Source organism: Mixophyes fleayi, chromosome 4 (genome assembly GCF_038048845.1).
Source record: "Mixophyes fleayi isolate aMixFle1 chromosome 4, aMixFle1.hap1, whole genome shotgun sequence".
NCBI classification, from domain to species: domain Eukaryota; kingdom Metazoa; phylum Chordata; class Amphibia; order Anura; family Limnodynastidae; genus Mixophyes; species Mixophyes fleayi.
Window position 1 is genome coordinate 298,211,279 of NC_134405.1, and position 144,179 is coordinate 298,355,457.

The 144,179-nt window shown below is 37.0% G+C and overlaps 1 protein-coding gene across 2 annotated transcripts; it reads right to left on the reverse strand.

Moving 5' to 3' along the window:
- Nucleotides 1-23,883: 23,883 nt before the first annotated feature.
- Nucleotides 23,884-120,557, reverse strand: GABRG2 (gamma-aminobutyric acid type A receptor subunit gamma2). Of its 2 annotated transcripts, XM_075209870.1 has the most exons (10): nucleotides 120,391-120,557; nucleotides 77,926-78,074; nucleotides 75,892-75,959; nucleotides 73,629-73,849; nucleotides 60,120-60,202; nucleotides 55,322-55,459; nucleotides 39,982-40,134; nucleotides 38,960-39,165; nucleotides 35,246-35,269; nucleotides 23,884-29,867 (listed from the first exon to the last, which is right to left on the reverse strand). In XM_075209870.1, exons 1-10 carry the CDS (start codon nucleotides 120,507-120,509, stop codon nucleotides 29,592-29,594), a joined length of 1,437 nt encoding a protein of 478 aa, XP_075065971.1. In that variant the 5' UTR covers nucleotides 120,510-120,557; the 3' UTR covers nucleotides 23,884-29,591. The 2 variants fall into 2 exon arrangements, with proteins under 2 accessions (XP_075065971.1, XP_075065972.1); XM_075209871.1 differs by lacking the exon at nucleotides 35,246-35,269.
- Between the last annotated feature and the right edge of the window lie 23,622 nt (nucleotides 120,558-144,179).

Below are 144,179 nucleotides of genomic sequence, written 5' to 3' on the forward strand. Positions count from 1 at the left end.
ACATTTTCATTATAAGTGGGGGGTGGGGTGCACAATGGTTACATTGATAAAAACTGGGGCATAGATAAAGTACTGTAACACATAGCAGTCAATAAAATTTTAACCGTGAACTTTATGGTAGAGTTTAGGAAATAAAAGCAAATATCTGTGGTGCTTCCTATGGGTTACAGTCCTTTAACATCAGTTTGTTAAAAAAAAAAAAAAAAACTGCCCCACTATAATTATCAAAATTTAACAGCTACAATTTGCTAAGACTAATAATTAATCATATCCATATTATCTGGAACATGTCTTACATTTTCTTTTTATTTATTATCATTAAAATATATAAACGAACAGTAAACTATTTCATATAAGACACATTTTTAATTAAAAATTGAACAATGTATGAGAAAACTTATTCAGTGGCTTAATCTGAGTAACAGCCAATAAATGCTAAGAACTCCTTTACACACGTTAATACATACAGACAGTACTGAGTGAACATATAATTACACCCCATGACAGTGCAGACAAAGCATACAGATAGTGTAGGGATGTGGATTGACAGTGTTAGAAGCAAATGCAAATGTCACATTGTCCTATTTGTACACAATATAATAGTGTAATGAAGTGATCAATACATAAGAGAGAATCGTTTCTTAACAGTTATTGATAAATGCCGAAGACTCATTTACCATAAAAAATATAATTAAAGGCAAACATCTGTTGTTTTCCCATTTCTACATCAAAAATCAAATGGGAATCCTCTTTCCTGTTGCAGTCCAAATGTAAATATCAAAAAAGTAATGCGAAAAGATCGGTGGTAGTTATATTTTCGGCAGTGAAAATACAGAAGGAAATAATACTCACTTAAAAATCACAACATTATAAATACTGACATAGAGAAAATACCTAACAGTTTAAATACCCCCAAGAGGACCATGACGATCAGTGTCCTATCTCATAGTGCAATATTTTCTCCCAATGATACATTATCCTACCAATCGAAGTTGGCTTCATGACTCTTGATTCCACCTTCTCCTCGTATTGACATTAGCTTTGTCCCTCATGAAATATTCCCTTAGGACACAGTGGCTTGGCCGGTCATGGTGTGTCTTTGAAAGCTACTCCAGGCAAGTAGTTCTCTCGTGGAAGCAACCAGCACCATGACACAAGAGTGAAGTCTTTAAAGTGTTCTAAATTTTGTGATTTCTGAAGACAGTAAAGGGAACTGAAGATTCTTCCGACAGGTGCTGCCACTCTTTAAAAGCAGATTTCATTGCAGAAGCTCTATAACACCAATAACATAATTTTATTTAGAGGGTAGTTATTTTCGGAAATAATAGGCACAAGAATGGAGTAGCATCTCATCTTCTTGTCTTTGTGACAGAATGAATCCTATGGCTTTGCCAGAAGTATCTATCTCCATAACAAAAATGAATTATTATGAAGTATTATAATCTAATTATGAAAGCAGTAGCTGAACTCAAGCTTTTCAGCTGTGAAACTTTTATGACTTTTTATTACTGGTCTTGCAAATATATAATGTTTTATATATCAAACATGATCTAGCCTAAATGTATTAACCATATGCTTGGTGTAAAGACTATAAAAAGATGTGTGTGACCTTCATTAAATGTCTCTGTTTGTCATGAGTTCAGAAACCTATGCTGCATGTGGAAAATAAAACCAAACTTGCTTTCATCTGAGCCCTGTGAAGACAATTAAATTTTTATAACATGTCTTCTTTACTGTGCCTGGGTTAACATCTATACTCCAAGTATTACTTTTGTCCAGTTTTTTACATCAGGTCTTGGCTTTTTGTGTTTGCGGTATTAGATTGATGGATTCCAATGGCAGGAGGGCACAAGGTCTTGGGGAGCGCAGGAAATTAGTCTGGGAACTCAAGTAATATCATCATCATCATTTATTTATATAGCGCCAACATATTCCGTAGCGCTTTACAATTGGGGACAAACATAATAAACTAATAAACAAACTGGGTAAAACAGACAAAGAGGTGAGAAGGCCCTGCTCGCAAGCTTACAATCTATGGGACAATGGGAGATTGACACATGAGGTTAAGTCTACATTTTGCATTTTGGCCCAGCCAGAATGCAAAGGTAAAAGTGACTCATAAGCTAAATGATCCCATCACACAACAATGTTGGTCAGGGAGTAGTTGCCTTGTGTGAAATTGGGTAACAGGCTAAAGATAGCAAGGTTAAGAGGGTGGCTGAGGAATATTATAAGCTTGTCTGAAGAGGTATCTTTTCAGAGAACGCTTGAAAGTTTGTAGACCAGAGGAGAGTCTTACTGTGCAAGGTAGAGAATTGCATAGAGTGGGTGCAGCCCAAAAAAAGTCCTGTAACCGGGAATGGGAGGATGTAATGAGGGTGGATGAGAGACGAAGATCTTGTGTAGAATGGAGTTGCCGAGTTGGGAGATATTTTGGCACAGGAGAGGAGATGTATGTTGGTGCAGATTTGTTGATGGCCTTGTAGGTTAGTAAAAGTATTTTATATTGGATTCGGTACAAAACAGGCAGCCAGTGTAGAGACATACAGAGTGATTCAACAGAGGATTAGCGATTTGCAAGGAAAATCAGTCTTACCGCAGCGTGCAAAAAAGATTGTAGAGGTTTGAGTCTGTTTTTGGGAAGACCAGTAAGGAGGGAATTGCAATAGTCAATGCGGGAGATGATAAGTGCATGAATTAAGGTTTTTTCAGTGTCTTGCGTGAGATATGTGCGAATTCTGGAAATGTTCTTTAGATGTATGTAGCAGGATTTAGATATAGAGTCAATGTGGGGAACAAAAGATAAGTGTGAGTCAAGGATTACACCTAGGCAGCGAGCTTGTGGGGTGGGATTTATGGTCATGTTATCAACAGAGATAGAAATGTCAGGTATGCTCTTGTTGGTGGGTGGGAATATTATTAACTCTGTTTTAGAAAGATTAAGTTTGAATTGGCGAGAGGACATCCAAGATGATATGGCAGAAAGACAGTCAGTTATATGGGACAACACAGATGTTGAGAGATCAGGAGAGGATAGATAGATTTGGGTATCATCCGCATAGAGATGATACTGAAAGCCAAAGGAACTTATTAGATTTCCAAGAGAAGCTGTATAGATAGAGAACAGCAGAGGACCTAGCACTGAGCCTTGTTGTACTCCAACTGATAGGGGAAGCGGAGCAGAGGTGGCTCCAGAGAAATTAACAGTGAAAAAGCGATTAGAAAGGTAGGATGAGAACCAGAATAGAACAGCGTCTTGAAGAACTAGGGATTGCAGCGTTTGTAGGAGAAGAGAGTGATCAACGGTGTCAAATGCAACCGAGAGATCCAGGAGAATTAGGATAGAGTAATGGCGTTCAGTTTTAGCAGTGATCAGATCATTGACAACCTTGGTCAACGCAGTCTCTGTGGAGTGTTGAGAATGAAAGCCAGACTGAAGAGAATCCAACAGGTTGTTAGCAGAAAGAAAGCGTTTGAGGTGAGTGTAGGCAAGTCTCTCTAGAAGCTTGGAGGGGCATGGGAGCTGAGAGATGGGACGGTAATTTGAGAGAGAGTTTGGATCGGAGTTTTGTTTTTTTAGAATAGAAGTAATCACTGCATGCTTGTATAGTGATGGAAAGATGCCAGTAGAGAGTGATAGATTACAGATTTGAGTTGGAGGTGAAATGAGCACAGAAGACAGGGATCTACCAATTTTTGAGGGAATAGGATCAAGAGGGCAGGAGGTAGAGTAGAAAGATAAGAAGAGCTTAGAAATGTCCTCTTCATTTGTGGGGTTAAATAAAGAGAGGGTGTCAGAGGGTAGTGGGAAGGAATTGAGCTGATTGCTTGTCGAGGAAGAGGATACCATTTCTAGTCTGATCTAGTCAATCTTGTCCTTGAAGTAGGAAGCAAGATCCTGAGCACTGATAGTAGATGGAGGGTTCGGGGTGGGAGGATTGAGAAGATATTTAAATGTATTGAAAAGGCGTTTGGGGTTAGAAGCCTGTGCATAGATAAGAGATTGGAAGTATGTTTGTTTTGCAGTGTCCAGAGCATTTCGATAGGAGTGGTAGACAGAAGTATATGTGAAGTCATTAGAGGTGCGAGATTAGGTGGAAAATTGTTGAAGATTAATAGAATTCAGATTTCTGCGGGTATGAGGAGGCTTGGTAGAGTTAGGCAGTAGAGAGGTTAGAGCAGTGGGGGTGAGTGAGTAGCTGATAAGGTGATGATCCGAGAGGTGTGTTAAGAAAATTAGAAACTGAGCATAGTCTAGAGAAAACAAGATCAAGGCAGTGGCCATCCTTATGAGTAGATGATTCAATCCACTGGGAGAGGTCAAGTGAGGAGGTTAGAGAGAGTAGTTTGGAAGCAGCTTTGGAAGGTGGGTTATCAATGGGGATGTTGAAATCACCCATGATGATGGTGGGGATGTCTGAAGATAAGAAGTGAGGGAGCCATGCAGAGAAATCCTCAATAAATTGTTGGTGTGCTCCAGGGGGACGATAGATCACTGCAACACGTAGAGAGAATGGATTAAAAATGCGAATAGCATGTACTTCAACAGATGTAAACGTGAGTGATGGGACATTTGGTAGAACTGTAAACGTGCACTGTGGGGAGAGAAGTAGTCCAACCCCACCTCCTTGTCTGCCTTCAGGTCTGGAGGTGTGGGTGAGATGGAGGCCACCATGTGAAAGTGCTGCAGGTGAGGCAGTGTCTGATTGCATGAGCCATGTTTCTGTTATTGCCAGAAGGTGGAGGTTTTTTTGAGAGGAAGAGATCATGAATGGAGGTAAGTTTGCTACAAACAGAGAGTGCATTCCAAAGGGCACAAGCGTGCATATCAAAGTCCAGAGACAAGCAGGGATCCAGAGTCAGAAAGGTAATCATCCGAAAGGCAGGGTACAAGAGCCAGAGGAGTTGACGTCTGAAAGCTAGGGGTCAATACACAGTAATGCAATCAGGGAATTAACAGGATCCATAAAACTGGTTCACATAGGCAAGCTCAATAAACTAGAAGCTTACTGGTGTTCAGTTTTTATAGGGGACATTGCCCGACAATCATTGAAGTCTGAGCATATAAGATGTAAAAGTACAGGAATTGCACAATTCAGATGCAGAGTGTGTCTGTCACCTGACAGTATCGGATTTTTAAGAAGCCCTGCATATGCTGCAGTGGTATGACCATGCCACTTTGGAAGAGAGACAGAAACTCAATCAGTGAAATTATAGAGCCTATGAAGCTGGCAAACAAGTAGCAGGGAAAGTCAGAGACTGTACTATCATGAGACCTAACAGAAAACTAACCTTCTCGTGACTGAATAGAGGAACTATGATAACCAGAGCATATTGTAATAATCAATAACCTTAACAAATGATGTGTATGTAATATCTATCACAAGTTCAAATATTGCAGATTGATAGCTGGAACATTATTGTTCAATAAATTAATAATGAATGGAGATAATGAGTGAGCTATATTAACCAGAACACATTATCATTCAATAATATAATAGTTCATAGCAATGATGCATGAGCTGTAATTATGTAAGTACGTAATCATTCAATAAATTAATGATTAACGAGTAATGGATTATCAGAAATAATCAGAGTTTGTCATCTTTCAAAAAAAATATTAGTAGTGGTGAATGAGCCATACTGCAAATGCATTACAGACCCAGTAATTGCTAAATTGGCCTTAGCAATGTTGAATGGGGGAACTGTAATGATCAGAGCAATTTTATTAATCAATTGTGGACTGTAAAGTAATAGTCAGTGACAGGGTAGCTATCACAAGCTTAGCAATTGTTAGTTAACCTTGTCTCTACCAGATGGGGAAATCATAATATTCAGAACATGCTGTCAATCAATGCCAGTAGTTGAATATAATGTGATAATCAATAGCTGTAATAAATGTACTGCAGAGCTTTTACAGACTTAATTATGAATTGGTCATATAACTCGCATTTATGGAAATTACAGTGGTAACAACATATTGTTAATCAGCAGTTGTGATCAGCCAACATAAATGCCAGAAATGAATAATACAAACAGGGTAGTTAACAAGTGATAATTGACGCTATCATTGCCAATGGGGAAATTTTAATAATCCCAGAAAATTACTATTAAATAACAATAATTTATCATATAGAGATAATCAATGGCAATGATAAATAAGCCATATTCAGTAGGTATTAAAATTAAATCACTTTTACTGTATAAAAGGGAGAATATTGAGAATAAAAACCTGATATATGACTAAAGATACACAAATACAATAATCCAATAATACATAATAATAAAATAAAAATACAATGTGTGCTGATGATAATAAATGGATTGAGTTCATAGATGAAATTATGATAACCTCTAAACATTATCTGCAAACTATTTAGAATGTTAAAATGGCTATGGAAGAAATGTAAAGCATTTTGCAATAACAACATTTTACAATAATCTTCTGCAATATATCAGTATAAACATCCAGTATTAAAGATACAGTACATATATCAATAAAAATATCATTAAAAAGTATCTAATGGCACTGTGCCAATTAAGATAAAAATATTGTGGCTAATTAGGGCTAATTAAGAGTCGGATTTATGTCTGTTTGCATAGCATAAAATCGGTAATATTGCACTCTGCTGCCCACAAAGAGAATGCAGGTACAGGCACTCATGCAAAGTTGCCCCATCTGACACTTGAACCTCTCTGCGACTAGAGCGGAAGAACTGGGGGATGGGGAAGTCTAATATCGGCTGAAAACAGTAAGAACATTTTCACACAATGCAGCTGAGACACACCAGCAAGTACATATTTATGCTTGTCAGGAGGTGTATATTTTGCAGCTGCTATAGGGCAGGTGCAAATACACACTGATGATTATGATTATGACAGAACACCATTAGCTAGCTGCTGATGATTGGATAATTGAGGAATCACCTCTCCAGCTCATACCACTTCTTTCATTTCTCATGGCTCTAATACAGGATTGAACTTCTGCTTGTTTATGTAACTTTTTGCAGTCATACTGCACTTCTGTAGAAATATGTGCATTTTGTTTATTGCTATTACACCGAATAGCGAATATGTGTCGCAATAGCAAAGCAAGTGAGCATTTCTGGCTAGGACATTACATTACAATTATGTTTAGCTACACCTCTACATGGTTAGATTCTACACAATTCTATGTGGTTAGTGTGTTGTATTTGACACATTAAAGCTTAGTACTATAAACACAATACTCTGTCTTGAAACATACCGTATTTCCCCATGTATAAGACGCACCCATGTATATGACGCACATTAATTTTGGGGCCCAAACTCATGTTACTTTCGGTGGCTTTAACTTTACCAGAGGTCTGTCAAAAGCAAACAGCATACTGCCCAAAAATGACTCAAGTCTAGTAACGCCTATTATGTAAAACGACCCCAAACATGGATGGCGAGAGCTTAATCTCGCAGAGATTTATCGCAGTAGAACCCATTCATAAAACTCACCTCGGAGCCAGATTCTGATGAACTGGAGGAAGAGGAACTGGAAGATTCATCGGCGCTAATCGAAACTCTCGGTCACGTGATTGACAACTCCGAGAGAGGAGAAGAGACTAGAGCGAGTGTGCGGGAGGCTGAGTCTCTGTCATCAATGTCATGCTGCATCCCTTGGTGATCGGAGGTAAATAGGTAAATACTGATGCCACTGTCTAAGATGCACCCATTTTTTAGACCCCAATTTTTTGGGAAAAAGGTGCGTCTTATACATGGGGAAATATGGTGCTTATTTTAAATTCTCCCAGGCATGTTTTGTATGAACAATATGTCAGGATTACAACCAGTAAGTTTTTTGCTTTTGTTTTCTCTGAATATAATAGCCATGAAAACTTTATGTATATATTCTTTTACAAATTTATCGTATGCATGTTTGTGATGACATACCTACTTATTTTGTTTTTAATATTTTAGCTAGCATTAAAATTTTTGAACAAGGTCAGCATTAGTTATTAGAACTCTTTTGAATAATTTTTGCCTCTCATTTTTCTTATGTATAGCACATTGCTTCTCAATTGACCTGTTATGTTGTTCTGCAATGACAATTTTTTCACCCCTTGCCACGATTAACAAAAATTACCACCAAAGGAGCATATCTACAGGTCACTTGTAAGCCTCATTGGGATGCCAGACATAAACTGACCTAGAACCCATGATTTGCATCAGCACATGAATATCAACGCAGAATAAATTGTTGGGTGAGTTACATTTTTGTGCTTCTGGGTCATTCCAGTCCACAGTAGCTGTGGCAGCAGGAATGTTCCAGAATGATTTCAGTTAGGTACTCAAAAAGGTATACGGGCTGTTGCACATCAACCAGTTTATTCATTTAGCATTGGACAAGCAATTGCTTTTGCTGTTAAAACAGCAGTTTTATAACATTGCTAATTTTCTAAATGTCATAGAGTCAGTGGATGGTACTCATGGAGGCCTGGTACCACCAGGAAGAAATTAATAAGTTTTTCAGAGTCGGAAATATTTTTATTCCATTAATATCCAGACTATATGAGATGCATCTCTTCCCATTCATAACATTGTTGCCAAAATTCCATAGAGTGCACACAACTTCATTACAAAGCGGTAAGTCATATGGCAGAAATTATCACAGAGGCAAGGAAAAAACTTGTGGCTATTAGGTACTAATGTTTTTTAAAATAAAAATCGTGAATGACTTTTATATTGTAAGTATTAATGGCCATAATGTCTCTTTCTGACAATGCAACTAATCTTTTGATACTCTTGTTCCTTTGCAAATATAGTGTAGATAATTTTGTCCTGCTCTAAAGCTACACATTTATAAGATTTTAAAGTGTCTGCTGTAGCATATAATTTTACCATGCATATATGTTTATTTTTTCTAAAGTGTATTTTTTCTACTTTTAGGAGTCAGCGCCTACTCTTTCATCCTTGGCTCCTCACTGCTATATTAAATCTATACACATATAATGCATATTGTATTTTCTACTTGGGACTAAATTATTTAATATTGATTACCTAAACCATTGTCTTTGGCATCATAATTTTGCATATTTATGTATACATGGACCTTTAATCCATGCTGTATGAAATATGGAGAAATGCTGTACTGATATGTTTTTAAAACATTTTGACACACATTAATTTCCTTAAAATAAAATGATTAAAGCTGGAATTGTCACTGCATGGTGACACAAATATCACCATGCAGCATATATTTCCCAAGTTTATTAAGGACAATATAAACTGCTTTCATCTATTCTTTATTTGAAATAATGCTGAAAGATCAGAAGAATATGGTCAATATATTTATTTGTGAAAAATCAAAAAGTAAATTGCCAACCTTTCCTATTGCTGTAATCATTAGTTCCTGCTGGTCCTTCAGTTCCTTGTAGAAATAATTGTTAGCAGCTATTTTGAATCAATGTCATCTCGTGGTTTCAAAGAGAGGAGGTTTGTGTCCCTAGTGGCTCCTCCTCCTCCTGCTATTTTCTTGCAAAAGGGTGGTTGTTCTGCATCTGAGAAAAAAAATATTAAATTTGGATTGGCACTATGTCACTGTCCTGTCTGCCTACCCTCTCAACTTCCTGGATCTCTATGAAAGCCTGCATTCCACCTGATATGTCAGAGATCCACAGAGGCAGTGGGGCCACTCTAGTCTCCCTGTCATTATGGTATTGATCCCTGATCTTGTCTTTCAGAAGTTTCTTGAAATTCTGCCACTCGTTAACAGAAAGGGAAAAAATCAATTACAAAGTTAATGTATCGTCTTGTCTCTTTATATAAATAGATTACATTTATTATTAAAAATATACCAAAACAATTTGAATTTTTTTTAAATAAAACACCATATTTAATTTAAAGCTTATTTATAGATATTTAAGACTAATAACACAGATGAAACTATTTTAAGCAACTGTGAAAACTGTTGCATAACATATGCAGTATATTTAACATTTGCATGATGTAGTTTTGGGGCAGTGCAAATGGGCATGTGTGACTAAAGCTGCAGGGCAGAGAGGGGACATGTGTGACTGAAGGTGCTGGGCACAGAAGGGCACGTGTGACTAAAGGTCCTGGGCAGAGGGGACATGTGTGACGAAAGGTGCTGGGAATAGAGAGGCGTGTGTGTGTAAAGCTGCTTGCCAGAGGGGGTATGTGTGTGTAAAGCTGCTGGGCAGAGGGGGGCATGTGTGTGAGTAAAGCTGCTTGGCAGAGGTGGGCATGTGTGAGAAAAGCTGCTTGGCAGAGGGGGCATGTGTGTGTAAATCTGCTTGGCAGAGGGGGTATGTGTGTGTAAAGCTGCTTGACATAGTGGGTATGTGTGATTAAAGCTGTTGGGCAGAGGGGGCATGTGTGTAAAGCTGCTTAGCAGAAGGGGCATGTGTGAGTAAAGCTGCTGGGCACAAGGGGAGGCATGTGAAAGTAAAGCATGTGGGCAGTGGATACATATGTGAGTAAAGCTGCTGGGCATTTCTGTAATGACAATGCTACAGGGTTCCGTCCCTAGACTACGGGAGACCTGTAGCACCAAATGATTGTATCCTTAAATGAGGATATATTAAATTATTCCTTGACTTGCACTTTTCACCTCCTAAGCATGCCCCTAATGACACACAGCCACACCTCCAATGGTATGGCCACACCCCTTTGGCGGTGCGCCAACGCTGCATGGAGGCACATCGGTTTCTCTTTTTGTTGAACATAGGGGGGCCCAACGAAGTTGCTGTACCAGGGCCCAAAATTTCTCTTGGTGGCCCTGGTCAGAGGATTTGCTCTAGGAGATGTCAGAGGAGATGTCCGAGAAGTTGTCAGAGGAAAATATAGGTGAGGAACCAGAGGATGAGGAGGCACTGGCCAGTGTGGTGGCTGACCCATTGAGGGTGAACCTGTATAAAGGTAAATAAATATACCATCTTATCCTACTTTATAGCAATGTTTGTTTATCTAGGCATAACACACTAGGCCTTACATGAGTCAAAGTTGGGCAAAAAAAATGATTGTGTAAGTGTAACTACAGAGAGTTTGCAAGTGTTTGCAGTAATTGAACTCTATTATCTTATGTTTTCAACATTTTACCCCCCCCAAAAAAAAACAAAGGAAACAAAAACAAAACTAGTCAGCGGGAAATAAAAATGTTTGCAAAGTACACTCCAATGGCATTCTGTAAAGGAGAAGCAGAACAAATGGGTGCAAGTAGTGTAATTCATATGGGTTCATTATTCCGACAATACTTACCACGATGTGGTGAGACCGAAGGGCTTCTTCCCCGACCAGGCTCCACGCCGACTGTTGCGTAATCCGAGTGGAAGTCATCGCGATCAGTGAAGAAGTTGCTGCCAGATAATGACGTCACCGATAACCTCGATGCTGTCATCGGCAGGGCCAGTGCTAGGTTCCACGGCGCCCTAGGCATTTTTAAAAAAGCGGCGCCCCCCCACCCCCGCAAAAATCGCCGCCCTCCTCCCTCCTCCCTCCTCTCCTTACCTTGTCTCACCACCGCCGCCTCTCTGCTCCGTCTCCTCCCCTCCACTCACTGACACTAGTAAGTGGAGGGGAGGAGATGGAGCAGAGAGGCGGCGGTAGTGACAAAATAGCCTCTTCCCCCCTCCCCGTGCATCTGAATGCTGGGCGCCGGCCGTGACAGGTATGGTCAGCGGTCGCCGCACAGTTTTAAAGTCTTTTAGAATTCTGTGGCACCCTCCAGGCGCCCTCCAGAGCCCGGCACCCTAGGCAAGTGCCTAACCTTGCCTAATGGGAGCTCTGGGCCTGGTCATTGGTGCTGTGAAGGAGGTCATGTAAGTATGCGGCCATGGACAATGTACATTGGATTGGATTAAAAGCTGCTGACGAAAGAAGAAGAAATCTGATTGGTGAGTATTTTGGAGACTTCTTGTTTTTAATAAATTTATGTGGTATAAATGAGGGTGTGTATTGTTTTTATTGGGGTTTTATTGTTTTTATTAAACTTGGTGGTTTAAAACAGGGAGTGGTGTTTTTTTTAACTTTTTTTTGTGGTACTACAGGTCTCAGCCAGTCATGGGTGTCAGGGCATGTTGGCACTTGTGGTTCTCCAAGTACCAGCATGCCCTGGCTGCCATGGGTATGCTGGTGCTTGTAGTTATACAAGTATCATGTTTCACGAAACAAAATGGCATCTGTTTATTTTTTTACATTAATTATCGCCGTTATTACCCTATACCTACCGCTCAGGGGTGTAGGAAGAGCCCTAGTGCTTTCAGCACTGGGCTGGTTATTCCTAGAGGGGGGCCCATCGATTTTTTTCAGTGGACCCCACTCCCTAGGGAATCCAGCCAGCGCTGAACAGCCGTGGTAAAGTTTGTCATTATGGCAGGGGGACCTCTGCCGCGTGTCCCCCTGATATAGTGTCACCCACCCCGACTAGTTTGCCTAGTGCTGGTTATGTAAAAATCAGGGGGACCACACGCAATTTTTTTTCCAGATTTTCATGTAACCAGCAGTAGGCTGGAAGTACTAGGGTTAATAGTGGCCAGGCGGGGGGACCCCACGCATTTTTTTAAAAAAACTTTTATCTATTGTTACACATTTGACAGCTGCCGGGACCTCCGGCTGTATAGGCAGAACAGTGTAACAGTGATGTGTTTACTAAACACGCTGCTAGGATGCAGCGTGTTGTTTCTGCCGATTTTCACAGCTTCATATATTTGAGACTTGTATAGGTAGTGTGGAAAACAGCCGGGCCTCTGATCTCTATCGATTTTGAAACTAGAAATTTTTTTAAAGCACATCTCTGGCGATTTACATGAAATCTCAGCTTCATACATCAGTGAGTTTCAACTCTTCTGAGAAATTCGCAATTTGAAACATTTACGCCGTAATGTGTAAATGACATTAATGCATTGATATTTTGCATGTTATGTTTCTGCTAATTCTTTACATTTTTTTTTTACTACTGTATTACATAGGCTGATCAAGGTCTAAGTCCTTGAACATATGCAAAATATCCCATTAATCAAGCTATTACAAATTTAGTTGAACAGAGCATGGCAGTATAATCACAGATTTCTGAATCATGGGAATTGATATAAATTATGCAATTGACGGACCAAAAAGAAAAGAGGTCATTCACAGACTTCTATCAAAGTGGATCCATGACTTTTAGGACCTAGCAACATACAGATATAGTTTTGTGGAGTGATTATTGAAAGCAGTAATTCATCTATTTAAAACCTCACATCAGAGTTCAATCTCCTTTCACTTTAGGACAACCCCTTTCTTTAAATGTAACTTTGTCTTTTTTGTCTCCTACTAAATTATTGAGTTTATCCTCATTTATGGTTTACATAGATCATGTGAATAAGAGACATTGGGTCTGAATTTATTATAAATGGCATATGCAAAGTTCACTTTCACTCTACACAACTACTCTAAGGGCCTGATTCATTAAGGATCTTAAATGAAGAGGTATCTTATTTCAGTCTCCTTGACAAAACCATATTACAATGCAAGGGGTGCAAACTAGATTTCTGTTTTGCACATAAGTTAAATACTGACTGTTTTTTCATGTAGCACACAAATACTTGATAGTTTATTTGTACACTGACATTTAAAGTTGATATTTGTGTGCTACATGAAAAAACAGTCAGTACTTAACTTATGTGCAAAACAGAAATCTAGTTTGCACCCCTTGCACTGTAACATAGTTTTGTCCAGGAGACTGAAATAAGATACCTCTTCATTTAAGATCCTTAATGAATCAGGCCCTAAGTGCTTAGTGCAAACTTCAGCTCTTCCACACATGCCACCATCTTGCAGTAAAGAAGATTTTGTTTTACGCCTTGTAATTGAGTGCCTCTGATGATTTAGCATGCTTTTGTAACCAGCAGTAGCCAAAAATCTGAGGTTTATTGAAATCAATTTAGTCGCTTGCACTATCTAGCATGGGTTGAGTGGTTCTTCTATAAGTTACATATTCCTGCCTTCTTATGTGAGAGTCTTTATCGGTGTCACAGCAACTGTCCTTTTAAAATGTAGAAGTGCCAGGACTTCTTTAATAAGCAAACAACATCCATATTTAAACCCTGTTTGCAATTATTGGAAAGCAGAGTAAGGAAAATATTTCTAATAGCAGGAATGCAGCGATGGTCTGCTTTTGCCAATTTTTAATAAACTTTAAACTGAAATTAATAAATGTCAATCTTTGCTAAGCAGTTCAGTTAATTATTTATCACCTTCCTATGAGTGTAAATGCTGTGTGGGGAATTTGGCATGGGCCTGTTTTTACCAGATATTTTATTGCCCTAGTATTACTCCTGCTGTTTATCACAATATCAGCTGGTCTGTGGCTAAAAAATAATACAGGGCTAGTGTCAAAAAACAAGCCTCCCTTCTTCTACTGATTACTTCAGCAGCTGTTACTCTGCTGTGGTGTCTGGTAGATGAGGGGTCAGAGGGCTACACTGCCTTTCATGCTCCATGTGCTTGGTCTTTGCAGAGTGCCAGTGACATCATTAGCGGGAATCACTGGTGGCATACGGGGGGCAGTTGGAGTAAGCTGAATAATGGCTCAGCTCTTTGCCTAATGTCACAGCATGCCAAAAACAAGGCTGTTTTAGGATGTACTGAACTATCATCTCTGTCTAGTTGTGGGACCCATAGAGCTCAACTGCCATTGCTGTTTCAACATTTGTCCAGCAGCCCATTGAGCTCAATTGATCGCTGTAACCATCTCTGTTTGGTGGCTGGACCGTCTGCACCCATCTGTCAGTATCCTGGACATCGTGTTGTGTCATAACTACAGAAATTGCCTACTCTATTAACCACTGCCTGGGGGTGGTAAAGTATTCTTAATCTCTTCCAATTCCCTGCACTATTTGGATCAATTGTTCGTTTCCACTCTCTCGTTAAGTACCCCAGCTAATACACATTCATTCACATCTCTTTATCATGCACATACTCAATTTACTTTCACCTATTTGCTATCACCACTCTTCTCTTCAAAGTCCACTTCTTTCTCCATCATACTATTTCTCCCTCCCCTGTTATGATCTCCTCTTCACTACTTACTTCCTCACTAGTCTGCACAAATGAACTGTTTTGACTCCTGCACCCAACAGTCTACATAAATAGAAATAAACCTCACACCCACAAATCCTCGCAAAACCTCTTCATCATCTTGCTCCTTTTCATGGCTACTTGTGACATCTCACTTAAACCTGACCCCGGACAACCCCCTGGTCACGCTCCTCGTTCCATCCATCCCTGTACTTGCAATCTCGCCATCCTTATTCACATATCTCCATTATCCTATCTTCCCTTCTCCTGTGAATATGGAACGTCAGATCAAACTTGCATCCATTCATGATCTATTAATTTCTATCTCCCTCGACCTCCTTGCCATTACAGACACTTGGCTCACCTCCTCTGACACTACATACCCTGCAGCTCTCTCCTATGGGGGACTCTTCCTCAGCCACACCCCCAGACTAGGAAACAGACAAGGTGGTGAAGTAGGTATTCTACTTTCTCCGGGTTGCACCTCCCAAGTCATACCCACTAAACTCTCAGTCTCCTTCTCTTCCTTTGAAGTCCATACTATCTGTTTATTTTAACCTCTAAACTTTCGTGTTGCTATCATTTATCACCCCTAGGGAATGTTTCCCAATTTCATGACAACATTGCAGCTTGGCTCACTTATTTTCTATTCTTTGACCTGCCTACTCTCATACTAGGCGATTTCAACATTCCCATTGATTATCCAACTGTCTCCCCCTCCCCCTTCTACAACTAAACTTCTTTCACTTAACTCCTTCTTTAGTCTCTTCCAGTGGACCTCATCTCCCAACCACTGTGATGGACTGTCCTTTGACAGTGTCTTCTCCCACTATTGCTCCATCTCAAGTTTCACCATTTTAGCATTTCCATTCTCTGACTACCACCTTCTTTCCTTCAGCCTCACCTTACCTCATGCCCTCCCCCAGTGCACCCAAATGCACAATTACACAATGACACCTAAGTACCCTTAACCCAATCCACTTCCCATCTTCACTAAATCAACTATTTTCTTCCATGCCTGCATTGTCCTGCCCTCATCAGTCTGCCTCGTTCTACAGCAAAACACTCACTTCAAACCTAGACAACGCATCTTCAGCTACCATATACATTCCTCCACGACCCAAACACCAACCATGGCACACCAAACAGACCTGCTCTCGGCAAATGTGATCCCGTACTGCAGAGCGCCACTGGAGGAAATCTCATTCCTTTCCTGATTTCCTTCACAAGAAATTCATCCTTTCTTCTTACAGCACTGCCCTTTCATTTACCAAACAACATTTTTCAATTCTCTCATATCCAGACAGTCTTCTAATCCACATCTCCTCTTTGCCACCTTCAACTTACTTCTCTGTCCAACTGCACCTCCTCCCTCTCAGCCCATGATTTTGCCACTTACTTCAAAGAAAAAATGGACATCATTCAACAAGATAATTCCTTATGCCATATCCCACACTTTCCACCCACTCTCCCCACCATCACCTACACTCCCTAATCCACCCTTAATTCATTCTCTCCAGTAATTGAAGATAAAGTTTCTACACTCATCTCATCATCTTACCCTACAACCTGTCTCCTTGACCCTGTTCCCTCCTAACTTCTCCACTCTCTCTCCTCCATTGCATGCCCATCTCTAACTCACCTCTGCACCTTTCTCTCCACTGGCACATTTCCATCCTCCTTTAAGCATGCACTCATCTCACCAATTCTAAAGAAATCACTTCTCAATCCATCCGCTCTCTCCAACTACTGCCCTATTTCTCAATTCCCCTTTGCCTCCAAACTACTTGGGCGATTAGTCTACAAACATCTTTCTCACTTTCTCTCCTCTCACTACATTCTCGACTCTTTGCAATCCGGCTTCCATCCTCAACATAACACTGATACTGTTCTCACAAAAGTGATGGTAATCTACTTACTGCAAAATCTAAGGGTTATTTCTCCATACTCATTCTCCTGGACCTCTCTGCTGCTTTTGATACTGTTGATCACCCTCTTCTCCTACAAACCCTTCACTCCATTGGCCTTCGTGACACAGTTATTTTCTGGTTTACTTCCTACCTATCGAAACACTACTTTAGTGTTTCTACCTCTGGCACATCCTCTCCTTCACTCTCACTATCTGTTGCAGTCCCACAAGGCTCTGTTTTTGGCCCTTTACTTTTTTCATTGTATATCTCTTCTCTTAGAGCACTAATTTGCTCATTCAGCCTACAGTACCACCTCTACACTGATGACACCCAAATCTATATCTCTTCACCTGACCTCTCCTCTTCTGTACTATCTTGTGTAACCAACTGTCTTTCAGCTATCTCTATATGGATGTCCCAATGCTACCTAAAGCTCTATATATCCAAAACAGAGCTTATTATCTTCCCTCCCTCCAGAATCAGCACCTCCCCTCAAATATCCCACACTGTTAATAACACAACAGGTCTCCCAAGCCTGCTACCTTGGTGTCACTCTTGATTCCGCCTGGTGCTTTACTCCTCACATCTAGACTTTCTCCCAGTCCTGTCAATTCCACTTTAAAAACATTGCCAAAATATGCCATTTTCTTACTCATCATGCTACTAAAACTATTGTCCATTCTCTCATCATCTTGACTAATGTAACCCCCTGCTATCTGGCATTCCTGACACCCATTAATTCACACTTCAATCCATCCTAAATGCTGCTGCAAGACTGATCTTCCTTACCCACTGCTCCACATCTATTGCATCAATTTGCAAATCCATACACTGGCTCCCTGTGTCCTCCAGAATTGAATTCAAATTACTTACCCTTACTTACAATGCCCTCAACAACACTACCCCTGCATACATCTCAAATCTCATATCAAAATACTCTCCCTCCTGCCCTCTTTGATCTATCTCTGACCTACGCCTTGTCTCATTTCTTGTAACCACTTTCCACTCGCGTCTACAAGACTTCTTCCATGCTGCTTCCCACTTATGGAATTCCCCCTTCCATGCCCAGTAAGGCTTTCCCACAGCCTTCAAATCTTTAGATGTCCTTTAAGAACCTATCTCTTTTTTAAAGCTTTCCCTCACAGTTGTCCCAAATCTCCACTCTAAGCCACACTCGCTCCTCTTGTTTCAGCTGTGCCTTCTTCCACTTAGAATGTAAGCTCTCTAATGAGCAGGATCCTCCATACCTTTTTTCATGTCTGCATTTATTTTGCCTGCCTTGTATGTCTTTGTTTTATGTGTGTCCTGTTTTCCCTACTGTATAGCTGTGCGGAGCACCGTGGCACTTATAATTTTACGATAATAATAATTATCATTGTTCTTTCCCACATGGAACAGCAGTTGTGTGAGCAGCTGTGAGGAAGATTAGAGCCCTCCTCCACCAGACACTTCATCAGGTAGAACAAGTGAAGATGGTGGTAGATATGGGAGTGTGGTGGAGTTGAAATGGAGATATGTACGTGTGGTGACAGTGGTGGGAGGAAGAAAAAGGGTGATTAGAGAGAAAGATATAGGTGACAAGGGAAGAATGGTGAGGGAGTTATGTAGCAATGCAAGGGAGGCTGGGATAATATGTGCCGAAGGGTGAGTGGAAAAATATCTGACAAGGAGAAAGTGTAATATCTCTATATAATATATATGTTGGTTCAGGAAGTCAGGGGGGCAATCAGCACTAGATTGTTGGGAACTGTGGGGTGAAGGTGTCAGCAAGAGAGTGTCCACGCACACAGCACTATGAGTGTGGGGGAAGGGGGAGACTGCCCTGTTCTTAACATGTAGCCCCATGATTTCTGATGGCAGTAAGCATATTCTGCTATGTGTGAGGTTTGCAATCTTTAACCTAATATACACAGTTTTAGAAAGCGTGCCTTAAGGACAAGTGCAAATTGAACAATTATATCAGGTTCTTATACCTCGCAATAGTCTATGATTTTGACTGAACTGTCCAGTATGTAGGGCTCCAAAAGAGATATGACCTTTCAGAAAGTGGCTTAACATGAATGTGACAAGGCTAGCCAGACCTGGGCAGTTTTCTTGTGCATCAGGGGCATGGTTTAGATTGATATTAGGGCTTATATTCCCTTAATTTTACTTTTATTATGGTTTTATATTATGACTTCATAGGCCTGGATATATTATTTACCTACAAGTAGCTATTATAATAAGTGTAGACCTCAAAAATATTACTATTTACAGTGAATAGGTGTGGGGTCTTTAAAAGCCTTAAGGGGCCTATTTTTTTGTAATATTAGTTTAGGAGGAATTAAATTATCCCGGGCTATGGAGAAAACAGAGTCTAATAAAGGTCTTCCATTTGCACTTATCAACTAGGAAGACGAAGTCTCCGTGCTCATGTGCGGTCAAATGAGTTTCTGATAATCCAGAAGCCACTTTATGAATTAGAGTTCATGTGGATGTGATCACCACCACCCTCAAAATGGTTTAATCTTCCATGAAAGTCTTTACTAGTGGAGGCTAGTTCCTAATATAACCTTGTACATATGAGAATCATTGTGGGCGCCATGAGATTATGGGCCCAGTAGCAGGTGAAACTTGCAAAGCCCATCACAATGTCACTCATCCATTCTATTTCAGCTGTGATCTTATGACTATTTGCTTTAAAATAGAATCGTGTTAAGATTATGTAAAATAAAATCATATACACAAAAAGAAGTGTTCAATGTTTTTTATTGTAAAAAGTCCACAAATATGTGCAATTTTTGAAATATGCTCAAATACATTAGACAATGAATAGATTATGATAATGAAACTGGGAACTTATAGAAACACTGGAAAAAATAACTTAACTTAAGAGTTCAATCAGTCAATAAAATACCACATAGTACATTTACCAATCTTTGCCACCAGTGCAACATCTGCTTCATCATGTTCTAAATACAGTACAGGTAAGGTTATTTCCATTTGTGTCTGCCTAATGTTATATGTCACTATTTTTTTAATTGTTTAAAGATTCCCTGGGTCCTAGAAATATGGCATAGCAGTAATTGTATGAACTGATTATCAAATAGACACGACATTCATGAAAAGAACCATAAATAGGTTTAAATAGCACAAATATTCTATACCTATATGAGCCAGGCAGATATTTGCTTCCCATTTAGTGTAGGACTAATGAAAACAAATATGACTGATTAATTAGTTGTTATGGCACATGTTATCCTACAGTGCTACAGAACTGGCACTGTGGTATCAAATAAGCATATGAACTTTACATGCCTAAAGGAAAAGAAGCTGCATAAACATGTAGTATTTTCAAACTGATGAAAGGCTAGAAAGAGAACATGCAGCTTTCTTGATCTGTCACCTATTTGAAAAAATAATAATGTGTCAATAAAATAATGTGTATATGAACAATCTGTTCTTTGTAGGCATCAATCACCCTTTTTATTAGCTGCAAACTTGATTGGGACACATAGTACCAAGACACTGTTTTTCCTAACTGCTACATAGTGCATAAGACAATATGTAGTATATAGGTGACTTGTACTCTTAAATGCACAACTATAACAATTAAGGATGATTAGTAATTCCAAGGACTAAAATCTCAGCAAATATCTGACTGGTTAATGTTCATAATAAAAGAGATTCTTACCTGCTCTAGGTTTACATTTTTAGGTATATATTCTAAGTCACCATTTCACTACCTAAATGTTTATGCCAGCAGCTCATTTACTAACGTTGCATTTTGGTGCACAAAATGCACCAACCCATGGCAACTAATAACTAACAAGGTAATAGCTGGTAGCTGTGGTTCATAGCAAACTTTGTACCTAAATCGAACATTAAGACTAGCTGAGACCAGCTTTTTTTTACTAATCAATTTGATGTGGGTTAACTTAACTTAGTTTCGGAACTAAAAGCCAAGCCACACCTTCCACTGCATGCTCAGAAGAGTGAGGGTCTGGGCACCTGGCGTCGCCGAAACCCTTTGCCTTCGAGGCACAGTAGCTACAATCCCTGCACCGGTGGTAGTACCAGCCTCTTACGGTACACCACAGCAATAAAAAACCCCAGTAACCAGCTTTTACCTGTCTAGTGCCAGCCCAAATGCTTGCTCAGAAGAGTAGAACGAGGGCCTCAGCAGGAAGGACTGGCATTGCTGGGCCCCCCACCCAAATGTTGCAATGGTAGTAGAGTGTTACGACCCTGGACAGGTATATTTATAGTGTCCGGGGTGAAGGTTGAAAACAAAATTGTTACATATATTAAATAAGGAACATTGTACAGTGTAAACATAAAAAATAGTTGCTCTCACGAAATTGACAGTAACAGGACATGCTGGAAAAGTGTTCCATGTGCTACGCAGATGAGAGATTCCACTTTCCAAGAAAAGATGACATCCAGTATGTTTCACTATATTCAATAGATACAATCAAAGCAAATAATTTTTTGCTCATTACTTCAATGACACAGAGCTGAAAAGAATACACTTTTGCAATACATATTAGCCAAATATTTGCTCCAACTATGAAAAATAAAGTCTAATTGTTTGTTCTTTGTTACAAAGTTAGAGCTTCATTATTGTATCTAGGGATGTATGTAAAACAGGCTATTTTATCATATATTTATCATTTTAAGATTTTTTCTGTTGTTCAAGTTTTATAACTGTTTAGAACTCAAATTGTTAACTGTCAATTGAAATTTTTTTAGTTAAGAGAGGATGTCAAAACAACTATTTCTGCCAAATATCTCGACTGTCTGACAATTAGTTGATTATATATTGATTTTTCAATTTATTAAATAATTTACTAATCGCGGCTTCTTTATCCAGTTTATTTGAAGTATTACGGGTGTTTATTATGGAATCGACACAAAATTTGGACCCCTAAGGTAACTCTTCCTCCCGAATCCAAAAATCCAAACTAAATTACTGTATCTGCCTCATTTTTTGTGTTACGGTAAAAACGCACATTTTTCAAATATCATTAAAAACGCTAGATTCAATTGACATTAGTGATCCCATTTTTGGGGGGGGGGTGTTTAAAAAAGGTATAAATTACTACCACAAAAAAATTTTTGTGGTAGTAATATATACCTTTTTTAAACACCCCCCAAAAATGGGATCCCTAATGTCAAATGTAAAGTGGTCTCAGCTATGTAATCCAATGGTTTTTGAGTAAATAGTAATATGGCAGTCTGTATTTAAAAGACTACCAAATGAGCAGCTGCCATGATTGACTCTTTCTGTGTCTCCCTCTCTCTCTCTGGAAAGTTTCGGTTTTGTTCTCTCTAAAGGGAATCCCCATCCCATCAGTTTTTGTTTGTTTCATTTCCTTGTATGGGAGTTTTATCCCATTGCCTCAGTTTAGTTCACTTTTTTGGTATGGTTTTTAACAATGTATAAATTATGTATGCTGTACAGCAGTAATCGAGCATCAACTTCATTATTTTTTATCTCCACAATGAAACAGAGTACCCAGCTGATTTTGTTTGTGGTAGTAATTTATACCTTTTTTAAACCCCCCCAAAAAATGGGATCCCTAAAGTCAATTAAATCTAGCGTTTTTAATGATATTCAAAAACATGCATTTTTGCCGTAACGCAAAAAATGAGGCAGATACAGTAATTTGGTTTGGATTCGGGAGGAAGAGTTTCCTTAGGGGTCCAATTTTTGTGTTGATTCCTGAATAATCACCTGTAATACTTCAAATAAACTGGATAAAGAAACCGCGATTAGTAAATTATTTAATAAATTGAAAAATCAATATATAATCAACTAATTGTTAGACAGTCGAGATATTTGGCAGAAATAGTTATTTTGACATCCTCTCTTAACTAAAAAATGTCAAAAAAATCTGAGACGGGTGGTGGACAAATCATGTTTTTTTTGGGTGATCTGATGTGGAATAACCCAACTATGATTTTTAAATAAGAAACAGTTAATGACTTTGTTTAAATTAAACTTGTTCTTAGATCTGATTTGTTCATTTAAAAATTTGATACTTTGTGGTGTTCAATCCTACAATGTTGACTACATTGAATCTCAATGCATTGTAGATCGCAACTCCAATTGTGTTTGGAGATTTAAATAAATAATGGGCTGTGATTTTAGCTCATTGCAATCTTTTCATTTGTAAAATGGCCTATTTAAGCCAATCATAGGAGATTTGGGTTGACATCACCATTTGCTGCTACATATTACAGGTGTCAACAGTTTGACGTTGTCTCTCTCAGAGCATATCTGTTTACTTAGAAAATTATTCACAAGTGTCTCACTGCCTACTGCCATATTTGTGTGATAACTAATCTCAAGTTACTGACTTAAATAAACTGCCATATAATTAACATTGTATGCTGCAACAGACTTATTCTTTATTTTTCTGTTTCCACTGTAAAACATAGACAACAGAAAGGAAGGAGTATACACTGTCATGGCACTATTATAGAAAAAATCTGAGTTCTCAGCACAGTACCAGCCACTTTTGTGGAAGTCAGGAATGAATGTAGTCAGATGTCTCTAATTTTGAACTGTGTTTTTCTTTTTTGGATTTAGTTACATAATAAATAGAATACATCTCTGGAAAAGGGCTGTCCTAGACTGCATAATATAAACAAATATATTTATGCTAGCAAATTGCTGACTGCCAATTTTCTTACAGATGTAGTGAAGAAAGCCTTGTGCCCTTTTAATACATTTTAAACAAACACAAGGGCAGGGATGTCTTCCTGTACAGTATTTTTGTCATATTATCCAAGACAATGAAATGTCACAGTCTCTTAGCGTCACCGGAAGCAGACTGCACTTGGTAATGATTGTGTTTTTCATGCTTAAGAAATGTTGCTACATGTTTTTGCAATATGAGACAGGACAGCAGGAGTACCACGAAATATTCAATTGACTCTGAGATTTTGTTGCAATATATACATTTATTTGTACGAACATACCTCCGAAATAAAAGTGGTTTCTTTGAAGAGAGAAACTGAAAAATATAATGTCCTGAGCATAGCTTCTTATCAGTAGAGCTTTTCTAGGATTAGTTCATCAGATATTTGCTATAATGCACTATAATTATGATCAGTGTGGTCAAATTATGCAATTACATTTTAGTTCAACCCGCTTATGTGACATCACTTAAGGGGGCAAGTCAACTGCAACAAATTGTGTCCACAGCTGTGAATTTTTCAACTGAAATGCTGCTCAGCTGTTGATGGAACGGTCAATATTGTCACTTGGGAAGTTAAAATGAACCTGTCACCTATATACAGTGGAGGTAGCCATTTTGTGGTGGAGACTAACCATTTATGTGAATGCAAAGTGCCTCAGTGATGTCACCAGTTCAAGTGAAATGATAGACTGCATTTACAAAATGGCTGGCTCCTCTACGTGTGTAGGCAACAGGTGCACTGAAACCTTCTATATAGCTATGCAGTTTACATGTAAATAATACTTGATTACCACATCCCAAAATGTTTTAATAGGAAACCATAAAAGTAGAGATATATTAGAATGAACTAATAGTGTATTCATTAGAATGTAAATACCAAGTATGCACCTGATTACATTCTAATAGTATTGTACTCAAATCAAATAATTGATGCATAATTCACAGTTCATTTATACATAGTGAAAATTTACTATAGGGCCACACAATTTAATAAATGAATCAATCTGTTTACATTTGCTTTGAAACAAAAAGCAGCATTTCAGAATATTGCTCTTTTTACAACAAAAATGATTAAATATCACATGTAACACATAACTTACACCAACAACAACATTTACAGGTATACAATGCTTTCTTAATCATTGTATTATAAAAAAAAAGTCATAACCATCCATCTTTATATAGTCTTGAACACTTAGTATGTCTATTTACATAGAACATGTAACAGGACAAAAATATCATTTATGGGAAAGAAAAAGAAAGTTTTTACATTGCAAGTGCTCTCTGATCTTTTGATCATAATACCTCATCAAAAAAAATCAGAGAAATTGTATTGGTACAAGTTTATCAAGGCATTATGCCTTTAAGGAGCGTTACGCTCTCAAAAGGCAACCAAAGCTTCAATCAATCTCAGGAATATAGTATAGAATCATTCATCTTATTTGTAACAGTATTAGACTTTCCTACAAAACAATATTGTTCAGCATTAAATCCCTCAGACTGGGCCAAATATTTAAAAGTATATATATAAGCCACATGCTGAATAACAGAACAACACAGAACTATGTCTTTTAAAAATCATAAGCATAATTTAATTACCATTATTATACCATGGAACCTTGAATAAATTGAATGCCAGTACATTTCATGTACCATGCAATAAATTGGGGTTACTAGCTATTGACTTAAAAACAAGGCGTGTATCAATAATGTATATAGTGTTAGTGCACTTTGGTGAAAAAAATAACATTTCCAATGTTATGGTCTACAGCATAACTTTTATAGTTCGGACCCCATAAACAGTTTTATTGGTATATAAGCTATCAAAAAGATGAGCCAGAAATATTTAATAAACTTTTGATTATTGGTAAATAGCACACCTCTGGGGCATGCAATGAACATTGAGTACATAACAATAATAAAAGATCAGCAAAAACATATTACTATTTCTTGTGTGATTTGGACACAAAGCTGACCTCTAGGTCTCGTGTTAGTAAAAATACCAAACAAATCAATGGTATTTATAAGAGTTTGTAAACTTATACATAAATGAGATACTAAATGGTCATTGAAAATTGGAAATTGGAATTGTAAAGCATTTTCCGTCAAGATATTAACTCTGGTGTCATCTTACTATTAAACCATTTACATAGCATTATCTATAACTTGTCACATCGGTCAACTATAAAACATGCTATAATGAGAAATATTTCCCATACTTTGCTGATGCAAATTTGCTGATTTTTTTTTACATAATCATATACAAATTATAAATATAAGTTTCAAGTAAACATAAGCTTGGGATAGACTGTCGACCATTGCAACAGTAAGTTGTGCAACAAAAAAAACTCTTATCTCCAGCTAGTAAAGTCAACTTACTATAATAGTTGAACTTTTAGGTAAATTCAGTTTACTGACTAGGGTCACATTAACATTACTCATCATTTAATAATCTGGGCTTTAAAAATTAACATGTTAGTAAAAGTTATTATGGATTAGGCAACTACCGGTAAGCAACAAATTAAAATGTAATTGTTTATTCCTCTTATATGTATTAGAATTGTCTATTCAAATTTATCCTCCAAGAAAAAAACCAGAAAGGTTATACTAATTAGCTGTGTAGCTAATCTAAATAAAATGCAACAGATGTTTTAAGTTAGTTTTATAATGTTAACTCCCCAATGTACATCACATCCTGCTTACAATAAATAGAAGAAACATATTTATATGGTTACTTAGATATACTATATTTAATGCTACCCCTTGCTACACAGAATGGCATGGTTAACAGATACATTAAAATATCTTAAAGAGCACCTGCCACCCGAAGCATATGGGACCTTAATAATAATTTCCATTAAAGGGTCCATTAAATAGAATGTCCAGTATTCTGAAATCTGAGCTAAGCAGTGTTCTTTCTGACATCCTAATATAATTCAACACTACCGGTCATCCTGACATAGAGGAGGTAGGCAAGCCGTGGTCAGATATAAATCTGCCCATCATTGCTTCTGATTACTCAGGAAACATACTGGGAAGATCTATGTATCTCCACCTCCTCTAATACAACAGTACTACTCTCTGGACACACTCACAGGAAAACAGTGGGAGGAAGAGGATCATTTCTGGTGGTTAAGCATTCCTATCAATTTTTATTTCAATTAAAAAAATACTTGCTGAAAGGTCAACCTCAATAATGTGTGTATTGTTGGGAAGTGGTACCAAAGTAGGGACATAGACTTATTGTTCTAATATGTATTAGACTGCTCCAAATTTGTCACTGAATATATTAAGTAGTGCTTGTATTCCTGATAGCCCTATAGTTAAAGGTCTAATGATAATTGAATGATATCAAAGGGGGGATTCAATTGGGACCGTTACTATGAAATCCGGGTTAAAATTACTGTATTAATGGTAATAGAGTGCAGCCCGCAATACTTTTGGCAGTAACATGGCAAGTGAATTCCCCCACTGGAATTCTAAAAGAACTATGGGAACTTTAGAAAGTGGAATTTTAGTACTCCAGTTAAACCATGAATAAATACAATGAATAGAGTATATATTAGGGCAGCATGCATAAGTTGAAGGACATTTATGGAGAAGTCTTGAGATCTGACAGGGGAAAACTCAGGGGCAAAGGGAATAGTGTTAGGATATTCTACATTATTACAGTAGTTTGATATGAGTGACTGAACTTTTGTCTAATTGGGTTAATTTAAGTAAGAAGGATAAGGAGGTTGCCAGTGCTTTGAGGGAAAGGGACGTTTGCAGAGAGGGGAATGGAAAGGGAGAGAAGAATAGTTTGCCTCCATTGAACTATTAGCTATGTTCCATGACTTATGTCATTATAGCAAATAAGTATAGGTGACAAGAGCAATTTATGATAATAAAATAAATTAATAATCAAAAAAAAATATGTAAATCATATATTGACTCAGTTTTCTACAAAACATGGCACAACTTTGTTTTCAGCACCAGTCTCCCAGCAGCAGATGTAAGAATACACAGAAAAGTACACATTGTATCATGCACTAATTGCTAAGAAAAAATGTTTCTAAATATTTGTTAATTGTGAAATAAAACATTAAGCAAAATAAAAAGTAAAAGCTTCTCTATCAAGTTCTTATAAAATACTGATGTTGCATCTAGTGTTTTGTATACAGATTAACCTGTGACTAATATTACCTCATTGTATATACAATATTCCTTTGTCTATTATAATGTCTTGACTGTAATTTTGGCACTGTACAGATATTTTACATGTATCCCAATGTAAAAGAAAAATATGCACTAAATACTAAAATACTTATGGTACCCACCCCTCTGTTATGGTCTACCATGGCCTCCAATTGTTGTAGTTTGTCAACATTCACATAAGTCATTCTGTTCAAAAGAATATACTTCTGAGTAATGTCACTGACATAATAATGTTTTACACCAATGCTTTATCTACTGGATTTAAAGGCATGGCACAGGCTTGTGCTGGCAGAGAATCTGCCTTGATAACCACTGTCATTCTGCTGAGACTTCTGAGCATAGGATGTTATGGCCAGCACGGGGGGCACTACCAATAAGTTTATTCTTCTAAATAAGAGCAGACTTTTTTACTATCATTACTAGGGAGTATAGCTTAAAGATCTCCTTAACTCTTCTCACTACTTATGTCAGGATATCTTTTGCCAAACATTTTTCCTGTACGGACAAAATCTTGGCAATCCTGCTTGTGCCACAAGACAATATGCATCAAAATAAGTGACTGTATTGATAATTTACAAAAATGCTAGATGCTGATATAGTATTAACTTGTAAACTCTTACTTTTGATTCTATTTTTCAGACAAAAATTCAGTTTAATGGATTTCTTAGACATGTTAAACTTCTTATAAACTATTAACTGCTATACTGCAAGTGGCCCACTCCCACTAGTAAGCAAAAAAGACTAGGGGCTAGATTTACTAAGCTGCGGGTTTGAAAAAGTGGGGATGTTGCCTATAGCAACCAATCAGATTCTAGCTTTCATTTATTTAGTGCTTTGTACAAAATGACAGCTAGAATCTGATTGGTTGCTATGGGCAACATCCCCACTTTTTCGAACCCGCAGCTTAGTAAATCTAGCCCTAAATATTTTAAATACAGTGGGTATAGATGGGTTAATAATAAAATAGAATATTATTTTCTACTGCCTCTTCCATTTGGCAGGTATTTTAAAATACTGATTGAGGATGGTTCCAGAAAAGCAGATTGCTTTGTTTTTATATCCTTAAGGCATATGTAATGGTACCCATGAAAGTGCAGAATAAACCAGTTTTCATGCATGAGAACATAGATAACTATGGCTGAGGAATTAAGATGAATTTAAATAATCATTTACCTAAAATAGCACAGGCAGACATATAAAAAAAACATAACACTGTATGGCAAAGTACCTTTGCTGTATGTTGGCCCCAATGGTTGCATGCATTAACTTATGCACTACAGGGTTTAAAGTAATAAAATATTTACATCGTTTCACATGTGCTCTCCAACTGGACAGTGAGTATTTTGTAATGTTAGAAAAAATATTTTCAGCTTAGCTCCGGTAGACGTGTTAATAATATGTCGATGTAATAAGTACTATGGAATGATACCTTTACACAGCAAGTTAATATGATAGCATGGTGTCTATACCATACTGCATTTCCTTAAAGCGTTTAATCTGTTCATCCTTACTGCAAAATCAATTTTCTTATAATGCTTATGCTGTGTTAAAGACTTAAACAACATCTGAAAGCTCAGATCCACCGTCTCAGCTTTAATGAGCAATACTAACTTATGGCACTCGGCAAATTGAATAAAAAGATACAATGTGCATTGGTGCAATACACAAACCATATTACTCCATAAATGAAATTATTTACGTTTTATAAGGCCTGTGTTGCGCATCCATTTCCGTAGTAGATTTCTGTTTCTTTTTATAGATAAAGGTAAGATACCCAATAGACCAAATTAAACAAGCAGAAAGCAGTTGGGAAGAAAATTCGAGAGTAGGAGTCAATTTTTGCCACACGAATATGTATTCTTCCGTGTCTCCAAGCACCAGTTCGGCAATCCTCAAAACAGCAGAAGAAACTGGCACAATCTTTACCATCAAGACACTCATAGCCGTACTCTTCATCTCTCTCTTGCAAGTGTGTAGCATTATTCATCTGAATAGTTGCTGAACGAGGACGGATGTCAATGGTCGGAGCCTATTATCAAATCATGAAGAAAGACAACAAATACATAGTTAAATCATTCGATCTATTACATTAGTATATGAAATAAAGAATGAGCAGTACAAATTTATGGTTTTACATTTGATGCCAGATTAATAAATACAAATCAAAGTTAAAACATAGAAAGGTTTTAGATATTGAGAAAGTCATTTATGCTGTGACTTTACAGATCCCAGTGTATTTTGTGGCTCATTCTCATTCCACATATTGTACCATAATGGGGCATATTCAATTGTCCGTGTTACTTGCAAAAGTAACACAGCGTTAAAACTATTACCACTTTTACGGTAATTCTAAGCCGGCATTAAAGGTACCATAATACCGGTAATTACGCGTACTATACCGTAATAATGGTAATAGTGCGCAAGTCGCGTTACTTTTCCAAGTAACGCGGACAATTGAATATGCCCCAATGAATTCATGTATAAATGTTCAATGTTTAGTTATTGTTTCTTAGTGGTAAGTAAAAGTATGTGACTTGGAACTAGTTTTTTAATGTGCACTTCATCTGCTAGGCAGGGATGTCCCCAGTTTGTAAACCAATGAGATTATCTGAATATTCCCCGCACCACAGAGTATTTCAGTAGATGAGTGTACTAAAGGAAGCTGGATGTGACAGGGGCAGTGTCATTATGTGAGGAGGTGAAAAGAGGGCAGACCGGACGCCACAGACTGAGAGGCAGATAATGTAAAGAAAAGAATCCTCAATAGTACTAAATAGTGATATGAGGCTCCTGTTAAACAGATGCAGAAAGATTATGGTATCGAAAGCATCACTAAACGAAACAAAGTTCAGATGTACATCCAACGTACATCCAACATACATTCTACTTGCCTTAAGTTTTGCTCTAATCGTCACACATAGGGTTTTGAAAACTTCTACTATTGTTGATATATTTAAAGTACAATTGTTGTCTTTATACAGAGCTGGCAGCTATTGTGCATGCTGAACTAATGTACATGAGAATGCAGCCGATCAAATCGCTAAGAACTAATGACTCACTAGGACACAGCTTGGTTTAACCAAAAAGCAGCATCATCTACCGTGAACAGGCCCCAGACGTGCTTTAAACATTTAAGTGAAATTACTGCCAAACACAATATCATTTTCCAGTTATTACATAATTGATTTATTTTTGTCATCACTTGGTCTAACTACATTTCTCAGAAAGCAGTAATAGCTATGTAATAGCAGTTCCAGTGTATGATAATGCAATTTTGTATTACTAGTTTTAAACTCAAGCTCTAATAGCAGATTATAACAAATTATAACAATTAATTTCCAGTGTCAAACTGCATCCTCTGTAGACTGTGGCCGCTAAAAGTGATACCTCAGGTACCAGTTAGCAAACATTGTAGAATGGGTGTATGCTGAAAAGACATAGGGCTAGATTTACTAAGCTGCGGGTTCGAAAAAATGGGGATGTTGCCTATAGCAACCAATCAGATTCTAGCTTTCATTTATTCAGTGCTTTGTACAAAATGACAGCTAGAATCTGATTGGTTGCTATAGGCAACATGACCACTTTTTTAAACCCGCAGCTTAGTGAATCTAGCCCATAATGTGCTATTCAGAAGAAAAGCTAAACAGGTGATTCAGAAAAAAACAGATTTTGACACATCTCTAATAAGCAGCTAATTCAAGGGAGATTGACAAGTTCCATCTTTGGGGAGAAAATAAACAGCAAAGAAAAGCAATATTTTGTGCAATAATAATAATAATATTAATTATATGGAAGATTTTATAGTAAACAAAAAATTGGCTCGTGTTCAGATCAATAGCTTTAATTGGTATTATCAATTAACCATAATTATATATAAAAAATACATTGAAACTTTAGAAATTAAAAAAAAATAGCATTCCTATATATAACATTGTAATGTGAGAAAATTAAAATACACCATATTTCCGTAAAGAGCTAAATGTGACTGGCTACCTTAGTGAGCTAAGGCAGTATGAAAGCATAGCACACACAAATCAATCCAAAGGAGAATTGATGGTCGCAACTTTATATAATATAGCCGCAAAACTGGGGGGGTTCAATATGCAAACAGACAATGAGCATAATATTACCTGCAAAATATATGTCTCATAAGAAGTGTATCTGAAGATGTGTCCCAGTTTCATTAGGTCGTATTGCCAGAGGCCGTTAAACATTTCCCTCTAAAACATCATCAATGTACCTAACATATACTCCCCCCTCCCTGCCCAAACCTCCATGTTCAGTGTAACACAATTCTAGGATATGCTTAGATCTAAATATGGATACTTTTTTTATAAACACATACATTAAGGAAAACCATATTTTATGCCCCACAAATGTACTTACGTCCAACTCTAATGATTCCCATAGACAAGATGTCTGATGTACATAGGAAAAGTACTGAAAACTGATTACTCATTATCTAGACACGCTATAAAGTGGGGTCATTACATTTTACATTTTTTAAATGGCAAAGGTAATTCAAAGTCTACTTTTCTAGGTAATTATTTATGAAGTGTCCATCTCTTATCAGAAGTTCCTGCTCATGCCTTATCTGTATACATCTCAGGAACGTTTCTATCTAATTTAGCATACATATTTTAGTTTTAGGTCACAAAACAGAAACCCATGTTTATTTTGCTAAATTTGTACTGGCATTACCTTGCACCATACTGATAGCTATACTATGTCTGAAAATTACAATAGTGCTCAAAGCCCAGTAGCAACAAATATTTTAATAATGTGCAAGTCAAGTTTCCTTACAGAGAGAGTTCCCGGGTAGATCACAGCATGCTTACAGATCTCTGCAAAAGTCTGTCTCTCAAGTCACGTGATGCTCTTTCACCCACTTTTTACTTACTTTACTAAATACATTTTAAATATAAAAAATAAGAGTGAAAATTTTCTTTCAACATAGAATTTCTTTTGTTTTTACTATTTGCAGCATAGAACTCTCTAGGTGATCATGATGGCTGCTCTTACAAGAGATTGTAGAATTACGTAAATCGGGAATGTTCATTATCCACTTTCACATGTATAAGAAGATACTTTATACACAAGTTTTTAAATGCATTTCAATCTCCATTTTATGAGAAATGAGGGATAAGAATATTGCTGTATAGAGATAACATTATATTTGGAAGTTTGTTTTCTATTTGTATATTTTTTTTCCTCTATAGATGATCAGTTATTCAATTTCCTTGCATAAACAATTAGATAATTCTCTCCAGTGGAAGCACTGTTTATTTATTGGTTCATTAGTTACAGCCATTATCGTGTTTATTTTTTGCAGAGGGCAACTTAATAAGCATCATGGGAGGTTTAGTATAGAAACAACTGGGGACTTATAGATTCAATATTGTCTGTCCATGGTATGTATTGAGCTACAGCAACATAAAACTAAAAATATATATTATAGTATATTACATAAAATATTGTTGCTAATTATTTTAACACATAGATAATGAAGTAGACTAAACCTGTTCATTATAAAACATTCTTTAAAAAAATACATGAAGCAAAAAATTATTACTTGAGCACTTAAGTACATTTCTTAAGAGGGAGATAATGAAATTATTTAACTCAGAAGTTGAATTGTAATGCAAACATAAAATATAACCATTGCATTCTATGAAATTACATTATTGTACATTTTTAAAATGCTGTTTTTAATAGATTGTGAAACTGGCAAAGTATGGGCGAATATTTTTTTTTCTTTAATTGACATAAAACCCTTACCCAGAAATATATTTTATGCAAACTATGTCAAGTAATCAAATAATTTAGAAAATTGTCATAAAAATTACAATTATGTCAAGTAATTTTCAAGAATGATTTTGTGTTAGCTGACAGTCATAAATGCTGTTAAATGATCCCGATATATATAAACATATGTATATATATATATATATATATATATATATATATATTTCTTTAGATATATAGGTATATATATATATATATATATATATATATATATATTTATTTATTCATCTATATATATATATAATGTATTCTCTTTATCTGATACAAAAAATTCGCCCATACTGATGATGAAAACATTGGAGACATTGACAGTAATGTACAGGGTGTTCTGCAGCATCAGTGGTAGCAGCTATTATCTGTTTTAAGGGTAGTTCAAACTGGCTTTTACAGTGGAAAATCACTGTGTGCAATTGATGAGTGATAATTTTTGGCTGCTGAAGAGCACTTCTCTAAGTATAGAGCATTTTTGTAGCATTTTGGAGGTTTGACATGCAGAGCGAGAAACAGTTAAAATCATTGAATAACCACAATGTATATGCTCTATATGCCAGGTAATTGTCACAATTCCATTGAATTCAATGGAGCTGATTTCTCCAATAGAGTGTAATTCACTAGGCAAAAATTGCTGTCAGAAACAACTGCCAGCAATTTTGTAGAGGGAAATTGCTGGAGTGACATCCGCTCATAACATTTGAGGGATATCTACATGAACGTATTATCAGTGATTTTCAGCTATGAGTGTTACTGAGAAAATTTCTGTGGAAAATTCACCAGTGTGATATTACCCTAAATAAGAACAAATTAGAAGATAATGTTCAACTTTTGGCAAAATGTGGCAAATGATATATGTGTGAGTTTACACTTTTGCATCATTCATTTAAAGGTCTAGGGCCTGATTCATTAAGGATCTTAACTTGATAAACTTATTATTTCAGTTTCCTGGCCAAAACCATGTTACAATGTAAGGGGTGCAAATTAGTATTCTGTTTTGCACATAAGTTAAATACTGCCTGTTTTTTCATGTAGCACACAAATACTTGATAGCTTATTTGTACACTGAATTTAAAGTTGATATTTGCGTGCTACATAAAAAACAGTCAGTATTTAACTTATGTGCAAAACAAAATACTAATTTGCACCCCTTGCATTGTAACATGGTTTTGTCCAGAAGACTGAAATAATAAGTTTATCAAGTTAAGATCCCTAATGAATCAGGCCCCTAGTCTGTGCAGTGCAGTGAAAATGGGATGACAAATTAATTGTCTTATGCCTGATGGCCAATACTAAATGAATACCATCAAATAAGATTTTTTTTAACACCAGTGACATTGTGTCAATGCTGCTGAATCAACTTTAGAATATTATAACATATATTTCCAGGACATGAAAACGAGAGGTAACTCTCAATGTATTTCTACCTGGTAAAATACTTTGTAAATAAATATATATATATATATATATATATTGTTTTTACACATATGAGTTCCTATCTCATGGTGTTTCATTAAACAAGTAGCTCGCTAAAATCCATTCAGAATTTAGTTTTTCATAGTTCAATTCAGCAGACACATGCAGTGAATTTCCATTCCAAAAACATTATACCTTGAAGGAAAACATCCAGAGAAGCTTTTGTTGTACAGATAAGAAAAGAAAATCAGATTTTAGGAGTAAAACAAAAAAAAGAAAAATGAAAAGAAAACAAAAAGAAAACCACAGCATTTCAACATATATAGTTATGGGAAGGCAAAAATAAATAAAACAAAAAAACCAAAAAAAATATATAAATGTATAACAGAAACAGGTAGAAGATGCTTTTATGAATAACCTAACACTAACAGTTCGAGAACATTTGACAGTTTTGTTAAAGGAAAACGTTATGAAAATAATACATTTTGGTCAATAAACTTCCATCTTCAAAGCTAGTCGAACACTGGGGACTCGGTACTTAGGATCCCCATTGTTTGGTAGCTATTGTCCCCTAATTGACACCAGCACCAATTTCAACTCCAAGAAAAGTTTAAAAGTATACAGACTTGACGATGAATCAGCTCAGCGCTGATTCATTGAGTCAATGTGGCTAATTGGATGACTACTGTGGCTTCTCCAATAAACTGTATTAATAGCCATTCAATTCAAACTATATACTTTCTGCTCCAGGCTGTATGCCTGTAGAAGAAGCAATTCACTGAGTCACCTTGTGGGAGTACCTCCCAAACAACAGCAGTTCTGGTACACGGCTTATAGGTTCTACTAGTTACGGTCTCGTCTCCCTTAAATTGAATGTGAACTTAAATATTTTGCAGTTTACAATATTCCATGCATACAAACATTTACCAACATGACCTAAATCTATCAGGACACCTTATTCTGCTCCTGTTTTTCAATACCTATATCCTCTATTTTTGGTGGTATAACCTGGACTGAATTAAGTAATTCACGTTAAAGGTGTTTTTTGGCAAAATTTACTTAAGGGTTGATTTTTCAAGCCAACTCAATATGAAAAGTGGAGGCATTTCCCAAAGCAAACAATCAGATTCTAACTCTCATTTCCTAGAAGGTACAAACTGAATCATAGCTAGAATCTGATTGGTTACAATGGGCAACACCTCTACTTTTTAGAACTTTTTATAAATCTACCATATTCTGACACACTAAAATGCTATACCACCAATTTAATATTAATTATAAATACAGATTATTTCTCCATACCAGTTAAGGTGACAATGCGAACAGGTATTTGTTTAATATGTGATTGTGGGTTATTTTAACTGGTTTTACTAATAAAAACTTATTGCTACCACTATAATTGGTGTCAATTTTTATTTATACAATATATTAGCAATGCAAGTTAGAGTATAACATAATCTTTATTTTTTTAAAAATAATGTACAACAATGAACTATAAAAAATCCAGATTAAATCAGCCGATATTCAAGTGACTTAAATAGCAAATAAAGCCACTGTTATTTTAAGTGGTTTTACTAATAAAAAATATTTCTACCACTAAAAATGCTGTCAATTTTTATTTATACAATATATTAGCAATGCATGTTAGAGGAGTATAAAATAATCTTTATTCTTTTTAAAATAATGTACAACAATGAACTTTAAAAGGTTTAGATTAGATCAGCAGACATTCAAGTGACTTAAATAGCAAATAAAGCCACTGTTTGAAAATAACTATTTAGCTGCATAATACTCATGTGAATAGTATACATGAAATAACTGGAGTGTTCATCTTTATTAAATAAATCCACCACTACATTCTCTCGCATTGCTCTGCAGCAAGTTACCATGTTTGGAGGGGGAGTTTTGTAACTAAGCAATTTGACAGCTTTGCAGAAACATATTGAGTGGATTGGCAGATGCATACACATGTGCAGGACCAGTCATCTTACAGTAATTCAAATGCCTGCAGGATCAACTTCTCCACCTGTATGAGATTGTATCTGAACAATGACCTAAGCATGTGTGAGGATCTTCACCTGTTTATAGTGAAGTAGAACAATTATACGGTATTCTTTAGCAGAACTGCAGTCATTTGGGGGTTAAGTTAAAAGTAATGCAGTTTTTTCAGTAGCATCTTGTAAATACCAGAAATATGCTACGAACAAATATTAAGGCTATAAAGGAGAAGACTACATCCTCTATGTAGCAGAAAAAGAGAGTACTTTCCTGGTCCACCCAATGTTCACATAGGTTCAACACTAGAACAACAAGGATATTTGGGTCTTCCATTTATCTGGAGACATAGAACTGCTTAGTGAAATTGTAGAAGCAGGATTGTAAATGAAGGTATCTGCTAACTGGCTCAGATTGGCCCACCAGAGTGGTAAGAAAATCCAATTGTGGGCACCACAAGCCTGTGAGTCCCCATGTAGCTCACTCTGTCAGGACAGCCACCCTACTATGTCTACTTTTGATGTCTGTGGGGATCAGCCACATCCCCTAATTGACTCAGTTCCCTGTGTGTCAAGGCAGACAGGGTGCACAGTCAGTCAGGGCAGCAGACTAATCTGCTAGTCCTCCTTAATGCCTGGTTGTCTCCCCTCCTGTTCCTCCCGTCTCTTCCTTTGTCCTCTCTTTCATTGCTAATCCCCTTCCCTCCCATCTGCTCCTCTCTTCCCCTTTCGATCTCTATTTCACCTTGCTCTCCTTCTGCTCCTATTTATGTACAGTAGCAGCAAGTGGATGTTAATCATTTATTATCTTATTTTGTTATATTAAATGTGAGGACTATTAATGTAATGTGTGGTAATACGAGAAATATTGTGCTTTGATGTATATGTTTTAAATTATGTGGTTCATCAATTGATGATACGGACTGATTGGGAGAAGAAAGCCTAAATGATGAACAGGATTAAATGTTAATATGTAATCATTGTTGTGTACATATAATATTGGAATGCTTTAACTAGCTCTCATTCAGTGTGGATGTAGTTAAAACTATCAACATTAACAATACATTTGAAAATGCTGCCGTTAAATGATTTTGCATTATACAGGTAAAATAACTTTCATCCACTTAGATTTGTGCTTTTCTTTATTGATAATAAACATCAGAAAGAGAGGAGGGTGAGTTTCAATATTCAGTTATCTTAGAGGAAATCTCCAGTCTCTATTATTTTTCCATTACATTTATCCCAATTTGTAGAACCTCAGGGTCCAAATCCTGGAGCCTCCATCCCACTTCCTCCATTATAGAAGCATAATAACATGGAGATTTTTGATGTGACCAAAATTCAGCCAGGGTTTGACTTAGACTAACAGCAGCGCACATATAGTCAGCTACAACCAGGCTAAGCCTTGGTGTCTTTCTAAATTCAACAGTACATCATCATAGCCGAAAAAGAGGCAGTGAATATGACAGGGGTACTGCAGTCCCCCAGGTTCTATTAGTTAGATGAAGCTGAGCTTTTTGTAAAATCTTTGTGATTAGAATCATATCATCCTTGAAACTTGAATGGCTTTAAGAAAAGAGCAAGACAATCGCATGGGACACTTTGTTGAATTATACCGATGCTGTCAAATATAGCAATAATATCATAGTATATCTGAAGTGAGCTGACAAATAGAACATTTGAGTTTATATTTACCAATTTATTAAAATTATATGGGGCATAAGTAATATATTCTGCAGATACTGCTGATCTGTTTAACACAATACTGACTGAAAATCATTTGCAGTTTCCTTTTCCAAGAGACTGATAATTTCATGTATACACTTATAAATTGATAATATTAGTATTAAAACCAGGTCCTGTGGTTTTATATCAACAGCGTGTTGAAAACAAGATTCTCTATTAGTATACTCACTGGATTCTTCTTCTTTTTCTCTTTGTCTTTGCTTGGCTTTCTGTTACTGACAAAATAATGGAGAGTTCCATATTCCACCAATGCAGAAAATACAAAGATGAAGCATACTGAGACAAAGAGGTCCATTGCCGTCACGTAGGACACCTTAGGTAGAGATTTCCGAGCAATGGTACTCAGAGTTGTCATTGTGAGAACAGTTGTTATACCTGGGTAACAGAAAATAAACATGTCCATTTTATGTTTTCTAGAAAGAGCAAATGAATCTTAGTATGTGAGTGACTTGGAGAAAATCATGAAGGCAGTAGTCTAAAGTATAGCAAAGCAATAGCTTATAAAATGAGAGAGAGAGAGAGAGAGAGAGAGACACAGAGAGAGAGAGAGAGAGAGAGAGAGAGAGAGAGAGGATCAGTGGATATTCTGGGCCTGAGTCATTAAGGAGAGCAAAGCATTAAAAAGGAATAACTTTTCACCTGAACAAAACCATGCTGCATTAGAGGGGGAGGTAAATTTAAAATGTGGGGACAGATTTATAGTTTGGGTCGGGCATGTCCTAGATCAACTTTAAATTTCAGTTTGAAAAATAAGGCTATCAAGTACTTGTTTGCTAGATGAAAAACACCCTATATTTAACTTATGTGTAAAATAATAAACTAATTTCCACCCCTTGCATTGTAGCATGGTTTGTACGTGAGAATATTTACTCCTTTTTTTGCCTTACTTTCCTTAATTACTCAGGCCCTCTGTTTTTATGTTTTTAGTCCATTAGAAGAAAATCATTGATAAGTAAAAAAAATTGTAATGATTGTACAAGGCCTTTTAATTCAAATAGGCACATGCACAGTGGTACAATTTATTTTGTGTTCATGTATATACTATAAACTTATAATTATTATTATTATTATTATTATTATTAATATTATTATTATTACCATTATTATTATGTTGTTGTTGTTGTTGTTATTATTGTTGTGATATTTTTACATCTTTAAATGTGTAGAATTAGTTAGCAAATTGTTACTTACCCAAAGATGTCCTAGCAGGGACAGCATCTTTATTAATCCAAAAAGACACCCAGGACAGAACAACAATAAGCGTGCAAGGTATATAAGTCTGTATTGTGAAATAACCCATTCTTCTGCTCAGATCAAAGTATACTGTCATTACAACATAGTCCCCTGCAAAATAACAGACATGCATGTTTAGTAATCATTAAATGAAACTAAAAATATATCTGACATTGACATATGGCACATCTAGCCTATCACAATGAAATAAGAAAAACAGAACTTAGTCCATAGCTTTCAATGGACAAACAGTGTAGTAGTCTCATTTTGCTTGACTAGTCTATCAAGTCTATCTACCAGTGTTGTGTTTTCCATCATTGTTCTTCTAAATGTAATGTATAATAAAAATAAAATAAATAACATATGGTATTCACTTTCAATAAATATTGTTTTTTTCACCAATGTCTGGAGTTAATTTTAGACCCTACATTAACAAATACCACAATTAACAGTAACAGTGATCAAAAACTAATTCTGGACAACATTATGAATTATTTGAACTAAGCGCCCATACTTTCTTTTTTGTAAAATTCATTAAAAATGTTATTTCATTATCACATGAAATGGAAACACATAGTTCCACAATTATACAATTAGATAACATTAGTTAAATCCTTTGGTGGAAGTGGCTGTGTATATGGTGGTATGCCTTACCTTACCACCACTTCTCCTTCTGCCTTCATTGCAAAACTATCAAATTCCATTCACTTACATTCACATTACATATGTCAAACCTCCACTTTTAAATTTTCACTTCGACCACTGGTTAAATCTGTATATAACACAGTGCAGAGCAATTCATGAGTAAATATGCTTATGTAAAAGAAACTACACTCTTTCCTTCTAGGATTAATTATGTGGTACAAGCCCCCAATTTAACACAGTTATAAGAAACAAATTATTTATTTTTTCTTGTATAATGGTAAAATAATAAGATGTGTGACTAGAAGAAAATGTAACATAAGCATATGTTACCTATTCCTATTCTTCAAAGCTTCAGCAGTTTGTGAAATAGATGCAAAAAAATGTATTGTGTTTAAATGTAGATATTGCTTATTTTTCTAATTATACAGAATTGAAATTGCTATGCAAGACATTTTTGCCCATGTACTGAGAAAGTCATGTAGGCTACGACTAAACAATATATTAATCATAGAACTATATATTAACCCCCTCCAAGTTAAAATTTAGAGTTATTTAAACAAGCTTGTAGGATTGTTCTATGATGAATTCCTCTATATTTTGCCTTTAACCAAGAAATCTGTCATCATTATACGTTGTTGTATATTTCCATATACAACGGCTCATGCAGAGTTGAATGTAAGTCCAATGTGGAAGCACAAAACATACTTCTATTTACTGCACATGATCAGTAGAAAGTATTATGTGTGAGTTTGTGAGTAGACTGAGACGTATCTCCCTGTTGTATCTTTCTATGTGTTCAGAGAGAAGGGGTATGCTAACATAGCTAGAGTACAGTAAGAGTTTGTTAATGTTCTTTACATATTATGTAGAGTAGGAAGCAGCAGTAGATATGCCTCTAGGAGATCTGTTGCAGCTGTTTCCCCCAATGGTGTAAAATTCATATTGATGATCATTATCAGTTTGCATTTTGCAATTGCCATAAATAAATATAATAAAAGAAAAACAATGTGCAAGACTCCCTGAAAAAGCTAAACCAGCCCTAGGCTATGCCAGCCAGGGCTGATGGCACTATAGAAACCCACCAAAGTGACAACCAGCTCTAGACAGTAGGGGCTGAGTTCACTAGGGATATGGCCCACAAAAAAATAAAGATTAACAAGTCATTTGCTGAATGGCACTAGGGCTCTTCCCATTTCCCTGGTGTGGAGTAATATGTAAAGAATAGATATAATCATTTTGTTGATAGTGCACTACAGGTCCCAGCATGTTCAGGATGCCACTATGTGGTTGGACATGTTAATGCTTGCAGTACTAGAAGCGCCAGCATACCCATGGCTACCTTTGCATGCTGGTACTTTGGGAACCTGTAATGGGACCTGTAATGCACAAGAGAAAAATATCAATTAAATGCACAGCTATTTTAAAAATATTTAAATTTAAATAGTCCCCCCCACATCACTCTCTTTAACCCTCTTTATTTTCTCACCTAGATCTGGACTAATACTGCTGACATTTTGCAATAAAACTCCAGGAGGTAAATATATTAAAGTGTGGATTTTGCAAGTGGCCAATATTCTGCGATTTTGCAGGGGAAAGTTAAAACGGCAATTGACTGTCAAAATTTGGAGTTGGATCCAAGGTTACTTTCTTTGCAAAGCTTGAGCTAATTTTCTTAACTTTGCCACACAGCACTTTAATAGCAACCAATAGGTTTGAAACCCTATATCTCTGGTGAGCAAAATTCAGTGCAACATCAATATGTCAGAACAAATAAACCCCCATTTCTGGATTGTCCAGCACATTTGTTGCAAAATTTCCTTCAGTCAAACCACAGAAATATGTGTTGCTACTTGGCTTGGTACCACCAGGAACAGAACTTGTTCCTCTTCCATGTATTCCAAGTTCCTTCATTTCTGTTCTCTTTTCAAAAATGTATTGCTCTAAACCCTTATTGATAACAAACTAATTTCTAAACAATTCCACAACAACTTCAGCTTGCAGCCCATATTTAGTCTTTCCTTATTGAAAGTATTCAGGATGTCATTGAATTCTATTTGGTTTGGCATACAATGAGCACAACAGTCTTTTTCAGTATCTCTTTTTATCTTAGGGATGGTAAAGTTATGTAGAGGTTTCTTTTCTACATGTTTCACACCTACGGCAGACTTCGATTGTCCATGTTATTGTGCTACCGTGAAAATATCTGTGACGCCATCAAGCTGTAGAAAATCTGCTAGAAAATACTGGCTCTTAACAATCATGTAAGATTAGTGGCACAGGATATCTAGCATCTAAACAGTCTTCACTGTACAGAGCTTACAGGCTAGATATTGACCCACAGCTATTTCAACATGTCAGACACAGAAGCTGCCAGTGTGTTCCTCCATAACTGTTATGTCACTGTGTCCGTCAATTCAAAATGTTTCCTTTGACTTCAGTTCACGCTAACACACAAGAAGGCACATTGAGCTCTCCCTTTATAAAGGGTGGGTCTTGCGCTCAGGTCTGTACAGGCAGTGCAACTGTAAGGGGCCTGGACAGACTAGTGAGGACCGGACAGACCCCTCCCCTTTAGTCTAGAGATTTTATCTTTTATTAAACTATCATGTATTTATGCTGCTGCTCTGTCAATAAATTTAGCCAGCCAGCTCGCTGCAGCCTTTTGCCAAAATTTGTGAAAGTTTGGAAAGTTGTGGAGAGATCATTAGAAAATAAACTGTAAATGACTGTAAATGAATGCTAATGATATAAATAGTAATATAGGAAATCTAAAAAAGCTAAAAATCACAATTTTTATTTACATCCAGATCCAAAAGCAAAACCTTTCATGATTTTTGGGCAAAACCAGAACCAAAACCAAATAACTAACAACGCTTAGAACAAAAACCAAAACATGGGAGTTCGTGCACATCTCTAATATATATAACATAAATGTACAAACATATATCTGTATAAAACATGAATATATATCTGTATATATATATATATATATATATATATATACACACTATATTGACAAAAGTATTTGGCCACAACTGTTAATTATTGAATTGAGGTGTTTCAATCAGACCCATTGCCAAAGGTGTATAAAATCAAGCACCTAGCCATGCAGTCTCCATTTTCACACATTTGTGATACAAAATGGGTCGTTCTGGAGAGCTCAGTGACTTCAAGCATGGTACTGTCATTAGATGCCACCTTTGCAATAAGACGGTTCATGAATTTGATCCCTGCTGGATATTTCACGGTCAACTAGAATTTATATTATTACATAGTGGAAGTGTTTAGGAACAACAGCAACTCAGCCATGAAGCGGAAGACCACATAAAATCATAGCGCTGGGTTAATGTCAACTAAGGCGCATGGTGTATAAAAGTCAACAACACTCTGCTGATTCCATAGCTAAACAGTTCTGAATTTCCACTGGCATTAATGTAAGCACAAACACTGTGCAGCGGGAACTTAATGGAATGGGTTTCCATGGCTGAGCAGCTGCATGCAAGCGTCACATCACCCAAACCAATGCCAAGCATCGAATGGAGTGGTGTAAAGCACACCAACACTGGACTGTGGAGCAGTGGAAACATAGTCTGTGGAGTGACGACTCACGCGTCTCTATTTGGCAGTCAGATTTTCAAGTCTGGGTTTGGTGGATGCTGGGAGAACGTTACCTGCCTGACAGCAATATGCCAACTGTGAAGGTCGGAGGAGTGTTTGTGCTAGGCCCCTTATCTCAAGTGAAGAGCAATCTTAATGCTTCAGCATACCAAGTCATTTTGGACAATGCTATGCTTCCAACTTTGTGGCAACAGTTTGAGGAAGGTCCTTTTCTATCCTAACATGACTATGCCCCAGTGCACAAAGCAAGGACTACAAAGACATGGTTTGATGAGTTTGGTGTGGAAGAACTTGACTGGCCCACACAACCCCATCAAACACCTTTGGGATGAACTGGAAGGAAGATTGCGAGCCAGGCCTTCTTGTACAATATCAGTGCTTGACCTCATAAATGGTTTACATAATGAATGGGCACAAATTCCCACAGAAACACTCCAACAACCTGTGGAAAGCCTTCCAAGAAGAAGCTGTTTTCACTGCAAAAGGGGAACAACAACATATTAAGTGTATGTGTTTGAGTTCAAAGACATTGCAGTCCGTAATGATGTATATATATATATATATATATATATATATATATATATATATATATATATATATTATAGTAAATATAGCAAAGCGCCTGATAGTGTAGTGTTTCTGGAACTATAGCCAAAAATAAGGGGTGATAGTATATGTGTGTACCGGATATTTTCTTGATAAAGTGTATTAAAGTTGTGATCTTCGCAGACTGTACCTGGATATAGTTCAGGTCTCCACACCATATTCAAAAGACATGTGAAAGACAACAATAGTGTGATATTGTTTAGGAGTAAATCCCAGTACCAAACACCTTATGATTATGTTGATGCGTACCAGATTAAATATAGATATCGCTTATCTGTAATGATGTACAGATCTAGGACGTCTTGATGTCGTTTTTAATTTTTCTATGCCTTTCTCTGGACAACACAATAAATCGGATCAGTGTCTTTTTTCATCATTTCCAACTATGGAACTGTTGCAACAGCTGTCTGTTATTACACTTATTGTTTACAGCTAACATATTATATAACTAGCACAGTGGTGTGATCTACTAAACTATTTTCTCATATTGCAAAAGTTTTGATGAGATATTTCTAAAGTATGTAAAAATAACCTGGTATTGCAGTCTTATGTAGTTAAATATACTTGGTGAAAAGTCTAAGAATACTCATCCTGTTACGTAAACTGTTCTAGCTGATCTAAGCTGTTGGTTCTGTCACAAATTCTAAATATAAAGATTAGATTAGATTTATAAAGCAACCCTAAATTTAGCCTTCCAGGGCAGTCTTGCACATTGTATATTCCCATCTTACAACGATGAACGTAAAGCATACTGAAAGGGAAATATTACATTTAATTACAAAAGTGAACCAGAAATAATAGAGAGAATGCAGAAGAAGCTGAAGTTCACCTACACAAAATGGAGTTAGTCATTTTTGTGGTCTGAACCAAAATCCTGCATATAAATTCGCTGGAAACCATTGTCTCATGAATATTAGTCATATCTTATGAGTGTTGGTCATGTAGTGCCTCAGTGATGTCACTGATTCCTAGTGCATTAATATGTTGTTTTCTCATGAATATTGTTAAGCACACAAATTAGCTGCCTGAAAGGTGTGTATTAAGAAAGGCCATCCATCTATTAAGTGTATGCAAATTTAACTTCCAGTAAGATCCAGAAAGTCCCATTAATAAGTTATTGTTATTATTTCCAGAAATAGGTGATTTTTACATTTAATTTATTGTTTGTGGGAATGACAGATTTATGGAAGCAGCCACACTTTTATAGGCCTTTGAACCATGTTGGATCTGTTTCATTCAGGTGCAATGTGGTTTGTTTGGTTATATACTGTACATGTAAAAAGAACAGCCCCTATATACTAGCATTAAGTCATTAAGCATTATGGACCCTATGTTTGCAATAGAACTTGGTGCTTGTGGGAAATGCAGTGGTCCTCAAATGGACCAAATATACTGTTAAGAACATATAAAATTTGTTGATAAACACATTTATAGATCAAAATAGAGTACAGATGTTATTACTAGAGATGGTCACTGACCCCCATGTTTTGGTTTTGTATTCGGTTTTGGATCTGGATTACCGTCATGTTTTGGTTTTGGTTTTGGTTTTGCAAAACCGCCATTGCGTGTTTTGGTTTTGGTTTTGTTTGGTTTTGTTTTGCTATTTTGTTGGAAAATCAATGTTTTGGGGCCTAAAATAACCAAATTAAGTGCTCCACCTGTTTATTGGATAAGTAATGTAATTGTAAAGCTAATAAATTATCAAAAAAACAGTTTAATTATTGGTAGGTAGGCCTTCATTAATTCTACACACAAACCAGATTGTCTTCCTCTCCATCTATGCATATTGGCAATGCAGCCATCGTCTTTGGGTGTATATTACACCCTACACTTTTAGTTAAATATGTAAAGAAATGGACAAAGGCAGTTTGGTTTCTGTCTCTATAGGCCCCCCTCCACTTGTAGAAAATAGTAAAAAATTCAGCCGTTATAGACTGTACAATATTAATAGAAATGGACAAATCTCCCTCTCATCCTCTTCTAATTCCAAAGTGGTATCCTCAATTTGTGTATCACCGGTTACACTCTGGCTATTCAGGCACACATCAGCAGAACTGCTGAAAGGGCCCTTCTTTATGGGTACATTATCAGAATGCTCACAATTAGACATACCACTGTTGGATGGACTCTCCACAGGGATTGGCCTTAGTGTTTTTTTACACGTAACAGTAGTTGTGCACCACTTTTGGAATTCAAATTACTTGGTCTTGCAAATTCTATAGACGAGCCTGCTTGTCTTCCTCTTCATCAATGACTCTTAGCAATTGAGCACTCGTCTTTGGGTGTATATTACACCCAAACCTTATGAGTGCAAATTAGTGAAAATACAGTTTAATTCCTGATAGGCCCTCCACCATCCTTTGTATGTTAATAGTAGGATTGGTTGGAGTTATGGTCAAGGTCACACATTTTTTAAAATTTTTTTCAAACCAGCCCAGATGTTAAACTGTTGTGCTCTGCCCCCTGCGTCTTCCCTTCTTTTGTTTGGAAAGTGCATATTGGTGCCAGAACCTCACGTGCCAGAACTGCTGCCACTGGTGCCACACTGCTGCAGGACTTACACAATCAACCGCATCCTCATCGTCGGATACCCAAATCTCCCCCACATCCTCTTCTAAAGACAAAGTGTCATCCTCACTTGGTGCATCACCGGCTACACTCGGGCTGTTCAGGCACACATCAGCAGAACTGCTGAAAGGGCCCTTCTTTATGGGCACACTAACAGAATGCTCATGATTAGACATACCCCTGTTGGATGGACTCTCCACAGGGATTGGTGTCATTTCTGATTCAGAGCAAACATTATCCTCCAATGCCTTACTGTTATCTTGCAGCTCGGCTTTGACGCGTAACAGTAGTTGTGCACCACTTGTAGGCTCTGTAACATTTTTGGATCTGCCACTAATAGAGAAAGGCAAAGGCCTCATTCTCTCTTTGCCACTGCGTGTGTAGAATGGCATGTTGTCAAAAAATTTTTATCGGCAGTTAACTTTTCTTCAGTTAGACTTTGTTTTCGCTTCAACATCGTAAATTTTTTTGGGGTGTGTGTTTTTTTGGATGATTTCAAAAGACGGTGTAGTTTGACATCGCCTTTCCCAGATGACGTACTGGGAACACTACCATCAGGGCTGGTGACAGAACCTGGTTGCTCATTCTGCTCATATGTGGACTGCTTTGAATCCATTCTGAGCCCAAAGCACTTGTAGTGCTACAAATTGTTTCAGATACTGCTGAAAAATATGACTTTTGACAGCCAGAAATATTTATGCACAATTATGGGGGACACCCCAAAAGCACTGAGGAGTGCTAAAAATTATTTGGTAGATACTGCTGACAGATATGACTTTTGACAGCCTAAGTTTGCAAGGATCAAAAACAATACCGAATTAAAATTAATAAACCAATATCAAGAATGCCCTTGTTCATACCTGTTGCGATAGCAGCTGACATGAATGAATATATAAGGTATTTTAATTAACTGAATACATTTAACTATCATTAAACATAAACACATAAATAAAATGAACACCAAATAAAGGTGTGTTTTTTAATGCATGCTTTCTTAAATGTTTATATTGATGGAAAACAGATTTTAAAACATTATGGGTCTATATTTTCTAAAATGTGTTTCCGGTTAGCCAATTGCTTCCTGCCTGATTACCAAGGCCTGTTAAAGTGGGAAGGGTGGGACAATGTGAATACCATCTGTTAAATGTAATTTTTATACAATTCTGCTGTGGACAAGTGCAATGTGTGTGATAAATTATTAGTATGATCTTTATTTTCACAAGAAGGCAAAAAAATATATCAGCCAGTTATATAAATGGCTACACAATGAAATTTATCCAGGGCTTTCCAGTCTGCAATGTTGTCACTGATAGAAATAGTTAACTCTGAACTACCATTTATAATTGATGGATAAAAAATTATATCATTGCTATAAGACAGTGTTTCTTATATTGTTTTGGTACCAACAAGTAAGATAATAACTAAACCAGCCACGTAAACTGAATGTGTGGCCCTGCCACTAGAAGACAGGGGAGAAACACCAGAAATTTTTGCTTACCAACATTAGACTGGTATGAGCTAATCAGAACCTGTGTGGTGAGAGTGTGATAGCCAAGGACTCAAGAGGGAGGTGAGGCGTTCTCATGAAACCACTTGCTATCTGGGGAGCTGGTCCGTGACCTGCTGCCACGAAGGCCAAAGCACAGTGTGACAGAGGGAATATGAGTGAAATGGGACAGATTTGAAGGAGACATTACCTCAGAATGTGGCTGTATGAAAGAACAGAGAGCTAAGTCAGGGAAGATATACTGCATTACATCAGAATGGAACAGTAAGACTGAGAGGCACAGCATCTGATTGAGTGAAACCAGAGACATCTTGCTGGGAGCAGAGAGGTAGCAAACAAGTGATTAGTAAATCCTGCAGAGGAGGATGAGTGAGATAGGTGTTTGTTGAGGCACCACTTTAAATGGGGTTGGGTACGATTTTCCGATGATGAATATAATAGCACTTATACTGTCCACACCAAAATGGTGACAGTGTAAATGTCGACATATTCATTCTGTTCATGTTTAAAATGTAGACATGGTGACCTTGATCAATTGTTCCTCACAAATTTTCTGAACTCACTTTTACCACAGTTTTTTCCAAACACCTCCTCTCTCTCAAGCATGCTCCATCATTATTTCCCCCTCACTATTTTCCCTCTTCATTAATCTACACCTATGAACTGTTTGTTTTCTGTGCCAACTTCACTCATTGACCTACACAAGCGGAAGCAAACCTCACACCCACAAATCATCCTTGCATATTCTCTTTCTCATCCTGCTCCTTCACATGGCTGCTGGAAATTTCTCACCCAACCATTGTCCCCACTATTTGCTCACACTCTTCATTCTACCCCAAAACTTCCCATGCACTTCATCCATCCATACTTATTCACATCTTTACACCTCCCTTTTACTGTGCACTCTGAAACTCAAGATCTGTTTGTAAACTTTAAACCCATCCACGATCTATTAATTTCAAAGTCAACCAGCCTCATTGTTATTACATAAACTTGGCCTACCTTCTCTAACAATACATCTTTTCTGCCTACCTGTTGACCTACCTACCTCTCATACTAGGTAATTTCATTTGAAAACATGACTGTATTTGTCACCACAAAACTTATTTTGCTTACTTCCTTTTTTGGTCTCTATTGATCTTTCTTCCCACTTCTGCTCCAACTCTAGTTTATCCTTAGCCTTTGTGATCCACCACCTACTTTCCCTCAGCCTCACCTTACTTCATGTTCACCACTTCGTACCGAAATCCAAATGCACTCAACACCGAAATGCTACTTTGCGTTACTGTCTACAACAATACACCCAGACACCACATACATTTTCCATAATTCCAAATGTAAACAATAACACATCAATCAGACCCACTACCTGCAAAAATGCTCCTGCACTGATTTTCGCTACTGGAGGAAATCTTGTTTCAATACTGACTTCCTCCACTATTAAGTCATTATGTTACTTACAACAGTACCATTTCACTTGCCAAACAAACATAATTTTACTTCAGTGTGTCTTTGCCATCTTCAACTCACTTCTTTGCCCATTTGCACCCTTTCTCCCTCCCAACCCATGATTTTTCCATCTACTTCAAAGACAAAATGGATACCATTTGACAATATGTCTCTTTCTACACTCCCCTATCCATTCTCATTTCATTCCATAGTCTAATTACACAGGCAATATTCAATAACCATAGACTGCTGACACACTCAAACAGTGCAATACAAAAACCACGCAATAAGACTGTAATGCAGCCGTTACTGTCCAAATCTTTGGTATCCAGTAGCATAAAAGGCACAGCTACTTGCTCAGCTGATAAAGCTTTTTTTTAGGAAAGTATGTGCAATTCACTAATGAAATAACAAAGCTCACTTGAATCACTAGGTTTGGCAGAGCATAGAAAACTAGCAGTATCACATCTTGCCGAATCTTTCCTCTAGAAAGAAATATATTTCTCATGAATATAACATCCAACACTTCTTCTCCCTCATTTGATATTTCTCAAAATGGTGGTAGAAACTGGTGATAACAAAATGGTGGCTACTCCCTCCTATTAGCTATAATGGTGAAACTACACAGCTTTCTTAATTCTCCTGTAGCTCCCAGAGCATGTCACACTTTACATTTGCCGTTTACTTACTTCTAGATATCTCAATCCCATAATCCTTGGCTGTCTCTCCCTGTACTACTACCCTTGAAATTAAAAGGGTTTAAATCAATATCTTCAGGTCTCCATACTAATTCTCTATCTAACTAAATTATAGCCCCAAATCTCAGTTCAGCAAATAAATAAATAAATAAATAATCAGTGCTTATCTCGCAGTTCTCCAACTGTCGCTTTCAGTGTGGCTCCTCTCAGAAATAGTGTTTGTCAGTCTGACTCACTCTTCTCCAAATGACTGTTTTTTCACACTCCTGAAATTCTCATCTAGTCCCTTCCTCTCTTTGACTGTGCCCCTGAGTAATAAACCCGATGTCTGGTTCCACAGTGCAGCTTTAGTCAATTATCCCTCTCTCAATGGCTCTGGTTTCTGGCTCCCAGGTTCTCTCACACAACCTCCTCTCTGCTCCATGGGAGATTCCTGTCCTCCCTGAGCTCGCCTTAGGTCACCTGCGTTATGGTCTAGCTCCTCCTTCCTCTCCTTTCCAGGCCCCACAGACAGCTTTCCCACCCCTGCCTGCCTCTTTGTGTCTCTATGAACTCTGTCCCCAAAGTTCTGTTTCACATGCACTGTCTATTACAGGTGTCAGGACTACTATTATATCTTTGGCCTATCCTGTGAAAAAAGTAAATATTATTCATAGCTACTCTCTTTGTGGAACATAAAAATATGACCACAATGGATATTTGTATTTATACTGTCCCTCCTGACTGAACTTGTTCATCAATGTATTTGAAAAAGGGTTGATGTATGTGCAACATTTTAGGTTTAGTAGAATTTCTCAGTATACCTGCTGTGAAGAAGATTTAACACACCAGTGCACAGAACAATGTAATTTATATTCAGATTTATACTTCAGAGGCACATTGCATTTCAAAGACATTGCTGAATGGATTTTCAAATGAGAAGCAATACGCTGACTATTTTTCTTTTTCTTTTTCATTTTTTTCAAAGAAATGCTGTATTTTAGGCAACATCTAAAGAAGCATTGTCCCAATTTTCTTATGTCTAGAAAGAAGCATGCAGAGCTACATTTTTACCAATTTCCCTATTACCCAAATGTGCTTTGTCACAGACCCGTACATTTTGATTATTTAAATAAAACAAAACTAATCAACATTGCCATATGGCATAAAGCTCTAAGTTGGCATTTGAAATTAAATTATTAGTCCACATAGTTGAAGTTGTAAATAAGCATTATGCTTTATGACTGATTAATGCATTATTCTGTTTCAACTTACATTTGTCATGGAAAATAGGAAATGTCTTGACAATTATTAATGTATCTGAAAATATGTATATATATGATATACAGGAATGGGTTTAATAAATGAGCAAACATAAGTATGAGTGTTTACAGACACCACTGAAGTACAATGTCTGCAGTTTTTGTCTTGAATTTGCACACCTACAAATACGCATACATATGGCACCTATACCACCAGCAGATAGTAATATTCAAGAAAGACATCCTTTGAAATGTGATCACAAACATACTGGGGGAATGTAGAGCAATATGGGATAAAATTATTGCCAGTGTTCTCCAGAAGGCGAGTGAGAAGAAGCCTAAATCTCCTCAAAATGTTATTTATGGCAGGCAACGCAAAACATATACACAAACGGTAATACTACTCATATCTTACTTTGTGTCTACTGTATTTGTGGTGTCAGTGACTAGCTTGTGATGAAGAGGGAAGAATTTGTAAAAGTGTCCAGAAATGTGCTGTACAAAGTATATTACAGTTACTGTTCTAAAGATGACTTTAAGTTTTTCTTCTTCATGGGATAATAGTTTATGCACCACATATATACTTTATGATTAGATTGTTGCTATGCACCTCATAGAGTTCCGATGACCTCCTAGTAAGGGAGAATTACAATTCTGTTATGACTATTTTTAATTTGCAATAAGATGGAAGTTGGGAAGTAGGTTTTTTATTAGGTCTGGGTTAATGTGAGGTCTAGGGTTAACACTTGGGGGAAATTCAGATATAGGACTTTTGATAAACTAAGACTGAAAGTAAAGGATTAAAACTATTCAGTAAAGGTTGAGCTCCTGGTCCTGGTGGGCTGAAAGCAAATGCTTGGTCACATCCGCACATTAACATAGCCTTGCACATAGAGTGAAAATGATCCAAATGATTTTGCTCAAACCGCCTTGGATATGCTGATCATTTAGAGGAGTAATCAAGTTAATTTTGCTCATGTCGAAAATAACATGGGTGCATGTAAATCATTAATTACACAAGTTTAACAAAAGTAAATGAATCAAATAAAAAGTGAAACATTCACATAACGGAGTTCTTTAGGCATGGAGTTCAACACAACCTCTACCCCCTCCAGACTAATAGACCAACAGAGATGCTTCCTCTGTAATTCTTGCTATTTGGTTAGTACGGCTGCCATATACTAACTAACTATAAATAGAGCTACAGATGGGATTGAGATCAGAGACACTGTGTAAAAAGGGTGATAACTCCTAACTGGATGGGTACCTAAAGTTGTTGATCTACAGGGATGTAAGGATCTATTTAAGGGTCAAAATGAGATGCCTTTAAATATGACTGTTGCTGCATGTCACCATGCTAACACAATTTATTTGCAAATCATTTTATTTATTTTTGAACACATAAAATGGTTGTACAAAATGTTTGCGGAATAGTATTACAAAATATAAAAATAATTTGTCAAATACGAAAACATACTAAATCACCCCTCCATCATCCTTCCCTTATCTCTGCTATCACCACTTTTTACATCAACTATTTATCAAATAGCTAAAACCAGTATTACCAATCCAAAAAGAGTTCTTAAAGGATCTTTAACATGGTCCAGGTGAGAACCCAGCTACACAACAACAGATTGTTTAAACTGCACACCCTATCTGGTGGCCACATGTCTAAGCATACATTATTTTCTTGGACACATTCCTAGATGTTAATCAAAAAACCTTAATGACAAACACGCTCACTTGTTACATCCTCAAAACATGTTTAATTGAATATGGAAATTTTCCCTCCAACATCCAATTGTCCCTCAGCCACAGATCTACATTCTCATCACCCTTAGGTTATAAAAGAAAATCTTTCAGTTTCTCGCAAAGATAGAGAGAGAGAGACAGAGAGAGAGAGAAAAAGAGAGTTATGCAGTAATATGCACAGGTGAATGTGTCATACCACCTTAGTAAATTAGAATTTTTGCCCGGTGCTTCTTGATCTATCCAATAACTAAAACTATAAGAAGTCGTAGTGCATGTTTATAATAATACACCTATTGTGTGATATTTTTTTTCCTAGGTCTTTCTGGAATATTTTTCAGCATAAAGCATCTTGGTGGATATCTATTTTACCATAATGCTGTATCCTTTTTTGATATTCTGGTTTTGGATCATTCTTGAATTCAGAAATAAGCGCAAATATAAATGAAATCTAAAATGATCAATCCATCATTATTCTAACTGATTTGCTAGAATCAGACCTGTAACATTTACATTTAATGTGCAGTAAGTGGGAGATTAATTACCAGTTGACAATAAGCAACAGCTAATATTTGAGCTATCGGCTTATGTTAGAGTTTTTATCTACACTGGGTAACTTTGTTCTAAAATGCCAGTATATTTTTCTGCCTCAGAGCACTGGGGTAATTAGGGAAGGAGACATGGGTTTGAATCCAACCAGTGCCCTATCTGAGCAGAGTTTGTAGGTTCTCCTCGTGTTTATGTAGGTTTCCTCCAGGTGCTCCAGTTTCCTTCCACCACTCCAAAGACATATTGGTAGGTTAACTAACTTCTGACTAAATTAACTCTAGTATGTGTGTAATAGAGAATATAGAGTGTAAGCTATACTGGGGCAGAGACTGATGTGAATGATTAAATATTATCCTTGGTGTGTTGTGTAATATTTAGGTGCTATATAAATAACTGTTAATAAATAATAATAAATATTAGTTATATCTTTTAAATGCATATGCTACTCTCCAGCACATAATCATACATTTATTTAGTTCAATACTCAACAACATAAAAATAAATATCACTGTAATTAATGTGTTTCCTTACTGCCTTCCTTTTTATGGCACATTGACAAGGGCATATGACTGTTTATTCATTTTTCCTACTTTTCATTTCCTAATTGTTAATATTTAATAAGCAGAAATCTCTTTTTTACCTTCTATGTCACCTGTAGTTTTACCTACCTGAGGTTGTCTTTACTTCTTCAGTTGTGTTTCGTAGGCCAACAAATGAAAACTGATAAAGTCTCCATGATCGCACATCTCCCACCTCAACTGAGCTGCGCTTCCACTGGTAGATGATCTCTTCCTTTGGGTATCCATCTTCAATGCAATTAAAAGAATGCATCAGAATCACTGGATGGCTTTCTATATATAGTAGAGAAAAAGTGTTTTTCTGGAACCATCTTTTATTTTAGCTATTTTTTACTCTTTTGTTCTTTAATTTGCAAATAATTTCATCCCCTATTTCCTTTCTGAATTTTCCATGAGGTTTTAATAGGATGCAAAGCAAAAAGATTTTTTTTAATGATAATAATAGGTAATGTCACTCAAATAATGATACATATCAATATGTTTCTTAAGGATACATTGTTTAATATACTTTAGTGTATTTTGTAATTAAGAAATCTAAATCATATGAGACTGAGGGCTAGATTTACTAAGATGCGGGTTTGAAAAAGTGGGGATGTTGCCTATAGCAACCAATCAGATTCTAGCTTTCATTTATTTAGTACCTTCTACAAAATGACAGCTAGAATCTCATTGGTTGCTATAGGCAACATCCCCACTTTTTCAAACCCGCAGCTTAGTAAATCTAGCCCTGAATGTCTTTGTGACTTCATAATTTCAGAACTCTAGAAATCTACCTAAAGGGAGGGCAAGCAAACTAACCAAAGCCAAATTGCCACCATAATAAAATGTATCGTAAATAGAAATGTTTAAGTAATAACAATAATAATATTTATTTTATTTATTTATTTATTAATTATTATTATTATTATTATTATTATTATTATTATTATTATTATTATTGTTGTTATTATTACACTCATATTGGTTTATAGCAAATCAAATCTTGACACTACATTTTTAAACTTAAAGGGGTTTATTATTTTTTCTTCCATCTTTATTGAGCTAAAAAAGTGTACTGTGGTCTTCAGCAGTATTCAAAAGTTGCAGTTAAGGAAAACTCCATCATACCTGCAAATATTTTTTGGGGAGAGATCAATAATTTATGCTAAAATACACAAGCTCTACTTACATAGGATCTAACACCCCCCCTCCCCCCCATCAGCCTGATATAGAGGTTCTCAAATTGTTCCAAAAATGGGTCTTCATCGATTAAAGGCAAAAGTTTAAAAAATTACAAGCAAACTTGAAAATCTATATAACATATTTGAACATCAAACACATTCCATGTATTTGTAACACCTTTGTTGAACATATTTAATGTATGCATTCACTGTACATCTAGAACATTCAACAAAAGCATTTGTCGTACATCAAGCATGTTTAACAAACACGTTCCACTTTACACTGATTTAGGTTGAACCACGAATGAACCAGATCAAACAACAATTGTTCCACAAGCAAATTTGTGGCCATAAATCCTGACTGGTTCAATCTAATGTCTATCTTGCTAGAACAGTTCAAACTTCTCTAGTCAGAAAGGGCCACTACTGTGCAGCACTGCACTTTCCTCTCCTACTAAAGAGTGCTTGTGCCAGAAACACATTGGTGCCATTGAAGCCCATCACCTGCGAAATCAAAAACATAGAAAATAAACAGTAGTGAGATAAAGAAATGCTTAGCATTGGAGACCTCAGGGGACTGAAACAGACTTTGGGATCAGACAAATGTGATGTAAGTAGAACTGTGCATTAAAGTATATCTAACTGAACTACTTCCAAAACTAAATTTTACATTTTGGGTGGAGTTATTCTTTAATATAGAAGTCTGGGTGACAACTCCATAATAATTGTATAGTGCTATGTCATTGCTTTTCTGTAAGTCAGACCCTCTCTTTAAGGAAGCGACATCAATACATGCTATTGAATATGCTATATAGTTTTCTGAGTCTGTTTGGGTCAATTTTCAGGTATTTTAATTAAAGTAACTGTTAAATTGAAGATAATTGAAAGAAGCTTGTTTCTCTCCTACTATGAAAAAAACACTAAAGTAGCATATTTGTATGTGTCCCTTGGGTCAGATTGTAGATGGAGCCTGTGCTGTGAATGTGTCTGGGAGGTGACCTTTGACATGCTGCACCTGTTATGTCGATTACAATTAAATCCATAAAATCGGTAGCACTTGCCACCCTTGATTATTTCCTGCATGAGATATGGTGGATTAAAGAAGTATACTAGCCTCCCTAATAAGAGAATTTGTCCACTCCCATTTTAGAGGTAAATCCTAGCCAAAGTGTTTCTTCCAAAGTATGTGTGTTAGTTCCACTACTGATTCTGAGGTATTAGAGGCAGTGGAACTATCGACACTAAATGGGGTTCAACTGCTATGGGTCCTAGAGGTGAAGGGCAGAGCAGAACGGGAGCCTGGAGGGCTAGATGGGCCCTTACACAGATACTGCTAAGGGTCTGGCAATGCACTGTTCCACCTCTGGATGCTAGGACTACACACAAATTTATACATGTGTTTTAATATGAATACAATATTGTAATATGACTTGCTTGTGTCACTGTTTATTATACTTTTTACAGCTGCTAAAGCTCTATGTAGTCAAAATGAATAATCATATGTATATGTATAATATACCAGAGGCAAACGCAGGATTTGTAGAGGGGGGTTTCAACACCACATCGCCAGTAGGCATGACCAGCATGCATGGGGGTATGGCTATAATTTTAGACAGTGCTTGGCTGCTCTCCAACTCTTCCTATCACCATAATATACATGGGTAACACTGCGTGGACTAGTGTTAGGTGCACGCAGCTCTCCCTTTTCAAGCAGAGCCGTGTGAAGCAGGGGCAGGGTCCAGTCACCTCAGTTATACAGTGCCCCAGGCTTGGAAGGGGGGTTTCCAGGCAATAGGAAACCCCCCTCGGTTTGCTTATGTATACATATATATGTATATACAGTAAATGTTATGTATAAAAGCTACACATCCTTCTAACCATAGGGCCTGTTAGAAAACGTTCCATTTATCTACCCTCAATGAATTGATGTTTAAAACTGATTGTCAAAAGAAAAAAACACTTTTAACAGCTGTGTTACATGAATTTTGGGCCGTCATTGTAGGTCACACTGAAAAGGACATGCAACAATTGGAAACTGCCATGCTCTCAAATGCAAGCAACATCAAGAGTGGGTATTTGGTCATAGGAAACAATGGTTTACATTTTCAGTGCATCTCCTAGATCAACTTTAACTTACAGTGTAAAAATAAAGCTATCAAGTATTAGTGTGCTAGATGAAAAACAGCCAGAATTTAACTTATGTGCAAAATAATAAAGTAATTTGTACCCCTTGCATTCTAACATGGTTTGTCTCGGAAACGATTTACTCCTTTTTTTTGCCTTTATTGTGCTAACTCAGAACACTAACCTATAGACAGTGTGAAGTCATAAAGTTTGTCTGCGGGTGGATGCCTAGAGGGAGATAGTGGCAAAACAACCTATCCAGCACTGAAGAGTCAAAACAAGCCTGCTTTTAGTTATAAGTGATGTGCTTATACCCGTGTCATACTCTAAAACCTAATGAGACATTCCCTTTTTCAAAATGGAATCATATCCCTTCTGCTTTTGGAGTGGCTTATTTGCTTATAGTTCCTTCCTGTGGAACATGGAATCTCCCTAACCTTTTCCTGGTTGTTCTACCTGGGAAAAAAAAGTAGAGCTGTACATTACTATATTAGTTATCAAAATAAATTCCAACTCCGAACAGCTACTGTATACAAGTGTCGTCATAACACCCACAACCTCTTACATGATAGGATATTTTTTATAGCAGTTCTGAGGAAAGTATGAGTATTAGCTAATAATAAATAATAAAATCTAAAACAAACATTTATTTGAAGCATGCCCTTGCAAAGTATATATTGATGACTGTTTTCATTTAAATATATGGCACAGTATATGCCTCATAGCGCTGTAGCCAAGTTTACGTGGGTTTCCTCCGGTTGCTCTGGTTTCCTTCCAACATGTTGTCCATAAACATGCTGGTAGGTTAAATTGCTCCTGACAAATGGTCCCTAGTCTGTGTGTGTTAGTGATTTAGATTGTAAGTTCCAGTGGGGCAGGGACTGATGTGAATAAAGGGTGAGGTACGGCATATTGATGCAGAGAACCCCAAACAGAATTACCCCGACCTGAGGATTCCGAAGGGCTGCTTCCCGACCTTCACAGATGACGACTCCTCTTCACAACGACTTCAGCCAATGACGATGAATTAAGATGGCGGATGCACTTGATGATGTCATTGACCATGCCGACCCGATTATCGCTGTTGTTAAGGGGGTCATGTAAGTATGCAGACATGTACAATGTAGAAGCCTTTGTAAACTACATTGTACATAGCTATATACTTACATGACCCCCTTAACAACAGCGATAATCACGTCGACATGGTCAATGATGTCATCAAGTGCAGCCACCATCTTACTTCATCGTCATTGGCTGAAGTGGTTGTGAAGAGGAGTCGTCCTCGGTGAAGATCGGGAAGCAGCCCTTCGGAATCCTGATGTCGGGGTAAGTCTTGTCGGGGTAGTCAGCATCGGTATGCTGACTGCCACCGTGAACAAATACATATCCTCTGTACAGTGCTGCATAATATGATTGGTGCTATATAAATAAACAAAAATTATAACTTAAATAGGATGATAATAAAACATTGACATACTCATCTGTAGCAGCTATTGAATTTGTATTGTTTGTATTATTTTATTTACTGCTAAGCCACAATTGACATACAACTAGTGCCTTGTAGCTAACTAAGCTGCCAATCTAATATAATAAAAAATACTTACAGCTTGAAAATTCAAGAGGACACGAATGTTCATCCATTGGAAAGTTATGCAACTGCAGTTGACACTCAGCATCTATTGTAAGCCTACAGAAAAATTATATTTAAACACAAAGCATTAACAGAAATCCATATGAAAAACATTTCAGTCTCCTTAAAGGCAACCCATCAAGGATTTCTATTCTAACTTTTTTTATTGTTCTATTGTTACAGTGTTTAATCTTTATCTGAAAATATGGCATTTTTTACATTTTCTACAGCCTTGTCATGTCAATTTATGGTGATAATTCTTATATGAAGTTGTGTATATTCAACCCTATATATCTATAACAAATAAAAAATATGTTGCAGCATAATAAAATGTATTTAGTTACTATTAGAACTACTTATTGATGCTGTATGGCAGGTGGATATGTCATCTAAATGTGCATTAAAAATATTCACAAATTTTTGCATACAGATCCATACTTTCTTAATATTTCAGTAAAATATCACTTTATACAAATATTCCAATATATAAATAAAATGTTTATCTGCATGGAAACAAGCAAATGACGTTCCACATTTGGATATTCTGAGGAATGAGTTATGAGTTATGTGTTCCCAGCTTAACTTGTGAAATATGAGGCTGGGTACAATCCAAACACAAACACTATAGGAAAAGGCTTCAGTCAAATTTATTACATATTTAAGATGTGAAGTTAGGACATCATTATTTAGACCATTTTAATTGAGTTTAGAGAAGCTGGTCACTTCACTAACTTCACATAATGTAATATATTCTCTATGTTAGCCACCTTTTATATGTTTGAACAATCCATCACAGTATTTACAAACGTTAAGTTTCAACAACCACATTTTTCAGCAGCAGCAGAATTCAAACAGAAACTCAGAAATGGTAACTAATCCATTTATAACATTTGTTAAATGAGTCATCGTTACTAATTAACATTTTTATGCCTCCTTATGCCTTTTTAGCTGAGTACGACAGAAAGAAATTCAAAGGTCCCTGTTTTGGGATCAGCAGCACATGATCATTATCATTGCCTATTTATAGGACTCCACAGATTCCATTGCATTGGACAATCATCTTACATATATGACATACATCTTACAGATAACATATACATATTGCAAATGTTACATATATGAATACAATAATTATAACAGATACATGAATACAATTAAACATAATAACAAACACATAGATAGTCATGAGCTAGCAATTACAGTTAGAATGGATACTGGTACATATTCCAGGCATGTGAGTGAACAAATAGCATAATATTCAGGGTCGTACGAGTTGGACAGTCATGAGATACAGGGTAGAGAGGACCATGCCCGTGAGAGCTTACATTCTAAAGGGAGGAGGCAATAAGAAGCAGCAGGTTCAGATAGGACATTGGTGGATGCTGAGATGTTGCATATTATCTATATTTCCAGCCATTCACATGTCATTAAACCCCTGAGACATTACCTCTGCTTCAACCACTACTTGTTGAGAAAACAATAGTGTGGCAGCCATTTATAATGCTGACCATGGGCTAGATTTACTAAGCTGCGGGTTTGAAAAAGTGGAGATGTTGCCTATAGCAACCAATCAGATTCTAGCTTTCATTTTTTTAGTATCTTCTACAAAATGATAGCTAGAATCTGATTGGTTGCTATAGGCAACATCCCCACTTTTTCAAACCCGCAGCTTAGTAAATTTAGCCCCATGGGTCTCCATTAAAGATGCACTACCATTTAGGAAACATTTTTTTCCTAAGGTACCCATGTCCCTAGCCAGAGCACTGGGAGCTTCTACATTCAAAGTTTTTCCCTGGGCTCCTCTGTTTTTCTCACAGCACTAGTTGAAAAGTGCCGTGGAACCAATCACAAGGCACAGTCAAGAGATAGCGGCTTGTGATTGCTCCTTTTGCTCATGTATCACCCCTCCACAATGCAGCCACTTAAAGATGGTTAACAAAATTATTTTGGCAATCATGTATTACAGAACTCTCAGAGCTCGGTAGAACCGGTTGCATGCAGCTAGGGTTGGGAGGGGGCTAGGGGGAAAGGGCTGCCTTAGGAAAAATATTTTCTAAGTGGAAGCACAGCATTAAAATATATCCATTCAGTAAAATTATTTTCTAACATCTTGTTGGGAGTTATTTGAAAATTTATATTGTTCTCCTAAAATGTTACTATTCTTCTTTATTTTGTAAATGAATTAGGAGAGTGAAGGAGTCTTTATTACATGTGCCGCTATGATACAATTGAAAATTATTGCCATTTATATTGCTACATTGTGCCTATAAATGTTTTTTTCCATCTAAAGTGTGTCTGTAAGATGTAAAAGGTCAGTTGCTCGTAAACCCCCCCCCCATCCAGGACTCATTAACCGGCTGGTCCCTCCCTTGGGGCCAGCCACTTAACTACACATATGCACCAATCTGTTCTGCCTCTCCCTCCTATACTATACAGCACATCCTATTCTTTCCTGGGATGGGTAGGAAATAGAAGGGAGACAGAAGAGTTTTACTCTGAAATCTAGACAGTCAGATGGTAGAAGGTGAGTATGGGGAGAGGGCTCTTACTGTAATAGGGGAGGAGACTGGGTGTTGATTAATGATGAGAGTGGCTGATAATCATTTAATACTATGTGGGGTATATTCAATTATTTGAAGTTGGTAATTTATTTGATGGTGGGAACTATTTCATTTTATAGTGTGTCATAGAGGGATATTTATTAATTGTGAATACCAATCATTTAATATTGGGGCAATTTGGGACTTTGTCCAAACTGCAAGGACAGTTGGGAGGTATGACCTGCCTCACACTGTACTGTTCATTAAGGGCCAGCCATGTGTACTACAGGTAGATGCAAGCAGCTCGCCCTTAATAAGCAGTACAGTGTAAAGCAGGAGATTCCTCCCAACTATCCTTGCAGCTGGGACCAAGTCCCGACTGAGCAGGACAGTCACACCAAATTGGGACTGCCCTACCAGAATGAGGACAGCTGGCAACCATTGTCTGTTTGAAAGGAATGGGAACAGTTGGCGAGCAGTCAAGCACTGTCTCTAATGAAATCCACACCCCTTGCATACACTCTGGTGTGCCATGGAAACCTCCTCTTTAAATACTGCGTTTACCCCTGAAGACCCACCATTAAATACATAGGCAAAATCCTGATTTTTGCCACCCTTAAGATGTGTAAATATTGATTCCTTTAGCTGAGAGAAAAACGTTCTATTAACAACTTGACCAGGGAACACCTATGTAAATGCTCTATATATCTAATTTACACATCTTGTCCCACAAAACAAAATCTTATTTTTGCATGTGGATGCAGTACAAGGAGCACAAATACATGAAACCTGCATTCAGCAGGGAATACCTCAATTCACCCAGCTCTTCCCATTTAGAAGATGATAATGTTGTGCACACCCGCATGTGCCACCATCTTGGCATGCCGATCCATATGCTACCCTGCATTAAATCAAACTAATACAAATATGTTTTGATTGGTAATATATAGCCTATTAGAAAATGGTGCAACTTTAATGACACTATTCTAAGAAATTATAATTTTGATAGTTGCTTAAATAACATGGATATATTATTTTATTTTTAAGGCTAAATATGGTTTAGAGGAGGAAAAAGATATAGGCAGAAGACCGAGATTGAGGTAAATACCGAGGGGGTGTTCAACCTTTCCTCGAAAACACTTAGTAAGTCTGAACTATCTCTTTTAAGTAAGGGCCTTAATTTTGCTCCCTCAAAAGAACCTAACTTGTTTGAACTATTTGTTGAGCTAAATCGGTTTGTACGCACTTTATGCAGGAAAAAATATTTTGCTAACAAAAGCATAAAGAAAATTGATTCAGATTTGAGTCCGATTGTATTGGATAGTAGTGATCGTGAATGTCTCCATATACTAGAAGAGCTTAGCTGTGAGGATAGGGGATCAATGAGGGATGACACTTCTGAATTGATCTATGATGGTACAAATCTTAATGGGAGGGATCCACCGTTGAAGAGATTCAAATTGAAGTCAGAATTTTTTCCCACTTCATGTAAAGGGCCTCAAATTGAATGCTTTTACCAGTTAACTCTAAAAAATTTTAAGGAGTTATGTGAGAAAAGTAGATATAGTTATCCTAATTTAACTAAACTGGAAAGAACAGCATTACAGGAATTGAGAAAGGACTCCACAATTGTCTTCAGGGCAGCGGACAAGGGAGGAGGGGTAGTTGTTCAGGACACTACGGATTACATTAGTGAAGGATATAGACAAGTGACTGATTTAGCTTTTTATAAGAAATTACATTACAACCCTATTCTAGATTTCCAAAGAAGTTTGAGGATGCTATTAGATGAAGCCCTAGAATCTGGGGTGATTGATCGAGATGAATTTAGATTTTTGTATCCGCTGTATCCTGTCACAGCGATCTATTATCATCTACCTAAGCACCACAAAAATGCGGTCTCTCCTCCAGGGAGACCGATAATTTCGGGAATAGGATCCCTGACCTCTTCTCTCTCCTTTTATGTAGACACATTTCTTCAACCCAGGGTGGTTCAACTTAAATCACATATTCGAGACTCCCTCCACTTATTGAACCATCTAAGAAATTTGGAATGGGAAGATAACTATGCGTTCCTCACTTTGGATGTAGAGGCTCTATATAGTAATATACCGCACGATAAGGGTATTCAAGTGATTGAACAGCTGTTGGGAAGAGATTCCCTTGTAGATGATGCACAGGGGAAGTTTATTGTTGACTCCATTTCATTTATTTTAACTCACAATTATTTTCTGTTTGATCACCATTATTATTTGCAAATCATGGGTACTGCCATGGGGACCAGGTTCGTGCAGAGCTATGCCAACCTGTACATGGGCTCCTTTGAGGAGGTCCATGTGTGGGGAGGTGGATTTGGCGCGGACCTGGTCTTTTATGGGCGGTACATTGATGACCTGTTTATCATATGGAGAGGGGGTGAATCACGTGCACTTTCATTTATTTCTGCTTTGAATGACAACGAATACAATTTAAAGTTTGTTGGCCGCTATCATGCATCCAGTATGGATTTTTTGGATATTCAGATGAATGTTGAGAATGGGAAGTTGGTGACTTCCACTTATAAGAAGAAAGTTGATGTTGTGAGTTATTTATACTACAGAAGTTCACATTATAAGAAATGGAGAGACAATATACTAAAGGGTCAGTTAATGCGACTTAAAAGAAATTGTTCTTCAATAGAAACATTTAATCTACAAGCAGAGTCTATGTTGGGGGACTTTAGAAAGAAAGGCTATCCCGATTATATTTTGAATAATGCTTTGAAAGAGGTGTCCTCATTAGAAAGAGATACCCTGTTACAGAAAGATGATTCCTATAGGCCTAAGAATCAAAATGGGGAACAAGTTGATACAAAAGGGCTGGTTGCTTTTATATCCAAATATAATAATAAGTCGGGGGAAATCAGGAAGATCTTTAGTAGGAATTATCCTATCCTTCAACAAGATGAGTCACTTCGACAAATATTGCCCCAAGATCCTAAGAATTTTTTAAGAGGAACAACAATTTAAAAAAATATATTAGCGCCCAGTTTGGTTCAGGATGTACTGACTAAAGTGGATATGACATCTGTAGGAGGTGGTTGGTTGCCTAAACAAACAGAAGGCTGCTTCAAATGTGGTTCTAATAGATGTCTTGTTCCTTCATCAGTAATAGGGTGACCGAGATCACCCATTCAGATAGAAACTTTAGAGTGAGGGGATTTATCAACTGTAGCACGAGTTATGTCATTTATTTATTGAAATGTAGTTGTGACCTCATTTATGTTGGAAGAACGACTAGATCACTGAAATTGAGGTTTCTGGAACACAGGAGAAATATCCTAAATAGGAAGACCAACCATAGTGTTCCACGCCACTTTAATGCGGTTCACAATGGGAGATTAGAGGGTTTATCTATATGTGGTCTAGAGCATATTAAACAGACCACGAGAGGAGGGGATCGTTTTAAAAGATTATGTAAACAAGAGGTCTTTTGGATCCATCAACTGGATGCCTTGGGTCCTAGAGGATTGAATGAAGCACTTGAGCTCAATAAGGTGTTGTCCTGAACCTGATCCTTTAAGTTACATTCTCTATTCATGAGTATTTATGAATTTATCTTGGTCGCCTGTAAGATACATCAGTCCTATTTGTGGGTCTGATGTGTTAGTTTAGGGGTCCTTATTCGGTATTATTCACGAGCTTACTTATGATATTTGTAGGACCTACTCTATCTCTTGACCGATATACACACCCATATTTCCTTATGTGTGTTTTTAGCACTTTTTTAAGTCATCCGAGTGGCTACCTATGCTTCAATCTTTAGGTTGTAACTTCTATATTTCTATATTAATTATACAACCTATTATCACTATCCATTCAGGTTGGATTATTGGTGTTCGTTTTATCTAGATTGACGTAGATATGTGTCTGCATATTATTATATTTGTATATATATATGTGTAGTTGAGGTATCAGTGTGAGAATTTAAGACTCTAAGGTGTTTTCTCTGAGTCCTAATTTATCCAATTTGCTCTATGTGGGGAGGATGGTATGATCATTATGATAATTTCTATATATACATATATGTTTTGATATGTATTGTTCTCTCTAATAGTGCTTTGTTTTTTGCTCTATATGAATTATAAGTATCTGGTATTTCTTTGTATATAAGATATTTGTATGTTTCCAATTGAATCAACCATATCTATGTATCCCACTACAAGTATGGTATAGGTACAAAGTGCCCATTATGAACCAGCTGTAGACTGAGTAATTATATCAAGAATACTTAAAGAGGCATTGGAGCACAACAGAGCACCTACTCTGAAGAAATCACCAGGCAGGTGATGAAACGCGTCAGGTGATTTGGATGTTCACTGAGCCGCTGGATAACAGTATTCCATGACCCAGCTCATATCCCTAGTGGATTTTTGGAGGTTGCCTTTTTTGAGCCATATCATCGCTATACAATTGGTGCCACGATTGTGCTAGCTGCTATTTTACTACTTATACGGATTGCCGTCTTCACCTACATATCTATCACGGAGGTCCCGGAGTTCGTTCTGGGTATGAGGTGCGTGCGCATACAGACCACAATACGGGACTGAGTATCGGACCAGGTCTGTATTGCGCTTTCTACTCAAGCAGTTTAGCGACTTTGATTTCCATTCAGGAGTGGCGGTTTTCTCATTGTGGCATTTATGGCATATTCTCCTCCATACTACATGTGTTAGAAGCATTGAAGTGGGGTTCACCATCATCGCGGTGATGTATACTTTCCCCCATCAGTGTGGCCACACTTATTTTGAAGCTCCACTTCATGATCTTCCACGGGGTCATTGGACATTAGTATCCATTTGATGTGGGACATTTAGCTGGTTCTCTTTAAGAGTGATCGATCCCATGGTTCATCAGCCTTATTGATGGTTTACACAGTCGGTTCATCTGATTATTTATATGTCAAGTTGTTATCCACTGGCCAGTGTTGCATATTTTATGGTTCATTTTTAATAAAGTGTTTATATACATTTATTACCCACGGATGGTTGTATATTGATTGTGTTTATCAGTCATCAGCGCTGTTTTCTGTTGTGTTAAACATGGTTTTTGTTTCTGTCTCTCTTTACTGTAGTAGCAGACATCTACACGGAATGCGCTATGGTCCATTTTTATGTTTATTATACCCTCCAGCGCTGCATTTCTTTGTATGCAACTGTAACATAAGCTACATTAGTTACAAAAATTAAATAAAGAGATACTATTATGAAATGCTAACTAAAATATGATGACTAGGTTTCAATTTTAGGTGTTCAAAATTCCTTAGCTCTATTCTCTTTTATTGCTGATCTCATGGCAGGAGTAAACATACAGAAAATCAAATGAATAATTTGACCTATCAAGACTCTCAGAAAAAGTGTCATAGGTCACAAAACAATTTTAATGACATCTCAAAATCCCTTAAAATAAAGCATTTTTACAGGTATCACAGTGAGGATTGGTGAGTATGAAAGTATGGAAAAGCGTTCTAAAAAGTCCAGCAGCACTTGCATGCTTTATATATTTATTTAGTTGTTTTGCATTGTTATAGCAATGTGAACTAATTTGCTTTTTATTGTTCCTGCTTTTCTTTTTAAGTAAAAGTTTGCTTGCAATCCAAATATGTGTAGTATTATTATTATTTTACATATAATTTGTTCATAATGACAAGATGAATAACTGTTTTATTAATGCATTTATGCCCCTTATTGTTTTCAACTATTGTTATCAACTATTTTTCTGTGTTGCTCTTTTAACTCTTGCATTTCCATAACACATTGAACATGAGTATTATTAACTAAGGAGTCTATTTATTACTTGTGCTCAGCACATTGCCATCTTCATCATCATTATCATCATCTTCAACAAAATGTATTTAAATAGCGCCAGCAAATACTGTCACAATTTACAATTTGGAACAAACACAGAAATAAACAATACTGGGTAATACAGACATAGAGGGAAGAGGGCTCAGCTCAAAAACTTACAAAGTATGGGACAATGGGAGTCTGATACAAGAGGTCAGGTTCCACATATTGCATATTGGATCAGACAGCATGCAGAGTTAAAGAGTGCCTCTTGAGCTATATGATCCAGTCAGACAGCAATGTCTGTCAGTGAGTCAGAGGGTTGTCGTCTTGTGTGAACTATGTAAAGGGTTGTAATAGCATAACCTAGGGAAGTTAAGAGGGTAGTTGAGGAATATTATAAGCTTGCCTGAAGAGGTGGGTTTTCAGAGTATGCTTGAAGGTTTGAAGACAAGAGGAAAGTCTTATTGTGGGAAGGAGGAAAATCCACAAAGTGGGTGCAGCCCAAATTAAATCCTGTAACTGGGAATGGGAGCATGTAATGAGAGTGGATGAGAGACACAGATCTTGCGCAGACTGGAGGTGTCAAGTTGGTAAGATAAGTGAGGATGTGTATGTAGGTGCAGTTTTGTTGATGCCTTGTATGATAGTATAAGCATTTTATATTGGATTCCGTAAAAAAGAGGCAACCAATGTATAGACTGACAGAGTGGCTCAGCAGATGAAGAACGATTTGCAAGGAAAACCAATCTAGCAGTTGCATGCAAAATAGATTGTAATGGTTGTCTGATTTGGGGAACACCAGTAAGAAGGGAATTGCAATAGTCAATGCCAGAGATAATGAGTCCATGAATTAAAGTTTTTGCAGTGTGTTGTGTGAGATATATAGGTATTCTGGAAATGTGAGGAGCAAAGGATAGTTCTGAAAATTTAAACTGAAAGAGCAATTAGATAGGTAAGATGAGAACCATGGTTGGAAAGTGTGTTGAAGACCTAGGGATTTTAGCTTTTGTATGAGAAGAGAGTGGTCAACAGTGTCAAATGCAGCAGAAAGATCCAGGAGAATTAGAGTATAATAGCCTTTAACTTTAGTCAATGCAGTGTTGCAAACAAAAGCCGGCCTGAAGGGGATCCAATAGGTTGTTTGCAGAAAAAAAGCATGGGTGGCAAGTGCCATAGGTAATATGACGCTAATTTGACACTGCAATACATTATGTTGTATTGCAGATATTTATTATGGTGGGGCTGCTCTGTGAGCCCTGGTAAATATCCCTACAGTCTACAAAATAGTTTTACTCTTCACCGACAGCCTAACGCTGTCAGCAAATGCTACAAGTGAAATGTGCATGTGCAGCTAAAGTCCTGACCCAGCCGGGGAACCAGCAAAGCCTGACTTCACTACATCCCATAGGAACAGGCAATGCTTTTTGATGCTTTGTAAATCATTAACATCACAGCCCCATAGAGTTCCATGGAGACTGCAGGTAACCAACAAAAAGTAGGTTAATGCAGGATAAATCTCTGATTTCTCCTGTTTTAACCTCTTCATAAATTGAGTAGATTGATGGCCATTCTCAGAGAAAACAGCTGTTTTCTCTGGGTTTAATGGCTCATCGCACCTTTGTAAATAGACCCCCAAGTGACAACTATTACATGGATCTTTTCAATTCTGCAATGTATGGTTTTGCTATATCTGGATGGATGACTAAGTTGGTATGTACAGTATAAAAATAGAGCTAAGAAGATTGGTGCATATCTATAGATATTTATAGACAAGAGACACAGTTCATATTAGTCATTTTATCAATCTAATGCCAAATTATGCAAAGTAACATAAACATTCCAAACAGCTCACAGGATATAAATATGTAAACTGATAGACAATAACTTTAAGTGACTTTCGGTGAAGACAAACTACACTAATGCTGGCAATACATTCTGCAATATTGCAGCTAATGTCCGGTGATTCTCCTGATATTGCAGTGTGTGTGGCCCAAAAACAATCGTTATGCCTTACAATCTGAATCGGATCTGTACTGGATAATTTCGTAAAATTTGATTAGAAGATTATTGCTTCTAACCACTATTACCCTATGTGTGGAGAATTCTCCCGACCACACTAACAAGTTCCAGTTATGCTGAAAGTGATCCAGTCACTAGGTCTTGTTGTTCTCTTTAAGATAGGCTCTTTTGTTGCTTAAAAAGGGAAAAATCCCTTCCCCATGATAAGATTTACAAAGGATAGCATAATTTGCACAGTAATTTACAGTAACATCCTCTGTACAATATGTTCGATGAATATTACATTTATTCAATTTATTCCAAAATATGTAACAATATGTTAGTCCATGAATTTTATTAATGCAGAAAAATTGTAAAAGTGTGCACTACTAGCCTTAATTGAATATTTTCCTCAATTCATCAAACAAATTGTTGAGGTCAAATCTTGTTCAACAGTAAATTGTAGCCTGTGCACTACTGGAAAATGGAACTGTTGAGGAGAATGGTTCTATGCATTTGTAATCTTCCAGCTAACTGCTGTTAAGTTAATGAAGAAACAAAAAGAGAAAGAAAGAGAAAAATCCACCATTTTTATTTTTGTTTATATGGATTACAAATGGATTTAATATTTGTTTTAACATTTATTGAGTTAGGTAATAAATCAGTCTCACCCTGCAGTCTGCACCCTTAACCCTATTCCCTTCCAAATTCTCTGTTTCCTCTCCTTCACTGCATGGCCTCTAGCATTATCTCTTTGCACTGGAAAATCCCATCCTCCTTTAAACATACGCACTCCACCCTAGGGGGCTGATTCATATTCAGACTTATGTCCCTTTGCGTGCCATATCGGGGGGTGGGAAGGGGTTAACAAATGTAGGTAGTGTACAGTGATGACTGGCACGGCATAGTCTTTGTATTAAAACTACATGTATGTATGCTACTAGATAGCAAAGAACATTTCTATGCAAGTAAGAGAGAATATAACAACCCATTGTGTGTACAGTATGAACTAAGAGCATCCTGATTTATGTTCTTATTGCATAAAATGTAAAAAAAACAAAAAACTTTTTTATTAATGATTATTGTATGATAAATTTGTTAATTTGTTTTACAGAATAGCTATTTGCATGTGTTTTTATGGGACTTTATATTGCACTTTTTCATGTGTGTAAACTGCACTGTGTTCTGTGTTACGGCAAGTAACATTTAAGCAGAGCGTAATTACAGCTACATTAAAATTGAAACGTATCTCCTTGGATTTGGGAAGTATGCTCAATTTCCCTGCTCGTTTTTCAAATGCAAATTGCATTCAGGTTGTGTCTGAACATGAATCAGGCCTTACATGAGCGTCTTGTGTATAACCTCCTATTTTGCTTTCACTCGCTCTCTTCTCGACTCTCTGCAATCAGACTTAGCATTCCACTCTCTTACTTACCATAATGTGTAATGGCCAGTTCTCAATTCTTTTCCTCCTGTTCCTCTCTGCAGCTTCTTAACTAACCAACTGCTCCTTCACTGTCTCCACCTCTGAAACATCCTCCACTCCCACTATCTGCTGGACTCCCATAAGGCTCTGTTCCCGGCCCTCTGCTTTTGTTGAAAGCCTCTTCTCTTTAGAAAGCAATTTGCTCATTCAACCACCACAAAACTCTTTTTGCTGACAACACCTAAATCTACCTTTTCTACTTATGTATCTGTCTGTTATCTCCACATGGATGTCCCAAAACTAGCTAAAGCTCAACATGTCCAAAATTAAGATTATCTCAGATATCTCTCACTATCAACAACACCAAAATTTCCTGCTGATTTTGATCTCATCCCTGACTCCTCTCTTTGCTTTATACCTCATATACAGTCTTTGCTGCTGTCCTGATAAATACATCATCATCATCTATTAATTTATTTATTTATATAGCACCACTAATTCCAAAGTGCTCTACAGAGAACTCACTCACATCTGCCCCATTGGTGCTTACAGTCTAAATCCCCTAACATACACACACACACAGACCAAGAGAGACTAAGGGCATATTAATAGCAGCCAATTAATGTACCAGTATGTTTTTGGAGTCTGGGAGGAAACCGTAGCACCCGGAAGAATCCCACACAAGCACGTGGAGAGCATACAAACTCCATACAGATAAAGCCATGGTCGGGAATCTAACTGAAGACCCCAGTGCTGTGAGGCAGAAGTGCTAACCACTAAGCCACCGTGCTGCCCAAATCCACCTTCATAGTATTGTTAGAGTATGCCTTTATCTTCTCCAAGATCGAACAAAAACCTTTATCCATTCTTTCATCATCTCCTGTCTCGACTACTGCAACTTCCTCCAATCTGGCATTCCCCTCACCCATCTATCCAAGCTTCAGTCCTAAATGTCACTGTAAAACAGATCTTCCCCTTTTGCCAGTCCACATCTCACATCTGCCACACCACTTTGCAAATTCCTACACTGGCTTTTCATATCCTTTATACTTAATAATACAATGTACTTATTGATGTTCCTATATTTGTTACAATGTTTATTAGTGGAAATAGCTTGCATGCATATAATCACCACTGTTTATGTTAAAGAGGACCTGTTAGTTTATAGATAAATATATTTTTATATAGTGTCTTTTGCTGTATGTTAAGTGTTAAAAAACAAAAAAACTGAGGTTATCTATAATCCCTCTGCCTGGATAATAGCATAGAAAAGCAACATGTGTTATATACAAATGTAAAGACTTGGTTTGGGAGTCAACTGCATACAGCATTGTGCTCTACCATGGCAGCTTCTTTCATTCAAGTCAATGCCATCTGAGAAACCACAGAGCTGTGATCTAGCTGCCTGGAAGCAATCATAATGCTGTATTTTGCCATGGCCATTTGCATACAGAATGGCATAATATGTATAAATTATTGCTAATAAATAATGATAAATAAAGGCAACATTTTCTTTGCTCTTTGATTTTAACCTTTTCACATTACAAAAGGTAATATGTGAGAATTCAGATAAAGTCTAAAAAGCTATAGGGCCTAATTAAACATTAATATTGCACCTTAAAAAATAAAATAAAAAACAAAACTTGGCAGGAAAAAAAATAAAACAAATATTTTGAGGAAATAGAAACATACCTGAGTGTATAAAGTACCCTTCCATCATTCCATATCCGCAACATCCGGTTTGGGGTTGTTATCCAGTGAGCATCCGCTTTCTTGGAGTTACGGAAAAATGTGTCCGGTATCCAGATCTTACCAACCATATTACTGTTTAGTCGGAGTACTTTTATAGTGCTATTGAATTTCAGGCGTCTGTCATACCAGGTTTGTGCAAAAAATATATCAATAGTATATTCCTGTAATAATAAAAAACTTAAATGAAGTTTGTAAATCAAAACTTTTTAACTATCTTACATTTGCCCATACAACTCAAGTTGACTTGAGACCACTGCTAGCTGGCACTTGACCTAAAGGAGCTACCCATATGCAGACATGTTCTCCCTTTGACGTGGTCCCCCATGTAACAGTGAGATAGGATCCAGTCCTTGGTACTAAGCCTGACTTCTACACAAGAGAATGGAAGGCATTGCCCAGATGGGGCTTTCTGGAAGGTGATCCGAAAAGCAAACATTTGATTTAAACAAATTTAATATAGCACTAACTGGCTTGAGTTAATTAAAGAATATTAAGACTGTGAGAGAAAATTACTGATGTCAGATGGGAAAAAAATCTGTTTGCTTGGATACATCTACTGTTCATATTGTATCTATTCATAAATCACGGGGTGCACACAGTACAGATTAATACTTACACATATGTGTTAAAAAAATCATGTGTTTTCATGGATTGTTATTTTATTACATTGCAATAGTATTATAAATGCTTTACTTAGTCAAGCAGAGCAAAATTTTGCATGGATGTCAAGGACTGCTACAAAATGTTCCTTAACATGATCAATAAGGGAGTTTATCACTAATCACTGTATAACTGCCCAGGAATAATCACTATTCTACAAACACATTTTTTTTAGGGTTGAGAAAATAAAACTTAATTTTTCTCAAAGTATATTTTGTTAATATGGTCATGTTTTTAAATGGCTGTTCAAGAACTGATTGACACTTACTAAATGGTGTTGTTAAAGAAGAATTTCATGTAAAATTTGTTACCCTTGATCCCAGTCCTCCCAAATAAATATACTGAACTACAGGAAATGTACCAGCATATGTAACAAAAAAAGTTCATAAAAGTTCAAACTGTTATTGAAATCACCACCTTGTACATTTATTACTAAAACTAAAATATATTCATTAACAGAAGTGATTCAGTATTATACATTGCTCGAACAATTATCATTTTCTCTTGACAATCTCTCCATCATATGAAGAATCTAAGGGTCTAAACTGACATCTTTGCTTATATTAATATGGATTTTGAGATATATCTCTGACCTTCAGTTTTATCATATAGATTAAAATATAAAGATGACTTTCCTGCAACTTGCTGCATCCAAATTCAGTACCGTCATATTTGCTGATATATAAAATGATGCTGTATAGTTGCAGTTAATGAACAGAACATCAATACAAACGAAGTTCTAAAGAGCAACCTTTTCTTGTGGTGATAAATCGTCTACACTGACTTAGATAAGGGTATGTGTATAATATAAATCTGTGTAATTTGTCGCTAAGATTTTGCCAACTTGCTAAACAAATGTGTTCACTGGTAAATGTTAACTATAGTTTTGAATGCAGGGCTGTTGCTGTATTTTGTGATTTGTTGTTGAGAAAATGTCATCTTGGTAGCATTTCCATAATCAATGGCATGGGTTCTTAATCGTTGGGCTTTGGTTCAGATTAAATCTTGTAGTTGGCTTTGAAACATATGGTTCAGTTTTCACTGGCCCGTACAGATAAAGCTTGATTTATTTTCACCTCCAACCATACCACACTTCAATAGTTTACTTCTAGGGTTAGAGCAAAGTGATTGGGTACCTTTCCTGCACCTCTAAAGCACTTGATTGTGACATCTGGCTAAACAATTTATCCACATCTTTATTTAAATTTCTCATCTTCAGACAATCAGACAACTGTCATTTATCGATTTGTATAACTAATCAAGGAAAGCCATCTGAAGGCATTAACTACATCAAAATAAAATAGTGTGAAAGAGGTGGGCTGTACTGTGTGAAACTGAAACATTCACTTCTAGCAATTAGTAACTGGTATACTGGTTAGCTGGTTATACACAAATATTTGAAGATCATGGGCCTCCAATAGCATGGGGTCCCATTAATTGACATTGTGACCTATAATTTAAAACCCCTGAGCGATGAGCTAATATTATTAAATGGTAATATTCTATAGCATTAAAAATATATGAATAGAAATGCTGTACTCACCATATTTATAGCATTTACTGGTCCAATGCTGTTAACATACATGTCCGTATGAATTACTGTAGGTTTAACTGTTAATAATGAAAGTACATAACTTTAACATTATAGAATGTAGGCAACAGATACAATGTTTCAATTTATCAGTTTTAGTCTTGAAATATATATTTCATATAATGATGACAAATTAAGTAAACTGCTTATATCTGTAGTCAGAACCACGTGATCTATTGAGACAAATCTGCATTGTAAACTGGTGCGAAAACAGTCTCACAAATAGATTTCTAAATCTCTGATAGTAATTTTTTCATTAAGGTATATCATCATCATCAGCTATTTATATAGCGCCACTAATTCCGCAGCGCTGTACAGAGAACTCACTCACATCAGTTCCTGCTTCATTGGAGCTTACAGGCTAAATTCCCAAACATGCACACACACATAAAGAGACTAAGGTCAATTTAATAGCAGCCAATTAACCTACTAGTATGTTTTTGGAGTGTGGGAGTAAGCTGGAACACCCACGCAAACACAGTGAGAACACAAACTCTGCACAGATAAGGTCGGGAATCGAACTCATGAGTCCAGTGCTGTGAGGCAGAAGTGTTAGCCACTAAGCCACTGTGTTGCCCACATGCACTACATGCACCTTTATGCAGGCAGGTTTTAGTAATCTGCATATTTAAAGATATACTAACTTGTATTATAATTATTCTCAAACTAGAAAATTAAATTGACCAGATTTTGGGTGACTGAAAAGCGCATGTCTGCAACTATTGCATTTGGACCACCTATCTCATTATGTCCCTCCAAAGTTATGTAAATATTGTTTATTTTGTTTAACATAAAAGTTGTGCAAAAGCTTTTAATAGTCTATGTATAATCCCCACCCCTCCAATATATTATAATATTCCTGGCCACAAAAATGAAATAAAGTGCGTGTGTTGGTGGAAGGGGGGTATTATATAGATGGAGCTGTCTTTATTGTCGTATTTGGCTATATTTGTAAGTGTTGCTCACTAACTATATATTTTGTGTGAAAGAACAGCGTAGTGTGTGACATATTGTGACATTCTGTAAAATGTGAACGAATAGAGTTACATAAAGTGCAAAGAGATCTAATCCACTTCTATACTGAACCCCCAAAGCATTATTGTGCCTGTCCCATATTTAAAAAGCAATGTCACAAGCACATTAAGAGTTGTGTTATCCAAGAGGTTGGGGAGGAATTTTAAATAAATAATAATAAAATAATAAAAAAGTGTAATAAATGATCCCAATGCAAAAAAAAAAATATGGTAGTTCAAACCTTAAATTTAGATGACATATCAATTAATGCAAATAAGAGAAGGTAACAAATATATTAATCGATAGGAGTACTATTGTACTGTTATACTGTATTTTCTAGAAAATGTTTGATGAAAGGATTTTTATGAAGTCAAAAATGTAATTTTAGAAAAAAAATCACTTTAATGAGAAATTACAATATAAGGAAATAGAGCACAAATCTAGCATTTGTCCCACCACACATTACAATGTGCATAAACATCATTTATGAGTTTCAAAACTTAATAATGCAAATACCACTGTGTGTGCTGATAGATTGGCTTGTTGCACTGTTCACCCTTTTCGCACTACAATTTACATGATTGCCTTACAAACTCTTTTATTTTGGGCTAATGACTACTATTTAAATCACAAAACATGAAGTGTTGGTAGCTCTTGAGGAATCAGTTTGGGCATCTCTGATCTAGATTGCAAGTTCTCAAGAGCAGGGCCCTCTTTACCCTATGTATTATGTCTGCACCTTCTTTGTTTACCTCGAATGTACCTGTTATTTTTATTTTCTAGTTGTGTGAATGTTATGATTTTCCATTTACTTTTTGCATACCAAATTTGTACTTGTTTTTTGTACTATGTTTGTTTTGTATTTTTTTTATTAGCAACCTTGCAATTTGTCTTCTGACTGTCCGGCACTGCAGGATTTGTATCAAATTGATGATGATGATGAGCGTGAATTGCAACATATACACTACATACCTCCAATGTCAGGCCTGAGCTTGTTGTCATACCCCTTCAAAAGTCCATTTAAAATAGAAGTCACATCGTTATCATGGAATTTTCGTGTCAATAGCCATGTTTTATTAGATGGTGCATCTTCATAATCTTCATCTTCTTTCTGAACAGTACTGTAACAGCAAGTGGAGAAAAGATAGAATAAATGTTGTAACCAAACTATAAAGTGCAAACATTAACACTGTGACAAATGTCCACATTAGCAATAGCCAAGTGAATAATCATTGTGAATAATCATTGTGAATAATCATGTGTGAATGCATTCACATGTTCTGTTAATTTTGAGATTAAGTTACAATAACATTGGAAGCTCCCAAGTGTGTTGGGTGCTTTCCACTTGCCCAAAAATGCCCAACAATGCTTTTCCATTTGTCCCAATGTGACCCTGTATTTTAAAAAAATATTCAGGTATGATTTGATTGATGGGGTATGAGATGCAGACTTCCTTCTAGTAACCATGTTGATAAACACTGCAAAAAGTTTCTAAATAAATTACTAGTTTTTGACATTCTCTTCTCATTTTGCTCTGCATAACCCAATGTTTCTTCCTTGGGACCATTTCTGTTACCTGAAACTGGGAGCAGACAGGATCCATATAGCAATACAGCTCACATCATTGCCCATTCTGTCCAGTCATTTTCAATAGGGCTGAATAAAAGCACTATATTGAATTTTATTTCAATGGATGAAGTGATTCTGAGTTTGATTTGAATGTGAAGAGCACAAAATTAACCTCTTCCACTGTTAGGGGTACCTGAGCACATGTTAACATGGACAGATTAATGTTTCTGCATGTATGCAGGAGTATCAGTCGGAACGCACACATTAACCAGTGGAGTGCATGATTATATGCAGCATGCCTGAATTTTCACAGGCGTATACTGTGTAAAGAAACACTGGAAAATGCAATAGGAGCTCAAGAGTGAGGTTGTTCTTGTTTTCATTCCTGATTTGGAATGTTTACTGATTCCTCCATTCTCCCAATCACTGTCACACATCTGGTAATCTCTGGTTTGACCTCAGCTATGTTCCTGAACTTGAATTTAATGCCTACTGCTGTGACCTTGGCTACATTTCTGCATGGTCTGCCTTGAACGCATGTTCTAAGCGTTAGTTACTTATCAGTACTTGTGTTACTCTGTATATTACCAGTGATTTTGCGTACCAAACTTAAGATTCCACTGTGTGTGTGTATAAGAAAGGTAGGCAATTGGAATCTTGGACTGCAGCAAGACTGCTAAGTGTGCAGTTTAGAGGGCAGAGATGCGTTTGAGGGGATTCCCATTGCCCAGAAACACTGCCCCACACTCAGAGGAAACAGCATCTAGGAATCTCCCAGTTAATGCCTTCATTAAAAACTATAACACATTTTCTGCATTCTAAGGGCTAGATTTACTAAGCTGCGGGTTTGAAAAAGTGGAGATGTTGCCTATAGCAACCAATCAGATTCTAGCTTTCATTTATTTAGTACCTTCTACAAAATGACAGCTAGAATCTGATTGGTTGCTATAGGCAACATCTCCACTTTTTCAAACCCGCAGCTTAGTATATCTAGCCCTAAGACTCATATTTGTTGGGATCTCTCTAAGTTTTAATCAACTTTAGCTTTAACAAAATGGCCATCACTATTGATCTTAAGGTATTAAGAAGTTTACGTTGAGTGAGACATATCAGCCGCTAAGAATTTTAATGTAAGTCCTTTAATGTGCCTTCTTCACCCCTTTATCTCATTTTGGTAATACCGCTTTCAAAAAATGTGTATTCTTTTTTGCACCACTCTGCAAAACTAGGCACACTGATGTACCTGCTTCATAATTTGTAAGGAATACTCTGACTCCAACCAACCAGTCTCCTCTACCAATGCTGTGATTTTGGATAACATGATATGCCTGGTTGGAATCTAGGTGTTCTAGTTTAGCACTTGTAAAAGACCCCTGCTGCATTTACTTTTTAATTCATTGGGCTAAGTTGCAACAACCATCGGAAAAGAATATCGACTTCCAATTTTGACATTACAGACATTTATGATTTGAACACTACACCAATGAGTATGACAAAAATATGAAATTAATTAAATCATAATTAAAATTAATTTTGAAGTTATGAAAAGTAAAATGATAGCTGCAATAGGTCTCATCTAGAGTTGTATGCATTTGCACATCAAATGTACATATAAAAAGAGACAGCAAAAAAAGAGTGCTTACAGAAATATGTTGAATTGGATGCATCTCAAGATGCGTCTAGCTGAAAAATAATAGTATGCACCAGACGTATGTCAGACATACAAGTGTGTATATTTATTAGAGATGTGCGCTAACCCTGGTTTTAGTTTTAGATGTGGTTTTAGTTCTAAAACGTGTTCGTGTTTTGGTTTTGTGACAGGTTTTACCAAAGATATACGAACGGTTTTGGTTTTGGTTTTGGATCTGTATTTAATTAAAAATGTGAAAAATAAGTAAAATAATGTAATATTGAGCTTCTTTTGCTCCTATATTACTATTTATAGCATTAACATTCTTTTCCATTAATTTCCAGTCTATTTCTAATGAGCCCTTCACAACTAACCCAATTCTCAACAATTTTTGGCCAAAGTCTTCAGCGAATTGTCTTTATCAAGGATTTTGTAAAATTGCTACTGTTGCATTTGCTCTCTCCAATTCAATTAAAAAAATAATTAAACTGCACAATGTTGATATCTCACTTTAATTGCACCCAAACCTGGCAAACAGTTACAGTTTTTAGATAAAAATGGTGGCGGAGAGAGCAATGCGAGTCAGCTATCAATTAATAGCAAAACCAAACATTGGAAGGTCAATTTGCCATGACACCACTGGTCCCAGGATATAATCCTTACTGATGTTATGGCTTCCTAGTAACTGTCATAAGCTTTTAGAACTAGCAGGATAGGTCTTCATCTATAGCAGCCGTCTTTCCCGTAGAGTTGGACGCACTCATAGGTATTTGTATGCTCCCAGGACTTCAATCAAAATAATAAAAGCATATGCTCAAGAACTAGCATGTATATAGGAGGCAGAGAGTCAGGTGACTCAGTACATGAATAACCAGGGTCAGGCTAGAGGACGTGAGTCAGCAGCGAGCAAGGGGGTGGCCACAATCTGGATACACTCCAGCAGTCACAACTAGCGTGGTGGCTTGTGACATACAATTGACTGGTGCAAAATCTGGCATCAGAGTGCCGACACCCCTTCTTGAAGACCACCTATTCTGCACATCTAGGGCAGTCCCCTTTACCCGAGGGATGGACTAAGTGGACTAAGCTTCCTCAGATAGAATGATTCTGCAGCACTCCATCCACATAAATATATACAAGTCCCCTGGTTTGATTCAGAAGGGCAGAATTACGGCACAGATCTACCTCACTCCAAGGACAATACCATCTTGACTTGCACCATTTAACATTGTGATCTCTCACCATCTTTTAAATGTCTACTAATGCCACTATACATAGTTGAGGTATTGTGTCCACTGTCATCTTAATGAAGGATTTTCATTTGCTTTCTCCCATTCAATTGCAGTCAATACGGTTCTCTAACTCTATCACACAGCGTAAATCATCAGCCATCATATCTCCATGTAAACATGTATTCTTTGCCAATGCTAAATTCTGTCCTCTTAATTTCTAAGAATGTGGACTTTCAATTGCATTGTCTTGTAAAGACAGAAGATTTTGGCAACCAAATCTGCATCAATGTCAGTTCTCCATGCTGTGTAGGAAGTCCCAACATTGGCCTCTCTGTTTTACATATAACTTAAACTTATCTAAACTAACATATAAATATTATTTATATACATTCATTAATTTTATACATGGGTCTTGGGGACCACCACAGCTACAAGCCTGGGCAGTCCCATTTACCCAGGGGTTGGTTAGACAAAGCCATCACCGGGGGCATAATTCTTCAGTCCACCCTCCCCATAAATAGATTTGAGTCCACTGATTTTATTCAGAAGGGCAGCATTACGGCTAAGAGCATAAAAGTAAAACACGATAGGAAACCTCTTGGGATACCGAAGAATGCTCTGACCATCAAGATGGGTATTGTGTGCATAATTATTTATTTATAGTTGCAAGGTTAGGAAAGCTCTGCTTTTGGCTATCGATGAATGCTCTGCACATTGAGATGTGTATTGTGTGTGTGGTCTTTGAATTATTTAAGTATGGGTGCAGGCCACCTTTGTCTTATTGCTTTTATAAATGTCTTACTCTATTCATTCATACCACTGTATAGCCAATGACCTCTGCCTGTTACTTTTGCTTCACTGTCTATGATGGATGCCCTGTAACACTCAAATTAATTGCGTGTGTAGTCTTTAACGTTTCGTAGTATGGGTGCAAGCCCGCTTCGTCTACATCAACATTTATTTATATAGCGACAGCAAATTAGCTCTTTACAATAGGATATCTACTTGTCTAATTATCTACTGATGCCTCTGTCCGTTTGATGACATCTGTTTGTTACTGCCTTTTCACTCTCCATGATGCATGCTGTGTAAAGTTCCAAATTTAGTGTGTGCATAGCGTTTCAACATTTTTATCTCTTGCACCTTACACTAAATTTTGTTTGTTTTTTGATTTATCTAATGGTCTCGCTTCAGTTGGTGGCATAACAGATGACATTTTTTTTTTACAGCCACTGCAATGTTCTACATTCGGTCGCTGAATGTTTTTGGGGTGTGCAGCTACATTGACCCTCATGTGCAAACACCCTTTTTTATAATATGGATGTTCCTGAATGACTTTTTCAAAATTGAAAAGTATAGAAAATATTAGAATATATAGTGTTTTTGGGGTGTGCAGTTGCTGCCAAACCTCACAGGCAAACACCCTTTTTGTAATATGGATGTCACTGAATGACCCTTTTAAAATTGACAAGTATTGAAAAATAGTAAAGATTAGAAAATATAGTGTTTTTTTGGGGTGTGCAGCTACGTCAATTCTCAGATGCAAACATCCTTTGTTTAATATGGATGTTACTGAATGTCTTTCAAAATTGACAAGTATTGAAAATAGACAATATTAGAATATATAGCTTTTTTTGTTGTGTGTAGCTTCTGCTGAAGCTCATACGCAAATACTTTTTTGTAATATAGATGTCACTGAATGACCCTTTAGAAATTGATAAGTATTGAAAAATAGAAAGATTAGAATATATAGCATTTATTTGGTGTGTGCAGCCGTTGATGAACTTCACATGCAAATACACAGTTTTTTCAAAATTATTTCAGATGTCACTGCCCCACACAAGATTACTTTAACTAGAAAACCTTATAGTTTTAAAAGAAATATATCTATTTGTTTTTTGCATTCTGTTGCTAATAGTCATACAGCAAAAGCACAGTGTTTTCATCCACAAAATACACTACTTAGTTCAAGATGATATCTCAGTCTATATACTAATACTATTATATATGCATTACCAATAACTAGCAGCCACTAGTCCATCTACTCTACACTTTCTAAAAGATTGAGCTTAAAAGCAATTGATCAGCAAACTATTTTAGCTGATTAAACTCCACAGAACAGCTTCACAATAAACATATGATTATATTGCATTCTATGTCTCTCTTTCACCCTGAACACTATTTTCAGAGCAGAACACTGCAGTTAACCTTCTTCCTACACACTGTCTGTTCTAAAGCGATACTTGAGAAAACCAGGGAGAGCTATTTATACAGAAGATATCAATCCTCAACTCGCTTGAGTATTGCAAAAAAAAATTGGCTTGCAAAACCGAGTCATGACTCATTTTCATTCACTTCCCCAATGTCGGATCTTGACGGATTTCACCAAATCCAAACCGCTTATCTCTAATATTTGCATACAATAGCATAGAGATGTGGCCTGACAGTGTTTGCAGTAGATGTTAAAGTCACTTTACCCTATTTGTTCACAATATAATAATGTAATGAAGTCCCAAAGATACAAGAGAGAGCTTTGATTGTTGTTATTAACTGTGAAAGATGCATTTTCCACATCTGTTGTTTACCCGTTTGAAAATCAAATGGGAAACTTCTTTCCTTCTGTAAATGACAGTTTTGACTTGATATAGCTGCAACGCTAATGAATTAAGTACTATCAGCTGAAGGGATCAATACGCAAACCGCCAATCAGGAGTGGTCAGCTAATGCTACTGATAGTCATCATCATCATTGCTTACGTAACCCTTATTGTACTCATTCTATGCTTGTCTGTCCACATTCCGCTTCTCCAAATGTAAAAGGAAGTAAAGATCTGGATATTGACCTATGTGTACACATTTTTTGTACATGTGTCCAGTAAGGAAATGTGTTTCTTACGCTAAAGAAATCGGCATACATCCAACTCTAAGGGGCAGATTAAATTCAGCTGCGACTAATGCGGCGTTAAAACTAATACCGTTAATATGGTAATTTTAAGCCTGCTTTCTGCTCGCGGCTCAGAGAGCCGGTGTTGAAATTACCGTATAAGTAGTAATTACGCACATTATTTCCGTAACATTGGTAAAAATGCGCAGACCGCTTTATTTTTTACAGTAACGCGACCAATTGAATTTCCCCCATAAATGAACTCGAACATAAATGATTTTTTATTTGTATAAAATGTTCCTTTCACTGCTAAAAGTAATATCTAGTAGATTACACTTATTTAGACTATCACCTTTTAGCTGCCCTACATGAGCCCAGACAAACTAAGAAATAAGCTTTCAGATATAAATCCCCTGGCAGGCCAGGCTAGGATTTGTGGCAGGACACAAGTTGCTCACAGTCCAGGCACAATAGTATAGAAAGGTAAAAAATAGACAAAACAATATTTGTAATTTGAAACTATAGTAGCACCCTGGCTTTATATTTTTACTTATGCATATTTTGCCTTAATGTCAGATTTCATTGGGGCCATAATTGTATAGAAAGACCATTTCTTGAAGAACAAATAAAGCCATTTTTTGGCATTAAAATATATGAAATTATATGTCTTTCTGAGCTAAATCATGAACCATAAAGAATAGATGTGCTTGCATTTAACTGCATTTGTCCAATTTGCTGTCCACTCAAGCCAGATAATCCTGTGATTGCAATACTCTAGGGCGGGTCACAAGTCAGAGCCTCAGTAATTGGTTTACCAGATTTCTTTGTAAAATACCTGCTCTTTATAGATTGTAGATTGTCAGGGCCAAGATTAAGTGACATACTGTGGTTTATCATTGCACATAGACATTGGTAGTGCATAAATGCAACATTGACTGCACATGATGACACAACACCCTATTAACTGATTTTTTTTATTGATGTTTGCACTACTTGTATCATATTTGCAGAGATTGTAATATTAAATATGTAAATGGTAAATGAAATGAACTAAACTGCAACTTACCAGCTGGTTATATAAATATGTCTCTCTGACCACAAACTCCTTTCCTCTGTCTACACAACACTATAACTCCAGTCTTAGAGAAAGCAGCTCCAATGACAACATACAGTCTCCGGTGCCTCAAACATCAACCATGACACACCAAACAGACTCTTTAACTTTAAAAGTGCTACAGAATAGCTCTTTAATTTGTCAAAATAACCTACTTCACTTCTCTTTTATCTACCTTCTAATATCTACTATGAACACCTAACAGCCCTTTATCTCCTTCGACTTGTTCCTCTGTCCCCCTGAACCACCTGCTCCTTCCTCCCTCATAAGCCCATGAATTTGCCATCTACTTCAAAGACAACATTGACACCAATCCACATATCTCCTCATGCCAGATTCTGCACACCACATCCACCTTCTCCTGCACTCTTCAATCCACCCTCAATTCATTCTCCCCCATAACTGAGAGCAAAGTTTCTGCCTCTGAACACATTTCATGGTCTCATCCAAAAACCCGATCCCTCTGCCATATTCCATGTTTGATCCTCCATTGCATACATGCTTCTAGCTCACTTCTTAAACCTGTCTCTCTCCACTGGCACATGCTTATCACCTTTTAAATGCACACTCAATTAACCAATTCTAAATAAACCATCTCTGAACTACTACTTTTTGACTCTCTGCAATTGGGCTTCCGCCCCCCACCAATCCACTGACACTGCCCTCACAAGAGGGATCTTATTAATCTAGTAAAGCCTAAGAAACACTTTCTTAACCAGAGCCTACCAAGCTCACAATTATACTAATCATACATTTACACCCGAGCTACTGTTCCAAACTACACTCAGAGCCACACTTGCTACTTTTGCCTTAGCTCTGCCCTTTAACCAGTAGACTGTGAGCTTGCTCGTGAGCAGGCTCCTCCATAGTTTTCGTTTTCACACCTGTATTTATTTTTGTCTAACTTCTATGTCCTTGTTTTTGTATGCACTGTATTCCCAACTTTGTGGCACTGCAGAGCACTGTGGTACATTACAAATTATTATTATTATTATTATTATTATTATTAATAATAATAATAATAATAATAATAATAATAATAACAATTATAATAATAATAACAATACAAATTATAGTAACTAATCACTTCTACATCATAACTTATGGCATTTATATATAAATCTTCATAAGTGATTTTTTTTTGAACATTTCTATTTGTTGGCAACCCTCCATAATGATTGTGAAGTAACATCTTATACGTAGTTTGTTATGCATTACTTATTAAAAATATTAATTTATTATGATGCGCATTTAACTTTTTCTACTAAATTCATCTAATATATTGCAACACAAATGAAGGTTTCCGAGTATGATTTCCATTTACTTCTCTTGAATAACTATACTAAAGGCATTGTTTATCAGAAAAAAAGAATCCATTAACATTGTATTATTGTCGCAATGTATGATATATAATTGCTCAGGTAAATTTATGAACTTATAATTAGTTCAATTCTTCCTCAAACTATTAAATCCTCAATGGCACTTGACATATTTTGATTATGATGACGAAAATTATGTTGATCTCCACATCATGTGACATATTAAAAAGAGAACAATTTCCAACACATTTCCTTTCTATTCACTGATTCATTCACCATGTTGTTATAATAGCATAAATGTTTTATAGTTGCAATATATATCTTTTATAAGCACTTACTGTTAGTTAGTAAATGGATACACTTTAGAATGTGAACTGATTACAATTCCTCATCATAATCATTATTTTTATAGAATGCAGCTAAAGCAGCTTGTGCAACATATATAGTAAAATACCAGCATAGCTGACAATCTACATTGACATTTAATAAAATGTCAGGTACATTTAACAACAGTAAAATGAATGACAAGAGAAATAAATAAAATTGATTATCTCATTACAATGGCACCTGTCAAGGGATGGGTTATATTAGGCAACAAGTTGATGTGTTGGAAGCAAGAAAATGGGCAAGTGTAAGGATCTGAGCAACTTTGACTTGGGCCGAATTCTGATAACTAGATGACTGGGTCAGATCATCTCCAAAGTGGCAGCTCTTGTGGGGTGTTCCTGGTATACCCCATGAGTGGTTAGTATCTACTAAAAGTGGTCCAAGGAAGGACAACCCCAGGAGTGGTTAGCACCTACCAAAAGTGGACCAAGGAAGGACAATGGCTGCATGGTCATAGATGCCTAAGGCTCATTGATGCTCGTGGAAAGCGAAAGCTATCCCATCCAGTCCAATCACTCAGAAGAGCTACATTTGCACAAATTGTTGAAAAAGTTAATGCTTACTATGACAGAAAGGTGTCAGAACACAAAGTGCATGCTGCATATGGAGCTTCGTAGCAACAGACTGGTCAGAGTGCCCATGCTGAGCCCTGTCCACCGTCAAAAGCACCTACAATAGGCATATGAATGCCAGAACTGGACCATGGAGCAATGAAAGAAGGTGGCCTAGTCTGATGAATCATGTTTGCTTTTACATCATGTGCAAGGCCGGGTGTATGTTTACTGGGGAAGAGATGGCACCAGGATGCATAATAAGAAGAAGGGAAGCTGGCAGAGGAAGTGTTATGCTCTTGGGTCCTGCATTCATGTGGATGTTTCTTTGACACATACCCCCTACCTAAACATTGTTGCAGACTAAGTACACCCTTCATGGCAACGGTATTCCCTTATGGCAGTGGCCTCTTTCAGCAGGATAATGCTCTCTGCCACATTGCAAGTATTGTTCTGGAATGGTTTGAGGAACATGACAATGAGCTCAAGGTGTTGATTTGGCTCCAAATTCCTCAAATCTCAATCCGATCGAGCACCTGTGGGACGTGCTGGAAAAACAAATGCGAGCCATAGAGATCCACATTGCAACTTACAGGTCTTAAAGGATCTGCTTCTGACATCTTGGTTCCAGATAACACAGGACACCTTCAGATTTCTTGTGGCGTCCATGCCTCGACTGGTCAGAGCAGTTTTGGCAGCCCCAGGGAGACATAGACAATATTATTCAGGTGGTTTTAATGTTGTTCCTGATCAGTGTATATTGTAGATATTTAGATACATAAGGTTCTCTTTAACTAGAGAATGTGGCATTTTATTTGAAAATATAAAGATTGCCAAGTGATGGTAGGAAGGATATTATTAGTTTTAAAAAGTTTTTTTTTTAAATAAGGGATACATTGACTCAACTATGGCACCAAAATAGAACTAAATCTGCTAAAGCTCTGAACTGAGGCAAAAAAGAAGACATAAATACACATATGAAATTAATCGCTTACTGATATACTATATAAAAAAATTTAGCACTGGCTAGTTAATGCTGTATCTTCCATTTTATTGTATTCAAAGTGAATACTAGGTGCTTCGTCCATTAGACAAGAAATGATTTGATGTTATTGCATTGATGACACATGGACCTCTTGTAGCAAAAGTTGAATTAGATACAGTCTCAACTACAATGTTCTACTTCTATTTTGATATTGTGTCACTGCTCCAAAAAATGATCATTTGAGCTGTACATACATTTGTATATAGTCCTCAAAGTACAATATGATGAGACTTTGAGAACATGCTTTGAAAAAGCGAAGACAAAGTTCAAGGTTTTGTCTCTGCTTTTTTTTAACATTTTTCAGGACCCATGTTTACGAGTCTGAAGACCCCATGAACAGGTCAGTAAAAGCCAGAGATGCTCAGGGGATAGTCAGGAAACAGGGTGGGTTTCAGGAAATCTTTTGGGCTAGGGCCAAAGTTAGCCAGACTACTGTGTTATTGCTGAGGCTATGATAGTTTTCCGGTTTAGTACATATTGATTCATTAAATATTTGCCTGTGGCTAAACAATTTAGCATTTTTAATTGGCAGAACTTGGCCTAAAATAATGGCGGAGCACTCAGTATACTTGAACATTGTATTGCCATGACTTCACCTCTGTGAAACTCAAACTACTCAAATGTTGCCATGATTTACTCATCTCTATCAGCAAGCGAAAACTCAGGATGATGACATTACAGTTTTACAAATTTAGCCCTCCAGAACTAAATAAAAGTTTGCTCATAACAATATTCTATATCTGAAAAAACTATAAAACAATGTTACCAGCTGGGAAAATGTGGTGCAATGTTGCATGATGCCCCCAGAAATTTTGTTTGGCTAAATTGCAGCTCACAATTCCCCCATGCCTACAATTTTATTTTTAATTCTGCTTACAAATTGCAGTTTATTTAGATGTGCCATGATTTTCCAGACTCAAGCACCAATTACCCCGCCCACTCCCTATAAGCCTTAAACAATCCTTGTTGGAACAGCAGGAAGTACAACAAAGTTAGTGAGACCCAGGAAGGGTTCTTAAAAGTTACAATTCAATCATTTTTTCAGTGTTTCTTAGGGTTCAGTTTTGTCTGTAGTGTGTTATTTATTCTTTAAAAATTGTATCATTAATGTATTAGTGCATTTTGTTTGTTTTTCTTACATAACAGTTTAAATAGAATTCAATTAACTTTTATAAGGTTTTTTTTAAAAAAAAAATATTAATGAGGAGAAGGCTTAATAGGAGCTGCCTTTACCTATAGCCAGGTGCTCTCTGGGAGTGTCCTAGGCAACAACAGAAATTGGCTTCATTATCTGCAGCATCTGCTCCAGTATTTCAAACTGCCAAGAGTAGGTTCTATGAAATACTTGATGACGGTTGCCTGCAGTATATGTGTTTTTTCATGAATGTGAGCATATCCACATTGAGCGATAATCTCACACTGAGCACACATTTCACAATTACGCTTAAACATAGGCAGGAAAGGGTTTCTATGACATACTTGGAAAGATCTAACCATGGATGAAACTTATCCTGCTCATATTTAAAGAGAGCATAGCCAAGAATTTTAAATATGTTTCCACCACCCTTTTTCAGTATGTTCCTGATTTGGCTAGCTCTTCACTTTGTTTCACAGAACAAAGCACTCTTTCTCTGGCAGGCAGTTTTGATGAATTCGTAATAGTATATTGATTACCGTAAGGTTGTAGCAAAAGCACTGAAGCATTTTTTCTCTAACACATTTCCATTTCTTGATGTGTAACAGGTTGAAAAATATGTGGAAGTATTTCTTGGCAACGCAAAAGCACAGACTCTCCTTCCGATGTGGTTACCAGCAGGGTCTACACACTTGTCAGTTTGAATGATATCAGCATACTGTGTGCCATGATTGCTAATTCTTCATCACCACCTACAGCGTCATCTTCTATCTGTGTTTCATCATTGCTAATTCCGAGTTAATGACTCATATCAACAATATTATTCTGGCCAGCATCATCTTCATCATCATCCCAGCAGATTGGTTTGGAGAGGGCAGCAGATTGTTGCAGTGATCATCCTCATTATTCTGTTGCATACGGCAAAAAGCAAATGGGTAAAATGAATAGAAAATCCAGATTCACAGCGCTAAATTGTACCCAGGGATCTCTAAAAAAATTCTAAAAAAAATTGTTTACCATATATCAGGATGACTACAACATACAGATAAAAATAGATGGCAAGAATAAAAATAAAAATAATACAATAACCATCTAATTTAGTTCATTATAAACAATCTTCACTGTTGAATAGTGGAGGTTCACTCGTGATGCAGAGGTATAAATGATTTCCACTTCACCGTCACATTCATATAGAAAAGTAAGAAATCAATTCCTACCAGAAGATCCAATATTGAAATTCATTCATAGATCAGTCTAAGGTTTATGATATGCGCTTACCTATTGGCTACATGGTAGGAGTATTTATACATACCTGTTGTTGAAATTACCGTTCATTGTTGGAATTTTATACTCCATTTGTCACATTTTATATGGGACAACAATAAAATTGTCTTTTTTAAACGATATCACGCTCTAGATATCCATTTTTTGCTTATTTTTATGACAATGTTATGAGAGCCATCATGAAGAAGGAAACGTGAATTAACGAGAGATTTCATCACCACTATCCAGAGGAAACTGAGAAAAGCAATAAAGAACCTGCTATGTGCCCATTACCTAACATCTTCTGGTAGGAATTGATTTCTTACTTTTCTATATGACTGTGACGGTGAAGTGGAAATCATTTATACCTCTGCATCACGAGTGAACCTCCACTATTCAACAGTGAAGATTGTTTATAATGAACTGAATTAGATGGTTATTGTATTATTTTTATTTTTATTCCTGCCATCTATTTTATATTTTTATCTGTATGTTGTAGTCATCCTGATATATGGTAAACAATTTTTTTTTAGAATTTTTTAGAGATCCCTGGGTACAATTTAGCGCCGTGAATCTGGATTTTCTATTAATTGTAAACTATCTGATAGGTCTGTGTATCCTGTTCTATCCATGATATTCGGCAGCTTTATTGATCATTGAGCGCTGACAGTCTTTTCTATTTCTATTGAAATGGGTAAAATGTCGCTAATGCCACATTCATCTTAATAACAAACTATTAAAAGCATCAAAAGGGGAGCAGTATTTTACAATTCCCACAAATTTGGCATTGTAACATAACATTATCACGTTTTTGCTTTTGTAGTCTCTGAAGCATAGCCGCAGTTGAATTCCATCTAGCTGGAAGATCACATATGAGCTGAAATTTTGGCAAACTGTTCCATTTATTGACATCATTATATGCATTCAATGCCTTGGTAAGTGTGCAGCGTGAGGTTAAGCATACAAACTAAACAAAGGACATGAAGTGTTTGCCAAAACTGCAAGGCAACAGTGAAATTTGAGTCATTGACAGATATAACTTTTCCAATGTTTACGTCTCTGGAGGAAAACCAGCAAGGAATTTTGTGATTTATGCAAGCAAGGATTTTGTTAGCTCTATGGGATTTTTGGTCTAAACTGAGTAATGTATGGTGACATGTCAATGCTTTACTTATTCTTGTTTTAAAAGTATTGAAGAAATGTTTATGAGGATGACAACAATAATAATGATCAAATGTTCATGGTGATGATGAATGTATGGCTTGACTTTAAACACTAGAATAACCCAGGGAGCAGTGAAAGACCTTAACCCTAGCCATACTTATTTGACCATATACTGTAACTTTTATAGCATGATCCTGAGTACAGACAGACTCAGAGGGTAACTGTCCTATGGTGCTAACAGTTAAAGATGCTCGACTTGTTAGTTCAACATACCAATTAAATAGACCGAAACTTGTTTATCATTTGCTAGTGATTTGGATACAATTTATTTTCAGTTGTACCTAAAGTCTATAACTGAATTGAGAATGGTAACCATTCTTTTATGTATGTTAAGTGTTACACAAACAGCGAATGCGCAAATTTTGAACATAATCATAACGAATGTAAAACAGGTTGCAATGAAGGTCAAATAGGCTCCATTTCTTTATCCCAAATGCGCCCTCTAACCACAGTAGAAGGGGCTTTTGCTGCTGCCCCCACTAGGCACCTAGAACAGCATCCTTTTGGGTAACTCTCGCTGCTAGTATACCCCCTTGCTGGCACATCTGGGCTGGTACCCCTGACCTCTCGCCTTCAGATAAGCGTTGCTGTGGATGGTTCCCCCTGGCTTATCACACTGGCCAGAGTTGCAGGGTAGCGAGCAGAGTGTTGGTACTGAATGCAGCATCCCAACCTCAGATCAGCCAGATAATGGATTAGATTTGGTCTAATCTGCAGGTCACAGGAATTACAGCAAGGTAAGTAGTTGTCAATCCAGGTTCTTGAAGCAGTGATGTTTTATTTGCTCAAGTGTCCTAATAATGACAGTTACATACACTAGTTTGAGGAACTAGTGATATTCATAAGTAAAGATGGTATAATACAGTACATGGTCAAACAGGACTATTTTTATACAAATTCTGACATATATGTTAGCAGGCGGTAACACCACCTCCTGATCCTAGATGGCTCTGCAAAGACTGATAAATAACATTCAGTAATTGCCATTAGGATGTAATATATCCTTTAACCATGGAACCAACACAATTTAAGCTTTAAAAAATATTACATAAATCTCTTGATTTCCTGTGTGTAAAGTTTCCTGTATTACTTGCATCCTGTGTCTATATTGTTCAGACAGGTTCCAACATCCTGAAGGAAAACCTACATAGGACCGAAAGACCTCCTGCTGTGTTACTTCAAATGAAAAAACTTAGTTAGCATATTTAGTCTGCCTTTAGAATTTACAAAACAAAAAGCGATTTTTCTCCACTCAGAAATGAATACATTTCCTATACAAAAGTGCAATACAATATAATAAAAAACAGTACATCTGTACATCAGTACAACAGTACATAATTATATAAATTAGCGCACTGTGCTAATAATTTAAATATATTTATACAATAAGTTATTTATAAGTGATCCAGTCACAAGCCTTAAATCTGCTGTAACAGATTTGAACCATGGCTGAATTTTTCAATTGTACAAAAGTTTGATAATGTCTAACAATATTTAGAATGTGATAGATTTGACAAACTATTTGAGAACTATTTTCAAAACATTTCAAGCATTTTTATGAAAATTAGTAGCATATAAATCTAGAACAGCATTACTTGTAAAATAATATTAAGTGTTTGCCATCTTGGTCCTTTATAAGCCACAAAGTCCCAAAATAACCCAGATTCAACAAACCTGGCATTCCCTCTGTGCAATATTTCCAACAGTGATGATTGGCCATAGTCTTGGCTGATTTGAAAGTTTCCTGTGGAATTATTTTTGTGAACAACTACAGCTTCAGTCCAAGAGTGATCAACATCATAATCACCCCCTTCACCATCAGCGAGGATAACAATGTTAGAATCATTAATTAACTTATTTTTATTTTTTTTACTGCAAACTTTCGTGCTGCTTTTGTGTGAATTTAGGTGATGGAGAACTCGCAGCTATGGCTTTGCCAGCTATTGCGTTGTTAGTTTCACTTAGACTCTGAAAATAACACTGTTGTGACTGTTTCACATCATCAGTGCTTGATACGACTTTGCAAAGAAAGTTTTGAAAATAGTTTGCCTTGTATCATTACATTTTATGGAGGCTATGCCAGCAGAATTTGCAAACACATATTGCTTTGAAAAACTCTGTGCATTGTAAAAATGACACTAGTTGATATAGTAGAAACTGTATTGACTGTATTGAAGGTCTACATGGGTAAGGTATGAGTATACTATGAAAACAAAAGTACACACATCTTTTAGACTGTAATACATAGGAAAATAAGCAAATTGAGCAAAAATGTTATGTACCAAGTGTGCAAGGAACAGAATTGAAGATAAAGATAAAGATTAGAATAGCTAGAGGTCAGATCACATCAAGTCACAATCACAAATAGTAGTAACAATAAAGAAGAATGAGTATCAAAAGTGCAATAATCTATCCTTTAGGGCAAATTACAGACCAATTTGCAAATTCAGTTGCTCATCTCTATTCCTGATAGCACTTAAATACTGAAAGTGGACAAAACAATGGAAGCACCTGAGTAAATGAGGAATACCAAGCATAACGAAAGCAAGGAGTTCCACACAGGTGTGGCTTGTACGTGAATTAAGTAAATAAGGTTGCAGCATGATCAGGATCCTGTATAATGCTGGAATGCTCCTACCCATAAAGTGCAAGTGATCACTCAATGGTTTGATGAGCACAACAGTCATTTTATCCATTATTATATGTAATGGCCTTTTTTAGCTAGCAGATCTGAACCAGAGTGAGCATTTTTGGGATATACTGGGATGACACCTGAGACAGCATCTTCTGCCACCAGCAACCAGGCATCAGTTGAATGACTTGTGGCAGAATTGTGCTGCATCCCTCCTGCACATTTCCAGACATTGACACAATGCCGTGGGGTGTACTAGCTGTTCTGTTCACAACTACATGGCCCATTGCCCTATTGAGGGACTTTATATTGGTGTTTCAATTTTGTCATGTATTATCTTTATTTGATATGATAAATATATTTAAAAACTTCATTGTATACCTTTTTACACCACTGATCACAATTAAAGAAGCATGTTTACAATTGCGTGTTGTATGTACTGATGTGTTTCTCTCCTTTTATAGTATTATTTTATGTTATATGTCTATACATTTGCCTTTTAACCACAATATTATGTGTCTATTAAATCAATAAATGAATAAAAAGATTAGAGAAAGTCAAATCTAGTCATCTTGAGTAAAAAATTATGCTTTTGCTACCAGTTTTTAATATTAATAAAAGTAAGTAAAGATGGGGATGGAATCTATGTGTTTTAGGGGCAGGCACTTGTGCTTGCAGCTTGGAGCTCTGCTGGCTCGGTGGCATCTCTTGGTGCTGTCTGCTATGTTTATTTGCATTTACTAAATGAGAATGTATTGGAGTCGAACCCAACCCATCCACAATTGTACATGCTGGTTATCACTGCGTGTCCAATGCCATAACATTCATCTTGCGATGTCACTGGTGTATTCCTAATGCCAGTGGGTAACCAACCTAATGGAAAAGAGCTGGGCATTTTAAAAGCAACATAAAATCTGATTTTACATTATAGTAGTAAACACTGTATGCTCCTTTTATCTGACACCACTAATAGAGACATGGTGATATTTCCTTCTAGAGATTTAAAGCCACTTCACCTCATACTAAAAGAGAGATTTACTACCTCAGGACAGGTTCTGTGCTCCTTTGGCAGTTTTAGCAGCATTAAAGTCCATTATGATTGATGTCCCCATCAGCTACACTATCTGTGGTCATGTATTAAGGTGTCACTGCTACTTTAGAGAAGCAAATGACTAAATTGTAGAGATGACTAGACAGGCTGAAAGAAACTTGGAGGGAGTTTAGTTTCTTTCTTTTTGTAGTTTTCTGTTTTCCAGTTCTAGAAAACAAAGGAGACAGTGACATGAAAAAGATCATAACAATTTATTTTTTAGAGTATTAGGCTGGTTACCCAGTGGAGTTAAGAAAATGCCAATTACACCACATGTCAAACGTAATAGCCACTGCCACTACCAACTGCAGTAGATAACGCAAGTTGGCAAATGTTCCTTACACATATGCATTTACATGCTTTTAATGATATAGAATTCAACTTAAAGCTTCTTCTCACTAACTAGCAGAATCTCTGGTAACATTCACTCTGGTATTTTCTCACATACTCAAATTCCCAGATACCGGAGCTGATGCAGAGTGTGCACACCAGGTTGAGCCATATATCTTGCGTAATATCGCTCTGATCATGCGCAAGAAGTTGGTCCTATGTATTACTTCTGTGCCTGGAGAGGTGGGCCAAGGGGCGTTCTAACATGGCCTAGAACAGTAAAGGCATGGTTACGCAAATGCAGCTCATGCAGACTGTTAGGAAGTGTACATTTTACACCGGCTATAGAACAAATACTCTCCGATGTTGATGACGTATCATAAACCAAGAACACATTCTGCAGAAGCAGAGGCAGACGCTTCTAGAGGCAGATACATCTAGGTTTCCTAGTGTTCTCTTTGTAAGAGTCATTTTGTGGACAACTCGGCACAAGCCCTATTGACTGGAGACTCACTTGGAAATAAAATTCTCCAGGTACACCTATCTTTATAATAAAGCAAACATGGTGTCATTGAGGTTGAAAACACATAGAAGGGGCTTTTATCTTCGCAAAAAAACAAATCAGGGATCACTCCTTTATGATTTGCACATTTTTTCCACTCTAAATACCTTAATTTTATTATTGCTGAATTAAGCTATATTTTATTACAGATCTTTACAATAGGCCCGTGTGACCATCCAAGACTTTCCAGTGACTGCAGGGGTCAATTCATATTATTTATGAATGTTATGAATGTATATTCTTTCAAACAAAACATAACCAAAATTTAATTAGCCCCTAATTGCAAGTAAAAAAGTTGCATTGTAAAGCGTCATTTATAAATGTCATTTATACCCCATTTACACTACATGAAAAACGCAGGTTTTTGCCGGGGCAGGCCCAGGTGACCCTTGTTTAGGCGCAGTATGAATGGTGTTAGTGGAAAACCCTGGGTCTGAAAACTAGGGATTTAGACCCGGGATTTTTGGTGAGGTAATTCCCGTGTTTGCCCTGGTTAGCCTGCAGTATGAATGGTGAGACCCAGGTTTTTCAACCCAGGTCTCACATAAAGCAGCTGATTGGGTGTCTGAACCGCTTGAGGATGATGTCATTGTTATGCATCGTTATAAAACATAAACTTCGAGCTACACAAAAGTGACTCATCGGCCATGATTTAAGCAATGCTGTGAATATTCACCACCCACTTTGACCTCATCTTTGTGTGCAAAAAAACTAGTTCCCTTTAAATGGCCTCAGTATTTTTCAGCCATTGAAAGCTCCTCTTGGGATAACTCACACACATATTGCCAGGGCAGTCCCGTGTTCAGTATGAATGGAGTCGACACGGGAAATTCCTGGGTCAAGGTGTAGTGTGAGCTGGGACGCTCGGAGACTCAGCAAAAGCCTGGCTTGAAACACCTGGGAAATTGCAGGGGTGGCAGTATGAAATCGGTATTATACTAATAATTTCTAATTTTCTGAGATTTTTGAGGGGAAATGAATACACCAAATATTTATGTTGCAAACATGACCACAAACCTCAAGGCAGCTAATTAAGAGGCAATTGAAACTAAAAGTCAATAATATAATGTAATTTAAGTAATAACATTGTTTTTCTGTGTAAACATTAACATCCATTAAAATATTTCTTTCTTACAATTTTTTCATTGTTGATGTTTTATTCCAATAGAGACATTTCTCAGTGAGTTTACTAATAAATATTACTATGTTTAGAGATGAACAACAGAGGCACTCCATTTTGAAATAGGTAAATACAATGCAGCCAATGCAAGTACCGCAATGATCACTTGCTAATTGCCTATCAAGGTGCAGGGTGTTGCTGGACTCCCTAGTTAGCACTCTTACTGTATCATGATTTCTTGTATACAGGCTTAATTGACTCCTTTCATATGCAGTATATGGAACACTATGTCTGTGCCGCATTGTATAGCCAAATCTCTCTGTAGCTCTCCTGGTCCAAGTGTCCACATCTAAGAAATTATAGAATTCTAACTTTACAACTTACATGCAATTCCAATAAATCTGCTGTGCACTGGACACATGAATCATTATATAGACTAATATTGTACTATTAATATCATAGGAGCCAACTTTTTAAAATGATTGGGTGTGTGCACATTACCCCCTCCTCTATCTACATGTAACTGAAAAATGCCATGCAAAGACACTGTTAGTGGCAGCATGAATATTGGGGATGCTCAAGCTCTACAGTGACTATGACTGCTGATTGCTAGTTGCTGTGAGCTACTGTACTGTGTTAGAATACAATGTAAATGAATGCACCTGATTGCAAACTTTGTAAGCACTACCACAAAGGACTTTGATACACATTTGTCTTTTTGAAATTCTATATTTGAAACTGTCAACTACAAATCAGATTTTATATGTCAAGAAAAAAATATATGGGGCAACTTAATTCAGTGCAAGGGACCACTATGTGTCTCCGGAAAAGTCAAAACTCTGCTCATTTTCCCTTGAATCCTATAGAGATGCGAGGAGAAAATGAGCTGAGATTCTGTACTGTATTAGACAACAATGTGCGCAGCTGTATACCGCAGTGATGTCCGGACGAATATCGCAGATAGTTAAATTACTCCCTATATATTTGAAATTACTATAATGAACAAAAAAAATATTTGTAAGGCTATACATGATATCTTACAGAGAAGCAGGCTGAAGAGGGAGAAAATCCAGCTACTGGGTACAAAATTTGCATCTGGATAAACCATATTGTGCTTCTGGGGGAAAATGTAAAACGTGCAAGATGATTTAGAGTCGTAAGTGTTGTGCGGTTTAGCTCAACTCTAAAATGTATGGAAAATATAGAGCTAGCCATAATGTGTGTGTGTGTGTGTGTGTGTGTGTGTGTGTGTGTGTGTGTGCAGCATGCAAGACCATGCAGTATATGCCCTGCATGGAAACAATTGATTCCATGTGCACCCCCTGCAGTTCTATAGGAAAAAACAATTACAAATAACTTTAAGTCAGCCACATAATGTCCTGTAAAAAGACACTGCATCAATATGACATTTTTGTCCACACAAAAGCACACCCTATGTTCTGAGAACAAGACACCAGATGGAAATTAAGTATTATGAACAGAACTGGTTTTCACAATATTAATACCCTTTCTGAGGTCACATTGTAATACAGCCACATAAAACAGTTGTTGTGACTGTAAAACAGCAAAACATATTTAACCCTTTAAAGCAATTTGTGATTATAGGTTATGTGACTATAGTTTTCCTGATTGGAGTTTGTATTGCACCTTCCCCTTAGAATACAGCTTGAATAGTACAAGGCAAAATGTTCTTGAAAATTTGCAAAATAACAGTTCAATGGTTAAAGTGTTCCTGTCATTCCCACACAAAACTGTTTAATGTAATACTGTGTAATGTGTTTTTCTTCTAATTGACATAATTAAAATATCTTTTTTTTCATATCCAAAAGAAAAGTCACAGGGTCTTTCCTGAAACGGCATCTCTAAGAGGCTTACAGACATGTGCAATAAATGCTAAATATCAAATACGATATCCTATATAAGACAAATGCCTAACTGGACAATACAATTTGACAGAGGCAATTCAAGCAGCTTCTAGTGATGGGAAGGGCCTGTTTCTGCAACAAACTATGCAAGGAAACATCTCCACACATCAGCAATCAATCTGTATATTTCAGCACTAACTACAAATAGATCTGCTGCATTCATCATTTTATTATGTGTATTTCTCCAGTGTCCTAATATAAAGCAAGTAGGGCTAGATTAAAGGTGAAGCACTGTTACCTTAATCAAATAATCAAAAGAACACTAAGCAGAATTGTGGGTAGACTGTGGAAATATATCTGTACCTGTGTTCTTTCCTCTGCTTACACAACTTCCATTACCATTCAATGAACAGATGTCATACGTCATATAGTATCGTCAGGGCCGGATTTACCACTAGGCTACCTAGGCACTTGCCTAGGGCCCATCGGACCCCAGGGGGCCCAACAGCAAAGCGGGTGGTAGGGTATGCCAGCCAATAAAAAAAATATTGTGTGAGAGGGCAAAAAAAGAAAAATCACATGATTGCAACCTCCCCTGGCAGCCTCCTCCCCTCCTCCGTTGTATTCCACTGGATGTCAGGCGTGAGTCACGCCGTGTGACGACATTACGCCCGACATCATATTCAAAGAAGACTTACTGTGGAGCGGAGAGCAGCACCGCATGCGACTGGGCAAGAAAGAAGACAAAACAAAACAGAAGGTGAGAAAACAGAATGAAGAAAACAGAAGAGAAGCAAGCAATAGAAAGGTATGCAAACTAACGGAGGCACAATGGCACACTATGATAAAGGTTGTTTCAAACACAATTATGAAGGGGCACAGTGGTGATGTGAAGTGGCACAAAGGTGATGTGAAGGGCACAGAGGTGACTTAAATACTTATTAGGTTGTTTTGACCCAACTACTTAAAAAACGGGACTGCTCTGTAATTATTTAGTGTTGCCTTTTTCTGTAGGAGGGTGGCCTAGCTGTTTTCAAATGTTAGGTAAACCCGACAATGCAAACCATGCCCCCAGTGGTATGGCCACCCCTCCTTTTGCGGCACATAGCTTTCCTTCTACTCAACTATAGGGGTATATGGTATGCTACAAAAATATAGTGCTATGTATTGTTTCAGGTAGGGGGGCCCCAAATCAGTATTTTGCCTAGGGCCCCATGAGGTCTAAGTCCGGCTCTGAGTATCATAGAAAGCACCACTAAAATATCACTATATGAAACCAAGTTCGCACGCTCACCTTGTAAAAATTGTACATATATGTTATATGTTCTTGTTATTTAATAATGCACATTGTTGTTAGGTATATATAGTGAAAAATTTAAAATTTATAACAAAATATTTACTATATAGACAGTATAAAACATATACGCACACACACACACACACACACACACACACTTGTGTGTTCCTGGGCTCTGTCACTGTACAAAGACTAGGATAGGCAGCATTGCAATCAATAGCAAATGAATAGCAAATGTCAGTTAACATGACACTAACATTGCATTGTCCTTATCTCCTAATCTTCATTCATAAATCCTCTCAGCCTCATATAGTTGAGGAAAATTACCACACGTACCACAGAAATATGTAGTAGTAAAATGCTTGTTCAATGGATGAAATGTGCTTATTGAACCATTAACCCCCAGAACAAAGAGGATATGATGCCATGATAGTCATGCATTCCACAAGTGACCAATTGCCCATTTTTCTAACTGAAATACTCTCCATCTGTATGTGTGTGTGGGAGTTAATCATTCTAAAAATAATTGAAAAAATTGGACGATGTTACATCACCTTTAAACAGTGAAAAAACTGTTTGGGCTGGGACTTATAGGACCACAACAAGAGGACAGTCGCAGATCCCTTAATGATTAATGGGCAAAGTAATGGGGTGGAGTAAAATATTAAGTAGACAAAAATTGAAATATGGAGGTGGGTCCCCATCTCATTATATAAATAATAACCACTTAAGCATCTGAATAATGTAGCTTAGGGGTAAATGTATGAATCTCCGGATTCTTCATCTCCGGCACATTCAACCGCTTCAGCGCTTAAATTTAAAGTGGCGCTGCATTGTAAAGGGAAGTTTCCCTTTGCAATGCAGCGCCGCTTTAAATTTAAGCGCTGACGAGGCTGAACACGCCGGAGATGAAGAATCCGGAGATTCATACATTTACCCCTTAGTCTTTAATCCCGGTTAGCTAGAAATCCCCCTCTCCTCCTACTATGACTCAGTGGTTTAACCACATCGACTTTTACATGTCTATGACATTATCCCTCTCTGCATGTGACCAGTTCTCTGAGTTTACGCCCATTTGGTTCAGTTGGCTGGACTTTAAAGAGAATAATGAATCATAATTTTCTTTGAGAGCATATAAATTTTCCAATCCATCATGTTGAATAAATTGTTAGACATAATGAGCCTCATTCATCAAGGACGTCAGTCCCATTGCTATATCTTGCGTGATATAGCCTGCGCATGCTCCGAAACAGACCATGTGCCAATGAACGCAATGAAATTCATGTCCACACAGAAATGACACTTACTAGTGCCTATGACTTGAAGGGAGAAACGGCGGAGGGAAATGGCGGATGAATGAAAACACTGTACAATAAGGTCGTTCCGAGGGCGGCCAACGCAGATGTGGTTGGTTCAATGTCTGGGTATCTCTTAAGAACGCTTGTTTTTAGCAATATCATTTGTACCAGCTACAGGGCAGGTGTGAGTGCAGACTGATAGTGATGACTGTCACGGCATGACATGTCTACTCATATTCGTGCCACTAGATAGCACAGAACATATGTATGCAAGGAATAGAAACCATCAAAACAAATTGTATGTATAGCACAAATTAAGACCATCATGATTTCTGCATTTAATTTAAAAAATTAAAAAATATATTTTTTTATTTTGATTACAGTATTAGAAGTTGGTAATTTGTTTTTGTTTTTTTTTAAAAAAAAATTAGCAATTGTTCTGATGGGACTTGATATTGCGCATATGCGTGTACATCATCATCATCATCATCATTTATTTATATAGCGCCACTAATTCCGCAGCGCTGTACAGAGAACACACTCACATCAGCCCCTGCCCCATTGGGGCTTACAGTCTAAATTCCCTAACACACACACACACACACACACACACACACACACACACACACACACACACACACACACAGAGACAGACAGAAAGACATAGACAGACTAGGGTCAATTTGTTAGCAGCCAATTAACCTACCAGTACCAGTACATATCCCGCAGTCTGTTCTGTCTGTTAACATACAACAAGAACTGTTTGGACAGTATGTACTTACAAATAGATTCAAATGGAAAAGTATCTTAAGATCCAGTTGGATTTTAATATGGACGCGTGTACGCTCAAGTTTCATGCTCATTTTAAACACGCAACTTGCATGCAAGTTTCAGTAGAAGTTAAATCAGGCCGTGTATGTGGGCTAATATGGCTTTATTTAGCCTTGGTTTATTATTAGCCCAAACACATCTAAAGATATGTCTGGAATGTATGAAAGTGTGATTTTTGTCCAAACCACATTTTAAAATGCTTTCTTTTTTTTTTTTGTGAGTTTTTTAAACCATGCAATTTATCAAATTAAACAGTCCGATTTTTTGAGTGGGCAGATCAAAAACCACAATGCCAATTTTGTAACCATGGACCCATATAAATGTTTTAAGAGGTGGTTTGCAAACTGGAAAAACTGTAGGAAAAAAAGTAATTTTTTAAATGTCTTATTGGCGGGATAACTAAAGTGTTTGAGTATGATGCCTATAAAAATGTTTCTGATTTGGAATTTATAGTAAAAATGTGGTCTAAAAGATTTACCTGGACAAATATCTTAAGATCATACTTGTCAACATAGGCAACTTGTTTCCCAGGAGGTCCGGGGGACAAGTGGGTATGGGGGGGCGGGACTTGGAGAATCGCGTCATTAGCCCCTCCCGTAAGCTTGCATTGCTATTTTTGACCAATAAAAACAAGGGGAGGGGCCAAGATGATGCATGCTTCGCATCACTAAGCCATGCCCCCTCCATTTAATTTACAGAACTGGCCACAATCTGGGAGAATTGCCTGCTTTCCCGGGAGTCCAGGAGGACTCCCAGAATTTTGTGAGTCTCACAGTAATTACGGGAGAGTAGGCAACTATGATTATTATACGTGTAAAACAAAATTGAACGCATTGAAAAGGAGTCATGGCTAATTTGCACGTACAAGTCCTTACTGCTCTGCCTTTACATGTGAAATGGGCCGCAAGTAAAAGATAACTTTAGATATAGATAATAGATAATTTTTCTTTGTGTTCTCCTTCTACCATTGCATCATCCTCTGTAGCTCTTGGCCTGCTTCCCTAACCCGGTTCTTTAACCCAGGCCTACTTCACGTTGGACTGAACCTCACTCTTACTCACTGTCCCGCTAATAACTTGATCTGCATTTCCATGTTATCTTTGTATATTCTGGTAATTATTAGATATCTGGTCTTTGTATAATTATGTTTAGTTTAAAAATGTATTTTGTTATGTAATATATTATGGATCATTGCTGTCTGTGTATTGCATACTACTGTAAAATTAATGTAAGGCATTGTGAATCTTTTTACGGCACTGTGTATCTTTTTCGATACCTTATAAATAAAAGATAACAATATTCATCCATGACAGACCAATTTGGTGCCATTAATCTAATGTGTGCATAATAATTATCTATTATGTTAATTCGAAGGTAAAAAAATACACTTTCTGCAGGTTCAAGTTATTTTGATTTTTTATTTGATTAATGAGTACAAATTCAGATACTTTTACCATCACTAATGCGGCACTGCAAGGATTCCAACTGTTGCCATGTTTTTTCACCATAGCTTTAGAATCCTTACATGTCTAGATAAACCTGATATAAAAGGAGAAAGGACAACTGCTACCACTGTAGTAGGTGCGGCAGATACAGCTCTTGGAACAGAGTGGAGGCCTGGCAATGCTGGTTCACCCTCCATAAGCTCCTCTTCTGCTCTTCTGCTCTTCCTCTTCAAGCAGCAGCTCCGCCCATGCTTAGAAACTTAAGCGGGTCGCTTCTGGGCATGCAAGCAGCTGAGCAATCGGATCATTCCGAACAGAGTTCCACTGTGCATGTATCAGGCCTTATGCATGTTCAAAAGAGCAGAACAGGGGCATTGGGAGATTGGAGTGGCAATGATGTGCCCTACTCAAATTTTGCCACTGGGCCCCAGCGATGCAATGTCGACTTCTGCATACACACATGATCTATTTCTTACTTTATGTCAAAACTGCCTGACAATAATTAATTTACAAAATAACCTAGAATAGTTCAAAGTTACCGAAGTTCTTCAGATGAAACACACACACACACACACACACACGCACACACACACCCACACACACACACGCACACACAAAAAAATGCATCTGATTGTATTGAACAAGTAAATGACCGTATTATACTGTACAGATAAAGAAAGGATTTTCAAGTCCATTTCCTGTTTTAAATTAATCCCATGGTAAAATGCTTATATGCTCTAATTCTCAATACAAAATATTCTAAAAGCACTTAAGAGGAATACCCCCATGTTAATGTGCAGCGTAATTGTTTATCAAAGTACAGTATCAAATCTTATGTTATGAGCCGGTGGACACTTTGCTTGTCAGATGCACCCTCTTGTTTTCCTAAAGCGGAAAGGATTATGCTATATACTTCATGGTAATAGCTTCATAAATTGCTAAAAGGTTTCCATTTTGTTAGCATTGACCTTCATTGAGAAAAGCCTCCATTCTGAAGTATAAGTCATTTCCTCTAAACATGCATTTCAACTAAACTCTCTTGTAACTATTTCTATTTTTACTGTAGGCATATTTTGCCTGTAAAACAACACCCTACTTAAAGTGCAAATATAAATATGTAAGGTAAGACATATTTCTGATATCTAATCTCTAAAAAAACATATTTATCTCTATTTATCTCAATATATACAGTATATATATATATATATATATATATATATATATATATATATATATATAATTTTATAAACTATTATTATTTACAGACTTCATATGATAGGACAGAACCTTAGATTTTTAATGATATCTCTTGGAGCAATTTCTTGTTTATAACGTTTGTGCATGTATACCACATACCAATAATGACATCTAGGTCTAAGTTTGCATAAAACACAGCTAAGTATGAAAAGCCATGAACATCACAGACCACCATTAGGGACAACATCACAAGATAGTCCGGTGAGTGGAGATTATTACACAGAAAGCTCTTAAAAAATATGCTCAAATGCTTATTCCTTAAATAGGCACTTAAAGTAGTCTGCGCTTTTATTGGTTATAACAACATGGTATTGAAATCAATAACTGAACAAATTACTCTTTATGATGTTCTATGGGGGAGAATCAATTGCTGGAGATGTGACACTCGGACATCACTACGATGTCCGGCTGCACACAATGCCAGCCATTATGGCAGGAATCCCTGCTCATTTTTCTGCGTACCTCTATGGGGTTCAAGAAAAAATGAGCGGAGATTCTTGCCATAATTTTGGAGCGATGTGTCTCAGGGGACATTCTGGAGACATCGCCAGCAATTGAATCTCCTATTATGAGTCTACTCTAAGTTGCATTACTGGGGAAATAGGAAAAATCTGGACTTAGCTTTAATATCAGACATTTTTACTTCATATGGGTATTTATGATGCATTCCTGTCTTTATATGTTGGTTATGGGGCTGTTTATGTTGGAAATTAGGTTACTGTATATATGATGGGCATGGGACTGTACTGTATATATGACATAGCTATACACATGGTGCTTCAGTCATTAAGGAGAGCAAAGCATAAAAAAGGAGTGCACCTGGGCAAAGCCATTTTGCATTGGAGGGTGAGGTAAATTTAAAGTGTGGGGACATATTTATAGTTGGGGTAGGGCATGTCCTAGATTAACTTTAAATTCTAGTGTAAAATAAAGCTATAAAGTTTTTGTGTGCTAAATGAAAAAAGAGCCAGTTTTTAACTTATGTGCAAAATAATAAACTAATTTGCACCCCTTGCATTGTAACATGGTTTGTCCCAGAGACTTTTTACAAATTGTTTTGCCTTACTTTCCTTAATGACTCAAGCCTATGCTGAATATTGGGTTGTATATGTTTGCAAGCAGCATTTTACATGTATCACCCTGCACACTGCAGTGGAAAAATGAGCAGATCTACATTAGATTAGGCCATTCTTACCGCTACAATGCATCCAGATGGATTCATATAAATGTCCATTAATGATTGCCATATGCATCACCATCTCTGCAGCATTGTCAGTGATGGCCTGGGGATCCAGTCTTGTAGCTAAAGAAAATTTTATTTTATCTCTGACCCCTATTCTCAGCCTTGAAACTGAATATCGTACGTCACATGGCACTTCCTTATACAAAAGGAAAAATGACTGATACCACATTACGTGGCTCTCGGCAGAATTTTGGAAAAATAAAAATATTTTCTTAGTTTTTCCTATGTTTCACAGAATATTATTCTTAAAATAAAATTATATAATACATGCAAAGGTCAGGAAAATACAACATATTTCCTGGTGTTAGGGGTTCTAAATGCACTAGACTAAACAGAGGTATGTACTTATATACATATTTATTTTCCTTTGCTTTTATGTAATACCGTGACCTTGTCATAGAGCAACTTGTCATAATCAGTTGTAAAGTTGATTGCACTGTAAATTTAGTAGTTTAATAAACATGACAAAGGTAATTATATCGTTGGTGGTTATACCATTGGCAATGTACACTTATAATGGGTGGCTATTTTCCTTACATTAACATTATAAGTATACAGTATAAAAAGGGAACTGTTATTCTTGCAATGTAAGCCTGAAAATGTAAGCATTCAATACTCACTTATTTAATATTACATGTGTCAGCTATACACAATGGTTTTATGATTGGAGAACAGCAGGAGATCAACCATAGTGCAATTAATGCTGGCTGCTGATTGAAATTTGAGCACAGTGCTACATATATATAGTTTATATCATACATACATCCAGCAGTAGAGTTATAACTGAACCTATTATTTGCAGGTGAAAACAATGTTATCACTTGCAAATAAAAAAAAAAAACTGATGTGCATGAAAATTGTCCTGTGGATAAATATAGCTATATTATTGCTATATATTATTTTCTAGGGGGAGGGGGGTTCAGGTGAATCAATTCAGCTAATGTTGAGATAATGGAGTTTGATATATAGAGGGTGAAGTTTTTCTGATTAGAAATGTGTAACTCTAAACATTAACAAAAAAGTTATCTGTGAAAGTTGTCAAGCTTTTGTACATTACTGTGTGCTTTTGTTTTGTTTTGATTACAGCAAATGTAATACTTTTATCAATTGTGGTAGTGTAACATTCTCAGGTTCAGGGATCCTAGAAAGTTATTGGATCCCTGAGCTTGAGGAGAGATCATGGTGTTCCCCTTTTACCCTAAAAATCCCAACACCAAGGCTAGGAAGGATTTATCAGTCCTTAGAGAGAGGACCACTTTGTTTTTGTGAAACCCTCTACTAGAGAAATCAGCCCTGAACTGAACACTCCATTGGGACAGCCACTGTGATTAGGAAGACCCTATGTTGTTGGTCACCACAAATTAAATGTGGTTAGCTAGGATGGCTAGCCTTGGGTTTGCCATGTGAAGGGTCTGGATTTTGTAGACCCGATGTCTATCACACAGGGATTTTAGAAGTGATGTGGTTGTTGTGGTTATTCTATGTCATGTCATCAGTGATAATATTAATGATATAATATGTTCTGATTTTCTAAAGTATGTAATCAGAAAATCATTGTGATTGGGGCCTTTACGATTGTATGCAACATAATCATTATCATAGGTTAGTACTCAAAATTGATAAAATAATTTGCGAATGTCTAAACATAATTATTTTCTACACCTTTTAAACGAAGCATTCCTGCAACTTTGCATTGCCTGTTATACTTTTATTATGTTTATTTCCATAGCAAGCGATGCAACAGTTTATATGTAATCAAGTGCTAAAACTTCCATTATTTCCCTCACTACTGACATTCCACAAACCACGATACATCACCTTTTTGATTTAAATGTTTTTCCACTTTATTATTATGTCCAAATTCCTCCTTGGAGGGGGTCCCTGCGATGTACTGGGTGTGAGTGAGAGCTGGATGCGTCAATCAGCAACCAGCTTTCATTTAAATGCACTACGTCTGATCTCTCCTGCTGTTCTACAATCAGGAAACCAATGTGTGTGGATAAAACATATAATGAATATGTGAATGTTGAATGCTAATATTATCTGTTTGATATTGCAAGATGAAAAGTACCTTTTTTATACTGTTTTATAATGTAAAAGTAAAGAAAACAGTCACCATTCATGATAAATGTATTATAGTATGAAAGAAAGGGAGGTTTGTTTTAGCCACATTATCAAGGATATAATTACTATTTACCTGTGTTATATTTATTTATTAAATTACTAAATCTACAGTAGGATCAACTTTACTAATGATTATAAGAAGTTACTTTGTATGATTGTATTATCATGTTGATGTATTCTATAAATATATAGATAAATCAATCAATAAATAAATAAAAAATCCAGGTTAAGTAGCCCTTTAACTAATAAGAATTTTTTATAATTTGGAGCAGCACAAATTAAATATACCAAATTACATTTAGCACATGTAGTATTGCCTAAATTTATACATTATCACAATGCATTCTCTATTTACTTTTCTTTTGGCTTTAAAAATGTTCTGGATAATGGTTTTCTAAATTAAAGAATCCAAATCTATGTATTAAAAATCCATGTTAGATCTAAACATTGTGGGCAACAGTGTGGCATGGTGGTTAGTATTGCTGCCTTGCAGCACTGGGGTCATGGCTTCAATTCTATCCAAGGCCCTAGCTGTGTGGAATTTCTATGTTCTTCCTAAGTTTGTGTGTTTGGGTTTCTTACAGATGCTCTGCTTTCATCCCACAGTCAAAACAAAAGTACTTGTAAGTTGATAGGCTTCTGACAAAAAGTACCCTAGTTTGTGTGTGTGTGGTAGGGAATTTAGAATGTAATCTCCAATGGGGCAAGAACTGATGTGAAAGATTACATATTCTCTGTACAGTGCTGTATATTATGATTGTTGCTATATAAATAAATATATGCAGTAGCCATAGAAACAGGGGGTGAGGATCTTATCCTCTGCAGTCCTAAAATATCTATTTTTGTTTTCAAGCATCCTGTTATAAATGAAAAAGTATCAAATACAAAATTTGAACCTTGGCAAGAGTAATTCACTTTCCAAAATGTTGTTTTACAAATCAATCTTTTACCCTCCTTCATTGTATTGGGTTGACCTTCTGTTGAGATTGGCTTCTACAGCTTGTTAATCAGAGTGCAAAATTGCACACACGCAGAGGCTAGGCTGAATTTGATAGCAGCCAATTAACCTACTAGTATATTTTTGAAGTGTGGGAGGAAAACAGAGCACCCGGAGGAAACCCATGCAAACAAAGGGAAAACATATAAACTCCACACAGATAAGGCCATGGTTGAGAATCAAACTCATGAACCCAGTGCTGTGAGGCAGAAGGGCTAAGCACTAAGCCACCGTGCTGCCCATTGGGATCCTAAGCAGGGCCCTAATAATACAGGTAAGGGTTTTGGTGTGAAATTACATTTTAAAATGATCCTTAAATTAATACAGAGGCTTAATCTAGCATTATATAATTTGTAAGATCATTAATTTATGCTCCCAAAGCAAACCGGAAACCATAGAAAATCAATTAGACATTTGCAATGCAATATTAGGTCTATGGACATAATTTTATCTTTCTGCTATTTTTCTGACCCATGCTATAGACAGTGATCATGATTTCCTAGAATTCTCATGATGATGATGTTAAACATATTCAGTCACCTTTTTTTGTTTAAACTCATATTCACCAATTGCTAAATATATGAATTATAGATATTGTTATTCATTTTCTGCTCCCTTGTGATTGACAACAAGGTTTAAAATTAAAAACTTTACTAAATTAAACTTTCTTACATCCAGCTGTCACATTGTTTAAACAATGTAAAAACAATCTAAAAAACGCTTGACTGCCTGTTGAATTCTATTCTATTAACATAGGGAAGGACCAGGAATGTACAAAAACATACTGATAGGTTAATTGTGCGTGTGTGTGGTTGGCAGGAAATTTACAATGTAAACTCAAATGGAAAAAGGAATGATGGTGAAGTGATGACGTGAATGATCACATATTCTCTGTACACCGCTGTGTAATATGATTGGCGTTATATAAATAAATGATAATAATTAAGCAATGTAAGATCTCAGACTACTATATTTATTACATGAACTGATTGATATATGTCAACTGCAGAAAAAAACATTAATTTGCACTTATTATTAAAGTAATTAATTAAGGGAATTAATTTTCTGAACAAACAATCCGAGCAGCATATTTGTATGGAATTCCTTTTTAACTGAAATATTTGTTTACATAAACTGATCTGCGGACGTATTGATACTACGTGAAATGGTAATATCTATACGGAATTCAAGGAAATTGCACATCTTGATTAACAAATAATGTAGATATCAACTATAAAGATATGTCTGCTGAGAGACTAGAACCAAAGTATATTTTATGATTAATCAAATTGCAGGTTTATTTTCTTATATTAATTTTTTATTTCTGCTAAAATCAACAGAAATAGTTTGGTAAAAATAACTTTGCTTAAATCTGGAAATCATTTTTTTCAGTAATATCACTATTTAAAAACACATTAAAAACAATGCTATTTTTTTAGATTTCATATAGATAGATAGATGGATGGGTAGGTAGATAGATAGACAGTCAGATAGATTATTATTACCATTTAATTATATAACGTCACTAATTCCACAGCGCTGTACAGAGAACTCACATCAGTCCCTGCCTCATTGGGGCTTACAGTCTAAATTTTCTAACACACACACAGACAGACACACAGACTAGGGTCAATTTATTAGCAGCCAATTAACCTACCAGTATGTTTTTGGAGTGTGGGAGGAAACCGAAGCACCCGGAGGAAACCCACGCACACACGGGGAGACCATACAAACTCTTCACAGATAAGGCCATGGTCGGGAATTGAACTCATGACCCCAGTGCTGTAAGGCAGAAGTGCTAACCACTTAGCCACCGTGCTGCCCTAGATAGATAGATAAATAGATATATAGATCATGCCTGCTCATGGGTTTTAACTTGAAAATCATTATGAGGTTACTCTAACCAGTGTACTCCTATGCCTGGTTCTAACCTACCCTCCAACAGTAATAATATATTTTTGATTAAGTATCTGCCCGGGCCATTAATTGATACAACCATTTCCCCTCTTAACTAAAATTAATTTCCGTTAGGAATGATACAATCCCTCGCGGAATATATGTCCCCTGCATAATGGCTTCATATCGTCATGTTTCTTCTGCTAAGAAAAAAATATAATGATAATGTTCTTTGCTTGCGTTTCTATACAGGATGAAATTGGCCTATCTTGTGGTAGAAGTTTGAGAAGGATGAAGCTGCTGGTTCACTTTTCATCATTTAAACCAAGGTGTCAGACCATTTAAGATCATATAAATTCAGAAATAAACTGCATTTACGATAATTAGTAGAAACCATAATTCAATGCATGTCCAATTTGGCCACACACTCCAGAAAAAAACAAGCGTTTGTTGCTTTGCTGGATCTTATGGGGTGCAATTAATGTGATTGCATAGTGACCACAGACAATCAAATTCTGGTCATTGTTTAATATCTAGGGGCCTGATTCACTAAAGATCTTAACTTAAGAAACTTCTTATTTCAGTCTCCTGGACAAAACTATGTTACAATGCAAGGGGTGCAAATTAGCATTCTGTATTGCACATAAGTTAAATACTGACTGTTTTTTCATGTAGCACACAAATACTTGATAGCTTATTTGTACACTGAAATTTAAAGTTGATATTTGTGTGCTACATGAAAAAACAGTCAGTATTTAACTTATGTGCAAAACAGAATACTAATTTGCACCCCTTGTATTGTAACATGATTTTGTCCAGGAGACTGAAATAAGAAGTTTCTTAAGTTAAGATCCTTAATGAATCAGGCCGTAGGTGTCAGAAAGTACAAGCAAGCAGTCCATAAATATTAAAGAATTTACTGTACTTTATCATGAACCAAGATAAATTTAACAGAAAAGTTGAATTGATAGCAAGCTGCAATTAACATAATGTTTTCACCTAAAGGTGCTAGCATGGGCAGATCTGGCAATGCAAACACTTAGCAGCTATGTACAATTTAGCCAAATTCTTTTCTGGTTAAATCAGAAAGATCCAGATGTTTGTTGCATTTGAGAGATCCCATGGGGCACGATTAGCGGTATTTCCCAGTGACCACAGCTCATGGTCATCGTCCAACCGATATTTAACCAGTCTTAATCGATACACAAAGTGATTTGCAGGCAATTTGGCCTAAAACTGCCTAATTTGCTATTGAAATAGCAGCATGTATGGTTATCTTACGTTTTGTGACTTACTATTTCTCCTTTGTTAGATGCAAGTCCCTGCCTAGTTGCCCTATTTCCTCCCCAGGACAGTATGGCACACATGAAAGGAGAATGTTTGGTATGATAGTTATATGGTTATGGATACAGGGATGCTTTTATGGAGAATTCACAGTAACCATTCATTTCACCAATGTTCTCACTTTAATTTGCAAACATGCCTACCAATATCTAACTATATTTTATACATCTGTTATGGCAGGTAAGTGGTTGCCAAACATGTGAATTATCTGCCAGCTCAGATTTGGACCATTTCTTTATTTTTAAGAACTTCTTTTTTTGACAACTGTGTCATCACAGCTCTTATAGGTCTGATGAGATCATGCAGTTCTCAGCAGCAGAGGCGATGACAGATTTTGACACAATGGCCATCAGGTATTAAGAGCTTTGCTTGCCATAAAATTATATAGATAAAATATATTTTCTATAGCATTTCAACAGTAAAAAATAAAGATACGTACTTATTAGAAATGATGCTGTCTCCTAAATATGTTGTAACCATAGCAATCAATTAGATATTTGTTTTCTTTTTTTAAATCACTTTAAACAGAATCTGTTTGGTTGCCATGGACTAAAGCACTTAGCATAGCTTTGTTAAATAGCACCATTTTTTCCACAGAAGGGTTTTCTTCTATAGTCTCAACAATATACTTTATGTAAATAAAATAAACTTTCAATTTGCCCTTAATATGAACCCACTACAATGCTAGGAACTGGCACTGACTAGATGTGAGGCACATTGTCTATTGGGAACCTCAAAATTTACCAGGGACTTCTCGCAAGAGAGTGATAGGCTTTGTGGTGAGGAACATTAAAAACTAGCCTCACTAGGCAGTCAAAATAAATCAGGATAAGTAGCAGAAGGTCAGACAGAGAAATGCTTAATCACAATATCAAGCTAATGCTCAATTTAATAGTTTGAGGGGCTTTAAATAAAGAGTGCCCAGCATCCCAGGCACATGTCTGCTTGCTAGTCATTGGGAGAACCTATACGAACACATCTGTATGAAACACACCTGCCCAATCATGACTATAATAAAAATTATCCAGCTTGTTCAAGAAAGGGTACAAGAGCACAACTTCATTATAGTAACTGGTTAAGAAATGAGTAAAAAGAAACCCTGGCACTGGCAGATGGATCTGGAAGATCTAAAACTAACTGGCTAAATCAAGGCAAGAATGCACCTGCAGACCTTTATAAGGATGCAAAAGACACACACACCATTTATATTGCCTCTGAGGAAATTGTGCATTACGATGAAACGCGTCAGCCCAGGTGTTATTGAATTATAACAGCTACGATTGTTTTTATTTTTAAGCTGTCTACTAATGATTGTACCTCTGTTGTGAAGAAAATATTACGAATTGGCTAACAGATTTGAAGAGCGCAGTATCCACGATTCATAGCACTGTGAGTGAATGTTCTTCAATGCGCCATTGTTAGGCTTATCCGCGTGTTTTTAAAGGTGGACTTACATTTGTATTGGAGTGATCACTCATTATAAGCCGCGAATAATCATATGTAATGTCGGTCGGGATCCGGACACTTCATTGACTGGTTATACATGTGGAAATAAATGTGTTAATTCGAGCTCCTCTCCTGAAAGATTCAACATTTAGACCAGCCCTTGTTTGTTATAAGACTGTTGCTTCAAACTCTGCATTTGTTTTCATTTGCTAACACGTCTGCCCTTTGCATTATATGGAGGTTATATTGGGTGAGCAGGTGTCGAAGTATCATTGCATGTTACTGAGGGCTAAGGAGCTGGATTAGGGTGCGGAACAAGATCACACTTATATCGGGACTTTGATCTATGGAATGTTATACTTCAAAAACAAATTTTTTCAAGATGGTCCATGTTTAAACAGTGACATTTTATTTATTGAACTGCAGTTCTTTTGAGGAGATTTTTGCTTTTTGAACTAAAGTGATATTAGCTTCAACATCATTGGAGTGTTTTCACTCTTAATTTATTGATTTGCATATATATGTATATATATTTATATATATTCATGAACTCATATATTTTTGGATCACAGGCATCTCTGTATCCAGTGTTTTTGGTATTTGATTATTAATGGCTAAGAAATACCTATTATGTCAGTCATCATCTTAAAGGTTTATAACTTTTTTTCACCAAGGTGTATTAGTATTTTCAGAAGACACAAATCAGTACAAGCAACATTTTTTTCTTAAAAAGACAAAAACAAAATAAAGCCAGGCATATATAAAACTCATCAAGTTGGGTTTTTGTTTATGGTACAGAAAGAAAAATGTATCTGTGTATATTTTAAAGACAATTTATGCTACAGGTGTTAAAAAACACAAATAATAATGATAAATAAACTAAAATTGAACAAATCTCTAGTACAATTACTAACATCTTACTAAAAGGTTTCTTACAGCACAACACATAAAATCAGCACACAATAATACTCGGTAGCCTGTGGGCAGATTGACTACTCACCAAATTCTAAAGTTATTATAGAATGCACATCTTCCCCTCGTTGCACCACATACCTTCTTTTAGGGAAGGTCCACATATCTATGGAGCAAGGAGGTAGACATTCACCTGTAGAATATTGCTCAGATTCATATTGCATTTTCTTACACTTTGTACCGTTCTCTATTATTATTATTATTATTATTAATTTTTATTTATAGGGCGCCACTAGGTGTCTGTAGCGTACAATACAAGGTGGGACAGCACGGTACAGTAAACAATAAGCACAGTAACTCAGTAAGCTCAAAGCACAGCTAGAGAGAGAGGGAGGGAAGACCAGCAAGCGCTGGAGCCCAAGAGGAAGGGCGCGGATGACGGGGAGACCCCCAGAGGGGTGAGGGGAAAGGTAGCTGGAGAGCAGAGTTAGAAGTGAAGGAAACAGGAGGAGAGATGGCCCTGCTCAAGGGAGCGTACAATCTAAGGGGAGGGGTAGACAGACAGAGAGACACAGGGATGAGAGGGAGAGAAGGGGGAACGGGGGCAGAGTCAGAAGAGGGGGGAGAGGCAGAAAAAGGTAGGAAGTTAAGTGGGAGACTGGAAGGCTTTGAGAAAGAGGTTCTCTGCTGACATGTTCGGTAGTGGTGGCCAAATCTCAAGTTATATGAGCAACAAACATAAGTATGTACGCTCTCCATTCAGTCATTCAGTTATGGAGTCTTTAATGTTGGTTAATGCCAGGTAGGAGAACCAGTTTACCAACTGAGACTTGCCAGTCTTAGTTGACACTTGTCGTTTACAATCTATATACCTGGCCTTTGAGTATTCACATCTTCATCTTCTATTTTGAGGTCTGCGCTCTTGGTATATTTACATTCTACTTAGCCTTATAGTGACAAAATGATAGCTTTACAAATAATGGGCCTGAGTCATTAAGGAAAGTAAGGTAACAAAAAGTAGTAAATGTTCTACGGGACAAACCATGTTACAATGTAAGGGGTGCAATTTTTTTTATTATTTTACACATAAGTTAAATACTGGCTGTTTTTTCATGTCGCACACAAATACTTGATAGCTTTATTTTTGCACTAAAATTTAAAGATGATCTAGGACATGTCCTACCCAAACTATAAATCTGTCCCCACATTTTATATTTACCTCCCCCTCCAATGCAACATGGTTTTGGCCAAGTGCAAAGTTACTCCTTTTCTATGCTTTGCTCTCCTTAATAATTCAGTCCCAATGACTTCAAGCATGTTGAATCTACATCATATTGGAATTTCAAAGCCTGTGTAGAATCAAAATGGCAATCACCTTATCACTAATATATTTCTACCGCCATTATAACAATGAAGAAAGACCCAACAACCTTTCTTTTAACTTATTTTTTAAACTTAAGTATTTTACGAAGTGCACGACATCTGCTGTGCAGCACAAATAAAGCTTTAATGTACTGGTGTCTTAATTTGCATGAGCGCACCTAGAAAGCTGAAGCCCACAGAAAAAAAGATTATTATCTGACCCCTACGTCACAAATTGGAAAGCCCCAGCCAGCATTATCAACTATTCATTTGTTTCCTATTCGTTTATTCCTTTAAAATTTAAAAGAAAAAGTTTCAAAAGCTAGTTGTTAAAACTTCTTGGATGAATTATAAAATTTTGCCAAAAGTCAAAACATGAATCTATAGGAATGAAATCTCCAATTATATGTGTAAATATGAGTATGATTATATCAAACATTGATTATTAAATCAGTGAAAAACATCAACCATTATATCAGTTTAACCTGAGCAAACTCATTATGCATCTAAGTAGTGTAGGCCTTATCTATTATAAAGACAGAAGTAAAACTGTATCTATCTATCTCTCTATCTCTCTATCTATCTATCTATCTATATCTATCTATACATATCTATATCTATCTATCTATCTATCTATATCTACATATACATATCTATATCTATCTATCTATCTATCTATCTATCTATCTATCTATCTATATCTATATATACATATCTATATCTATCTATCTATCTATCTATCTATCTATCTATCTATCTATCTATCTATCTATATATCTGTCTATCTACCTATTATAAAGACTGAAGTAAAAACTGTATCTATCTATCTATCTATCTATCTACCTATCTATCCATCCATCCATCCATCTATCTATCTATCTATCTATCTATTAGAGAAGAGATAGATTTTGAAAGCTATTCCATGAAATATTCTCCTTGTCCCACATTTGTCTCCGTGTTTCACTGGAGAAATTTGGCCTTAAGCATTTCTGCTCCTTCTCCAATCACACCAAACAACAGAATGAATTGGCCATCATCATTCCACCTCTATTCACTGTAGATACTGTAAAATGCAAATTTACACATAAAGGCCTGGGGCCCGTAAAATTGAACATTTCCATTCATATGATGAGATGTAGGCATCTCAAGATGCGTCAAGCTCTACAGCTGCAGCTTATGCACCAGGTTTACATCAGAAATATATCCGTCTCCCGGCTGGTCTGTCTCAGCCGCATTTGCATGAACATGCACTTATTGTACTTGGCCTAAGTTACACCACCAATACCCTCCCCATCCTGCCTGTACTGTCAGAAGTAGGTGTAAGTACCTGCCACTCTGCATATGTGCATATACATGTGGCTTGTTTCCTGCACATGCACAGTACAAACCTGCAGATTATATGCTTTGCAAATGGACATCAGGCCCACAGTCCTGAGTGGCACTGTGTGGAGTGATATAGTAAAAGTGGATCATGAAGAATGTTGTTTTGATTCTTTGCACCACTGCAAAACAGCCTGTTTTTCTGCAAAAATCTGTTTGCGCTACATTTTCCATAAATTTGCTTACTCTACTATGTCTCTATCACATATTTATATGTTTCATATCTCACTAACCTGTCTGTCTGTCAATCTGTCTATCTTTAGATCTAGCTATCACATTACTGTAGAAGTAAACACATACATACACTAAATTAACTAATTTCTCTGCAAATAACATATACAGAGTTGCTTAAATTCACACTGTCTTTACTCAAGCTGACTGCTCAATGGGTTAGTTTGTAGGTTGTGGGGAGAAGTATGCTCTATTTTGACACTCCATTGTTTCATGATATTCAAAGTTTGATAAATATGGTGCTTGGAGCTCAATAAGTGCTGAAACCTCCACCTCTTTAAATCACACTTTGAAAGCCTTAAGGATGCAAACCAATAGTATTAATGGAAAAGTGATTTGTTTAAGTAAATAGCATATGATTTGACTATGCATATCTTGCTATTTGCTATTCAGTACATGTATATTAATAACTATTTATGATCTGTAGAGCATAAGAACAGACAAGCATTGCATAGTACTTCTGCATGGACACTCACCACTGGAAATCCACTGGAAATGGTGCTCCCATTTCCGTAATAGAACATTTCAACATGGCAGAGCTTAGTGGCATGTCATAGAGCACAATATGACCAACTGTCCACTTCTTTTTTATGGCTATTTTAAACCTTAATTAAAGGAATGCGAATGGCAGTATTAACTATTAATTAACACATCGACGGGGAAAAACAGCGTCGATTGAGATCAGCACATTAGTAAACTGGCGGTACACAGCACTGCCTGCCTACCCAAGTATTATACACTCTCCATAGTGTTCGCTGCTTCAGCAGGATTCATAATCACTGCAGTTAGCCAGAGGGAAAAGGTGGGGGAAACATGGCAGTGCTTTGCTTTAAATATCCGATAGCCTGTGTGTTTAAACAACTACAATGAAGAGATACAATATATTTAATTGGCTACAAGACAAACACTTCGTTCCTTATCTTGCAATGTAAGCAAGTCCGCTGTCCATTGTGCTGAAACGTTCCTATGCTTTCCATGATACACTACAGTGTGTTGTACACGGATGCTAATTCCCCTTCTCTCCCTGGCAATTCAAAATGCAGACTTAAAATGAAATTTAGCAGCACAGCCATGATGTTGCAGGCGGAGGTATATGACTGCATCAAGATTTTTCCATTTGCAGATGTGTGTGTGTTTTTTTATTAATTCAATTTAAGCTGTGGTAAACGTTCATTAAAGGTGCCTACAGTACATTGACACATGCAGCAGATTAATCGACACAAGGCAGGCATACAGCATTCTATTAAGTGTGTCATTTAGTCTGGATGAGTGCACTGCATCAAATAATATCATACAATGTATATATATATATATATATATATATATATATATATATATATATATATATCTATCTATCAGTCACACACTACACTATACATATCATATAGACAGACAATAATTAAAGATAGCACATCGTTCTTACCATTGGAAGAGAGAATAAAGCAGGACTATCCACACGATCATTTTGTGATGAAAAAATGTAAAATTATATAACGTATTGTTTCCAAAATTTGGCTTCTTTGGTGAACACATCGCTGTCATTCCCCCCTCAATCTCCTCTCTTTGTTGCAAATGGAATAGTCCCGTTGAGCCCCCCACCCCCTACCAGGTACATTGACTGTAATGATACATTCCGCCAGGCTGGGAGAATTAATATTTAAGAAATAGGATCCGCTTTTCACGTCTTGTGGACCCCCCACCCCCCAGTGTTCGACAGCTCATGCACCAGCACCACTTCTGTAAGCAAGAATCTGGGGGGGGGGGGGGGAGAAGCTAAAGGGGAAAGAAGAATAGCGCACACACATGCACACAGCAAATCTGTCAAGCAGAAAGCACCTCAGACTGAATGCAGATTAACTAGGAGGTCAGAGTGGAATTTATGCACGCCGCTGCAGTACTAAAGATTAACACATGCGTGATTCCTTCCCGAGTGATTTTTCACCTTTGATTTTGCACGTAGCGATATTACTATGAACCCAATCCCGTCTACTGCAAACAGCCATGGTTATGTGTGTACACACAATGCTGAACACGCAAACCCCCCCCTCCTCCCACACGGTTATAACTGTGTGTGCTACAAAGTTAATAATTAGTAATTATTACTGTAATTAGAGATATAGTATCACTAATTCACATTATTACCTCTTATGCAGTAGTATGCTGTACAATCTGTGTAATAACTTGTCACATTAAATGTTGTATTCGTCATTAGTAATACTGCAAAAAATAGGGTTGTTTCAAAATGAGTAAGAACACCATTCCCCACAGGCCATAGAAAGATTGCATAGGTTGGTCCCATAGTGGAAGTATCAAAGTTGGCTATAGGATATTCAGCTTTTGATCACATGCTTCTGTTGGCAACACAAGTTCAAGGCTCTCTAAAACAGTGCTTCCCCCATTAGCATCGTGTTCTCTTATTGTTATGTGGAGTACACCTTAAAAACTGTTAATATCGCTTGTTCTCCACACAAGTTTTGTTGTCATGGCCAAAAAAATGATTCAGGGTATAGAAGTTGATGTAAACACATGTAAACTCACTAGATTCTAGAAACATGATTTCAGTTATTGTGGTGGTGTTTTACAAATACTTGTAATTTAAATGTGTCAGTCATAGTTTCAGAAGCTTTGTAAGCTAATTAATTTATTTCTTAAAAATGTTAATAGGACACTTGGGAAGGTATAACAGCTGTATTAGAAATACTATGGTTGATTTTGAATGTCAAGGAAACATTTAATTCATTCATAATTTATTTTTATATTCTTTGTATTGTAGAGATTTCATTCACATTTGAATACATGGTCAAATTCTTCTTTATTAATAATATTTTTTATTCCACTTCTCCAGTATATAAATTACTGCTTATTCTCCTTTTGGGAAAAGCATAGAGTAAAATGGCAACGTAATAGATATAGAGTTGAGACTTCTCTTTTAGCCAAAGATGTTATAAGTCTGGGAGGTGCACATTTAGGGTGTGAGTAAAAAATATTTTGTCTTGAATTCACAAAAAATAACATATGTTAGAATACCTATAAGCATCAATGAGAAAAATTCCACTGATGTGACAATTTCAGCAGCATCAAATGGCACTTTGGGTTAGATAATCACCTGTAACATGTAGAAAGCAAAAAACTTCCCTCAGGGGCTTAATCCATTACCTTCATATCCAGTAGTTGAATTGGCGGTGTATACGGTGATATGTCATACCGCTACTTCTCCTACTGCCTTCACTGTAAAGCTATCACATTCCATTCCCTTACATTTCCATTACATTTTTCATACCACCACTTCTAAATTTCCACTTTGATCACTGTTCAGTTCAGTGTTATTTCCCTCTATTTACTACAGCAGTTAAGTTTTTGAGCTTGGGTCATCCCTGTAAGGATTTAAACCCAAGGCTGCTGCTACCAGAAATGGCAGCTCTGCTGACTCAATTATCTCATGTTCATCTAATTATGATTGCTATTCAGCTGCTCTAGTTCTTCTGAATCTCCCTCCTATTTTTAAATTGTCTTCTTCACTTCTTCTATGCTAGATTATTGTGCTTCTGCTTCAGTTCTAGCTTGTTGCTACCCATTTCTGCCTATCTTGGGTTGTTTGCCTGTATCCCGAATTCAGCCTGCTACTGACTTAGCTTCTACCTCATCCTTTTTTTCTTATTTATCGACCAGTGTAATGAACCTGGTCGATGAAGTCCGATTTTTCCACTCTGAATGGCCCTTTTATTAAGCCAAACTCCAACCTCCAGCCTGTAGATTTTTTTGAGTTTTATTTTGTATTTTTTATTTAAGCAATTTTTTTGTTGAAATTTTTTACATTATTAAAAAACAAATTAACAACATTAAACTAAAGCTAAACCCATGTAGGGGTAGTGACACTGTCATAACAGCCTCTGGATTAATAATCTGACTTCAGATCATTATAGAACAATTTTTCAAACATGGAGTACACTGGACTAAGTGCACTAGTTGAACTAAAACAAAAACAAAAATGTTGTACTGCAAGATTTTTCCTGCACTTTTCAAGCTAAAATGATTAAACAATAAAGCCTGGTTTGTAATCAGCAAAGACAAATAATGGATTGACAGAAGATCTGGATGACTTAAGAAATATTGTTTTTTTTCTGCTTCATAAATCTCACATGTACCTATGACTTCTAAATCCAGTTTGGACTGTCGTCTATATATGGTCTTCTTAATCAGTGTTACATATATTCCAAATGAAACATTTTCAATGACAAGATCAAGATTTTCTTCATAATAAACATTTTCACTTGGGAAGAATTTTGGTTACTCCTTACGTAGAACATGGTTTTTGCTATTTTGACGGCCATTTTAAAAATGGCAATTTTATTAAAGGCAAAACCTAAAGAGTTTTGCCTTTGATAAAATTGACATTTTAAATATGTCAAATTTGGTGATTTGATGATTAATATATTTACCCTGTACTCTTTATTTCAGTCATGAATCAAATATTTGATGACCCTAATTGATAAGCAACTGTTGAAGCTTAACCATATATTTAGCTAAGGTAAACACTCTGTTGCTGAGCTTTGATATCGGATTGCTGACACCACATGGAGTTCATATGCTCAAAAATGACAGTTCCATTAAGATCTTTCTGAGTGACTGAAGACTGAATTAGGTAGAAACCACTGAAGAACTTGATACATTTATTCAACTATGCATTTGTATTGATTAAGAAAGGCTACAAACCAGGGCCATCTTTTCCATTGGGCACGATGGGCAGCTGCCCGGGGGCCCCACGGGCAAGGGGGCCAAATAGGCACGGCTCTTAATGAGAATAAATAATCCTGCAAAAGAAAAAACCTGCAAAAAAAAACCTACAAGGGTCACTGAGCAAGTACATCTATCTATCTCTATCTCTCTATATCTTTATCTATATCTATATCTGTATCTGTATACATCTATATATCTTTATCTAGGGGCCCCGTTGCACTGCTTTGGCCGGGGGCCCATAATGTTGTTAAGATGGCCCTGCTACAAACATTTGAAGTTGGCAGCTCCAGTCTTATAGCCAAAGATTTCTTAAAATACAACCACCAGACACTTCGAATGCTTCATTACCACTATGACATTCACTGTGGAAGTATATTTTATATGTGCAAGGTGATTATTTTGACCGACTAAGAGGCCTATTTTCTACATGTGCACATCAGAAGTAAATGCCATTATTAAAGCGTAAAGTGTATTTTATGGTGCATTAAGGGTTAACGGCTAGTTATGCTTAAATCAGTACTTTGATGTCATAATGGAAAGCACTTCTCATGGCAATATAGTTTTAAGGTACTTTCTATGCTTTAACACATATAAGCAGTTTGATGTATATATTAAACAATAAGATACATCTATTCATGTTTCATGCCTTATATCAGTGGTTCCCAAACTGTGTGCTCCCTGGGGTGCCGTGGAGATCTCACAGGGGGTGTCACAGCCAGGAGCGGTTGTTAGTTGAGCAAGGGACTTCTTGGTAATTATTTTGGCTTAGGGGTGCCTTGAAAAAATTATGGAGACCCTAAGGGTGCCTTGAACTGAGAAAGTTTGGGATCCACTGCCTTATATGTATGATGTGTCCAGGCAATACATCCTGTATCCAGTATAAAAGCATCACAGCGGCAGCCTCATCCAGGGACTGACTGCAGTGCTGCCCGCAATAACCTGATTTTCAGCACTAATACAGTTACGGGGCTCCTGGAGCATTTCGCTTAAACATTTATGCTATCTTCAAATTCATAGCTAAGTATATGATTAAATCTTATGTACTCTCAATAAATTGTTATATTTGATTGAGACTTGTTTCCTTGTGTTTGTTGCTTAACACTATGTATCCAAAAGTAACCGCTTACACCAGAAACACCAGTAAAATGATGCAAGATGCCAGGGGGTATATTTACTATGCTGCAGTTCAGTAGGACCACCGATTCCTGGTGCTGTGAAGTCATTTTTTAAAATGGTACTTTTATTAAAAACAAAGCCGATTGGTTTTTGTCTTTAATAAAATTGGCATTTGAAGAAAATGATTTCAAAGGGCCAATTTTCTCCACAATACATGTATTTTACATAACTCGTGTTACTGAGCAATTTACATTCTGTTTTTAAAGCAAAGTTAGAATATGCTGTTTTTACACTTGCATAGACACCCATTGCAAAATGGATATTTAGTTAAAAACAGTGGTTGAAAAGGGGCTATATACGATGGTATGCCATGCCGTCACTTCCCCTATTGCCTTCATTGTTAAACTATGAAATTCCATTCACTCACATTTCCATTACATTTTTCATACCGCCACTTCTAAATTTCCACTTCAATCACTGGTTCAACATATATTGATTTCATTGCTAAAGGCAAAGAGAGAATTCGACCATGTTACATGATATATGGTCACTCTCTGATCTCCTCTGTCCTCAGTATATTGATGATATTATCACTGCAAATCAATATGTACGCAAGGTCCATCAAGCTATCTCTCACCCAGCTAGATGAACTGAGAAGGTCTCTCCTTTAAGAGCACCACAATTTGCTGTATACACCCTGCTGTGGGCCCTAACCTTGGTGTGTTCTACAGGCCTCTGAATGCCAAAAATATTCAGTATGAGCATGCCTCTATGGAATGCAAGTATAAATCTACCATCATCATCACAGGGTGCCCTCTTGACCATTACGGAGACACTGGTGGATAGCTGAATCCCCGCTATAGTGTTAGAGCATTTGAGTAAAAGTATATTTTAAGGATTTTTCTTTTAAAGGACCACAAACCCACAAAAAAATAGATAAGAGCCAGTAAAGCAACATACATTGTTCAGTGTTAACCTAGCATTCTACTACAGTTCAGCTAAAAGTAAATTATTACCTCTCCACGCCATTAAAAGACTCCTGTGTCCTGATGGAATCTCATACAGGTAAAAAACAGTTACGTTTCTGCAGTATCGCTGGCCCTTGCCCCTGTGTATGAATCAACAAATCCGCTTGGTGCATTTCTGATTGCTCTGTTAGAAATGCACCTCCCTCCAAACATGGCAACCTTCTGAAGAAGTGTGAATGAGTGCATGTAATCATTTGATAAGTATAAATACCAGTTATTTCATGTACATTATATAACTTGTTAATACGCATCATGTGATATATATTTATGTCAAACATTGACTTTACTTGCACTGTAAGTAATAGCGAAATTCAAAGGAACGTGTTTATTTGGGCAGCATAACCCATACTAGTCCGATATGGTTACTGAACATTACATTGATATTGAATAATTTTATTACCATGTAATTATTGTATTATTATTTATCATGGAAGGATTGTAGCTTTCTAGGATATATCTAGTTGCCTAAATTATGCAAATAAATTGGCAACATGGAGCTCATATACACTTTGACATACGTCTATTTCATACTGGACATGCATAACGAAAGACCTTACGTCTGTACGCAGGTTATGGCGCATAACTTACAACTTCATACACATGTGGAGGTTGAATGGGGGAGGGAGCTGGTGGCTCTGTCTTCTACATTATCTCTGAGCTACCCCTACTCTTTATGTTAGCATGGTCTGTAAGAAATCACTTGTTACTCCTGATGTATATTGGACATTGTTTTATGGTCTTATTGAACTAAGTGTTCCGCAGTAAGGACATTTGTTGTAAACAAAACATGTATGTTTTCACACTGGTTTACTTTCCTTGCATCTCAGCCATTCATTTCAAACTCTACAACGGTTTACAGTTTTTTCATACTATTGCAAGTTCTTCTTTTAAATGAACTAACAATTGTAAAAGCACTTGTCCATTTTCTATTTTTCAGAGTTGTACCTTAGTTTTTAGAGATAGCAAGACATTTTCACAATTCAGTGATCTGCTTTATACTACAGCTAATTACTGGTATTAAAATCAATAATATGCATTATGAAGTCTATTTAGTGCAGGAGGAGACATACATTTAATTACAGAATTGTGCACTGGCTTGTGTACCCCAATGCTGGATTAATTGCTTATTTGCAGTTGAGAAGGTTACATTGTCTTTTTTTTCCACCCAATTTGTGTTGCAAATTGTGTATAAACACATTTGCTATTAGGTATAATTTAAATTAAAACCCTCTATAATACAACAGATATAATCTTCCTTCTCATGTACAAATGAAAGTTACAAACATTTCAAGCTAAAATACGCTCACAAATCATATAATATGTCCATATGCAACGAAGAAAGCACCTATCAGCTTCAGAGGTGAATCCGCAGTCAACCATTTCAAAAGCGGTTAGCTAGTGCTGGCGACAGTCATCATCATCATTGTATATTTTCACCAGCCCTCAGGCTGCGCAAGTGATAAGCTAGGGTAACTGTGACTCCTTGTGTGTCTGCCTCAGATGCTATTGCACAAATATGTTCTTATTATACCCCGACAGCGTCTACAATTCCCTCGCCCATTCTGCTTCTCCAATCATAAGGAAGCGCAAGGATTTCATGTAACCAAATCTGCATACGGATGTAGGCGAACACTTTTTTGTGAACATGTGCCGTACCAATTTACATATTTTACAGTAAACAAACAAACATACGTCCAACTTAGCGTAACACCTGGTGATTAAGCTGTGTTTATGGAGTACAGATTCTGTTTGTCAACATGTGTGCTGTTCATAAACTGTGTCCCCCTTTCATGATAAAAAATAATACATCACTTTATTTTACAGCTTATTTGATTCCAATTTATTTATGTTAATAATTTGCAGCTTTGTTGGTCAGCATCTATATTCTAAAGTATCACAGGACCTGCTACCCTTGAAGAGCTTGTTTGACTAATAACCTTGTGATATTCTAATCATTTTAATTGGCAAAACCTTGACATTTCACACTGAACTGTTGTTTATTTCAATAGCTCACTTTCCTTAGCATTCTTTTTTCACAATTTCTGTATGATGTCCTATATAATTTGCCACTTAAATCAGAACAGTACCATTTTTTTAAGTTCTTATTCCCAGTTGATAATACTGTGGGTTGCAAATACCTTCATTCACTTTCTAAATCATTCTGGTGGGAATAAAGCACATACTAAAGATTTTTCAACAATTCTACTTTTCTTTATAAGAAACTAACCCACCCCATGGGCCCTCATATAGTCCCTTATGTCCCTAGTTACTCATTCACTACAACAAACCTTGACAGGTAGGCAGCATATATTTAAACCTATGTTCATTTCTTATCCATCCTTCTACCTTTTAAAGACAATTGTTAAAGTAATTATTTCTCACTACCAATATTTACCTATTTTACATATAAAATGCAGTTATTGAAGACCACATAATGTTCCTGCATCCATATCTGTGTCATTTCTGATACGGCAGAAGGGAAATTAATACAAAGACTCTACAAATCCCATTATTATCAACTTGTGTATATTAATTAAAAATTGATGTTGCTCAACTGATATGGGGTTTTACAATTATTGTTAGTCCTTGCGGCAATATTTAACTGTTTTCATTTCATCCTATTTTTGTTTATATTGTAGAGAAAAAGCTCTAATTTGATTTTTTGTTTAGTTTGAAAGAATATTTTTTTCCTGAAATTAACCTATAAATGATAGTATTACATATTTGTTTTTACTGTTCATTATTGCTTGTTATTGAACTCTCATAATTGGCACAGATTAAACAATGTTGGGTTCTGCTTGGGGTTCTCTTGTGTCCAAATTGAACATGCTGTAGATCAACAGTGGCTCATGTGCTTTGCAATGGTTTGGGAGGACAAAGTAGGTGTTGATACATGCAAGGATGGTGATTTTGCTGATATCTACATTATTCATTTGAACAGTGGGCAAATCTGGTTTTGCTATGGGGGTAAGCAGGCATGAAGCCCATCCACTTTAGACACTTTAATTTATGAATATGTCATAAGCGATATGTGTAAAACAATATATATAGTTAACTGTACTTTCCATGTGTCACGGAATTGCAGAGATGGCCGCTAACCGGTATTAGCGCAACTGAGCAGGGAGGCGCGGAGTCTAACGTACCCCCAGTATTCACCAGGGACCACCGCAAGGAGGTTTGGGCTTAGCTGCAGAGGGTATGCAGGTCGCGGTTCTCCAAGACAGTCACCGGTGTAGCAACAGTAGTAGACAGGCGTAGTCAGGCAATCCAGGTCAGAGCCAACCGAGCGGTGCAGTACAGAGGGAGGATCCAGAGAGAAGTCAGGTCAAGCCAAATAGTCAAACCAGCCGGGCAGCGAGGTACCAAAACGAAACACAGGAGAGTAGTCACAGGAAGCCGAGTCAGAACCGAACAACACACTGAATCAGAAGTTCAGGAAACGCTGGAGCAGGAGTGAACCAATGCTCTGGCACTAGACATGTGTCAGAGGCTGCTTTAAATACCCTAATGTGCCTCCTGATTGGGTTAGGGAGATTTTGGCGGTAAGACATGCTGGCTGCAGACAGGTGAGCAGAGATAGCGTCCCGCTGCTAGGCAACAGGACGTGGTTGCTGAGAAGGTGCAGGCGTCCGTCTCCTGCACCAAGTGTCAGTGCGGAGACGGCGCCTGACACCATGTAGTAGCCACTCCAGAGATAACAGTTTAATACAATGTAAAAAAAGTAAAGAATTTTTATGATCCAAACAAAATTACTTTTCTTAAACTTGATCCTATGATGCCTGAAACTTCGTAAAGATATCAGTTATGCTCAGAATTGTTTTCTTGTTTATCTTTCCTATTGTTGACCCTCTGATACTTCATCAGAGGAAATTTGTGATTTCCATGTAGATTTTACTTACTAAAGCAAAGTGCTTGCAATTGTACAAAAATGTTCTCATACATCCGGGAGCATGCTACCCACAATGAGCTTAATAAAACCTTTCCAAAATAATTGCTTTGTAGTTGACCTCTGCCCTTTGTGAAGCAAGAGTAAGTCATGGCCAGTATTAGAGATGAATATATCATAAATGCCAATCATAATAAACAATAGTTTGTACAGTCAGAACACTCCTATGCTCTTTTAGTTATTTATAAGTAGCACCAGTTACAGCTATAACAATGGATGTCTCTTTTAAAGGCTTGAATCAGGGCCTGATTCATTAAAGAACGCAATGCTGATATGTGTCATATTGTGAGTAAAATTGCCCTGGGAATCCTCACAAACAGACTATATGTCAGCGCCGATTGTAAAATACTACAGAATTTGCTGGCGCTATATAAAAATTGTTGATGATGTTGATGATGACTGCAAGTGCATCCAATTCATCTTCGAACGCAAAGGACACTTCCGACTTTCAGCGATTTCAAGGGCGGAGCAGGGGAGAGAAGGGGCACGTGTGCCCATAGTCAATGTACAGTAAGGACAAGTCAATGTTGAGTGCATGAACACCCATCCAATTGAAGCGTTGGACATCTCTCGGGTACGTGATTTTCAGCCATTTCACTTGCACCAGCCACAGGGCAGGTTTTTTTATGACGATCCTGTGGAGCAACTGTACAAATTTATTTTATGTACAGTGGGCATTAATAACATCCTGATAAATGTATTTCATGTATAAAGTAAAACAGAAAATAACTTTTTAAAATGTTTTTTTACATTGATGATTTTATTATTAACAGGTGTTAATGTGTTTGATAATTAAACTTTTGTTATGTGCGTTTTGATAGGATTTTTTTTTAGACATATGCTTTGTTCGCATCCTGCAGTGTGTTGTGTCTGCATCCGGCAAGTGCTATATAGGCAGAGTGTACTTACACTTTTGTTCAACAAAAAAGTTTCTTTTGATCTTTTTCTTGCTGAATATGAGAGGACCTTCTTGCATTTTCTTGCATTTTAAAAAAAATGCTAATTCTGTTCACTTTGCGTTCCTTAATGAATCAGGCATCAGCTCTCACTGTTGTAGGAATACTTGGAAAGCAGATGCTGTCTATCACCATCCCTCTCAATCAGAACATGCTCCCTTTCAGGATAGAATATATCACAGCTTTCAAGTCATTCATGATCTATTATTTCCTGTCTGCTAAGATTATACTATAAGTGTTTATTCCTTTAAATATAATTATATACAGTATATGTTGCTATTATTTAAACATGCACCTGAAATGCTGTAAACATATGCATATGGAGCACCTTTGGATGAGACACGTTGCATGATCCAGGACACCACCACAATAACCCTGCCCGCTCTATTGTATTACAACGGCAGTGTGTCACAGTTAGATGTGAATAGATCAAGGCAGCCATTTTTCTAAATTAAATGTCAATAAACTATGATCTGCAAAAGTATAATTTATTGGGACCTAAGTTTATATTACAATAATATTTAACGAGATGATACCGTTAGGGGTTCCAACCCCCGAACTTAACTGTTTGGCCTCACTTTATGACAGGAAACTCCACTTTGTGGGTCTCTCTCTAGTGTAAAAAGCTCAGCCTGACATAACTTTGTGCTGATTTTCCACTTTTGCAGGGGAAAACTTCTTTGCGGATGCTGCTTTGCCTCTGCCAGATCATGCCTGGAAGGGGTTACGCTCTCATCATTAGTTCTGGATCCTGATCACCTGTGTCTGGCTTTTAAAAGACTGCCTTTACAAACAGACTGGTTCCAGTTCAATAGTCTCCGCTGCTGGGCTGCTGGGCTGCTGGGCTCTCTGCGTTATTTCTATTGATCTGGTCCTTATTTGCCTCCTGGTATCTGACCACTTTTTCCAGTGATCTTGACTTTGACTTTGTTTGACTTCAGTCATGTTTATCCCCTGGTACTGTTTTGGATCGTCCAGCTTCTGAACCAGGCTTGCCTGACCCTCCTCCAGTCTGATTCTTCCCTGGATCATCCAGTAGCTCCTGCTACGACAGCTAAACCTGGTTATTCTGGTACCCTGTACCTGCAGCTATCCTATTGTGCCTGCTCTCCAGTAACTTCTCTTTCTCAGCTGAATGTGGTGATCCTGGTTTCCTGTACCTGCAGTTCTCCAATTGTGACTGGTATCCAGTGTCTTTTGCTTCCTCCTCTAAGCCTGCTAATACAGGTATCCTATTCCTGCTGTTCCAATGATCTTGTACTAACTGCTTTATGATTAACTGAGTCTAGTTTATACCTGTGTGACCTTTGTTCAAAATAAAGCCACTCAGGACTCATTAAGGAGAGAAAGGCAAAAAAAGAATAAATCTGACCCAGGTCCAACCATGTTACAATGCAAAGTGTGCAGGTTTATTATTATGCATGTAAGGAAAATACTGGCTGCTTTTTTATGTAGCACACAAATACTTGATAGCTTTATTTTTACATTGACATTTAAAGATGATCTAGGACACACCCTACCTCATCTATCCATCTGTCCCACACATTTTAAATTTACCTCCCCCTCCAATGCAACATATATATTGTAGTTTGTATGGGCTTCTCCGGGTGCTCCAGTTTCCTCCCACACTCCAAAAACATACTGGTACGTTAATTGGCTGCTATTAAATTGCCCTTAGTCTATCTCGGTCTGTGTGTGTGTGTGTGTAAGTTAGGGGATTTAGATTGTATAGAGCAAGAACTAATGTTAATGAGTTCTCTGTACAGCGCCGTGGAATTAGTGGCGCTATAAAAAGAAATATATATATATATATATATATATATATTAGAGATGCTCAGGCTAGGTTCTCCGAGAACCCAACACATACGAACTTAGCAGATCTGCTCGGCTCGGTACTTTTGCACGCCCTCGGAATTGAAAATGAGGCAAAATGTCATCATTACATCGTCGGATCTCGCAAATGTTGTATTCTATAATTACCACCCTCAACGGCGACCCAGCGCCATTTCACAGAGGAACACAGAAGGGGTAGCACAGTTCTTGGCAGTTCTAGAGTTCTAGGGCAGCATCATAGGTAGAAAAGAAAGAGGAGGGGTAGCAGTGTTCTTCAAAGTCTCCAGTGACATTCAGGAGAGTTCCATAGCTCCATTGCTAATTGTCATTGCTGAAATAGAATTAATAGGTCTGGCAGACTTGGTCTACTAAATCTGCAGTCACATTGTACTGTGTTATATAGGAAACACACAAAGAGGAGAGCTCCATTGCTCCATTGCAAATTGTCATTGTTGAAATACAAATAAAAAGGCTGGCAGTCTTGGTGTAAATCTTCAGTCACATTGTATTGTGTTATATAGGTAACACACAAAGAAGAGAGCTCCATTGCTCCATTACTAACTGTCATTGCTGAAATAGAAATACTAGGGCTGGGAACTTGGTCTTCTGAATTTGCAGTCAAATTGTACAGTGTTATCAAAATGGATTCACAGCAGTACATAGAAGAGCAGGAGCACCAAGCAGCTGCTGACACCAGTCATGATGATAGTAATCCCTCTGCGTTATCTGGTAAAGCCTATGTTAAAGTGCATAGTGTTTGTAAGTCAGGGGGAAAAAAATGTAAAAAAGCACCTTTCACCTTGGTCAAGATAAAAAGACCTGTAATCCAGGCAAAGATATATGCAGAAACAAATAAAATTTCCAACATGCCATTCTACACAGTCAGTGGCAAGGAAAGAATGAGGCATTTTCCTGTCTCTATGAGTGCTAGCTGTATAACTGTCACTGTGGCATCTTCTTGTAAGGTCAGTCGTGACCAAGCAAGACTTTGCTTGTCATTCGGACTCCAAAACTGTCTAAATACTTTTACATTTAAAAGCAGAGCTGGAAGAAAACAGTAAGCCATTAGAGGAAAATGTTTGTTCAGAATCAGAAATGGCACAAATCCCTGAGGAGAGTCTATCCACAAGTGCTATGTGTAATCCTGACCATTCTGATAGTGTACCCATAAAGAAGACCCCTTTCAGCATTTCTGCAGATGTGTGCATGAACAGCCCAAGTGTAGCTGATAACAATGCTTCCACCGGTCCTGCACCAGTGGAAGCAGAAAAATTGAGGATGCCACTTTGGAATTGCAACAGAATGGGGGGATATTTGTGTAGCCAACGAGGGCGCTAATGAGGATGTTGATGAGGATGATGTTGTTTGTGTAAGTCCTGCACCAGTGGAAGCAGTTATTGCACATGATAAGAAGAAGGCCATTGTCATGTCTGGACATAAGACCAAAAAATCCACCTCTTATGTGTGGAATTATTTTTACCCAAAGCCTGACAACAGTTGTCTAGCCATTTGTAGCGTATGTAAAGCCACAGTCAGTTGAGGTAGGGACCTTAACCATCTAGGAACATCATCCATGTTACACCATTTGTAAAAGAGTTCATGGCAAGCTGTTGGGAAAATTTGAAACTTATGCTAAAAAAATATCAGCAAGCAGTCCATCATCAGCTAGGTCCCTTCTCTCAGCTAGATCCCGACACCTGCAATCTATACACACAACACCATCCTCATCAATATCCCCAGTAGTGATCGTAGTTAGTCTTGCATCCAAGTTGCTAAAGCTAGATGACTCCTCCACTATCCTGGATTCCTCAGAAGAATTATTGAGCGCTAGTCCCATTGCTGCTGCTGCTGCTGAGGGTGAGTCTTCATCCCAGAAGTCAACCAAGACGAAGACTACTAGTAGTTTAGAACAATTGACTGTTAAACAATCCTTTGCAAGAGGAAGCAAGTATGAAAGCTGTCACTCAGTCGCAAAGCGGATCACAGACGTCATGGCGACTATGCAGTATTAGATCTGCGACCAATTTCCACTATTAATGCAGTTGGTTTTAGACTCGATGTCTTGTGTCCCTGTTACCAAATTCCATCACGACACCATTTCACTAGAAAAGCTATTCCTCATGTCTACCAGAAGGTTCGTAAAAATGTAATTATTGGGCTACAAAATGCCATTCTACCCACTGTACATTTAACCACAGATATGTGGACAAGCAGAACTGGGCAAACTAAAGATTATATCACTGTGACAGCCGACTAGGTTTGGTGATTTGCCTTCACCAGCAGGAACAGCAGCAGCATGTACCCAAGTACGTCACATTTGTCAGAGGCAGGCTACTCTGTGTATCACCGGTTTCACTAAGAGACATACAGTTGACAAGCTGTTACAAAAACTAAGGGATGTCATTGCAACATGGCTTATCCTGCTTGGACTCTCCTCAGGATATGTCATTTCTGACAATGCCACAAATATAGTGAGAGCATTACAGCTGGGTGAATTCCATCACATTCTCTGTTTTGCTCACACAATAAACTTGGTGGTGCAGAGCTTTTTAAAAAATGTCAGGGAAGTGCAGGAGATGCTGTCTGTGGCCCGTAAAATATCTGGACAGTTCCGGCATTCAGCAACAGCACGAACGAGATTACAGCAGCTACAAGAGCAATTTAATTTGCCCTGCCACCAACTGAAGCAAGAGGTGGTGAAAAGGTGGAATTCCACCCTGTATATGCTTCTGCGGATGGAGAAACAGCGAAATGCCATCCACGTTCACTCCACAAGCCGTGACATTGGGAAAGGAGGGGGGGGGGGATGTATTTTAGTCAAGCGCAGTGGATAATACTTTCCGTGTTGTGCAAGGTGCTGCAACCATTTGGAGCAGTCACCTTTGAAGTGAGTTCAGACACTGTTAGCTTGAGTCAAGTGATTCCATTAATTAGACTTTTGGAAAAGCAGCTTGAGAAACTGAAGGAGGATATTAAAGAAAGCAATTACGCATAGTATGTCGGAATTGTAGATCAAGTACTTTATTCGCCAGGATCCATGAGTTATCAAAATCTTGAAATTGGATCACTAAATTTTGGCAACTGTGCTTAATCCTTGGTTTAAGAGCTATGTATTCTCTTTGTTTCCAACTGACCCAGATCTGAAGAGATGCAAGGAGCTCCTGCTGAGCAAGATGACAGCACAAGTGTTATGTGACAGGACAGTGTCTCCTCCTTCAGTTTATCACTCAACTGCTGCTAGGAAAAAACTTAGCTTTCCCAAGAGATCCAGGGATGATGCAGATGACTCAGCACAACATTTTGACATCCGGTCTAAAAGAATTGACCAAAAAATGTGACACCTCTGCCGTAACTTCACCTGATCCTACTATCAACATCCAAAGGATGCTGGAGGATTATTTTCACGACAGCATAGAAATATACACATCAGACAGTCCCTTTACATATTGGGAGGAAAAAAATGACTTTTGAGACCCATGTACCAACTCGATTTGTACTGCCTAAGCTGCCCACCCTCCAGTGTGTACTCGGAAAGAGTTTTCAGCACAGCCGGGAACCTTGTCAGTGATCGGCGTAGGAGGCTACTTCCTCAAAATGTGGAAAAGATGATGTTCATAAAAATTAACTTCAAGTTCCACTAGGAAGGCCTTTTCCGCCAATTACATCAAAATACTGAGACTTCTGTAATTGTGGATTCCAGCAATGATGAATTAATAATGTGTGAGGATGATGTACAAACTGATGAGGATGAGGAAGATGACAACAAAATCTTGCCACAGTAGAGTTCATTAACCGCATAGTTACCTTAGGTGCCTTAAGCCCATTGTTAGCTTGTTTTGTTGGGGTCCAAAACAAACCAAGCACATCAGCCTCAAAGTGGCACTCCTTGTCGCTGAAGTGCTTGGTTTGTTAAAGTGTGCATGTCCTTTTTAAGATCCAACATAAGGGTGGGTGGGAGGGCCCAAGGACAATTCCATCTTGCACTACTTTTCCTTTCAGCTACCGCTGTGTACCAATGTTACCTACATGTCCTACATGCTATTGTGTGCTTTGCAGAAATCTTAAACACCCATTGATGATGCATATGACATCTGGTCTTGTCTACTGTAAAAGAATTGACCAGAATTAGTGACACCTCTGCTATAACTCCACCTTATCCTACTATCAACTATCAGCATCCAAAGAACGGTATAAAGACAACAGTTTTATTAACAAAGAACAATGTTGCTTGCAGAAGTGATTTAAGCATGGATGTCATGTATTACCTTTCACTTTGCTGCTGTTTCATCAGTTATGCACAAAGTGTTTGTAATCTGCACTTTACATCAAAGGTACCTAACTATATTATAATTTTTTGGGAATTGGGGCTGTTTTTTGGGGCCAGTGATGATGCTTTTTGCTGTGACTTACTAAGGTTCTTTTTAGTGCAGTGTCTGGCACCCTGGATTGGTCCGGGTCTGATAAAAGTACGCATCCCTGGTGGGGGGGGGGGGGTGTCAGCGCTTGTTGCCATGTATTAGCTCTAGAATTACCACAGTTATCCAAGGATTGGATGGAGCAATCAAATGAACCATAACTGATTTCATGATCAGGACAATTCCATCTTGCACCACTTTTATTTGCTGACACTGCTGTGTGGCAATGTTTTCTAGATGTGCTAGAAACTGCCATGTATTTGAGTCATTTCTCTGTTGCTTAGCATCCAGCCAGGTTGCTGCAGTCTCTATTTGAAAGTGTAAGAAAATAATATTGTGACCTGTGAGGTGGTCAAAAGTGACTGCAAATGACTTGAAATTAGTGTTATTGAGGTAAATAATAATGTAGAGGGGGGAAAAAAAGCAAAGATATGTGATTTTAGCAACAAAAATAAATAAATCAGGATTTTAGGAAAAAAATCGGATTCCAAAACCATAACCAAAACACGCAAGGGCGGTTTTGCCAAAACCGAAACCAAAACACTAAGTTAATCCAGATCCAAAACCAAATATAAATATATATATATAGATATATACAGTGGGTGAAATAAGTATTGAACACATCAACATTTTTGTCATTAAATATATATTTAATGTGGCTATTGTAATGAAATTTACACCAAATGTCAGCAGCAACCCTTGCAATCCACATGTGCATAGAAATCAAACCAAGGATCTACATAATTTAAGTTTTGTGTAATAATGTGAAATGACACAGGAAAAAGTATTGAACACGCTTTTACAGTCATTGGAGTATTATACATTAATATAACATGAAGGCCAGGAAAAAAACATGGAAAAACATCTCAGTGCTACACTAATGTCCACCAAATATACACATTGTAATCCTTAATATTCAAAATTCAACCACTAGAATCCAGAATCAGCAGCGGCGCTGATTTACTATCAGACACCTGAGAGATTTCACCACTATATAGATGTTAATGAATTTCACATATATCTCAAGGGAGTAAGTAGTTTAAAAAACACATAAATCCTCCAAAAGATTAAGTAAATGATGCTTGGTTATTGGGAATATAAATATTTCTGCAATAGCAATATGCTTTTGGATTCAATACATCTTTGTGCCAGATATATTGACGATATATTAATTTTTACAAGAGTGACATGAAGAATCTCCTGTTATTTATAGATTATTTGAATAACAATCCATCACATTTATCATTTACATTTGTGGTAAATAAGGATAAAATAATATTTTTAGATCTCAATATAAGGACTAATAGAGTGGAACAGATATTTTAACCCAATAGTCATTGTAAAACTATAGATGATATCATGTATATCCCTATTGACAGCATATATAAATAAAAATGTATTTTAGTTTGTTTCCTAAAACACAATTGAAATTCAGGAAGATACTTACACTGAATAAAATAATACAATATATGTTTCAATAAATGTTATTAATTGGAATGTATTTTTTTGGACCCATTTCTATCTCCCAAATTTATAATATTGAACAAGGAATTTAAAATGCAACCTTGCTCTATATGAAACAAATTAATAATAAGAAAATGAATTGTTAGTGGTAAATCAACAGATCATGTAAAATGTGTTGATCATTATTAACATGTCAAGGAAAAGAAGTAGTGAATTTGGGATATAGTGGTGAAAATTAAACAGAAAAAGACTCTTTGTGGATATTGAGGATATTGAGATCGACTTTTTAACTCTGGAGAGCATGAGTCATTTACTATGTATGTTGACGTTACCTCTTAAGCTGTGGTGAGCATGAGTGGTGCATCTGTCTCACTAAATTAAGGTGGGCTTCTCTCTTGACTTGATTGGATCTTTGGAGTTTAAATGTCCCTCCTGTTTAATGCAGCTTTGTCAGTAATAGAATTGTATTCTGGACACCTGTACAGACTCCTTTCTGGGGCTCCTCTTGGGATTCTTCAGTTTTCTGATTACAGCTTCAACTCTGGCTCTATTACCCTGGGTAATGACATACAAAGATTTCTGCCTCTTTACCCTGGCAAACAGCATTACAACTACAATTCAGCATTCCAGCATCCTGCTTACTGTGACCTCTCTCTGTGCGTGAAGAATTTTGATCATTGAACAGCCCTTTTAAACACTGATCAGATGGCTAGGAAGGGCACCTTTTTATATTTCCCTGCTTGCTGATTACTACAGTGAGGGGCTCTGAGCTATTCCCAGTTACGCTTGGACTTTGTTGTCTCCAGGTAGATCAGGAAGATTGGATATTCTTCATTACCAAGTTGGATCTTGACAGTACCTTGTCTACTGATACATATCTGTGACTAAATTATTCTGTGTGAAGCACTACAGACTGCCAGTGACTTTAGATCATTTGTTCAGTACAGCTGTGAAAGAATAGCATTACTAGAGACTTTGTTCTGTGTTTAGAAATCAGCATCAAGCTGTTTTTTCACTGTATATGATCATTGGTTTCTGTGTATGTTTGAGTTATATTCAATTAAACTCACAGCTGTTTGAACGTCTCTCCTGCATCTATTTATTGGATTTTTAATAAAGTGACATTAATAGCTAATGGGTTTAATGATAATTGTTATATAAATGCCTGCTTATAAATACTTTACTCACTTTCCATAATGTTGTTTTTAGATTTATTGTTACAACTATTGCACAACTAAGATTTAAAGGTATGACATTATAAAAGAAAGACCTGTCCCTCCCTATAAACATTTGTTGCCTATTTTTGTCTGTTGAAGAGTTGCTATTGAATCGCGTAGCAAATGGGAATTCTATTACTTATGTGGTTAGCTCTGATACTACAGGTGTTTGCTGGAGGACCTGAACATGTACCACGTGCTATATGCTCCCATTTTCCTGTAAGTGCATTTTACTCTTTTATCCTGTATTAAAAAGAATGTCTTAGGTAGTACTTTAAACTGTATACCATGACTTCCATGAGCAAAACACAAAATGCTTCAGACACTGCAAGCTTTTTAAAAAGACATGAACAATTTACCCAAATGTTAAACAGCACAAAGCTCCAGGAGATACATGAGTGTAGCACCAGGTGTCCAGAACCAGAAAACCAGCTTAATTTAAGACATTAAAGCAATCTGCCAAACTCCATCAAGCCAAGATTTTCCAAGAATTTCAATGAGAACTTGTCAAGATCAAGAAAAGAGCAGATTCTGTGAAGGTCAAGATGGATGAACTGTACAAATCACATATGGCCTTGCATCAATACTTCACTTCCCTCCATTAAGAAGTTTCAGCCCTATTAGAAAAGTGTATACACAGAAAAATGTAAAATAAAAGGTGTCACATAATCATATCAAATGATCTTCTCTGGCTGTCTAACTCCTACCAGAAGCCTCTGGTGAGAATATTCTAATATATAGAGTCCATTTTGCTTAAAGGACCAATCCTGCCAAATGCCTTGGGACACGATCTTCAGGATACACTATTTTCACATCAAATAAAAACTAAGACAGTGTGGGTATACATATTGGTGGTATTTCCTCTTCAAAATATTTGAGTCTACACCCCTCTTTGCAGAAACTCCATATTGAGAACTCTGATCATGGAGAAGCTGTGAATTGGAAGCAAATCTACACCATTAACTCATTCTGCTGTTTCTAATAACCAAGAAACAAGAAGGATACCTCCGCTGGAATGGCATAAACTTTCAGGCTAGCCCTGGAATGATATGTCTAACACCTGATAGATTTCATATGAAAAATGGGTTTCCTTGTCTGGGCAGATATTTTACAGAGGTACTTGTATGTACCCCCCTCCCCCCAGGATCATGTACACATACAGTGGCAAGAAAAAGTATGTGAACCCTTTGGAATAACCTGGATTTCTGCATCAATTGGTCATAAAATGTGATCTGAACTTCATCTAAGTCAAAAGACAACATAGTCTGCTTAAAGTAATACCACACAAACAAGTATCATTATTTCTTTATGGAAAGCACAGTGTAAACATTCACAGTGCCGTGTGTTACAGTATGTGAACCCTTGGATTTAATAATTGGTTGACCCTCCTTTGGCAGCAATAATATCAACCAAACGTTTGTTACAGATAAAGAGAAATTTTGGGCCATTTCTAAGTTCAAAACTGTTTAAGTTCAGCAATGTTCTTGGGATGTTCTGGTGTGAACCATTTTGGTCAGGTCATGTTACAGCATCTCAATCAGGTTGAGGTCAGGACTCTGGCTGGGCTACACCAAAAGTCTAATTTTCTTGCAATTCACGCAAGTGCATTCTTGGAAATGCACGCAATCCATCTTTGAACTCAAATGACACAACAAACAGCCTAAGTCTTGAAGGCTGGAATGGGGGGGGGGGGGGTAATTGAACATAGTCAAAGGTAATAGTTTTCCCAAGCAGATGTAGGCAATTGAAGTTGGGGCTTATGCAGAATTATGCTCCTTTTCAAACATAAGGTTTGCATCTGCTCTAGTGAAGGTGTAAGTGATTGATGATAATGATGACCAAACACAGCATTTACTCTCACAATCTAATGGGATGATTGACAATTCTCCTGCAGACCTGAAACCATTAATCTCTGAAAACAACATTATAAGATCATGCCAGGTGGATGTCAGTTTGTCATTTCAAATCAAAAGAAAAAAGAAAAGAAAAGAAATGGCACATGCTTGCTTAAAAGAAACATTCACTATTGTGTCTCAGTAGCAACAAAAATATTTGCTTTCAAAAGAATGGCATATGTTAGCACGTGAGAATGATTTAAATTGTCTTACTGACCCTTTTTTTAAATGTTGTTCAGTGTGAGATTCATAAAATTCACCTAATGAATTCTCAGTTTGCAGTGCAGTTTATTATGTGAAATGTTTTGAGATAGTTGCATACATTGGGCAATGCAGTTTTCTGTTTTAAAATGTTAAGACTGTGTTGCCTATTTGATGCAGTTTATACATGGTTGCATACATTCTAAAAACTAAATTTACAATACTTAAGAACATTTTTTCACAAAAATGCCATCTATGGGTGGAAGACACAGAGGTTGCTGGCAAGGAGGAAGTTCCTAGTCCTGCAGATTCACAAGATTATTCAGCCTTCAAGGCATATGTGATTTCATCTTACTTTACAGGTAGTCACTTTTTGGGTTGGCTTAAAATGTAATCCTTACAATGAATGGACAAATAACCAGGGAAACTTTTTTATTTTTATTTTTTAAAATTTTTTGTCTATAGTGGAACAAAAATCAAAAAGTCTGACCGGTTATTAGTCATCATAGCGAAGACCTAATTTCCGACAAGAGTTAGAACGACATGTTAATCGCAACTGATGTAATTGACGACATGGAGGAAATTAGACGTGTCGAAAAATTGACATACAGGAATTCAGAGAAACAAACATCACTTGTACAGGCGACACTTACATTGATACTATTAAGGGGGCAATGCGAGGACCCGGTGGCTGTATAATGTTTTTTAGGAAGGGCTGTACATTATACAGCAGTTGAGTCCTTACATTGCCCTCTTAATAGCAGAAATGTAACTGTCACCCTTACAAGCGATGTAATTCTCACTGTCGGTATATTTCTTTCTTTGAATTTTTGCATGTCAGATTTTCAACACATCTAATTTCCTTCATGACGACGATTGCATCAGTCAACATGTCGTTCTAATTCTTGGTAAGGAGTGCAAACAGGTGGCTGATGGGATAGAAGAGCAGCATGTGGCATATGGGAGGGTGGAGCAACATGTGGCATATGGGAGGGAGGAGCAACATGTGGCATATGGGAGGGAGGAGCAACATGTGGCATATGGGCAGGAGGGGCAGAATGTGGCATATGGGCAGGAGGGGCAGAATGTGGCATATGGGAGGGAGGAGCAACATGTGGCATATGGGCAGGAGGGGCAGAATGTGGCATATGGAAAGAAGAGTAAAAATGTGGTTACTGCTCAGGGGTGGGCTGGACCGGGGGGCAGGGGGGCAGCGGGCACCCAGGCCGCTCAGTCTAATGGCTGTTCGGGCCGGCCGCCTCCCCCCATCCCCCCTTTAATGCTTAATATTTCTTAATATTACCGACGGCCGCATCGCGTGTTACGCTAAGCTGCCGCGTCAGTGCACAGGCAGCCGCATCACATGACACACGATGCGGCCGCATCATGTGTCGTGTGATGCGGCCGCCTGTGCGCCCCCGGGCTAAACTGTGCTAAACCGCGCCTGTTACTGCTCCCTGCTGTTCCTCTGCCCCGTCACGGATGTTGTCCCCTATGTGCTCCTGTCCACCTCCTGGCTCCTCTGCATCTCCAGCTATCATAACAGAAGAAAAAAAATAACATTGTAACCATGTATGTTTTTGTTCATAACATCAAGGTTTTTGCATCATATCAGTAGATTTAATAACACACATTAATGAGTTCACATGTGAAATGTATGATTTTGTTGTGTAATGTGTGTATATGTGGGGTCTTGTAGAGAACATATTTCACCAAATTGCTGACAATATGCTGAAAGTGCAAACTTCATATCTTTCCCTTGATGACAATTTTACCTATGCATCCATGTATAACTTTGTTATTCTCCAATGGATTATCACAGAAATACATGGTAAACTTGACTGCAGGGCCAGATTACCCAATAGGCTTACTAGGATGCAGTCTAGGGCACTAGCTCTTGGTGGGTTTGTTTTTGAAAAATAGAGAATCGAATTTGTAAAAGGACAAGTGGAGATTAATTTATAAAACACAGGTATATTTTCATTGTTGGTGGGGGTGTTTTCTTTTGTCACAAAGTTACAGTAATTTGAACAGTTTATGCATGTATTTTAGTATGAAATTTATCTGGGGGATTGTTGTGAGGTTGGGGGAGGGCTCTCTCTGGTATCAATGCACCTCACGCCGTGCACCAACTTGACATCTATGCAGGCCAATGCCGTGCGTTACAGAGGACTGAGATCTAAGGATGCAATGGGACCAACATCTTTTCTCCTGGCATGTCTGCGGTGATCTCTCAGTTTATCCTTTACGTCTTGCCACCTGTGTGAAATGTTGAAAGTGAAAAAACTTGCAATATATACTGACAAACACAAAAATAAAATACTGTTACCTACATACATAAGGATATAAATGTAATATTTTATTGAGCCTAAAGCTCTCGGAGTAATCATAGCCATAATCAATG

Bases quoted from the DNA above. Each gene is read 5' to 3' on its own strand.
- GABRG2 (XM_075209870.1), bottom strand. From the start codon at position 120,509: ATGACAGCGATGTGTTCACCAAAGAAGCCAAATTTTGGAAACAATACG. The intron at 40,135-55,321 runs GTAGGTAAAACT...GTTATTTTGCAG, and splicing joins AGAAGTAAAGACAACCTCAG to GGGACTATGTTGTAATGACA. The intron at 29,868-35,245 runs GTATAATGTTTT...ATTTGATAATAG, and splicing joins TCTGGATGTTTTCCTTCAAG to GCTCCGACCATTGACATCCG.